At 31.5% G+C, this 144,179-nt stretch overlaps 9 protein-coding genes and 6 non-coding genes across 21 annotated transcripts in view; 11 read left to right on the top strand and 4 right to left on the bottom strand.

The window, feature by feature from the left end:
- Positions 1 to 1,988, top strand: part of LOC124914213 (coatomer subunit alpha-1-like) — a 5,297-nt gene extending 3,309 nt beyond the window's left edge. The window contains exon 4 of the mRNA XM_047454715.1: positions 1 to 1,988. This exon is cut by the window's left edge and continues 1,233 nt beyond it. Within this exon, the coding sequence (XP_047310671.1) occupies positions 1 to 1,721 (1,721 nt within the window). The 3' untranslated portion in view covers positions 1,722 to 1,988.
- Positions 1,989 to 11,317: 9,329 nt separating this feature from the next.
- Positions 11,318 to 11,389, bottom strand: TRNAQ-CUG. Its single transcript has one exon. It is a non-coding gene; the product is annotated as a tRNA-Gln (tRNA).
- A 33,068-nt stretch (positions 11,390 to 44,457) lies between these two features.
- On the top strand, positions 44,458 to 44,529 carry TRNAQ-CUG. Its single transcript has one exon. It is a non-coding gene; the product is annotated as a tRNA-Gln (tRNA).
- Positions 44,530 to 49,560: 5,031 nt separating this feature from the next.
- On the top strand, positions 49,561 to 93,569 carry LOC124913828. 7 transcript variants are annotated; one of them, XM_047454251.1, is made up of 7 exons: positions 86,881 to 87,891; positions 88,727 to 88,730; positions 88,917 to 89,596; positions 90,601 to 90,668; positions 91,446 to 91,540; positions 92,880 to 93,014; positions 93,174 to 93,569. In XM_047454251.1, exons 3-7 carry the CDS (start codon positions 89,314 to 89,316, stop codon positions 93,199 to 93,201), a joined length of 609 nt encoding a protein of 202 aa, XP_047310207.1. In that variant the 5' UTR covers positions 86,881 to 87,891; positions 88,727 to 88,730; positions 88,917 to 89,313; the 3' UTR covers positions 93,202 to 93,569. The 7 variants fall into 7 exon arrangements, 5 of the variants coding, with proteins under 5 accessions (XP_047310206.1, XP_047310207.1, XP_047310209.1 ...); XM_047454250.1 differs by lacking the exons at positions 86,881 to 87,891; positions 88,727 to 88,730 and adding an exon at positions 49,561 to 49,894 and having other exon boundaries at positions 88,945 to 89,596; XM_047454253.1 differs by lacking the exon at positions 88,727 to 88,730 and having other exon boundaries at positions 88,945 to 89,596.
- Positions 51,685 to 53,143, top strand: LOC124915968. The gene is made up of 2 exons (XM_047456709.1): positions 51,685 to 52,062; positions 53,112 to 53,143. The coding sequence occupies exons 1-2, from the start codon at positions 51,780 to 51,782 to the stop codon at positions 53,141 to 53,143; spliced, it is 315 nt and encodes a 104-aa protein (XP_047312665.1). The 5' UTR covers positions 51,685 to 51,779.
- Positions 52,417 to 52,488, top strand: TRNAG-UCC. The gene has a single exon. It is a non-coding gene; the product is annotated as a tRNA-Gly (tRNA).
- On the top strand, positions 68,504 to 69,224 carry LOC124915967 (RING finger protein 11-like). The gene is made up of 3 exons (XM_047456708.1): positions 68,504 to 68,857; positions 68,936 to 68,980; positions 69,069 to 69,224. Exons 1-3 carry the CDS (start codon positions 68,504 to 68,506, stop codon positions 69,222 to 69,224), a joined length of 555 nt encoding a protein of 184 aa, XP_047312664.1.
- Positions 84,703 to 84,774, top strand: TRNAQ-CUG. The gene has a single exon. It is a non-coding gene; the product is annotated as a tRNA-Gln (tRNA).
- On the top strand, positions 89,958 to 90,029 carry TRNAG-UCC. Its single transcript has one exon. It is a non-coding gene; the product is annotated as a tRNA-Gly (tRNA).
- A 461-nt stretch (positions 93,570 to 94,030) lies between the features above and the next one.
- Positions 94,031 to 94,102, top strand: TRNAG-UCC. The gene has a single exon. It is a non-coding gene; the product is annotated as a tRNA-Gly (tRNA).
- A 4,171-nt stretch (positions 94,103 to 98,273) lies between these two features.
- Positions 98,274 to 100,717, top strand: LOC124915193 (pentatricopeptide repeat-containing protein At1g09410, mitochondrial-like). The gene is made up of 2 exons (XM_047455866.1): positions 98,274 to 99,553; positions 99,683 to 100,717. Exons 1-2 carry the CDS (start codon positions 98,412 to 98,414, stop codon positions 100,203 to 100,205), a joined length of 1,665 nt encoding a protein of 554 aa, XP_047311822.1. The 5' UTR covers positions 98,274 to 98,411; the 3' UTR covers positions 100,206 to 100,717.
- Positions 100,718 to 107,811: 7,094 nt separating this feature from the next.
- Positions 107,812 to 109,442, bottom strand: LOC124915966. Its single transcript, XM_047456707.1, has 3 exons — positions 109,356 to 109,442; positions 108,684 to 109,199; positions 107,812 to 108,483 (listed from the first exon to the last, which is right to left on the bottom strand). Exons 1-3 carry the CDS (start codon positions 109,440 to 109,442, stop codon positions 107,812 to 107,814), a joined length of 1,275 nt encoding a protein of 424 aa, XP_047312663.1.
- A 4,179-nt stretch (positions 109,443 to 113,621) lies between these two features.
- LOC124915353 (coatomer subunit alpha-1-like) lies at positions 113,622 to 119,442 on the top strand. Its single transcript, XM_047456051.1, has 4 exons — positions 113,622 to 113,793; positions 114,006 to 114,244; positions 115,126 to 115,620; positions 116,140 to 119,442. Exons 2-4 carry the CDS (start codon positions 114,037 to 114,039, stop codon positions 119,076 to 119,078), a joined length of 3,642 nt encoding a protein of 1,213 aa, XP_047312007.1. The 5' UTR covers positions 113,622 to 113,793; positions 114,006 to 114,036; the 3' UTR covers positions 119,079 to 119,442.
- Positions 119,443 to 120,874: 1,432 nt separating this feature from the next.
- LOC124915965 (E3 ubiquitin-protein ligase RSL1-like) lies at positions 120,875 to 121,688 on the bottom strand. Its single transcript, XM_047456705.1, has 2 exons — positions 121,072 to 121,688; positions 120,875 to 120,971 (listed from the first exon to the last, which is right to left on the bottom strand). Exons 1-2 carry the CDS (start codon positions 121,686 to 121,688, stop codon positions 120,875 to 120,877), a joined length of 714 nt encoding a protein of 237 aa, XP_047312661.1.
- A 9,802-nt stretch (positions 121,689 to 131,490) lies between these two features.
- Positions 131,491 to 132,943, bottom strand: LOC124915964 (E3 ubiquitin-protein ligase RSL1-like). The gene is made up of 3 exons (XM_047456704.1): positions 132,309 to 132,943; positions 132,122 to 132,215; positions 131,491 to 131,667 (listed from the first exon to the last, which is right to left on the bottom strand). Exons 1-3 carry the CDS (start codon positions 132,941 to 132,943, stop codon positions 131,491 to 131,493), a joined length of 906 nt encoding a protein of 301 aa, XP_047312660.1.
- Positions 132,944 to 144,179: the final 11,236 nt, after the last annotated feature.

Below are 144,179 nucleotides of genomic sequence, written 5' to 3'. Positions count from 1 at the left end.
ATGAAAGAACTCGTTTTAATTTGGCCTTAGCGAGTGGTAACATAGAAATCGCAGTTGCTTCAGCTAAGGAAATTGATGAAAAGGATTACTGGTATAGGTTGGGTGTGGAGGCTCTACGTCAAGGTAATACTGGCATTGTGGAGTATGCCTACCAAAGGACTAAGAATTTTGAAAGGCTATCTTTTCTGTATCTTGTTACTGGGAATACAGAAAAGTTAAATAAGATGCTTAAAATTGCTGAAGTGAAGAATGATGTTATGGGCCAATTTCATAACGCTCTATATCTTGGTGATGTTCGCGAGCGTGTTAAGATCTTGGAGAATGCTGGCCACTTGCCTCTTGCTTATATTACTGCCTCTGTCCATGGCCTACAAGATGTAGCTGAACGTTTAGCTGCTGAATTAGGTGACAATGTTCCTGATCTGCCCGAAGGAAAAGTGGCCTCTCTTTTGATGCCACCTGCCCCTATTCTTTCTGGCGCTGATTGGCCTCTCTTGAGAGTCATGAGAGGCATATTTGAGGGCGGGCTAGATAATATTGGAAGGGGTGCAGCAGAAGAAGAAGACGATGCTGCAGATGCTGATTGGGGTGAAGAACTTGACATTGCTGAGGTGGACGGTTTGCCAAATGGCGATGCCTCAGCCGTTTTGGAAGATGGAGAAGTTGCTGGAGGAGATGATGATGTAGAAGATGAAGGATGGGACCTTGAGGATTTGGGACTTCCTGAGAGTGATACTCCCAAAGCTTCATCAGTTGCTACAAGCTCGGTTTTTGTCGCCCCTTCTCCTGGAATGTCCGTTAGCCAAATCTGGACACAAAAGTCATCTCTTGCTGCTGAACATGCAGCAGCTGGAAACTTCGATACTGCAATGCGGTTGCTTAGCCGACAATTGGGAATAAAGAACTTTTCTCCAATGAAACCCATGTTTCTTGATCTTCACTCCGGTAGCCATTCTCATTTACGTGCGTTTTCATCTGCATCGATTATTTCGCTAGCTATTGAGCGAGGATGGAGTGAGTCTGCTAGCCCTAATGTTAGGAGCCCACCTGCACTCATCTTCAGTTTCTCTCAGTTGGAAGAAAAGCTAAAGGCTGGATATTCTGCCACAACAGGCGGAAAATTCAGCGAGGCTCTCCGCGTTTTCCTAACTATCCTCCACACGATTCCATTAATCGTAGTTGAATCGAGGAGAGAAGTTGATGAAGTGAAGGAATTGATCAATATAGTGAAGGAATACGTTTTGGGATTAAAAATTGAGCTAGCTAGGAAGGAAATCAAAGATGACATTATCCGTCAACAAGAGCTTGCAGCCTATTTCACTCATTGCAAGCTTCAAATGCCTCACTTGAGACTTGCTTTGCAGAATGCTATGACTGTCTGCTTTAAAGCTAAGAACCTTGCAACAGCTTCTAATTTTGCCAGGAGGCTTCTAGAGACCAACCCAACTAATGAGAAACAGGCAAAAATGGCCAGGCAAGTTTTGCAGGCTTCTGAGAAGAGTATGAGTGATGCGTCTCAGCTGAAGTATGATTTCAGAAATCCATTTGTTATTTGTGGGGCTACATATGTTCCGATTTACAGAGGACAGAAAGATGTCTCCTGCCCATATTGCGGTTCTAGGTTTGTGCCAAGTTTGGAAGGGCAGGTTTGTAATGTTTGTGAACTGGCGGTTATTGGAGCAGATGCATCTGGCCTTCTGTGTTCTCCTTCCCAGAGGTAAGAAATACTTTTTTTTTCTCTCTTTTAATATCAGTCTCTTGCTGCAGTGGAACTGGTCAATTACTAAAGGAAGAAATTCAATGAAGTTTAAAGCCAGCCAACTCATTCCCTTTCCTGCTAGATTATAAAAATCAAACTAAGAGATATTTTACTGGAATCTTATATTTTTTTTTTTGGGTTATAGACAAGAATGAATGGTCAGATGATGATGTCTTTTGTTTAGATGATTGGTATAATAATAGGTAATGCGGCTGATATGATTTTGCTTACTCTTATACCATTTGCACTTCTTTTGGGGAGTTGCCATAAATTTCATAGTAATTGTTGGTTCTCATTAAGCATGCTAAGCTAGTATCTTGATTCTTTACACTGTTCTGAGCTATTTTCTAGGTTTTGTTGTTCTTGAGAGAGTATTTGAGCAGTGGAGTTTAATTTCTAATGCTTTGATTAATTTTACTCTTGATTGAGTTTCAGATTTTGTGAGGTTCTTTGATGTGGTGTGATTACAAGAGTAGTATAATACCCACTAATTGCTTTATTTTGTTGTGTGGAATAAATAATAATTTTGGGTGACTGGACTGGACCTGTCCCGAAAAATTGAGATTATAAATTTGAAAAGAATTTTTAAAATGACTTATTTGTTTTATAAATTAATATTTGACCGAATTTTATCGATTAAAAAAATATAAGTTCATAATATTATTATTTTTTTAAAAGTTATAAAAATAGAATATTAAAATTTTTATTTAAAAAATAATTGTTCCTTTGTTTCGAATACCCAGTTAATCGATAGCCCATAATTAAATTTTTGGTCTTGATTTATTGAAGCTTTAAGTAAAGAAAGTGAGAAGTCCTGAAAGCATCAAGAATTGAGTCACTAATTCTTGCATTTTATGTGTGTCAAAATAACTTCATAAATGTTATGTTGTTTGTTGTAATTTTATTTTCTATTTTTTTTTAAGAAGAGCTAGCAGCATGACACTTCTACTGCCATGACCCTGCTTAAATTTAAAACGCTTTCAGATAAAATTTACAATTCTAACTAACTAATATAAATGAATAAATGTTTTTTTTTATTTTATTTAAGAAATTACTATTAACTTTAAATTTATGACATTTTTTAATAAATAGTGTGATAATTCACTATGCAAACGATTCTGATCCTGATCGAGCATCTAAGTGAAGTCTCAGGTAGGAGTACATCAAGAGTTATGGAATTGATCCGAGATCTCCTTAGAAGATTAAGAAATTACGGATTAACTGACACGAATATTGTGTGAGTTTTGCAGGGTGGTTTGATTGACTTGAGTTGATATAGTGTACTTTTTTTAGTTAATTAGATATAGGCAAGTTCAACTCTAAGGTAAGCCCAACAAGTTCACGAGGGGTCTCTTCTGCCTCCCTCGGAAACTTTAAAGACAAAATTATTGATCAATAATCCACCTCAAACTTGAGCAACCAAATCATGTCAGAAGTAATTTAAGTGACTAGTATATAGAAAGGCAAAATGAGATCGGTACACATGATAATTTAAGAGAATCCGAAATATTATTTATTAAAATGTAGCAAAAGATATAAATTAATGGTTTTGTTTTTGTGTTATATGATTTTTAAAATGGGTAAAAATTTCCAAAAAAACTAAATAAAAAACATCATAAAGTATAATCAATGTAGAAAAGAATGGTTCATTTCTAAATTTGATTTTAAAATTAGAACAATTAAATACTCAAAACTAACAAAAATGATAAAGAAAATGTTCATAGTAAACATTGAAATCACCATTTGTGTTCCTCACTTAATTTAATATATGATAACTTATTTAAAATAAATTTATTTAATAAGACATATCTATAATAAGAGCAGAGTTGTACTTTTGTTCGATAAGGCCTGAGTCAAAAAATAAAAAATGAAGCATTTTGTTGCCGTAAAGTTTAATATACAATATATATAAACAAGAAATAATATGTCACATCAATAAAAAGACAAAAGTTAACAATATTTGAAATAACTAAATAAACATACTCATAACAATATGCCACGTCATAAAGTTTCTCATCATTTCTATGAAAGCCAAAGTATTTTTTGCTAAGTATTTTCACAATGAAGATTATTCTTATTAACACTTGCCTCCAATGTTGATTTTCTTTTTTAATTTGAAGTTGCATACTGTCATGATGTTTAAGACTTTTATGTATATTATGCTAGTCTTTGTATCCGTCATTACCCAAATTTCCCATTCTACTCATCATTTGTTCAGTCTTGAACAACTTACAACAGAAACAAAATATTCTATCTAATGAAATAGAATATACAAGCCATAGTCTATCAAAATGTTTGTACATTAGCTATTATCAGTGTATAATGCGATGAATCAAAATGCATGTTGTTACTATCCTTAGGAAACAAAAAATCATCCACTCTTTTTGAACCCATATGTACCAAGTAATCTCTCATTTTTTGATTAATGTTATTCCAATGTCTATGCTCTTCCAAATTCTTAGTCGAATTTAATTTTAATGTTGAGAGTCATTCTCTAAGTTCTCATTCAATTTACTCAAATTGACAACCTCAGCAAATTCTTTATTTTCATAGTGATTTTGTTCTTCAATCACCAAACTATCTCTAATTCTTTTCTTTATATATGTTATGTTATTTCTACTAAAATATTTGTTAATATCACTGGCTTAACTTTGAATTAATGTCTCCCCTTTTGTTTCAATTTTTTCTTTTGAGCTCCAGACAAATGTTTATGAGACATTTTATACAAGATCAATTCCAGTAGCTACAACCAATTTCTTGCTGTTGACAAATTCTGAAATGGTCACAATTTACAATTTCATCAAATAAAGATTGAATTCATCTAGCTCTTTTCAAACAAAATTAATTTAATCAGCACAACCTAACTCAACAACACATTCATTCATACCATGGAGCAATAGAATTATAGAACTATGATTTAATCGTTTCAATATATTAGAACATCTGTTATAATTAATTTCTATGATTTTGAGTTCTTGCCTACAAATTCCAAAAATTCATTGATATTATAACAAAGAAAAAAAAATCTATTAATACAAGGAAATTACTAAAACTCCACATATTTCAGATATTTCATCAAAATCACATAAGTTTATAAGAAAAAAATACTTCTTTATTCAGCCCGTAAGATCAACAAATTGAAGAATTAAACAAGATTTGAAGTACACGATCAAATTGAGAAGGATTGAAATTGTTTGATACCTTAGGGGCTATGAGATGGCTAGACGGGGATGACAAGTCTTTTGTATCATATTAAATTTGGATCCTTAGTAGGTGAGTCCTTAGGTGGTGGCCTCCAAATAAGTCCGGCCTGATTGTAAGTGAAAGAGGAGATACAAAATGATGATTATTTGAGTGTTTTTATAATTTATAAGTATTTTTATTTTTTAATATATTTATTTTTTATGTTTAAATAATATTTTATAATAAACAATTAATTTATAAAATTATTAATATTAAGGTTGCATATTCCAATAATAATTATAATTTATTTGTGGCTAGTGTGATAAATTTTATAAAATATAACTATTGATATTTTCAACTTCATATAGTTTATTTTGTTTGAATGTTTATTTCAAATATTTTTATTATTATTTTCAATTCACCTTAAATGTCAAGTATGAACACACTTGATATTCTATAAAAACATATATAAGAAATCCTTCTTCAATAAATATATATATATATATATTAATTATTTTTTATTAATCAATTTTTATTTTAATAATTTATATTCAATAACAAATGTTGTTTGATAAATTAGATAATTAATTAGTAGTAATTAATTATCTAAAAACTTAACCAAGTTAATTTTGTGCAAGATAAAGAAAACCGAAAAATAAAACTGCTCGATTTTTCCTTAAAAATGGCTGCAAAATTCAGCAAACCGATATAAAGAAGCGGAATTAGTAGCATTTTCAGCCTTATAAAAAGACGGCGCAACTGGTAGAATGACCGGTTGTCTGTTCGGCTATCCATATGAAACGTAACCGGTAGTATGATCAGTTATCTACTCGGTTATTTATTAAAGAAGGCGCAATTGGTATTATCTTCGGTTGTATAAAGACGACGCAACCGGAAGAACCAATCGACTTTATCTCTTCGGTTTTATAAAATAGGTGCAACCAGTATTATCTCTTCGGTTTTATAAAGACGGCGCAATCGGTAGAATGCTCGACTATCCGTTCGGTTCTATGAATGAAACAGAATCGGTAGTATCCTTACTTCGGTTTTATTATGCGGAATTGGTAGTATCCCTCCAACGGTAATTTGACCGGTTATTTACAAAAGGCGCAACCGGTCGACTGCTCGGTAGTTTGCCCGTTTAGTTACAAGAAATGGAACTGATTATATGCTAAAATAGTTTTATCCAAGGCATAGCCGACAGTTTCCATATCAATGCTATGCAAAATATATCCGGTAATTATAGAGAACCGTTTTCAAGCGTTTAGACTATTCTATTGCCATTTCAGTGAAAGATATATTGAGAGCAGAAATCTGCCAAATTAACTCAGACTACCATTTCGGTATAAGTCCGATATAGTCCACTTGGAGTAGTTGTCGTCTATCACACTATTGCAGACAACCAAATAATTAGAAGACAAATTTGTATACTGACTGCTCCTTGAAATCATTAATCCAATTAATGTTATGTTGACCTAGTATCGAAGTATAAACAAAATCAAAGGATATCCCATCTGCTGTACTACACCGATCTTCAGCAAATCAAATTCAAGAAACGACGTACTATTTAGGAAATATATCCGTTGAAGAAGAAGAATATGACCGTTGTCATATTTCTATTTAAGAGAACAAAGCTCAACCGGATTGAGCACCTTGCACACCTTTTTACAATCTTGCTCACATACAACTTTCATCTCTTGCTATCAAATCATCCAAGCTTTCATATCAGTGTGTGTTAGAAACTCAAGTGTATTACAATATCATCTATTCTGTGTGAGTTGTGAGTATTGTAAGTTGACATAATTTATTTCTGTTCAACAGAGTAAGCGTATTAAAGAGTCGAAAACGAGCAGTCATTAAGCCTCAGTTGTTCGACTAAACCTGTGTGCGTTGTAAACTGATTGAATACTTTAGTGAATATCAATCTCAAAGGTTTGAGAAGAAGGGGTGACGTAAGAGTTTATCTCCGAACATCCATAAATTCTGTGTTGTGCTATTCTTCCTTTGTTGCTTCCTAAACCGATTACGTGTTGCTTCAAGTTGAAACAAACACTTCCGCGCTTGAACTCGGTTCAATAGTTTGTGACAACTTGTTAAGTATATAAAGACCGATTCTAACCTCTAACAGGGTTATTATCAATCGGCGTGTGTGTAAGCGTTCAATTTTGTGAGACTCCAGTCTCCTTTGACGATCCCGATACTAACAAATATCTTTTTATAATTTTATATAAAAAAATTGTTAATGGCAGTGATCGCTTATTTGGTTGGTCGAATTTTTTTTTATTAATTCACATGTAACAAATTAAATTAATTTATTTTTATTATATTTAATTGTATAAAAAAATAGTTAAAGTTTTACTTTGTTAAATTTATTTCGGTTTATATATATTTTAAAATTTTCAATATATATGAAAGAATGATTTTTTCAGGCCCATCTAAGTTAGTTAGGTCCAATGTAGACCTAAACCCACTAAAACTATTTTTTTTTATAGAAGAGTGACAATGAATCTTTATTTTATATTTATTCACTATTTTCTTTTATAAATCTAAAACAAATGTTAAATTCATATTTTCCACTTAATTCATTCTTAATTTTTCCTTAATATATTTAATCCCACCTCAAACAAATTTAAACCTACTAAAGAAAAATTAAAGTCCACCTCAAAAATAATTCTTATATCCGTCTTATTTATAATCACTTATTTTTATATATTTAAATGAAAGTATATTAAAAATAAAATTTATTTTAAAAATAAAAAATAAGTTAAGCACCGTAACTCTAAACAAAATCAACACAAAAAAACCCATAAAATTACTTCTATATATAAAATTATATTAAATTTTTATTTTTTTCTCTTTACCAATATAACAAAAAAAAATAAACATTATAAAATTATGATCATATTTATTAAACGGTAGGGAAAGATATATATTTGGTTTTGTTTCCGTGTTTTATGATTTTAGAAAAGGGTAAAAATTTCGAGAAAAACTAAATAAAAATACTTCATAAAGTGTAGTCAAGAACCAAGATAGAAAAGAATTTTCATTTCTAAATTTGGTTTTAAATTTTGCCTAATTACCGTTTAGGGCTCAAACTTGTGACGATTTTTTTTATCAAATAGGGGTCGAATTTTAAGTTGAGTCATTTGCGGTTCGAACTATCAAACATTTTGTTGAGACTTTTACACAAACAACTGTTTATTTTATCTGTTTAAATGACGTGACAATACATTATCTTCTTCTTCTTCTCCTTCTTCTTCTTCTTCTTCTTCTTCTCATTCTCCTTCTTCTCCTCCCTCTTCTCCTTCTTCTCCTTCTTCTCCTTCTTCTTCTCCTTCTCCTTCTCCTTCTCCTCCTCCTCCTCCTTCTCATTCTTCTCCTTCTTCAATTGAACAGCTTTCCTTGAACAGATAGAACACAACACCATCAACAGACATACTCGCGAAAAAAGCACCTACCCTGTGGGAACTGCCTCGATCCTCATCTCATTCACTCACAGAAGCCTAGCTCTACTTTCTTTCTTATACCAGGAACCAAGGCTTACTAGGAAGCCTTTCGCTCGTCCCTTTGCACGTGAATCTTGATATCCCTTTGTTGGGCAAGCAAGAGAGCATTTATTCTTTCCCTCGCTTTATTTAATCCCGTAAGTCACTTCGTTTCCCAGCCCAAACTTCTTTTCTTTCTAGGCTTCCAGTAGCCCTTCCTCCACCAAGAGAAACTCTAGGAGAAGACCATGCTACCATAGAGAAGGGAAATCCCACCTCGGAATTTTGTAAATCAAGAAGGTGGTAAGACCCTTGCAGAATTCCCCAACAACATAGAGCTTGGGAAGCTCGGACCCGGTCAAGATCTGAACAACAAGGAGCACTCAACTACTAGTCTAGTCGTCTAGTAGTTTTTTTTTCCAATTAGTTGCGATAGCTTCCGCGTCAGCAAGATATGGCGAACACAAAGAAATACTAAAGGCCTTTGATATCTTATTAGTAAAGCAATTGAGAAAAAACAAGAAACCTTACTAATATAATAATAAAGTAGCAACAACTTCTTTCATCAACTTTCTCGCTTCTTGCTTTAGTTTTCAATAAGGCTCACGTAGGGTTTTTTGGCTTGGCTCCTTCCCCTTCCCTGCCTTTTTTTACTCTATAGGTAGAGGTATCGATGGGCCTCGCTTCTAGGAGCATTCTTCTAGACGTCCCGACCTGGGGCTGTCGAAGGTCCTTAAAAGCCTGTCTTTTTGGCCTACTTTCCTTTTTCCTTACCGCCTATGATCTTTTCTGTCTTTCGAGATGCGAAGAGAAGTAAGAAGATTGGCCTATAAACTTGTGACGCTAAAGCGTTTTTCACCCCCTTCTCTCACATAAGGGCAGTCGAGGCACTCTGAGACCTCTATTTTTATGGCCGAGACAAGCGATAAGAAGAATCCAATCTACCAAAACCATCTTTCTAAAGTGCCTAACTTTTTACTTTGGTGATTCTCAACTCTAAAGGGCGTGCAATAACTTCCCGTGTCTGTAGCCAATAGCTAATTCCTAGATATCTTGATTGACTTTATGCTTTGCCTTCCTACTGAGTAGCCAATATCTAATTCCTGGCTATCTTGATTGACTTTATACCTTGCCTTCCTGCTGGATTGGTAACTGTACTCCGAAAATATCTTATTTAGTTGGGGAGAAGAAGGAGGAGGAGGAGGAGGAGGAGAGGGAGAAGGAGAAGGAGAATGAGAAGGAGAATGAGCATTTTAAAAATTAACCACAGCTTTCGACCCGGCAATCCGGACATTTTAAAAATTAAGCATCATTATATATATAGATTAGACGATATTATTGTGAAACTCGGAAATATTAAAAATAATCGAGATACTTAGCAACCTAAGACACACCAAATTATGATAGGAATAAATCAATCATACACATGTTTTTGATAATTATTCAAAAGGAAAAACTTCGCTATGCACTCAGAATATGGGCGAACTAAGTGAACAGGGGTCTTCGACCCCACTAACACCCTTGAGGTCCATTCTTCGGCCATAATTGAAAGCATCCCTATTTTGTGTATCATGATAAGGGAAATGTTATGTTTTGTATACAATCACTTTAACTAGATTTTAAGGTATAATTGCGGATAGGGATGTGTTTATTTAGGTCTAAGACAAGTTTTATTAGATTTTTAAAGAAAAACTTCACTAAAACCGCATTACAATTTAGAAATCTATAATGAAGTAGTTTTATTAACATGAAACCATCATTGACTTTACATTATACATATAGCAACTTCTATAACATATATAAATGCAGGTAAGCTACTAGTAATTCTTATGTTTTAATAAGAAAACAACCATATTAGTTAAACATTATCATAAGATACTCACTAAAAATATACATCTAGGGTTTCCAACTTGGAGCAATATTAGCTTCGTCATCCTTGCCCTCAAATTATTCACCATCATCATCATGAACACTAACTAAATACGGCTCTACATCCACAAACCTCATACTACAGCCATATGAGCTAGTACCCATTTTTTTTTATATCAAAACCTCCTCTATCTTCACCACCTATTTAAATAGTTTTTAGGCTCAACAATAAAAGTCATTTTACTTTTATTTTTATTATTCTCATTTTTATCCGAATCGACTTAAAGTTAAAAAATAAGACACGGATTGGTGAATTGACACACTACTGTCACGTTAGCGTCGATGTGTGATGACTTAGTTGTCATGTTATCTAATACTATTTACTCTTGCCAACAATAAACAAACTTGTATTATTCTCAAAATATTGATTTTGAATTTCTAGATATAATTATAAAGAGCACTTCAATTTGATTTATGATGCAAGTTTCAAAAATTAAAATAAATGTAAGGTTTAATAACAAAATTTCTTTATTTATTTTCAAATAAAAATAAATGTAAGGGTTTTCAGTTTATGTTTGGAAGTGGGGGACCAATTGAAAGAGAGTAGAGTGACACTCACGACTTGTGGCAGCAATGAGATGGACTCACATCTTCCCGTGCATGGACACATCTATTACACACCTTCTAAAAAAAATAATGAAGCATTGAAATAGAGTTGATGATTCAAAAAAAATAAATGCTTACCTAGGATAATTTGATTGATTGAAGAAGGCTTCGCAAAGTATCCGTCGTCGTCGAGTTTTCTCTCGCTGCCATTGCTCACTCCTTTAACTCAATATCGCTTCTCACTCTCTACTCTCGTTTTACCTCTTGTCTAAAATCTTCAATCTCCGCCATTTAACTGGCTTTATCACTATTAAATATAAACAAAATTCCAAAAAAAAATTATACACATTAACTTTCTAAAAATATACATAAATACACACTCTTAAAATGAGCGAATATACCAAGAAAAAATATTAGGTCCTACCGAGAATTGAAATCGGGTTACTGGATTCAGAGTCCAATGTCCTAACCGCTAGACCATAGGACCATTTTGATTACTTAATATTTTATTTAATTATTAAAATATTATTTACCTAAGAAATTCTAACCAAATATTGACCACATTGTCTTGATTTTACAACGACAATAATCATGATGAAACACTCATTTAGTTTGAATAAATGAAGAATTGAGAAAGACTTATATTTATGCTAATGATGTTAAACCATTAAGTGAATTTGACAAATTACAATTTTGTTTCTCGCATACTTATAGATTCATTGATTGACACTTTTTCGAGTCTTGTTTCGAATGATTTATATCTCACAAACTTATGCAAAAAGGCAGAGTTTATGTTTTGAAAAATTATTTTATTTTAGTTAAAAAATATTAATATGAAATTCGTGTATACTACGAAAAAATTTAAGGTTAGAATTACCACAAAACAGAAAACAAATTATTTGAAAAAATCAATTAAAACAAATATAATTAATCAAAAAGAAAAACTTCAAGCGAATGAAGTAAACTGGGGTCAACGACCCTACTAACACCCATGGTGTCCCTTCTTCGAGCGTAATTGAAAACTTTCCTTTATTGTGTATCATGATTTCGTACAAGGAAAATGTTATACTTTTTATACGATCACATTAACTAGATTTGAAGATTGAATTGAGGCTAAACTAAGGTTTATGTAAGCCTAAGATAATTTTATAGTTAAAATGTTAATTTCTTTTAAGAAAAAACTTCACTTAAACCGCATTACACTTAAAAATGGAACAACAACTTTATATGAAGTAGTTTTATTGACATTAAATCATCAATGATTTTACATGACACATATAGCAGCTTGTATGTAAGCTACTTATAATTCTTGTGTTTTAATAAGAAAGTAAAGTCCAATAGGGATCATGGTTACTAGGTGTCATCAGTGATCAAGGCCGGTCCAAAGAATTTGGGGGCAAATTAAAATTTTGAAGCCCCTAAAATAAAATAAAAAACTAATTTTAATAATATAAAATAAGATACAAATGGTTAATATATTATAATACGAAAATAAGAGATAAAAAATGAGATAAAAAGTTATATATATATATTAAAAAAAATATATATATATATTTAATATTAAAGGAGAAAAAAAGGAAAAAACATAAGATTAATAATATAATACTATTATATATTAAAAAATTGGAGCCTTAAAAAGGTGGGGGGCCTATGCAACTGCAAAGGTTGCCTTACCCCGGGACCCTTAGTGTCATGTTAGTTCTCTTTTAATCCCAAAAAATAAGAAAATAAAGTCTTATTATTTGATTAGTATAAGAAACTCGAAATATCTCCATCAACATAAGAAAAAATAACATGTCCTACTGAGAATTGGGTTACTAGACTTAGAGTCCAATGTCCTAACTACCAGACAATATGACCAATTTGAACACTTAATATTTTATTTCATTATCAACTACATAAATAATATATTACAATTAATATTCAAAATAATTCCAACTAAATATTGACCACAAGTCCAAATTTAAACACTGAAAAGGTCCATAACAATCACATCACCTTTATCGAATATTTGAAGACTTGTATTTATGTTAACGATATTAAACAGCTAAGTGAAATGAACAAATCATAATTTTATTTCTCGAAACTTAAATAAGATAGGTCGATCGATTCATCTTTGAGTCATGTGTCGGGTTATTTATATTTATCACAAACTTATGCAAAATGGTAATTTTTTTTTGAAAGAGTAACTCCTTTTATTTAGACGATATTACTGTGAAACTCGGAAAAATTAAAAATAATCAAGATGTATAGAAACATAAAAAACACTAAATTATGATAGGAATAAATCAATAAATCAAAACAAAGATAATTATTCAAGAGGAAAAACATCGCTATGCACTCAGAATATGGGCGAACTAAGTTAACTGGGTCATCGACCCTACTAACACCCTTGAGGTCCCTTCTTCGGCCATAATTGAAAGCTTCCCTATTTTGCGTATCATGATTTCTGCATAAGGGAAATGTTATGTTTGGTATACAATCACTTTAACTAGATTTTAGATTTTAATGATGAATTGAGGATATGATTGTGTTTACTTAGGCCTAAGACAAATTTTTTAGGATTTTTAAGGAAAAACTTCAATAAAACTGCATTACAACTTAAAAATATATATGACGTAGTTTTATTGACATGAAACCATCGTTGACTTTACATTATACCTATAGCAACTTCTATAACATATATAAATGCATGTAAGCTACTAGTAATTCTTATGTTTTAATAAGAAAGCAAAGTCATATTAGTTAAACATTATCATAAGAAACTCACTAAAAATTATATATCTAGGGTCTCCATAATATTATGCAGTTGGAGCAATATTAGTTATGTTCGTCATCATCATCGCCCTCGAATTCTTCACCACCATCATAAACCATAACAAAATACTTAATTGGCTCTCCATCAACAAACCTCAAACTACTAGCCATGTGAGCTAGCTCCCTTTTTATTCATATCAAAACCTCATCTATCTCTCCCTACATATTTAAATAGTTTTTAGCCTTAACAATAAACGTCATTTTACTTTTTTTTATTCTTCTCATTTTTTTATCCGATTTGATTTAAAGTTAGGAAATAAGACGCGAATTGGTGAATTGACAAACTAGTGTCATGTTAGCGCTAGGAGGTAAGATCAGACCAAGAAGGAAAATGGATCCCCTTAGAAACTTCTAGCCGTATGTCATGAAGAAAGGAGGGAAAAAACTTAACCATTTTGAATTCAAATTCAAATGACTAAGTAATAAGGTGCAAACTAAAATTACATCAAGTCATGATGTCATTCTCAATTCTCATTAGCCGAAAATGACACCACACCTCACTTGGGATAACATGTCAAATCAAGAGCCATGTCACATCACAAAACCAAGAGTTTCTCCAAGTTGTCACATAAGTTCCTTATATAAAACTCATGACACAGTTTTTCCCATTTAAATAGGTCTAGGTAATTTGACTAGGTAAGATAGTAATGGGCTTGGGCCTTAGGTTTTCCCTTAGCCTCTCCTATATAAATTAACTCCTAAACACCTAGCAAGAGACCTGATTTTTTTTTCCTACGCCCCTATGCTGTTACATTATAACCTTGATTTTTCTAATTCTTTGTTTCCTAGGTCGCCCCTCCAAATTCCAATACCTGAATAAGAACACCAACTTAGTTTAGTTGGTTTCAAATATTATTGTTGAAGAATCTCGTGCATAGGCGTTCAATTTTGATCAAATTCTACATGATGGTAAGTTAGGAAGTATCTACAATTTCAATCAAATTCTAGAATTATCTTAATCTAGATTGATAAATAGTTGTCTTATATAATTTAGAACTCATTTATACAATCTCATTAACAAATATAGTAAGAATTAAACAAACAAAAACTCAAATATGAAAAAAATCAAATAAACCAAGAACTTGTATTATTATGACTAAAAAAGACTTACAGATGATTCAATGAAGCCCTTCGAGACCTCAAGCAACTTTCTAATGAACTGGAATCCAGAAACAATGTTTTAAAATTTGGTGAATTGTGTCTATTTTATTATATTTTTATCATATATTATTTATTCATTTAGTTGAATATTTATTAAATGATTTTTGAAACATGTGATATTCATTATTAATTTTAAATCAAATGTTGTTTTTTAAAATATAATCTAAAATATCCGATGTTTCTTAATTTATTTGATTAATTTTTAAAAAAACCTAAGATATCTATACTAGTTGAAATAAGAAGCATATTAGATTAAGTAATGGACAAAGGATATATATTTTGAGATTATGCATATTGAAAAGTAAATTAATGTATTTTATTGAATGAATTATTTAAAAAATAAATATTTAAAATTATATGTATTCCCGAGCTAATTTTGGTCTTTACATTGAAGATAGATTGAGATCTACCCTTTTAATTGTTTTCTAAATATATTTTTTAATTGTCCTATTTCAAAAGAAAATGAGGTGGTTTAACACTTGTTTAAATGCAAGTCTCCCAATATCCTTTTACCCACTAAATTTCTCCATAATAAAAATATTAGCGGCCTCAATACAATGCAAAACAAAATAAGATGAATAATCTTTTATAGCATAATGTCACGTCCCATTTGTATGGGGTGCAAACATCAAGCCACGAGGTGCATGTCCAGAATATTCCAAGATGCAAGTCCATGTAATCTGTGCTCAAGGGGCTTGTGCACAGATACGAAGGACCGTGTGGGGAATGTTTCAAGGACGAGGTTAAAGAGTATCATGCCAAGGTCGAACCGTGGACGGCCACGACTAAGGTGGGAGAGTATGTCACGGCCCATTAGAGTCACGACCCAATCCAAGGGATGTCGAGGCTCATTAAAGTCTTGGCCCAATAGCGCGTAAATCTTCTTAACCCAAGGGGAGGCCCAGTTGCCTATGTGGGCCCAACGAATCTTCTAATCAAGGAAGAGATTGTAAGATAATCTAATTAAGGAAGGGATTGGAAGAGATATTATAATCAAGGAAGTGATTTGAATATATATTCTAATTAAGGAGATTACAAGAGATATTCTAAATTAGGTAAGGATATTCTTGCTATGGAAGCAATATCCTAAATTAGTGTAATTAAATTGTAATTAGACGTAATCCTAATTTAATACGTGTAAGTCCTATAAATACCCTGAAGGTATTCCATTGTAATTATCAAGCATTCTTTCAATATATTCTTATTCTTAAGAGTTTTTTCTCTCTAAGTCCTTTCTTGCGTTTAAGTTCTTCTTGCATTGTGTTTAGAAAGGCTTTCTAAGCTAGAATCAGGGTCGATTTAGCTTAGTGCCGCACGGGTCGAATTTTAGCCCGTGACAAGTGGTATTAGAGCAAAGTTGTACTTCCGCATTCAAACTGCAAGAAATGGATTCACGAACTACCGTCACTAAGGTTCCGACCGGCCAACATAAGGACAAGGGATCCAAGAGGGATAAGTTTGTCGAGAGAGGTGTTTCCATGGAAGCGCGGGTGACCCGACTTGAAGAAGGCATGAGCGATCACCAAGAAGCTCTCGAAGTGTTTAGCGCGGTGGCCGAGAAGGTGACGATGTTGGACGAGGGTGCTGAAAAGTTGGAGAATGAGTTAATGGGGATCATTAACGGTTCGAATCGTAGCATTCGTGACGAAGTGCTGGGTTCGGTTCGAGGGGAGGTTAATGACATCTGCCAGAAGGTGCTTGATCCAATCCAGGGAGAAGTCCATGCGATGGTCGAGACCCTCAAGAGGGAGATCTTGGGGAGGCTAGAATCGATGGAAAGGCGGATTGCGAGGAATGGAGGGAAACATAGAGGTGCAGCACCTCAACGAATGGATGTTCCTAAGCCAACTCCATTCAAAGGCTCGAGGAGTGCAAGGGAAGTGGAGGACTTCCTTTGGAACATGGAGAGGTACTTTCGGGCATCAAGCATACTTGATGATCGTGACAAGTTGGAGACGACACCTTTCTTCCTACAAGAGATGGAGTTGCTGTGGTGGAGGAGGCGAGAAGGAGATATTGAACGAGGGACCTTGAGGATGGAAACGTGGGAATACTTCAAGACCGAGTTCAAACGCCAATTCTTCCCAGAGAATGCCGAGTACGAGGCAAGGAAAAAGTTGAGTCAACTTTTGCACAAAGGAACCATCAAGGAGTATGTGAAGGAATTCCAGGAGTTGATGCTCGAGTTACCTAGTCTAACGGAACAGGAGACACTGTTCGCGTTTGTTAATGGCCTCAAGACTTGGGCACAGTTGGAGCTGCAAAGGGCCAAAGTGCGGGACGTTTCCGAGGCAATAGCGGTTGCAGAAAGACTGATAGAGCTCAAAGTGTCTGTGGACAGGCCGAAGTTCATCAGGAATGATGAGGAAGAAGGTGGGGGAGACCGCCCACAGGACCAGGAGAAATGTGGGGGAGACCGTTCATCTAAGAAGGGCATGCACATAAAAATTCAGGGAGGCAAGCCGACGAGTCGGAGAAGCCAAGAGCCTGTTATATTTGTGGTGCCCATAATCACATAAAGTTTATGTGCCCGTTTAAGGGGGAAAAGGTTGCAGCAGTTAAAGGAACTGAGTCCTCTGATGAGGAAGAAGAGATTCAAATAGGATCCTTAAGACTGCTCAATGCCGTGAAGACTAGTGTTGCGAAGCCGGACAAGGGAACAAGGAGGGGCTCTGTGTTTGTGGAAGCTTGGATCGGGGGAAAGCGCATCAAGGCACTAGTAGACACAGGGGCTACGCACAACTTCATGCGAGAAGGCGTTGGGTCTGCGGATCAGCCCAACAAGAGGGACGGTGAAGTCCTTCGATGTAGCCAAGTCGGTAAATGGGGAGGCTAGGAGAGTGCACACCAGGATCGGAGGCTGGAATGGGACAGTCTCATTTACCTTGGTCCCAATGGAAGACTACGACATAGTGTTGGGACTCGAATGGTGCGATCAGGTACGCGCTTGCATAATGCCTTATTCCGATTCCTTAATCATTTTGGATCACGGGAAGACTAGCGTGATTCCAACAAGGAGAGAATCAGAGGGAATAAGCAGGTTCTCGGCGACGCGATTCGTTCGAGGTCGCAAACGTGGTAAAGAGATATTTGCCACTTTTGCCAAGATGGATGATGGGGACGGGTCCAAGGGAAAAGAAGAAGTACCCGAGGAGTCCAGATAGCGTGTGTCGAAGCCTTCGAGGGGCTCAAGGCCAAAGACAACACACAACCATCAGATCCACAAGGTTTGGCCACAGGCAACGTGGGCCAAAGTCAGTCTGCCTTCACTCGCACCAAGTCCGTGGGAAAGGAAGCAGGTCGTGCTCATACATATTCAGAGGGAGACACCGAGAATATGAAGAGAGGGGCAGATCTGAGAGGGTGTGCAGTTACGAAAGGGGACGATGGAAAGGGGGAAGTTGCCCCCGCAATTATTGAAGTCTATGCGGTCTGTGCTCAAGGGGCTTGTGCACAGATTCAAGGGACTGTGTTCAATTGAGAGACGTGTGGGAAACGTCTTATATCGGTTAAGGTTGGCGACCATAAGTGCACCCGATGTCGTGACGTGCAAAGGGGGAGGAAGAGCGCTCAGGGGATGCCAGAAAGAAGATCATCATGCACCGGTTTAGGCTCGTGCCGAGGACGGCCACGACTTAGGTGGGGGAGTATGTCACGTCCCATTTGTATGGGGTGCAAACATCAAGCCACGAGGTGTATGTCCAGAATATTCTAAGATGCAAGTCTATGCAATATGTACTCAAGGGGCTTGTGCACAGATACGAAGGACCATGTGGGGAATGTTTCAAGGACGAGGTTGAAGAGTATCATGCCAAGGTCAAACCGTGGACGGCCACGACTAAGGTGGGGAGTATGTCACGGCCCATTAGAGTCACGACTCAATCCAAGGGATGTCGAGGCTCATTAAAGTCTTGGCACGATAGCGCGCAAATCTTCTTAACCCAAGGGGAGGCCCAGTTGCCTATGTGGGCCCAACGAATCTTCTAATCAAGTAAGAGATTGAAAGATAATCTAATTAAGGAAGGGATTGGAAGAGATATTATAATCAAGGAAGGGATTAGAATATATATTCTAATTAAGGAAGAAATTACAAAAGATATTCTAAATTAGGTAGGGATATTCTTGCTATGGAAGCAATATCCTAAATTAGTGTAATTAAATTGTAATTAGACGTAATTCCTAATTTAATACGTGTAAGTCCTATAAATACCCTGAAGGTATTCCATTGTAATTATCAAGCATTCTTTCAATATATTCTTATTCTTAAGAGTTTTCTCTCTCTAAGTCCTTTCTTGCGTTTGAGTTCTTCTTGCATTGTGTTTAGAAAGGTTTTCTAAGCTAGAATCAGGGTCGATTTAGTTTAGTGCCGCACGGGTCGAATTTTAGCCCGTGACAATAAGCTAACGCATTCCTTCCTCGTATATAAATACTTTGTCAAAATTCATTAGTAGTAACACTCTATTAAATAAAATAAATAATTTGATCTAAACTTTCGGATTCCTTAACTTATTCAGTGAGCAATCAATTTTCATTTCATAGGGTTTATGAAGGCTGAGTAACAAAGTCACTATAACAATTCTTATCTCTCCATCTAGGATTTTTCCGAGTTTGCAACTCGACCATCTTACCTTACCTTATAATAACGACATACACTTAGATTCTGGCGATTTCTTAACGTACCTGAGAATTTAATTTTTTTTTTTGTTAGGTAAGAATAAAATCACTTCTTAGGATGAAATATCTCTCCAAACAAAGTCTCTTTAAAGAATGGGATAACTACATATTTGAGAAATTAAGGAAGACTAGAATCATTCTTAGCATGATACATATGATACCATTTAGATATAAAAACATTATTAAAATGTATTCAACCATGAATGCTCAAACCTCTAAATTGCTTGTTTTTCTTTCTTTTATCTATCTAACCAAGTGGGTGAAAGTATATTTTGAAGAGCCCCATAGGAGGTTTCTGTAAAACACACACAAAAGAAGTCTCACATAAGTTTTTTGATCTTATCATTCACACTTGGAAATACAAAATAATAAAATCATATACAAAGGCATATAAACAATGCACTATTTGTAAGGATCTTATAGATTTTGATAAAATAATCTCAGTTTTGTATAATCTTTGTAGAATTTTGTCCTTAAATACTTAAGCTAACATATTACAATTAATATTCGAACATGGTCTCTTCTATCGAAATATGTTGATTGGCATATTTCTAGCCAGGGCTTAACCATACATGAAAATACTTAGAGTTTCTTTCTAGCATGTTTTCATTTTGATATTTGTATTAGCTTATTTATCTATTACGCGTCACTGAAGTTTTCGTGAATTTTAATAATACTAGGGTTATTTTCATGCATAGCATGTAAGATTGTGGAATGATAAGTGATAAAATAAACACAAAGTTAACCAAAGTAAATAAATAAATTCGTAAGCATTTCAATTGATTTCCTTTTAAATATGTCGATATTGACATTCCTATGACGATTGAATAATATTCTTTTAGAAAATAGGTTTTAATTACTCAAATCCATTCGAATAAAAAAAATAGTTGGGGTGATATTGTCTTTTGTCCATTTCACATATTTTGGTCATAATAAACATATAATTCTTTTAAGATCTCAATGATAAAAAAAAACTCTTTTGTGGAAGGGGATAATAAATCCTTGTCTTTCCTCTTGCAACAACATCCTTATAAAACAAACTTGTCATTATAATAAAAAGAAACATAAACCATTTTCCTCCGAAAATAGTGCCTGCGAAAAGAATAGGTTTATGTAATTAAAAAAAGTCGCATACAAATGAAATTTAGTTCAATTAGGAAAACACATCGAATTGAAAATGAAAACGAAAATTACAATATTGTTTAATTATCTAATGTCGGACGAATCTTTCTAATAAATAGATAAAAATGACCGAATTAAAAATGGAAGGCAAATCATGTCCTAGAACCCTCAATGACTATTACGGTGCTGCTTGTTGTGGGGGGACGGTTTGGTTGGCAGGTGCTTTACATATAGGGCAAAAATTCTTTTGTGTCAGCCATCTCTTTATGCAATCAATATGGTAAACATGATTACAACGCAGTTTGCATATATCCTCTCCATGGATATAATCTTCCTGCATTATGCAACAACTATTACTACTTCAAGTCAAAGCTGATCAAAATTTATATATAAAATGGATAATTAATGTATAAGATCATCACCTGGCAAATGCAGCAGGCTTCTCCATCATGCTCACTCTTGAATCTCTTCACACTCATCATAATCTGTCCCTCGCTCAATCCAGCTTCATGATCCACTTCCAATTCACCAGTTGAATTCCTCTGCTGCTGCGGCGGCTGAAGAGGATGAGGTTGCATATTTCCATTAATATCGAATGAATATCTTCTACTGGTCATGGAGATATCGTCTTGGTCATGATGATGTCCTGCAGATAAACCTATTGTAAGTTGCCCGTTAATCAAGCTCAAAGGCACATGATGATGATCAAATGACTCTAACTATGCTAAGTAATTTAACTCCAAATTCTCAAGTAACCCATTACCAATACCATTGTTAGAGGAGATCATTCCGTTCATATCCATCTACAAATTCCATCCAACAAAACAAATTAAATTAATTATTTTAAATTCTTTCATAAAAATATTAAAATATAATTTCTTTATCATTTATTCATGAAAATAGTAAAAAAATAAATTAAATTAGAGTTATCAACCTTCTATAACAAAATTTATCAAAAATGATTATCAAACCTCTTTCTATAAATCAAATTCAAAATTCAAATGGTATATTTATAAAAGAAAATATATCTAAAAAAATTAAAAATGTTTCAATAATGAACAAAAGATAATTTTTATGATAATTTTTTCAAAGTTTAAGATCTTGATTTTATAGATACTCAATGTCTCTATCATGTTTTTCAATTTAAAATGATTAACCATGGAATTTTTGCATATATATATATATATATATATATATATAAAAGATAATAGTAGATATACTTACCTAGCCGAAGAAATGAAAGCCTAAAAACCTGATGAATAACTTTTGCAAGACAATTTAGACAAGCAGAAGAGAAGCAAGAGATAGGATTTTAGATGTGAAATGAAAGAAAAATATATAAGAGGTTTATATATAGTGAATTTGTGCTCAAAATCTGGTTGTATTAGTCTTTCTCAAATTAAATTAGATATTTGACAGCAATGAAAAAAGATTATAACATATCTTTATCAATAAAAGGAAAAAGTATTTTTTTTAATAATAACTTTTGATTGTTTTTATGGTAACTTTTTTTTAGTCAATTGTAATAAATTATTAATAATAAAAAAATGTAAATATTTTAAAATCATTTTTGAGAACTTTTAAAAGAATTATATTATTTAAGATATAATTAATTTGTTTTAATTATTGTATATAAACTTTTCATTAAATCCTTCAAATATGTTTGTAATCTGTGTAGATTGATATACTTATGGACATTTATTTATTTATTTAATATTAGTATTATAATATTTAAGAAAGTTATATTTATGGTAAAGAATAAAAAAATAAATTACAAAAATCTAAACAAATTTGTATTTTTTTTAATAATAATTAATTCATCGAATCACTACCTCATTTTTTCATTGTTTTATAATTTGTTTTTGAAAATTCATTTATTTGGGAATTAATTATATATATCTTAAATTGTTGTAATATGATTTGGAGATCAATTATTAATATATTTATTGTACATAGATTAATAACACTCAAGAGAGTTTTGTATACACAAACAAAGAGATTAAGGAGGGATTAACCAAAACGTTGGACGATATATCAATTTTAACAAATTTGATGGTAATTCATAAACGATAAAAATAAATCTTTTTTAACAAGACTAAATGCTTGATTGTCGTTTAGTGTCACGTTTATCATATTAATTACTTCATAAACTATTCATTTTAGTACTTTTATTTAAATGGTAACTAATACTTTATAAAAGTAAACGTGTCTCGATCAACATCTCATATATTTTTTAACGGTAAATAAATAATATTTTATTATAAAAATAGAAATGTGGCTCGATTGACAATTCACATTTATTTTCTTTAACAGTAATATTTTCTTTTATCAAACTAAACGTGAATCAATTGGCAATTCACATATTCTCTAACTTTAAAAATATTTCTAATATAGTATCACAAAATTCTTAAAAACTTTTCAATTCTATTTTATTAATAAATTATTTTTAACCCACAAACATAATTTGAAATGAAATATTTTATAAGAGATGATTGATTATTATTTCAATTGAGTGCATTCCATCATTTACATATATATATATATATATATATATATATATATATATATATATATATATAATTTACCCAACTAAAAAAGGTATAAATTAAAAATATTTAAGTTATTATTAATTTAAGTAGTTTCATAAATAGAGCATAACACATGTGGCCTGGTTTGATTTAGGCTTATTTGAATAATTAATTAGTTATTTTTAAATAACTCATATTATTTTCAAGTTAACAAAAATAAAAATATATATTATATTCAAATATATATATATATATATATATATTAAAAAATAAATTATTTGTATTGAAGATATTGATAAGTAAATGATTGATTGAATAAAGAGTTAATTAAAAATTAATTTCAAATCTAACCAAGCATATTAACAAAAAAAACAGAACTTAATGCATTTTAAAATGTTTCCACCAATTTTACAGTCAAATTAAATAATTTACTCATATTTCAAAACAAAATTAAGGTGAAATATTAATTTAAAAGTAATAGAGAATATTTCTAATTAATTTCTTAATTTTTGATCGATATAATTTTTATATATTAGAGATTGGAAATTTCAACTAGTCACTTCATTGGTTTATATTTGATTGAGTAACTAGCTTAGAGATTAGAATTTTCAACTAGTCAATTCATTGATTTATATTTCAATGAGTAACTAGCCTAAATTCCGTGCAAATGTATCAGCTAAAACTATAAATAAAAAAATATTTATGAAATAGTATTATTTAAACCGTTCCAGTTCAGAGTAGAAGATTTTAATCCGAATTATTAAATAGGTCAGGTTAGTATCTTCAATCCGTTAACATATCAATCCGAACCGTCAACATAAAATTGATCCAAATTTTCGCTAAGTTATTATATATATATATATATATATATATATATATATGAAAAACATAATTTTTATAAGAGATAAAGTATATTTAAATAAAATTAATAATAAAAATAATATATATATATATATATATTAATAGAAAAAATATATATGAAAGATAAATTAATTATTATTATTGATTAGACAATATATAAAGTACCACCTTTATATAAAAAAATTTGTTTATATATATAAACACAAAAGTTATTGATAAGACAATATATATTTTATATAATTATTGAGAAAAAAATATAACGAAGAAAAATATATTAATTTGGAGAGAAATATTATAATTAATTTAATAAAAATTATATTCATATTTATTATTTGTTAATCAATAATATTAATTTTAATTTTATTTAATAATAATAACAATTTAATATTATAATATTTTGTGTAAAAATATATATTTATAATAACATTATATATTAAATAATAAATATTTATCAATTATTTAAACAATTAAATCATTATCAAAACATGAATAAATTTTACTAGATTAAAACATAATTTCTCACTCAATTACTTTTAAAAAAAATATGAGAATTAAACTTTTGGACAAAGAGAGGAAATCCATTAGAATAATAGTGATGTTTATTGGTGACCATATTTATAGTGTTAAGGTTATATAAGGTTATATGCTTCATTTTCACAAAGAATTTGAAGGAAATAGTATCCTTGTTGAGATTCATACAAGCTCTTGCATTTAAGTTTTAAAACTCCAATACTTGGTTTATATGCTCAGACAACATGTAAACAATACAATGTTGGATTGGATTTATTGTTTCCGGAAAGATATATCTTTATTAAAACTTTGGTATTTTGCAATTTGTTTATAAGGATAGAGAAGATCAATTATTATTGAATATATATAGCTGAAACAAACATCACCAGTGTAAATTAGGGTTTAGAAATATGATTAATTTTAAGTCTATGTTTGTAAAAATGAATTGGAATAATATGCTGAGAATAAAATTTTGAAGAACTAGATAATATATCAACTCTAATTATTTGTGAAAAAACTCCTATTTGTGAACCGTAAAATAAATCATAGTATCACAATAAATAGATCCCTATATAATAAATGTTTCCTTGTAGCATTTGAATCCCATGCAGATGCTCTTTCCAATTTCAATTTCTTTGTCATATAGGAGGTAGGACAACTATTTGCCCAAAGAGCCAAGTACCAAATAGAATATTTGTGAGAACATGATCCTGACTTAATGGAATAAATATCAATTATGGCTGGTTTTGACAACAACCTTCTGTCCCTCAAACATACAAGTTAGATAATGATGAACTCTAATTCTTATCATTTTCATTTTGTGAAAAAAAAAATATGTAATGCTTGTTTTTGCTAAGATTTTGGTCAAAGAAGATAAATTCATACCTTGTATACCAATCCAAAGTAGCTACAAAAACCTTCCCAAAGAAACTAATTGTTGAGGCAAGACTAACCAAACGGAAGGACATGTATCTTTCACGAGATTGAGATATTCGTCCCAAGTTATTTGTATAAACAAATGCTAGAGTAGTTCCACATGTATTTCCTTCTTATTCTTCTCTTTTTTTCCTTCATGTATATTCTCAGCCACTATAACCGGCTTGTGCTTGAAAGCGGATTAGATTCTAGTTATATTCGATATAGGCAGAGATTGCCACATTTTTAACGTGAATCAGCTAAGCTTTATAAGTGGTGGTGCTGCTAAAGGTACCACCATCACCAAGAATAAGATCAACATACTCAAATATGCGGTAAAATGTAACTGAAGTTTGATATCATGCCTTATGTTGACGCATACACTCCAATAAATATAGTAACAATGAATGATGTTAGAAATACCTTTAGTCCTCCCATATGCATAAATTTTTGCAGCTGAGTAAAGGGACAACGGTTATGCCAACTGTTGCTGGAACTATGCAAAACAAGAGGTCTTCTACATTTTTATTAGATGGACACATGAAAAAAAAAATAGTTCTCGTTAGAGCTAAAGTTGTTGATAACAGCATAAACACAAATTCTAAAGAGAAGATAAGTGGTACCAATAGATATGCATGTTACTACATGGTCACAAACAAGTTCTTTCCTAATTCTCTAGCACTATACATGAATCAATATTAAACGACAAAACTTTTATTAAAGAAAAGAAACGAATGCGGTTACTTACTATTTTTTTAAGAAATATAATTATTTTTTTGTTTGTGTTAATATTTGTCGTTTAAGCATACGACAAAATTCATATGCATCAAACAAATAAAAAAACTATTCAACCTAAAATTGTATATAAATATATAAATATATAAATATATATATATATATATAGATAGATATATATATATAGATATCAATTCGAAAAACTAATTGAAATCTAATAAAAAAAAACTAAATAACCAATCAAATATTAAGCCAAACTCTTATATCCTTAACAATTCCAATCATCTCTTGATTACCCAGTTTAGACCTTCCTTTGGTTTCTTTGTTGTTCAACTTATGCTCTGATTCCTGATTCCTGTCCGCATTCATGATTTATTTCATTGGCCTTTTTACATTCCTATATTTTTCAATTCTTTTTCTTTATCATGACCAACCTGCCAATAATGCCTTAAAAATTTTAGAACTCCCTATTCTGTTATACACAACGATAAACCCAAGATGTTCTTAAAATTTGGTGCTATTTTCTAGCACTATCAACTTCAGTTCAATTCTTAGAATCAATTCTTGTAACCAGAGAATAAACTATTATTACTAACATTTCTCACAGAAATCATAACTAAACTCTTATTCAATTTTCTTGTAATAGATCAGCTAGCTAATCCACCTCATCAAAAAATTTAGGGTTCGTGACTCACAGAAAGAGAGGTATATGCTCATTCGGGTTCGAGAAAGAGAGAATAGAAAGCTTACCACAGGGAGTAGAATCGTCTTCGAAATCCATCAACTCCAGCTCAAATGTCAATGATTTTTTCAGAGGAAGTCGTCACTCAACGTCTGGAAATTGTTCATCTAGTGTGGACATGAGCAGTGAAATGGCGTCTCGTCCGTCCAAAACCCTAGGGGAAAATGAGAGAATAGGTGAAAGAAAGAAAATTCTCAAAATAATTTTTTTTTATAATAAGAACCATGAAAATTTTTCTTATACCTGAAGACCCGCAAACACCTCTATTATACTCGCTTATTATTGTGAGTGTGTGAATGACACCTCCAACTTATCTAGTTAAACGTTATTATGTATATATATTTATTTATTTGAGGTTTTAAATACGGTCTTCATTTCTAAATCTCATTTTCTAAAAGAGTAAAGATAATGATTTAGGAATTGTGACTAAGCATAATTAAATATATTTATTTTTCTCTTCTAGTAGTTTTTATCTCCTCTATCTAATAATCATTTCTCTCTCTTCACCTATTAATTTGTAAATATATATTTTTCCACATTAATTTATTTATTTATATATTTTTTAAATTAATAAGAGAAAAAATAAATTAATTAAATAATAAAATATATATTTGTAAACACCTAAATTTTACACTACCCAATTTAAATAAATAAAAATAAATTAAAATTTATTTTAGATTATTTATAAGTTATAAAAAAGGAAAAATCAAACAAGAATTAAGCGAATTTGATTTAAGCCAAAAGTTTAAATCAATAGCTCAAGTCCAACCCCGCATTTAAAGTCCACCAACAAGAAGGCCCAACGCCTAAGAAAATGGGTCCCAGACAAAGTCTAGGATGTGAATTAAATAAACAAAAAGGCCAAGGACCTCTTTAAACGAAGAGAAAGAGTTAAGGGGCCTCTACGTTTAGATAAAACTTAAATCAAACCGACCTAAACTATTAACTCAAGTTCAGCATTAAATGCAGGCCAAACCCATCATTTAATGCCCACCCGCAAGAAAACCTAACACCTATAATAGTATAATAGGGGGAAGACCAGGCCTATGATACGAATTGAACAAAGAGAAAGAGTTAAGGGACCTTTCCACGTTTGGATAAAAATGAAAGAGACCCCTCATTTTCATAACTCTAAAATATCTCTCCCTCTCACGTCTCCCATTAACCTAATGGTGGGGAAAATTACCGATATTAAAAGTATATCAAAAATACCGTACCATAATATATCGAAAATATCGACTTTTAAGGTATACCGGAAAAAATGTAAGGTATGATATCGATATCGTAATTATTAGTACGGTAAAGGTATGGGATTTTTAAAATTTTGGTATATGAAGATATACCGAAATAGTATTTATAAGTTAATATATATATAAATATATATATATATATATAATACTTATAAGAAAATAATTAAATAAATTTGAAATTAATTTAATTATAGAAATATAATTTTTGAATAATATCAAATATAATTATACTGAAATATTATTCAATATATACCATCTCTACCTTACCGATTAGATTGATTTGTCTAAAAATTAATATATTTTTTAGGTAACAAATGTATAATATCGATACCGTACCGAAAATAAGGTATACTAAAATTAAGGTAAGGTAATGTATGAATTTTTTGTATACCGAAATTAAGGTATATCGAAACAAGGTATACCGAAATCAAGGTAAGGTAAATGTATGTATTTTTTGCATACCGAAATTTTAGGTAAGGTATAAAGTATGGATAAAATATTAAGATATACCGTACCGACCCACCCCTACATTAACCATAGCCCTCTTACTATCTCTAATCTAAAGTTCTCTCGTCTTATCCTTTTCGATAGGATCAAATGATGCGTCTTTATTAGATTCATGAAAAGACATACATCCATCATTATCACTTTTGATAAGATCAAATGTTGCAGCTTTGTTATCTTTTTCACCGGTCAAAACTCTAGAAGGCTGAGAAGATCAGCTTCAACTAGGATCCGACCAGCCATTAAAGCTTCCAATCGAAATGGCTGACTTCTCAAAGATCTAAAAGCGGTTAGTCCGCTTATAAAAAGAACTTTCGAACGGAGAAAGAAAGAAAAAAAAGTTGAAGAAGAAGGAGGACAATAAAGAAACGAAAGAGATAAACAAGAACATGTTTCTCTAATTGATTTCTTTTTCTAAAAAACATATCTGTGAAATTTATCTTCTTTTAATTGAGAAAAGAGTTTAAAACGGTGAATCTCTCCTTATTGTGTTATATAAATTAAGATATTCTTATACAATTTAATACATACCAATTTGTCAAGGAAAAATGCAACTTTGAGGAAAATGATTCTTGTCATCAGATTTTCCTTTTCTGATAAATAATAATAAATAAAATCTCATTAAATACTACTTCAAGCATTATGGCTTTGTTTATTCTAAGCTATTTGTCAATATCAGGAGTTTGTAGAACCTATTCCTTGTTCTAGTCATTGATATTAGCTTAAACTGCATCATCAACATTTTATCCCCTACACAGCATCCTCCCTACTCTCATAGCTGCCCAAGGCTTTTCCCGTTACGCTGGTATCGCTGCTCCCGCGACTGCTGCTGCAACTATCCCTTCTTTTGGCTGACATACTCACTAAAACTCTCCCAAGTCGGATTTCGAATAACTATGTGACAAGTTGTCACTCTCAATATCTATTACCTAACTTGAGAGAGTGTAGAATTATCTCTCAATCTTCTTTGGAATTAGTGCAATTTATTTGCACTCAACATGCTGTTTTGTTGTCAAGTCACTTCTTTTATTACACTTAAGGTTTTTAAATATCTGAATTTCTCATTTAAATCAAATAGCCATGTCTTAATAATATTATCACTATTTACTTTCAAGAGCTCAATTTTCTACATAGTTATACTTGTTTCTAAGTCATAACTCCAAAGAACTATAAAAATAGTTTTGTAACAGGAAAAATAGTAATAAACATTATACACCGTAATGTGTCTGCCGGAAGTCAAACCAGAAAAAATAGTAATAAAAATTATACACCGTAATGCGTCTACCGAAAGTCAAACCCAGGTCTATTACTTAAAAGACAATTATCCTAACCGTTGAACTAAAAATGCAAGATAATACTTACTGGATCTGAATTGAACTCTATTTATTTTATCACAGCCAAACTTTTAAAAACAAAGACAAAAAACAATACAGAATAAGGCAAATATTATATGTATCTTGTCTTCTGAATAGTGGGGGTCAAATTTCGAATCCCATAAGCTTTTGTTTTTCATGCCATCTTGTTGACAACTTTACCTATCTTCCAAGTTATAATAGGATGAAGATTAACCATAAATTTACAAACCTGCCTTTGGAAATAAAAATGACATAAAACAGAGCATTTTTAGAGAAGATGCTCAAATGATAACAGTTCAATATTGAAGAGCATAAAACAGATAGTTCATCCATTACTATTACTAACCTGACCTGCTAACTGCCCAATTGCATCATCTAATGAGCCAAGAACTTGTCATGAAGTTTGACATTTTGCTCCAACAAAGAGATACCAACCCTGTAACTTTCAATCCATTCCGCAACAGCTCCATCCCATGCCTAATTCCATCAGGAAGCTTCCTCCTCTTTTTACACTGTTCTTCGCTATCATCGATCTCCATCTTTTCATACCTTAAATCCGTAATGACAGGATTATAATTCTTTTTCGCTATCATTTTAAGCAACATCCCCTCCTTTGCAACCATACAAAGTTGCCCAGAACGGCTGAAATTCCGCAACAGCTCTTTCCTTCTCAAGCATTGCTTTCAACTCCGACATGAATCTCTCTTCATTCACCTCCTTTCCGGACTCCAAATCAAATGAAAGAGCAGCATCTTCAGGCACGAATCTCCACAACTGATTGTACAAATTCATGCTGCAAAGTATCCAAAGCATACAATTGCCAAATGTGTGAATGCCCAGTCACTCTATTAGTTAGTAACATGTGATACAATTCTGATAGAGCTGACATCTCTACGCAGTTTATGTTTTCCCCTTTCGGATAAATCGACGTTACCAGTACAAGCCATGAAAGCAGCTAGACTGGACTTGCATTCGTAGAGCCTGATATCTGATTCTGCTGGCATGGAGATGAAGAGCTCTTTAACTCCATAATCAAGTCTTCTATTCCATTAGATGAATATAGATTTGTAATCTTTGAGATGATAACTACAGTTTCACTCAGAAGGTTGCGATATTGTTCTCTCATTGCATCGTCTGAAGAACTTCTGTACAAACTAATAACAGTATGTAGAAACTTGAAGATACTCAATTCATTCTCATGTAAACTAACCTGGCTGCATAAAAAATAAAATAAAACAATTCTTTAACTGCATGCAGGAGATCTACTGACCCATAATCATGAACAAACATATATCCAAATAACTCATTATCCCATCATCAACCAAAATATATTAGTTATTTAAGCTAAATAATCCCCAAACAATCCACTTTTACCTTGGTATTTATTTCAAACAAATCCTACATCAAACAAGGTTGAAAGGCCAAGAGAAATTAATGAAAATAGGCTTAATTACCCATAATTGTTTTTCTTTAGCAACTGTCAGTTATCCTGTCTGCAATATTTTCATTGAAAGTGGGTTTTAAGAAAGAAAACAATTTGTTGAAAATAAACCTATTTTCTAAATGAATATTATTCAATCGTCATAGGAATGTCAATATCGACATATTTAAAAGGAAATCAATTGAAATGCTTACGAATTTATTTATTTACTTTGGTTAACTTTGTGTTTATTTTATCACTTATCATTCAACAATCTTACATGCAATGCATGAAAATAACCCTAGTATTATTAAAATTCATGAAAACTTCGGTGACACGTAATAGATAAACAAGCTAATACAAATATCAAAAGAAAATGTGCTAGAAAGAAACTCTAAGTATTTTCATGTATGGTTAAGCCCTGGCTAGAAATATGCCAATCAACATATTTCGATAGAAGAGACCATGTTCGAATATTAATTGTAATATGTTAGCTTAAGTATTTAAGGATAAAATTCTACAAAGATTATACAAAATTGAGATTATTTTATCGAAATCTATAAGATCCTTACAAATAGTGCATTGTTTATATGCCTTTGTATATGATTTTATTATTTTGTATTTCCAAGTGTGAATGATAAGATCGAAAAATTGATGTGAGATTTCTTTTGTGTGTGTTTTACAGAAACCTCCTATGGGGCTCTTCAAATACTTTCACCCACTTGGTTAGATAGATAAAAGAAAGACAAGCAATTTAGAGGTTTGAGCATTCATGGTTGAATACATTTTAATAATGTTTTTATATCTAAATGGTGTCATATGTATCATGCTAAGAATGATTCTAGTCTTCCTTAATTTCTCAAATATGTAGTTATCCCATTTTTAAAGAGACTATGTTTGGAGAGATATTTGATCCTATTAACAAAAAAAAAAATCTCAGGTACGTTAAGAAATCGTCAGAATCTAAGAATCTAAGTGTATGTCGTTATTATAAGATAAGGTAAGATGGTCGAGTTGCAAACTCGGGAAAATCCTAGATGGAGAGATAAGAATTGTTAAAGTGACTTTGTTACTCAACCTTAAACCCTATGAAATGAAAATTGATTGCTCACTGGATAAGTTAAGGAATCCCAAAGTTTAGATCAAATTATTTATTTTATTTAATAGAGTGTTACTATTAATGAATTTTGACAAAGTATTTATATACGAGGAAGGAATGCGTTAGCTTATGCTATAAAAGATTATTCATCTTATTTTGTTTTGCATTGTATTGAGGCCACTAATATTTTTATTATGGAGAAATTTAGTGGGTAAAAGGATATTGGGAGACTTGCATTTTTAAACAAGTGTTAAACCACCTCATTTTCTTTTGAAATAGGACAATTAAAAAATATATTTAGAAAACAATTAAAAGGGTAGATCTCAATCTATCTTCAATGTAAAGACCAAAATTAGCTCGAGAATACATATAATTTTAAATATTTATTTTTTAAATAATTCATTCAATAAAATACATTGATTTACTTTTCAATATGCATAATCTCAAAATATATATCCTTTGTCCATTACTTAATCTAATATGCTTCTTATTTCAACTAGTATAGACATCTTAGGTTTTTTAAAAATTAATCAAATAAACTAAGAAACATCGATATTTTAAATTATATTTTAAAAAACAACTTTTGATTTAAAATTAATAATGAATATCACGTGTTTCAAAAATCATTTAATAAATATTCAACTAAATGAATAAATAATATATGATAAAAATATAATAAAATAGACAAAATTCACATAATTCACCAAATTTTAAAACATTGTTTCTTGAATCCAGTTCATTAGAAAGTTGCTTGAGGTCTCGAAGGGCTTCATTGAATCATCTGTAAGTCTTTTTTAGTCATAATAATACAAGTTCTTGGTTTATTTGATTTTTTTCATATTTGAGTTTTTTCTTGTTTAATTCTTACTATACGTGTTAATGAGATTGTATAAATGAGTTCTAAATTATATAAGACAACTATTTATCAACCTAGATTTAGATAATTCTAAGAATTTGATTGAAATTGTAGATACTTCCTAACTTACCATCATTTAGAATCTGATCAAAATTGAACGCCTATGCACGAGATTCTTCAACAATAATTTTTGAAACCAACTAAACTAAGTTGGTGTTCTTATTCAAGGTATTGGAATTTGGAGGGGCGACCTAGGAACAAAGAATTAGAAAAATCAAGGTTATAGGGGCGTAGAAAAAAAAATCAGGTCTCTTACTAGGTGTTTAGGAGTTAATTACTATCTTACCTAGTCCAATTACCTAGACCTATTTAAATGGGAAAAATGTGTCATGAGTTTTATATAAGGAACTTATGTGACAACTTGGAGAAACTCTTGGTTTTGTGATGTGACATGGCTCTTGATTTGACATGTTATCCAAGTGAGGTGTGTGTCATTTTCGGCTAATGAGAATTGAGAATGACATCATGACTTGATGTAATTTTAAATTACATCAAATTACTTAGTCATTTGAATTTGAATTCAAAATGGTTAAGTTTTTTCCCTCCTTTCTTCATGAAATATGTCGGCTAGAAGTTTCTAAAGGGGCCATTTTTCTTCTTGGTCTAATCTTGGGTTGGGTCTTCAGTTGGGTCACCGGTTGAATTTCTCGGTTGGATTCATGCCTTGAACATGACTTGACCTTAAATTATACCTTCATGATTTAGAAAAGGACCCTCTTGAATTTGGATCTTGGAATTTTGTATGAAGGATTTTGACAATTCTTAATGAATCTTGACCCTTCTTGTTCTTTAAAATGGATCTTGAATTGGATCTTGGCCTTTCTTCACACATGGTTCTCATCTTTCGGATTCTTCAAAATCTCCTACAAAAATGGAACCATATTAATTAAGAAATTAATTGTTAGTCAACTAATCTAACTAACATTCTAAATTAAAAGCCAACTAAATTTTCTAAGAAAATTAACTAATTAATCTAATTTATTCTATCTAATTAATAAAAAAAACTAATTAACAATTTTATATAAAAAAAATATAATTTAATATCTTTTAATTTCATTTTTGACAAATCAACAATCTCATCATTAACCTCTTTACCTTAACTTCTTCGGTAAACCAACTATTTCATTAATATATTTTACCACCAATATTTGTTGTTTTCCAATTAGCCTCTCAACTAATCTCTCATCTTATCCCTTGGAAAACCAACAACAAATATCTTTCATTGACAAAACAATGTTATCGGCCTCTTATCCTCGGTAAACCAACCATAAATCTTAATCACATTTTCATACTTATTATCCCTCGGCAAACCAAACATCAAACTCAATCACACTTTCACATGTCTTTTATCCATCGATAAACCACATCTCAATCACAAAATTTCACAAGTCTCTTAGTCTTGGAAAACAAATGCTATTGACCTCTTATCCCCTTAGCAAACCAACCACAATCTCAATAGATCTTTTTATCCATCAACAAACCACATCTCAATCTCAATGTTACTACTCTCTTATCTATCGGTAATTCAACCATCAATCTCAATAGACCTCTAATCTCGTGAACTCACACGATCCTTTGTTACCAACCTCTTATCTATTGGCAAACCAACCATAAATCTCAATCATACTTTCATTGTTTCATAAGTCTCTTATCCTTTTAGCAAAAAAATACTATCGGCATCTCTTATAACATAGTAAACCAATCACAATTCTCAATCGACCTCTCTAATCGAATGACCTTACAATAATTTATTATTGGTCTCTTATCCCTCGGAAAACCAACCACAAATATCAACATAAATCTCAATTATATACTTTCATTGTTTCATAAGTCTCTTATCCTTTTAGCAAACAAATATTATCGGCATCTCTTATCACATAGTAAACCAATCACAATTCTCAATCGACCTCTCTAATCGAATGACCTTAGAATAATTTATTATTGGTCTCTTATCCCTCGGAAAACCAACCACAAATATCAACATAAATCTCAATCAACTATACTTTCATTGTTTCATAAGTCTCTTATCCTTTTAGCAAACAAATATTATCGGCATCTCTTATCACATAGTAAACAGATATTATCGGCATCTCTTATCACATAGTAAACAGATATTATCGGCATCTCTTATCACATAGTAAACAGATATTATCGGCATCTCTTATCACATAGTAAACCAATCACAATTTTCAATCGACCTCTCTAATCGAATGACCTTACGATCATTTATTATTAGTCTCTTATCCCTCAGAAAACCAACCACAAATATCAATCATACTTTCATTATTTCACTAAATCTCAATCGACCTCTCTAATCGGAAATCCAACCACCAATCTCAATCGACCTCACGATCCTTTGTCCTTTGTTACCCGACCTTTTATCCCTCGGAAAACCAACCACAAATCTCAATCACACTTTCACAAGTCTCTTATCCTTAACAAACAAATATTATCGGCCTCTTATCTCTCGGCAAATCAACCAACAATCTCAATTGAATTCACAATCCAATGTTATTAGCCTCATCTTTTGTTACCGACCTCTTATCCCGCGTCAAATCAACCACCTCTCATTTATTACCGACATTTTATTCACACATATAATATATTTAAATTTGCATTTGCAATGATTCGAACTCTTGTCTCAAGTGTGGGCCTCTTATTCACAAATATAATTTACTTAAAGTGAAAGATGATGACTTTAACCATTAGACCACTTATGATTCATGTGTTTTATTTATAATTTTGTGTATGTATGTTGTTGTATATATTTTATAACTAATAAAATTTTGAAATTTTAATTTTTTTATTTATTTTTATAAAATTCACAAATAATATTAAACTATTTTTATTAATAAGTTAAAACTATAATTTCAATATAAAAATATTATTTATCATTTTGTGTTAAATATAAAATGTAGATAAATAATTAAAAGATTATTTTATTTTTAACTATTTTTTCATTATAAAAAATACTAGTTACCCATAAAATATAAATTGTAGACAAATAATCAAAAAATAGTCATTTATTTTTAATTAAATATATCAAAAATAAAGTTTTAAATAGATTTATATATATATATATATATATATTTATATATATATATATATATATATATATATATATATAATTTTAAAAAATGTCCATATATATAATATAATAATATAAAAATAATTAATACAAATAGAATTATTTATATATATATATATATATATATATATATATATATATATTAAAAAAATTAAGAACACTTATTATATTAATATAATTAAATTAAATTTTTATTCTTAAAATTGATTAATTCTTAAATTGTTAATGTTTTATTTATTAGTTAAGGATAAAGATAAAAAAGAATAATTTTTTTTATATAATTTAAGAAATGGTGTAGAATTATATATATATATATATATATATATATATATATATATATATATATATATATATATATATATATATATATATATATTATTAATGAACACTTATTATTCTAATATAATTTATAATAAAATTTATTAAATTATTAATGTTGATTATACATTTTATTTATTAATTATAGAGAAAGAGAAGAAAGAATAAATTTTTTTATATAATTTTAAGAAATGGTGTAGAATTATTGATATATATATATATATATATATATATATTAATTAATTAAGGATAAAGATAAAAAAAAGAATAATTTTTTTATATAATTTAAGAAATGGTGTATAATTATTAATATATATATATATATATATTATTAATGAACACTTATTATTCTAATATAAATCTTAAAATTTATTAAATTATTAATGTTAATTAAATATTTTATTTATTAATTAGAGAGAGAAATGGAAGAAAGAATATAAAAAGTCTTATTCGCATTCTTATTCAAACCGACACCGATATTACCTGTACGGGCGTACTCATTTACTCTCTGTACGGGCGTACTCATTTACTCTCACACTAAGATGCAAATTAACCACGTGTCTCGACCCGGAAATTAAATTTTAAACATTATTATATATATATATAGACAAGTATTTTTTTATCTTTTTTTATGATTTTGTAAGTAAAAAATTAATAAAAATAATAAATTTTAGATAAAGTTATACAAAATAGTTTGATCAACTTTTAGATAAAAAAACTTTTTTTTTACGAAAGCTAATATATTTTATGTTTATAAAAAAACTAAAATATTTTTTTGGGTTGATATCTCCTTATAGAAAAAATAAATAAAAAAGAATGAGAATAGAATGAGATTGATAAAGGTGGAGAATACGAATTTATATGATCGATTCAAGTGTACTACATGGTTGGAACTAGTTACTATTACAATTATCATTGATAGTGTTTCGTTAAAAAAAGTAAATATTAATATTTTTTTTTATTGTATATAATATTTTTATCATTTAAATTATAATGTTAATTAATTTTAATTTTAATTTTAATTATGATTATTTTAAATTAGTATAATAAAAATAACTATACAAAATGGTAAAATTGGGATCATTTTGGTTATTTCTGTGCAAACTAATTAAATTGGACGTCATTTGGGAGACAGTATTGTTGGAAATAAGAGTTCTGTCCATAAATGTGGTCTGGTGCTGGTTTTAACAAGGATACTGAAGAGATGATTGAGCAAAGGCAGATGGAGACTGTGGTTTATGATGAGATTACTGGAAGTTCAGGTTATAAAGTTTATGTTTTCAAAGTTTATGTTTCAAAACCAGGAATTTGGTGATACTAGAAAATTGAATGTAGGAAATCAAAAGGATCAATTCAGCTCTCTTAAAGGATCAAAGGATAAATAAATTCAAGACAAGATGAGATGAGACACAAAAGAAAAGCATAAACTTGATTATATAACTAGAAATGGTTTTAATCATCCATGTAAAAAAAAAAAAAAAAAAAAAACTGCATTAGCTAATTTCACCACTACATTCACCATTATTCTTTAAAATATATATAAAAAAAAATAATGAAATGATCTAGATACAACAAAATCCAACATTTGATCTAAATGCAATTAACTGTTTTTTAAAATAATTATGTGCACAAAAGCAAACATAAACAGTTGATTTCATAACTAATTTACGGATTAGAAGATGGATGAACAAATCCAAGCACAAAAGATCGTCTCAAATGACTTGGCAATGTTAATCCGCTTTTAGAGTATGCAGCATACATGTTATTCTAATTCCTAGTAGAATTAGGTTATTTAATGTAGAAAATTCCAGTCCTTCATTTGACTTGGAGAAAAGAAATGCAAAAGAATTAGTTGCAACAGTACCGCTTGTGTTCCGCTTGTGTTGTTGAACAAATTAATGTCAGTAATCTGCTTAAAAAATTCCAACCAAACAATTATTAAGGAAGTGAATAATGAAACACCTTACAGTAGCTAATATCAATCATTGCGTTCATATATGGTCATAGTTTAAAGTTCGTCACAGTAAGCATTTTATCACCATTTGATCACTTTTCAAAGAATTCACCTTATTCAAAATTACAAACAAACGGTTTCAACATTCCTAGATTTGAGTCTAGACAGGCAAAGAGGATTTGAACTTGATTTTTTAAGGATGAAGTCCAACTATTTGATGAAGATTTTCCATCAATTGGAGCCTCTACTATCGATCAGTAAGAAAATTATTCCTGATCGGGAATCTCCTTCTTCTGTTTTCGCCTATTCTATTCAGTTAGCTTCCTTTCGGTTCAACTCCTGAAAGAATGATTCGAAGTCCAGTTCAAGACTAAGTGGAATTCATTTCCTAAACCGTATGAGCCAGAGTTTAAAAAATAATATTTTTGCAATAAGTAATTGCCTACAACATTACAGAACTGAAACAAGACTGAGAAGAAGAATATTCTGATAGATTGAATGCTCCAAAAAAATTCTAATCCCATGAAATGAAAATGTAAATAAAAAGTTCATTCTTTTGAATATCTAGTCCTGTAAATAAAAAGTTCATTCTTTTGAATATCTAGTCCTGGTCGAAGATATCATCAGTAATACAATAAAACATCAATAAATTAATAACCTCGATTAATTAATAAATTTTTGTAGTCCCAACTCGGGACCATTAAGATAAATTAATAATTAACTAAATTTATAAGATAATATATTTTTATTAATGCATATAAGTCCCATATAATATATAAATTAATAGTTTTATATTACATCAAAATTATATCAAAATTATAGATATTTATTCTAAGAGTACTTTTATAATAAGACTCTAATGTAATTTATTCTAAGATGTATTGTCATGATTAATTTTTTAACACCTTTGAGATGAGACGTCATGATATTACTGTATACAACATTTGTAAATATTGCTATATTTTTTTGTTTCTACTTATACAATATTATATACAGTATACAGTACTACAACTATGTATAGGTACATAAATGTATTTATTTAATTATTATTTATATTAATGAACTTAGTTTAAACTCATGAATGAATTATGTTTAGTAATATTCATTAATGTATTTAATTTATTTAAATTCATGCATCTATAATTTATTTAAATTCATGCAACTATAATTTAATTACATTCAGGAATTTATTTAATTTACTAAAATTCAGAATATCTCGATAAATTAATAAATTATTAATTTATCGATTAATTAATAATTTTTCCCGGTCCCAAGGGTATTAATTTATCGAGGTTTACCGTACATACAAAATTTGTAGAACAACTAACTTCACAAACTAAAAGTAAGAGAAATTTACCAGCTAGGTTTAGGGTTTATGTTGTGCTCGTGCCAGTGGTAGAAATACGAGAAGAAATGATCGGCGGGAGAAGATGATTGTAATTATAGAGAGAAAGTTGGTGGAGTTGGAGAAGATGATTGAAAAGAAGAAGGTGATGAGAGAACCAAAAGATAAGGTTTGATTAAATGGAAGAGGAATGAAATAAATAAAATTGCATAGCTTCCAAATTGAAGAGGATTGAATAAATCCTTAGAATAAGGTAATCATTTTACTATTCATTAATTATATACTATTATCAAATATCACATATTATTCATTTTTCCATTACCTAATACAAAACCCTCAAACAAGCATACCCTTAGTCTTTATTATAATTTGGGGAGGGAATGAGAGAGTAATGACGTAACATCAACTAATGAGTTGGAAAAAGTAAAAAAAAAATGTGAGAGAAAAGATATAAATTATTTTATTATGTCACGTAATTCTCTTCCAACATTATCATAACTATGAAAATTCTCGTGCGATACACACGGATAAAAATATAAACAAAAAAAATTAATAAAAAAAAATTATAAGAATATGTACTCAATGTTTAAAATTCTTAAAAAAACACGAATAATATATTAAAATAAAAAATAGAACACTCTAATTTCATATTTTATACACTTTGATAAAATAACTCATCTTCTCACATATTTTATCACATATTTTTTTTTTAATGAACCTCTCATCTCGTGACCTTACAATTTCACTTTGGTTTATCAAATATTTGATTCATATTTTTTTAACATTTAGCATTGTGACCTTACACTTTGGTCAATCAAATATTTGATTTATATTTTTTAACCACTTTCAATTGTTACCGGTCTATTATCGGCAAACCAAATTCAATCACACTTGGTTAAAGGTTTGTACTTGTTTTGTTAGGTTGCAAGTTCGAAACATACTTGTTTTAAGTTTATGGGCGGATAAACCCACAATCCAACACAAATATCCATTTACTCTCACATATATATTCAAATTAACCACAGCTCTCGACTTGGCAATCCGGATACTTTGAAAATATATATATATATATATATATATATATTAGTTTGTTAAAAAGTTGAACTTGTTAAGAATGTTCATCGTTCATCAAATTTGATGTTAAATTTAAAATATAAAGTCATATTAGTCTAGTTGGTTAAAGAGTTGTACTTGTATTGTTAGGTTGCAAGTTCAAAACATACATATACCATTATTATTTTTATTTTTAACCGTTTTAAGTTTATAAGTGAGTCAACCCATAATCTGACCCAAGTATCCATTTACTCTCACATATATATCCAAATTAACCACAGCTCTCGACCCGATAATCTGGATAATTAGAAAATTAAGAATATTTTTTTATATAATTGTTTCTAGAAGGCGTGTAATAGATGTGTCCTTTCACGGGAAGTTGTGAGTCCATCTCATTGCTACCACAAGCGTGATTGTGTCACTCTACATTTCCCTCCACTTTCAAAAATAAACTGAAAAATCTTACATTTATTTAATTTAAAAATAAATAAAGAGATTTTCGTAAATTATGTTATTAAACCTTACATTTATTTTAATTTTTGAAATTTGAATCATAAATCAAATTGAAGAGCTCTTTATAATTATATCTAGAAATTCAAAATCAATGTTTTGAGTATAATACAAGTTTGTTTAATTAATTTGTTTGCAAGAGTAAGTACCATTAGTTGACATGGCAACCAAGTAATCATACCTCCTGGCGCTAACATGACACTAGTTTGTCAATTCACCAATTCGCGTCTTATTTCCTAACTTTAAGTCGAATCGGATAATGAAAATGAGAAGAATAAAAAGAAAGTAAAATGACGTTTATTGTTAAGGCTAAAAACTATTTAAATATGTAGGGCGAGATAGATGAGGTTTTGATATAAATAAAAAAGGGAGCTAGCTCACATGGTTAGTAGTTTGAGGTTGATTGATGGAGAGCCAATTAAGTATTTTGTTATGTTTATGATGGTGGTAAAGAATTCGAGGGCGATGATGATGACGAACAGAGCTAATATTGCTCCAGCTGCATAATGTTATGGAAATCCTAGATATATAATTTTTAGTGAGTTTCTTATGATAATGTTTAACTAATATGACTTTTCTTTCTTATTAAAACATAAGAATTACTAGTAGCTTACATGCATTTATATATGTTATAGAAGTTGCTATATGTATAATGTAAAGTCAACGATGGTTTCATGTCAATAAAACTACTTCATATATATTTTTAAGTTGTAATGCAGTTTTATTGAAGTTTTTCCTTGAAAATCTTATAAAATTTGTCTTAGGCCTAAATAAACACAATCACATCTTCAATTCAACCTTAAAATCTAGTTAAAGTGATTGTATACCGAACATAACATTTCCCTTATGCAGAAATCATGATACACAAAATAGGGAAGCTTTCAATTATGGCCGAAGAAGGGACCTCAAGGGTGTTAGTAGGGTCGATGACCCAGTTCACTTAGTTCGCCCATATTCTGAGTGCATAGCAAAGTTTTTCCTCTTGAATAATTATCTTTGTTTTGATTGATTGATTTAATTATATCATAATTTAGTGTGTTTTATTTTGCTATACATCTTGATTATTTTTAATTTTTTCGAGTTTCACGGTAATATCGTCTAACTAAAAGGAGTTACTCTTTCCAAAAAAAAATTACCATTTTGCATAAGTTTTTGATAAATATAAATAACCCGACACAGGACTCGAAGATGAGTCGATCAACCTGTCTTCTATAAGTTTTCGAAAAATAAAATTACGATTTGTTCCTTTCACTTAGCTGTTTAATATCGGTAACATAAATACAAGTATTCAAATATTCGATAAAGGTGATGTGATTATTATGGACCTTTTTCAGTGTTTAAATTTGGACTTGTGGTCAATATTTAGTTGGAATTGTTTCGAATATTAATTGTAATATATTATTTATGGAGGTGAATAATGAAATAAAATATTAAGTGTTGAAATTGGTCACATTGTTTAGCGGTTAGGACATTGGACTCTAAATTTAGTAACCCAAGTTCAAATTGGTCATATTGTTTGCATAGGCCCCACCTTTATAAGGCTCCTATTTTTTAATATTTAATAGTATTATATTATTAATCTTATTTTTTTCCCTTTTTTTCTCCTTTAATATTAAATAAATATTATACAATATATATATAACTTTTTATCTCCTTTTTAATCTCTTATTTTCGTATTATAATATATTAACCATTTATATCTTATTTTATATTATTAAAATTAATTTTTTATTTTATTTTAGGGGCTCCAAAATTTAAATTTGCCTTGGCCCCAAATTCTGGCCGGCCTTGATGACTGATGACTGATGACACCTAGTAACCATGATCCCCGATTGGACTTTACTTTCTTATTAAAACACAAGAATTATAAGTAGCTTACATACAAGCTGCTATATGTGTCATGTAAAGTCATTGATAATTTAATGCCAATAAAACTACTTCATATAAATTGTTCCATTTGTAAGTGTAATGCGGTTTTAGTGAAGTTTTTTCTTAAAAGAAATTAAGATTTTAACTATAAAATTATCTTAGGCTTACATAAACCCTAGTTTAGCCTCAATTCAATCTTCAAATCTAGTTAATGTGATCGTATAAAAAGTATAACATTTTCCTTGTACGGAAATCATGATACACAAAAAAGGGAAGTTTTCAATTACGCTCGAAGAAGGGACACCATGGGTGTTAGTAGGGTCGTTGACCCCACTTTACTTCATTCATAAAGTTTTTCTTTTTGATTAATTATATTTGTTTTGATTAATTTTTTCAAATAATTTGTTTTGTGTTTTATGGTAATGTTAACCTTAAATTTTTTTCGTAGTATACACGAATTTTAAACTAATATTTTTTTAATTAAAATAAAATAATTTTTCAACACATAAACTCTACCTTTTTCCATAAGTTTGTGAGATATAAATCATTCAAAACAAGACTCGAAAAAGAGTCAATCAATAAGTCTATAAGAATGCGAGAAACAAAATTGCAATTTGTCAAATTAAGTAATGGTTTAACATCATTAGCATAAATATAAGTCTTTCTCAAATCTTCATTTATTCAAACTAAATGAGTGTTTCATCATGATTATTGTCGTTGTAAAATCAAGACAACGTGGTCAATATTTGGTTAGAATTTCTTAGGTAATAATATTTTAATGAGTAAATAAAATATTAAGTAATCAAAATGGTCCTATGGTCTAGCGGTTAGGACATTGGACTCTGAATCCAGTAACCCGAGTTCAATTCTCGGTAGGACCTAATATTTTTTCCTTGGTATACACTCTCATTTTAAGAGTGAGAAGCGATATTGAGTTAAAGTAGTGAGCAATGGCAGCGAGAGAAAACTCGATGACGACGGATACTTTGCGAAGCCTTCTTCAATGTATCAAATTATCCTAGGTAAGCATTTATTTTTGTTGAATTATATTGAGTTAAAGTAGTGAGCAATGGCAGCGAGAGAAAACTCGATGACTACGGATACTTTGCGAAGCCTTCTTCAATGTATCAAATTATCCTAGGTAAGCATTTATTTATTTTTCCTTGGTATACACTCTCATTTTAAGAGTGAGAAGCGATATTGAGTTAAAGTAGTGAGCAATGGCAGCGAAAGAAAACTCGATGACGACGGATACTTTGCGAAGCCTTCTTCAATGTATCAAATTATCCTAGGTAAGCATTTATTTTTGTTGAATTATATTGAGTTAAAGTAGTGAGCAATGGCAGCGAGAGAAAACTCGATGACTACGGATACTTTGCGAAGCCTTCTTCAATGTATCAAATTATCCTAGGTAAGCATTTATTTTTGTTGAATCATTAACTCTATTTCAATGCTTCGTTATTTTTTCTAGAAGGTGTGTAATAGATGTGTCCATGCACGGGAAGTTGTGAGTCCATCCTGCCACAAGTCGTGAGTGTGTCACTCTACTTCCTTTCAATTGGTTCCCCACTTCCAAAAATAAACTGAAAATCCTTACATTTATTTTTATTTGAAAATAAATATAGAGATTTTGTTATTAAACCTTATATTTATTTTAATTTCTGAAACTTGCATCATAAATCAAATTGAAGTGCTCTTTATAATTATATCTAGAAATTCAAAATCAATATTTTGAGAATAATACAAGTTTGTTTACTTTGTTGGCAAGAGTAAGTAGTATTAGATAACATGACAACCAAGTCATCACACCTCGACGCTAACGTGACAGTAGTGTGTCAATTCACCAATCCGCGTCTTATTTTTTAACTTTAAGTCGAATCGGATAAAAATGAGAATAATAAAAATAAAAGTAAAATGAATTTTATTGTTAAGCCTAAAAATTATTTAAATATGTGGTGGAGATAGAGGAGGTTTTGATATAAAAAAATGGGTACTAGCTCATATGGCTAGAGATGGCAATGGGTACTCGTATGTCCGATACCCGTGGGTACGATAGTCGGGTTCGGGTATTTTAAATCGGGTTCGGGGTCGGGGTCGAGCATGGGGAGAGGGAGAAGGTACTCGGTCGGGTACGGGGTCGGGGATGGGGAGTGTACGAAACCCAAACCCGATACCCGATACCCGGTTATATTAATATTATTGATTTTTTTTATTAAAGTTTAATGTGTGACTTTTCAAAAATACTTCATCATTGCAAATGTATCATTAATATACATCATTTAATTTGATCTTATCCACACTTCACTCCAAACATAGTCATAAATACACTACACTCCAACTTTAATTATTTTATATTCCTAAAAAATAATTCTCTACATAACTTCAATTTTTATTTTAATAACAAAATATTACTCTCTCTCATAATTTTTCATATTCAATCTCTAATTTTTTTTCAATGTTCATTCTACTTTTTCTCCACTCTAGTTTATCTTCTTCAAAATTTACAAAAATTATGAGGTAGGTAAGTAATGGTTTTATTTTTATTTTTAATATTTCGATATTACTAATGTTAAAATTATTTATTAAAATTGTGTTTTTTTTCTTCAATCCTTATAATCATAAGTAATTTAATCGGGTAATGGGGTACCCGTCGGGGATCGGGTACCCGACGAATCGGGAATGAATATAGAAGTAGAGATACTCGTCGGGTTCGGGGTCGGGGTCGGGTAGTGAAATAAAAATCGGGTTCGGAGATGGGTACTTCACTACCCGTCGGGTAGGGTACCCGTTGCCATCCCTACATATGGCTGTAGTATGAGGTTTGTGGATGTAGAGCCAACTAAGTATTTATGGTTAATTCGATGCTACCACTACATGCACTACCTGTATCCCACTCATGAAGTGACACCTATACACAAAAGTAAAGCATTACCTCTCTCATTTGTTGGTATTTTTCTCTTGTACATGTGGCGCTTTCTTAGGGTTCATGATGATGGTGAATAATGATGATGGTGAATAATTTGAGGGTAATGATGACGAAGCTAATATTACTCCAACTGCATAATATTATGGAAACCATATATATATATATATATATTTAGTGAGTTTCTTACGATAATGTTTAACTAATATGGTTGTTTTTTTATTAAAACATAAAAATTACTAGTAACTTACCTGCATTTATATATGTTATAGAAAGCTGCTATATGTATCATGTAAAGTCAATGATGGTGAATTAATAAAACTACTTCATTATAAATTTCGAAATTGTAATTCGGTTTAAGTGAAGTTTTTCCTTAAAACTCTAATAAAATTTGTCTTAGACCTAAATAAACACATCCCTATCCGCAATTCAACCTTAAAATCTAGTTAAAGTGATTGTATACAAAACATAACATTTCTCTTATGTAAAAAACATGATACACGAAATAGGGATGCTTTCAATTATTGTCGAAGAATGGACCTCAAGGGTGTTAGTGGGGTCGAAGACCCCGGTTCACTTAGTTCGCCCATATTCTGAGTGCATAGCGAAGTTTTTCCTTTTGAATAATTATCAAAAACATGTATTTGATTGATTTATTCATATCATAATTTGGTGTGTCTTAGGTTGATAAGTATCTCGATTATTTTTAATATTTCCGAGTTTCACAATAATATAGTCTAATCTATATATATAATGATGCTTAATTTTTAAAGTGTCCGGATTGCCGGATCGAAAGTTGTTCTTAATTTGGATATATATATATGAGAGTAAATGAATATTTGGGTCGGATTGTGGGTTGACCCACCCATAAACTTAAAACGGTTAAAAATAAAATTAAAAATGCTATATGTATGTTTTGAACTTACATCCTAAGAAAACAAGTACAACCCTTTAACCAACAAGGCTAATAACACTTTATATTTTAAATTCAATACCAAATTTGATGAACGTGAGACATTTTAACAATATAAGTTTAACTTTTTAACTAACTAATATATATATATATATATATAATTATGCTTAATTTTTAAAGTGTCCGGATTGTCGGATTGAGAGTTGTGGTTAATTTAGATATATATGTGAGAATAAATGGATATTTGGGTCGGATTGTGGGTTGACCCGTCCATAAACTTAAAACGGTTAAAAATGAAATTAAAAATGCTATATGTATATTTCAAACTTGCAACCTAACAAAACAATTACAACTCATTAATAAAGTATGAATGAGACGTGGTTTGCCGATAGATAATAGGCCGTTAGCAATTGAAAATGGTTAAAAAAATATGAATAAAATATTTGATTGACCAAAGTGTGAGGTTACGATGTTAAATATTAAAAAATATGAAATAAATATTTGATTGATCAAAGTGAAAGTGTAAGGTCACGAGATAAGAGGTTCATTCGGAAAAAATATGTGATGAGATATGTGAGAAGATAAGTTGTTTGACCGAAGTGAATAAAATGTGTAATAAGAGCGTTTTATTTTCTATTTTAATATATTATTCGTGATTTATTAGAAAATTTAAACATTTAATACATATTATTATTATTATTTATTTATATTTTTATTTGTGTGTACTCGCACGAGACCGTAATTTTTTTCATGGTTTTTTATATCATTACCCGTACAAATGCACGAACTACATGCTAGTTAAAAAGAGTTACTCTTTAATTTTTTTTTTACCATTTTACATAATTTGTGATAGATATAAATAATCTATCAACCTGTCTTCTATAAGTTTTCGAGAAATAAAATTACATTTTGTTCCTTTCAGTTGCCTGTTTAACATTTTTATTTGTTAACATAAATACAAGTAGGGATGGCAACGGGTAACCTACCCGACGGGTAGTTAAATACCCATCCCCGAACCCAATTTTCATTTCACTACCCGACCCGACCCCGACTCCAAACCCAAATCCGTACCCGACAGGTATCTCTACGTCTATTTCGATCCCCGATTCGTCGGATACTCGATCCCCGACGGCGACGGGTACCCCCATTACCCGATTAAAGATTATAAAGATTGAAAAAAAACACAACTTTAATAAATAATCTTAAAATTAGTAATATAAAAATGTTAAAAATACAAATAAAAACATTACTTACATACATACTTATTTTTGTAGATCTTGAAAAAGATAAATTAGAGTGTAGAAAAATTAGAATGAAAATTAAAAAAAAAAATTAGAGATTGAACATGAAGGACATGAGAGAAAAATAATATTTTGTTAATAAAATAAAAGTTGAAGATTAATAAAGAAATATTCTTTTTAGGAATATAAGAAATTTAAAGTTGGAGTGTAGTGTATTTATGATGATTTGGGTAAGATGAAATTAAATGATATATTTATGATATAATTGTAATGATGAAGCATTTAAAAAGTCTCACATTAAAGTTTAATAAAAAATAATAATTTAAATATTAATATAATCGGGTATCGGGTATCGGATATCGGATTTGAGTTTCGCATAATCTTCATCCACGACCCCGTACCTGACCGGGTATCTTCTCCCCCTCCACATGTCCGACCCCGACCTCGAACTCGATTTAAAATACCTGAACTCGGCTATCGGGTACCCACGGATATCGAACATAAATGTATACATTATCATCCCTAAATATAAGTCTTCAAATATTCATTTATTCAAACAAATAATAAATGATTGTTTAGATAAAGGTGATGCGATTATTATGAACTTTTTTTTGTATTGAAATTTGGACTTGAGGTCAATATTTAGTTAAGAATTATTTTGAATATTAATTGTGAATATATTATTTATAAAGGTGAATAAAAAATAAAAGATTAAGTATTGAAATTTGATATTGAGGTGAAATTAGAATTATTTTGAATATTAATTGTGAATATATTATTTATAAAGGTGAATAAAGAAATAAAAGATTAAATATTCAAATTGGTTCTAGTGAGAAGCGATATGGAGTTGATGGAATAAGCAATGGCAGCGAGAGAAAACTCAACGACGCCGACGGATACTTTGCAAAAACCTTCTTCAATCTATCAAATCATCCGAGCTAAGCATTTCTTTTCGTTGAATCACTCAATTTCAATGCTTCATTATTTTTTCTTCTAGCAAAATGGTCGAATAAGCTAGTTCTTATAGGATGTTATTAGTTCATGTAATGGTAGGCTTAATATGACTTGAAATCAACTGATAACTCCGTGGATTTAGGTTAAAATGGTATGTGATGATGTTCTTCCGCGAGTACATGGGTTTGAATCTTTATCTCCTGTGTTCATGAACGGTAAATACATTGGAGATACTGTTCTTAAGTGATATCGCTGTGTAGAAGCATGGAACTGGAGCTCGTAGATTAGGGGAATGCTAATATGATATGAACATTTGAATTCCCCCAACAGTTTTTATATTAAGTCAGATGGAAACTTAATGGAGATCATTCTCAAAGGCTTAATCGTTGCTTTTAAATAGACTAAAGAAATTACGCCATTTGTTTGACTACCGGAGCAAGTTAGAAAATGAGATGCTAATAGGAAGTTTAACATACTTTCACCATTTAGATGCTCTATTCATTTTTGCTGCATCTGCTACTCAATCTCAGTTGTATCGTAATATGTTAGTGGAAGCCTTGCTGTATGTTAGTCGTAACTGAATATTACCAATTCCTAAAGATGTTTGATGGTATATCATTGAGACCAGCTTGTTCAGGAGTGTTTGATGCACAAGTTTATGCATTGTCAGTCGTCCTGCAGTCCCAGTAAGTAAATAATTTTTACTCACCTATGGTTTTCCTTGAAAATTCAAATGTATGATTCTCTTATACCTTTGTTGATTAGAAAAGCATGTTTCTTACATTTGAATGTATTGTAGCAGATCCTAGATAGTAAGGATTCTGAATTCATATGCCTGTCTTCCAAAAAGTCCTTACTTTAGGTTTAAGAATAAAGAGCAAATTTGCTTCTGAACTTTTTGAATGGTGTAATTTCCCTTTAACTTCATAAAGGGAAAGATTGCTTACACACTTATTGTTTTTGTTTCTCGATACGTTTTACAAATACATAAACATCTGAAATCTAAATTTAGTTAGAAACATGTTCACAATTTATTTCTACTTATGCATATAGAAACGGATCCAAATAAAGAAACAAAATCAAAAAGTGTTTCCAAATGGGGTACTCTTTAAATTACAGCAAATTATATCTACATCCTGCTCTTAATGTTTCTATCAAAAGTAAAAAATTACATCAGTGTTTAATTTCAACAAATTGTTTTCTTTCTTAAAACCCATTTTCAATGAAAATATTGCAGACAGGATAACTGACAGTTGCTAAAGAAAAACAATTATGGGTAATTAAGCCTATTTTCATTAATTTCTCTTGGCCTTTCAACCTTGTTTGATGTTGGATTTGTTTGAAATAAATACCAAGGTAAAAGTGGATTGTTTGGGGATTATTTAGCTTAAATAACTAATATATTTTGGTTGATGATTTGATTGATGATGGGATAATGAGTTATTTGGATATATGTTTGGTCATGATTATGGGTCAGTAGATCTCCTGCATGCAGTTAAAGAATTGTTTTATTTTATTTTTTCTGCAGCCAGGTTAGTTTACATGAGAATGAATTGAGTATCTTCAAGTTTCTACATACTGTTATTAGTTTGTACTGAAGTTCCTCAGACGATGCAATGAGAGAACAATATCGCAACCTTCTGAGTGAAACTGTAGTTATCATCTCAATGATTACAAATCTATATTCATCTAATGGAATATAAGACTTGATTATGTAGTTAAAGAAGCTCTTCATCTCCATGCCAGCAGAATCAGATACCAGGCTCTACGAATGCAAGCCCAGTCTAGTTGCTTTCATGGCTTGTACTGGTAACTTCGATTTATCCGCAAGGGGAAAACATAAACTGCGTAGAGATGTCATCTCTATCAGAATTGTATCACATGTTACTAACTAATAGAGTGACTGGGCATTCACACATTTGGCAATTGTATGCTTTGGATACTTTGCAGCATGAACTTTGTGCAATCAGTTGCTGCTCTTTCATTTGATTTGGAGTCCGGAAAGGAGGTGAATGAAGAGAGATTCATGTCGGAGTTGAAAGCAATGCTTGAGAAGGAAAGAGCTGTTGCGGAATTTCAGCCAGTTCTGGGCAACTTTGTATGGTTGCAAAGGAGGGGATGTTGCTTAAAATGATAGCGAAAAAGAATTATAACCCTGTCATTACGGATTTAAGGTATGAAAAGATGGAGATCGATGATAGCGAAGAACAGTGTAAAAAGAGGAGGAAGCTTCCTGATGGAATTAGGCATGGGATGGAGCTGTTGCGGAATGGGTTGAAAGTTACAGGGGATGGTATCTCTATGTTGGAGCAAAATGTCGAATTTCATGACAAGTTCCTCGCTCATGTTTCTCGATTAGATGATGCAATTGGCCAGTTAGCAGGTCAGTCTATTAATAGTAATAGATGAACTATCTGTTTTATGCTCTCCAATATTGAACGGTTATCATTTGAGCATCTTCTCTAAAAATGCTCTGTTTTATGTCATTTTATCTCTTATTTCCTGAGGTAGGTTTGTAAATTTAGGGTTCATCTTCATCCTATAACTTGGAAGATAGGTAAAGTTGTCAACCAGATGGCATGAAAAACAAAAGCTTATGGGATTCGAAAATTTGACCCACTATCCGGAAGACAAGATACATATAATATTCTGTACTGTTTTTGGTCTTTTTTTTTTAAAGTTTGGCTGTGATAAAATAAGTAGAGTTAAATTCAGATCCAGTGAGTATTCACATCTAGCGTTTGTAGTCCAACGGTTAGGATAATTGCCTTCCAAGCAATAGACCCGGGTTCGACTCCCGGCAGACGCATTACCTTTTTGTGTTGAATTGAGCTCTAGAGAGTAAATAGTGATACTATTATTCAGATATGGCTTTTTTGAGTGCAAATAAATTGCACTAATTCCAAAGAAGACTGCTCTCTAGAAGAAGGGATAGTTGCAGCGGGAGCAGCGACGCCAGCGTAAGAGGAAGAGCCTTGTGCTGCTATGAGAGCAGAGAGGATGCTGCCGAGGGGATAAAATGTTGATGATATCTGCAGTTAAAGCTAATATCTTATGGAAGCTATTATCAATGACTCGGACAAATGAATAGGTTCTGCAAACTCCTGATATTGACAAACAGCTGAGAAGGAACAAAGCCATAATTCTTGAAGTAGTATTTAATGAGATTTTGTTTATCAGAAAAGGAAAATCTGATGATAAGAATGATTTCCCTCAAAGCTGCATTTTTCCTTGACAAATTGGTAAATATAAGATTGTATTTGGCTACAGATGCAACATACCATTTTCTTTTCCCCTTTAACTTCAAATGTGTATCTGCATGCTGATATAACATTAATTGTTTCTACAAAGTCAATTAAACTTCACTTGGTGTGGTAAGTCTTTCTTATTTAATAACTCACAACTCATAATCCTCCTGAAAGTGATCTTCAGGCTTAAACTTATATGTAAAAAGGAGGGACTAAAGACTAGCTCGATCGCATTTACTACACTTGCACAATATACCGGTAAGTAATGATGGTTTCATGAAGAGATTGTGCCTTCCTTTATGGTGCTGACGTTTCATATCCATCTCACAAAACAATTATTATCTTTCTTCCTTTGTTCTAGTCATTATCCCTATGAATTTACCTGGTAAAGAGTGCTGTGCATGTGTTTCTTAATCTTGTTGTTCTTTTGTCTAAATTTTGAATAGTGTTTCATTTTTCTTGGAAATTTGTGCCTTTGCAGAATGTGATATATGCTCTTGCTTAAACATTCTCAAGTTTTTGCACAAGAAGAAAGAAGCCCTGAATGTGGTATCACTCTCTTCATCTTCTATGTAGTGTATGGTTCCTTAAATAGATCTTCTAAATGAATCCAAGAAGATATCCGTCCTCCTTGGACCACCATCACATTGGCATTGAAATATAGTTCTCATTATGGTAGGTTAGAAAAATTTAGAATAAGAATTTGATATGGAACCTGTTTGATAAAATTTTGTTGTCTGGAAATGTGAATATTATCCTTTAAGAATTTTGAAGATCTTCTAGGACTGGATTTACGAGCCTTGAGTAAATATGTAAATCCATGAAATTTTGTTTTCTAGTAACATATGATGAAATTTTCATATCAAAGAGGTATATTGTCGTCTCAAGTAGCATTAGACATGCATTCCTTGAAACATATCTAATTGGAGAATATACTGAAAAACTGACTAGTAATTGGAGAATATATCTAATTGTGCTTATTAGAAGTCATTTCAACTCATGATATGATTATGTTGAGTATGTTGGAATATTAAATATTATATATTCTTACGATTGATATCATATATGATATAATTATGAAAAGTTGGGTTCTGACTAATGTAAAATTCGGTGCTTCCATGATGATGAACTTGTAATTTGTTTTTTGCTTTTAGCTGGAGATAAGTTCATAAGTGTTGGCAGAAACAACACATTAAGAAGTGTTTTTAATATCTGGAAAGAGGTGAATAAAGTCTTGTTAGGTTCTTACTGGCTTCTACTTCTTAGTATTTACTTTATGCTCGTTTACTCCTATTATCAATTTCAGATTTTCCAGAAGAGAAAATCCAAGGGAGAAAGAAAGAGTGGTTTTGAATATCTGCACCTTTTGATCTCTAACCGGTAAATTCAGAATCTGGAGGCAATTTTCTTTTGTTTCTCTTTGGCTTTTAGTGACAGAATTTTTTTTGATTCTTTACAAGTACCTTGGTGATTATGATCTAATGTATGATGGGATCCATGAAAATGTTCTTCAGCTCAATTATCATGACCCGGTAATGAAAAAAACTGTAAGAATGTTTCTATGAAGTGTTAAATATATTTAATTTTTTATGTTTAAATAATATTTTATAACAAATAATTAATATTAATGTTGCATATTTAAAAATAATAATTATCATTTACCTTATGACTAGTGTGATAATTTGTATAAATTAGATTGTAACCCCGAAAATCTAACCCCGAAAATCTGCAGCAGCGCGTGCGGTTGACACGTTGCATGAGGACTCGGTGGGTCGAGATTAGATAGTTTTAACCTTGTTTTGGGTGTCAGGCGTCGTTTTAAAATAAAATATTATTTTAAAAAAATTGATAACACCTTACCGCTTTTAAAATTAATTAAGTAACATAATTAATTTTATTCAAATTTTAATAATTTAGGGATTTGTTGTAATCAAATGACAATTTAATTTTGTTTGAAACCCAATTTAAATTAATTAAACATAATTAATTTTAAAAAATATTAATTATTATTTATTTTTAAAAAATCAATAAAAAAGAGTGTACGTGTACAAACGTATTTTACACTAGGGTTTCATTTTAGTTCGAAGTTTGGTGATATTCGGGAAAGGGTTTTTGCGTTTTGTCCCCCACACCCGTTAAAAAATGATCTCTACTTTATAAACTTTGTTTTTTGAAAATCGTTTGTATAACATTTGAGTTTGAACTAATTATTTTTCAGGTACTAGTCATGTTTCTAGGTTTTATTATTATTTAAAATATTAAAACAGCAATATTAAAATGATGGTACATGTTGTGGATGATCACTAAGGAGTATTATACATGATTAACATCAATCATTTTTAAGGGTGTTAAGGTTTAGAAATAAATGTCAGACGAATCTTAATCAAAATATTTGTTTGGGAAGCATCTCGAAAATATTTTGAAATTATTTTACAATCTCTCGGATTTTTGAAAATGGATTGGGGTCCCTAAATTACAAAAATAATTTTAGATTTTTAAAAGTGGAACCAAATACGCCTTAGGGCCGGGGTCCTAGGGTTTGATTTTATCGGTCGGGGTCCGGAGATCCTCGATCTAGGTCGAGGAGCTCTCAGTCGAGGTTCGGAATCCTCGGTCTGTGTACCAAAGTTCCTTGGTCAGGGTGTTAAGGACTCTCGGTCCTTGGCTGGAATTTACCAGTTTAGGTGTATAAATCTATTTGTCCTAGGTTAGACTAGGGCTAAGTTTCTCGGTTGAGGTGTATATACATCTTGGTCTGGGGCTAGCTCTAGGCTAAGTCTCTCTGTTTTGGGCTCGGGAGCTCTCGATCCCAAGCTTAGGATTATCGGTCCCAAGGCTAGACCTCTGAGTCCTATGTCTCGGAAGTCTCGATCCCAAACTCATACATCTCGGTCCTAGGTTTGGGATTCTCGATCTCGGACTTAGACCTCTCGGTTCTAGATCGGATCTCTCGGTCAAAGATGAAAATCCTCAGTCAGACCTCTCGGTCCTAGCTCAAGAACATCGGTCGGACCTCTCGGTCCTATTTGAAATTCTCGATCATAGGTCTCGGTCGGACCTCTTGGTCCTCAAGAATAGAAAATGCAAGTTTGGTAATTTTTATTTTTGAGTTTGGATTCTTTTATCCAAGGGTTTGGATAGCTTCACAAAGCTACCAAGAAAATGTTGATCATCATCTCAAGGTATCAAACGACTTGGATGATGATCAATTTGTTCAAAATAGTTTGTGATAAAACAAATGAATTTTTAATTTTAAAACTATTTTGAAGTGCAAGGAGCTATTTAATAGTTTTCTTATACTTCATATACTTGATTGGTACCAAAACAAGAACATTAGTTGTTTGTTTTGACCAAAATCAAAAACTCAAAATTTGCATTTATTTTTAAATTTTTTTATTTGATCAAACATTATCCCAAATAGTTGCCCAACATATTTACAAATCATGTTGTGAAGCTTTCTAAGGTGTGATTCAACATAGTTAACCCATGAACAACAAACTCGATTTTTGGATTTTGAAAAATTTTAATTTGAGTTTTGTTATTTAGATTGGTTGATCGATTCTATCTTGTCCAGATAATTTCTAAATGATCCTAGGATCAACATTCAATCATAAAACAACATGAACAACAAGCATGGTGAGATTCTAAAATTTGACCCAATATCTAGAAGACAAGATACATATAATATTTACCTTATTCTATATTGTTTTTGGTCTTTGTTTTTGGACAACAAAACAACATGTTGAGTGCAAATAAATTGCACTAATTCCAAAGAAGATTGAGAGATAATTCTACACTCTCTCAAGTTGGGTAATAGATATTAAGAGTGACAACTTGCCACATAGTTATTCGAAATCCGACTTGGGGAGAGTTTTAGTGAGTATGTCAGCCAGAAGAAGGGATAGTTGCAGCGGCAATCGCGGGAGCAGTGATGCCAGCGTAACGGGAAAAGCTTGGGCAACTATGAGAGTAGGGAGATGCTGTCTAGGAGATAAAATGTTGATGATATCTGCAGTTTAAGCTAATATCAATGACTAAAACAAGGAATAGGTTCTACAAACTCATGATATTGACAAATAGCTTAGAATGAACAAAGCCATAATGCTTGAAGTAGTATTTAATGAGATTTTGTTTATTATTGTTTATCAGAAAAGGAAAATCTGATGACAAGAATCATTTTCCTCAAAGTTGCATTTTTCCTTGACAAATTGGTAAGTATTAGATTGTATAAGATGATCTTAATTTATATAACACAATAAGGAGAGATCCACCGTTTTAAATTCTTTTCTCAATTAAAAGAAGATAAATTTCACAGATATGTTTTTTAGAAAAAGAAATCAATTAGAGAAACATGTTCTTGTTTATCTCTTTCGTTTCTTTATTGTCTTCCTTCTTCTTTAACTTTTTTTTCTTTCTTTCTCCGTTCGAAAGTTCTTTTTATAGGCGGACTAACCGCTTTTAGATCTTTGAAAAGTCAGCCATTTCGATTGGAAGCTTTAATGGCTGGTCGGATCCTAGTTGAAGCTTATCTTCTCAGCCTTCTAAAGTTTTGACCGGTGAAGAAGATAACAAAGCTGCATCATTTGATCTTATCGAAAGTGATAAGGATGGATATGTGTCTTTTCATGAATCTAATAAAGACGCATCATTTGATCATATCGAAAAGGATAAGACGAGAGAACTCTAGATTAGAGAGAGTAAGAGGGCTATGGTTAATGTAGGGGTGGGTCGGTACGGTATACCTTAATATTTTATCCATACCTTATACTTTACCTAAAATTTCGGTATGCAAAAAATACATACCTTTACCTTACCTTGATTTCGGTATACCTTGTTTCGATATACCTTAATTTCGGTATACAAAAAATTCATACATTTACCTTACCTTAATTTCAGTATACCTTATTTTTGGTACGGTATCGATATTATACATTTGATACCTAAAAAATATATTAATTTTTAAAAAACTCAATCCCATCGGTAAGGTAGAGATTGCATATATTGAATAATATTTCAATATAATTATATTTTGATATTATTCAAAAATTATATTTCTATAATTAACTTAATTTCAAATCTATTTAATTATTTTCTTATAAGTATTATATATATATATATATATATATTTATATATATATTAACTTATAAATACTATTTCGGTATTTCGGTATATCTCGATATACCAAAATTTTAAAAATCTCATACCCTTACCGTACTAATAATTACGATATCGATATCATACCTTACATTTTTTCCGATATACCTTAAAAGTCGATATTTTCGATATATTATAGTACGGTATTTTTGATATACCTTTAATATCGGTAATTTCCCCATCCCTAGGTTAATGGGAGGCATGAGAGGGAGAAATGTTTTAGAGTTATGAGAAATGAGGGGTCTCTTCCATTTTTATCCAAATGTGGAGAGGTCCTTTAACTCTTTCTCTTCGTTCAATTCGTATAATAGGCCTGGTCTTCCCCCTATTATAGGTGTTAGGCTTTCTTGCTGGTGGGCATTAAATGATGGGTTTGGCCTGCATATAATGCTGAACTTGAGTTAATAGTTTAGGCCGGTTTGATTTAAGTTTTATCTAAACGTAGAGGCCCCTTAACTCTTTCTCTTCGTTTAAAAAGGTCCTTGGCCTTTTTGTTTATTTAATTCACATCCTAGACCTTGTTTGGGACCCATTTTCTTAGGCGTTTGGCCTTCTTGTTGGTGGACTTTAAATGCGGGGTTGGACTTGAGCTAATGGTTTACACCGGTTTGATTTAAACTTTTGGCTTAAATCAATTTCGTTTAATTCTTGATTGACTTTTCCTTTTTTATATCTCATAAATAATCTAAAATAAATTTTAATTTATTTTTATTTATTTAAATTGGATAATATAAAATTTAGGTGTTTACAAATATATATTTTATTATTTAATTAATTTATTTTTTCTCTTATTAATTTAAAAAAATATATAAATAAATAAATTAATGTGGAAAAATATATATTTACAAATTAATAGGTGAAGAGAGAGAAATGATTATTAGATAGAGGAGATAAAAACTATTAGAAGAGAAAAATAAATATATTTAATTATGCTTAGTCACAATTCCTAAACCATTATCTTTACTCTTTTAGAAAATGAGATTTAGAAATGAAGACATTATTTAACACCTCTAATAAATAAATATATACATAATAACGTTTAACTAGATAATTTGGAGGTGTCATTCATTCACGCACTCACTATAATAAGCGAGTATAATAGAGGTGTTCGCGGGTCTTCAGGTATATGAAAAAATTTCATGGGTCTTATTATAAAAAAAATATTTTGAGAAATTTCTTTCTCTCACCTATTCTCTCATTTTCCGCTAGGGTTTTGAACGGGCGAGACGCCATTTCGCTGCTCATGTCCACACTAGATTAACGATTTCCAAACGTTGAGTAACGACTTCCTCTGCAAAAATCATTGACATTTGAGCTGGAGTTGATGCATTTCGAAGGCAATTCTACTCCCTCTTTCACCCCGTGGTAAGCTTTATATTCTCTCTTTCTCGAACCGAAAAAGCATATACCTCACGAACAGGGGCGGAGCCAGTAACAACTATAACCGGACCCGGAGGGACTTATGTCGGGGAAATTGGACTAAATGACCCTAAAGATAGGGGTATTTGCGTCCGTGGTCACTGATAATTAAATTTGATCTGGTGACCACTTTATTTTTTTTGGACGAAATTATCCTTTTCGCGTAACGCGAAGTGGCTTCGCGAAACGCGAAGTGAATTAGGTTAATATAAATACTTAAAATTTTCATTTCCTTCATTTTGCTTCTCTCTCTTCTCTCTCTTCTCTCTCTCTGTTCTTGTTCGTCGGCCGGCGACGGCGAAAACTTTGGCGACGGCGACGGCGAAAACTTTGGCGACGAGGACTACGATTATGCCCCATGAATCTACAAAGATAAGAAAACCTTAACCTGAATCGATGTTTATAATACAGATTTATGTTCTTATTTCAATAACTTCATTTCAAACCCTAACTCTAACTCAAATCGATTTATGTTCATGTTTCCAGCATCTCCATCTGAAAACCTTAAATCAATTAAATCTGATCATATTGGTTAATACTGGTTCATATTGATTCATATTGATTCATTTTTTTGTTCATCTTATTGTTCTTATGTCGATGATGATATTTGCAGATCATATGGGTTCTGTTTCGCGAAGTGCTTCTCGTTACGCGAAGTACTTCTCGTTACGCGAAGGGCTTCTCGTTACGCGAAGGGCTTCTCGTTACGCGAAGGGCTTCTCGTTACGCGAAGGGCTTCTCGTTTCGCGAAGGGTTTCTCGTTTCGCGAAGGGCTTTATGTTTCGTCATATGGGTCTGGATTCAGTGAAGAAGTACTTACAGCAAGACGCAAACCGGCTAAGTGTCGACGTTATAGATGAAGGATTTTCTCAATAGTCAATACAATTGAGTTGTTTTCTTTTAGGTGTTCTATAATTATATGTTAAAGGGTTTATTTATAGAATTGCATTTTGAAAAGGGGGAGACAAAGAAATTGAGATTGGACTTGGATAAACTTCTCTTTCATATTAAGGGACTTTAATCCAATTTGCATTATTAAACTTAATCCTAATGGACATTAAAATAAGCTTCATTTACTCAAATTCTCTAATTAAAATGAGGCTTCATTTCTTTTGTCTGTTTTATTTTTTTAATCAGATATATATAAAGTTTTTCTAATTATTAATGTAATATTGTACTTTCATCCTGTCACCTAAAGAAATCAAATGATAAACATATTTTTGTTATTTACATTTGGGATAGAAATTTAAGACAAAACTCACCAAAATGTAATGCTTTTATCATTCATACTCACCAAGAAGTTTCAAACTAGACTAGAGAGTTATCATATATAAAGCTATAAAAAAACAAAAAATGGAGGACCAGTCTAGTTATTATTTGAACAAATAAGATATATCTTTTCTTTGGATATTGGTGGTAGTTTATTATGGAAATGAAAAATTGTTCTCATTCACCTAATCATTCACCTAATATTTTCTTTGTCCTCGTCAATTTGTTCTAGTTGTTCATATTGCGCACCATCATGCCCATTATTATGATTGTCTGATTTTCTTTGTCCTCGTCGACGACATTCATGTTTATACAATCCCTCCACTTCATCCTCCGGTTCTTCACGATCCTTTGGCTTCTCATAAGATCGCTCACGAGATTTCTCCCTATCACCCTCTCTATTTCTTCCCTTTTCACGAGATTTTTCCCTACACATGATAGGGGTGAACATTAGAAGCATTCATATCAAAATGCACAAACTGAAATTCAGATTAAAAAACACTAACTGTGTTTGGGAGAGGTACAATTCCAATTCTTTTGTTTGTTTAACAATTTAAAATTAAGAATTCAAATGAAAGCACCAAGGGTGTATGTAGTATTACCGGTTTGCATGACGATCAGCCCTTTAGTATTCGTAGTGCTTATGTAGTATGCCCTTCGCGAAACGAGAAGCCCTTCGCGTAACGAGAAGCCCTTCGCGTAACGAGAAGCCCTTCGCGTAACGAGAAGCCCTTCGCGTAACGAGAAGCACTTCTGCAAATATCATCATCGACATAAGAACAATAAGATGAACAAAAAAATGAATCAATATGAATCAATATGAACCAGTATGAACCAATATGAACAGATTTAATTGATTTAAGGTTTTCAGATGGAGATGCTGGAAACATGAACATAAATCGATTTGGGTTAGAGTTAGGGTTTGAAATGAAGGTATTGAAATAAGAACATAAATCTGTATTATAAACATCGATTCAGGTTAAGGTTTTCTTATCTTTGTAGATTCATGGGGCATAATCGTAGTCCTCGTCGCCAAAGTTTTCGCCGTCGCCGTCGCCAAAGTTTTCGCCGTCGCCGGCCGACGAACAAGAACAGAGAGAGAGAAGAGATAGAAGAGAGAGAAAGAGAGAGAAGCAAAATGAAGGAAATGAAAATTTTAAGTATTTATATTAACCTAATTCACTTCGCGTTTCGCGAAGCCACTTCGCGTTACGCGAAAAGGGTAATTTCGTACAAAAAAAAATAAAGTGGTCACCAGATCAAATTTAATTATCAGTGACCACGGACGCAAATAACCCTATCTTTAGGGTCATTTAGTCCAATTTCCCCTTATGTCCATAGTACTATTATATTATATTATATAATGTATAATTATCTATCTACTTAATTTATTAATTTCCACCTAATAGTCCGGAGGCCCACCATACTAATTAATATAATATATATTCTATTTAAACATTTAATCCATCTCATTTATATATTCTATAATATATTTATTATATCTAAACAATTTAAATCTAATTTATTAATTCTTAAATAAATAAATACAAATTTAACTAATCAATACTAATATATTATATATTATATTTATTCATAATTAAATACAATTTATTAATTCATAATTAAATAACCACTAAATAATATATAATCAATGGGTTCCTAATTAAAAATATTAACTTATTCATTTCTAATTAAAACTAGTTACCTACCATTTCAGCTTAACTATAAAATATGCTACTAACAATAATAATTATTTTGAAAATTTGAATTTTTTTTCAATAATTATTAGGTTTCTATATTTTGTAAGGCTAAAACGAAAAACGACATTCTGTCGGCTTAGATTAAAATTTATTCTCTTACCGGGTTTATATAATTTCAATTCTATAAATTTATGATACGACAACTATAACACTCAATAAAGAAATATATAATGTCTTAACTAAATATAATCTAGAAACTAATAATATGCGAGGTCACTAATATGATGGTACTATCAATATGAGGAGTACTTTTAATGGTTTTCAAGCTTTATTTTTTTAAAGATTGCCCTTATGCGTATGATGTGCATTGCTTTGTTCATCGACGAAAAATAGCATTAGTTGTCGCAACTGATAGGAGATCTCTATATGGCTTTTCTTTTCGAATTTAACGACTATTATCAATATTATTACATCTTCTTCAAAACGCAATATCGAGTTATAGTTAGCTCAAGAAAATGAAATTGATCGTTCTATTGTTGATGATGAACGTGATATTGGACGATGAGCTAATGTCATACTTTGTTTCGTTGTGCTTAAACGATTCATATTTTTAATATATCATAGACTATTTAAAAGACATTGTGTTATATATATATATATATATATATATTAGTTTTTGTGAAAATATTTTTAGCCCGGGTAGACTTGAAATCCTGGCTCCGCCCCTGCTCACGAACCCTAAATTTTTTGATGAGGTAGATTAGCTGATCTATTACAAGAAAATTGAATAAGAGTTTAGTTATGATTTCTATGAGAAATGTTACTAATAATAGTTTATTCTCTGTTTACAAGAATTGATTTTAAGCACAACTTGAACTGAAGTTGATAGTGCTGGAAAATAGCACCAAATTTTAAGAACATTTTGGGTTTATCGTTGTGTGAAAATTGAAGGGATAACAGAATAGGGAGTTCTAAAATTTTTAAGGCATTATTAGCACGTTGGTCATGATAAATAAAAAGAATTGAAAAATATAGGAATGTAAAAAGGACAAAGAAATAAATCATGAATGGGGAAATAAATCTTGAATGGGGACAGGAATCAGAGCATAAGTTGAACAACAAAGAAACCAAAGGAAGGTCTAAACTGGGTAATCAAGAGATGATTGGAATTGTTAAGGATATAAGAGTTTGGCTTAATATTTGATTGGTTATTTAGTTTTTTTTTATTAGATTTCAAATAGTTTTTCGAATTGATATATATATATATATATATATATATATATATATATATATATATATATATATATATATATATATATATATATATATATATATATATATATATATATATATATATATATATATATATATATATATATATTTATATACAATTTTAGGTTGAATAGTTTTTTTTTGTTTGTTTGATGCATATGAATTTTGTCGTATTCTTAAACGACAAATATTAACACAAACAAACAAATAATTATGTTTCTTAAAAAAATAGTAAGTAACCGTATTCGTTTCTTTTCTTTAATAAAAGTTTTGTCGTTTTCTAAAAAACAAATTTAATCTAGAGTGTATTTAATTTGATGCTGAACAAGTTTAATCAGTAATGCAGAAATAATATTGATTCATGTATAGTGCTAGAGAATTAGGAAAGAACTTGTTTGTGACCATGTAGTAACATGCATATCTGTTGGTACCACTTATCTTCTCTTTAGAATTTGTGTTTATGTTGTTATCAACAACTTTAGCTCTAACAAGAACAGTTTTTTTTTGTTTCATGTGTCCATCTAATAAAAATGTAGAAGACCTCTTGATTTGCATAGTTCCAGCAACGGTTGGCATAACCGTTGTCCCTTTACTCAGCTGCAAAAATTTATGCATATGGGAGGACTAAAGGTATTTTTAACATCATTCATTGTTACTATATTTATTGGAGCGTATGCGTCAACATAAGGCATGATATCAAACTTCAGGTAAATTTTACCGCATTTGAGTATGTTGATCTTATTCTTGGTGATGGTGGTACCTTTAGCAGCACCACCACTTATAAAGCTTAGCTGATTGACGTTAAAAATGTGGCAATCTCTGCCTATATCGAATATAGCTAGAATCTAATCCGCTTTCAAACAAAAGCCGGTAATAGTGGCTGAGAATATACATAAAGGAAAAAAAGAGAAGAATGAGAAGAAAATACATGTGGAACTACTCTAGCATTTGTTTATACAAATAACTTGGGACGAATATCTCAATCTCGTGAAAGATACATGTCCTTCCATTTGGTTAGTCTTGCCTCAATAATTAGTTTCTTTGGGAAGGTTTTTGTAGCTACTTTGGATTGGTATACAAGGTATGAATTTATCTTCTTTGACCAAAATCTTAGCAAAAACAAGCATTACATAATTTTTTTTCACAAAATGAAAATGATAAGAATTAGAGTTCATCATTATCTAACTTGTATGTTTGGGGGACAGAAGGTTGTTGTCAAAACCATCCATAATTGATACTTATTCCATTTAGTCAGGATCATGTTCTCACAAATATTTTATTTGGTACTTGGCTCTTTGGGCAAATAGTTGTCCTACCTCCTATATGACAAAGAAATTGAAAGTGGAAAGAGCATCTGCATGGGATTCAAATGCTACAAGGAAACATTTATTATCTAGGGATCTATTTATTATGATACTATGATTTATTTTACGGTTCACAAATAGGAGTTTTTTCACAAATAATTAGAGTTGATATATTATCTAGTTTTTCAAAATTTTATTCTCAGCATATCATTCCAATTCATTTTTACAAACATAGACTTAAAATTAATCATATTTCTAAACCCTAATTTACACTGGTGATGTTTGTTTCAGCTATATATATTCAATAATAATTGATCTTCTCATTCCTTATAAACAAATTGCAAAATACCAAAGTTTTAATAAAGATATATGTTCCCGGAAACAATAAATCCAATCTAATATTGTATTGTTTACATGTTGTCTGAGCATATAAACCAAGTATTGGAGTTATAAAACTTAAATTGCAAGAGCTCGTAAGAATCTCAACAATGATACTATTTCCTTCAAATTCTTTGTGAAAATGAAGCATATACATGTAACATTCGATTTGACTTTAAATAACCTTAACACTATAAATATGGTTACCAATAAGCATCACTATTCTAATGGATTTCCTCTCTTTGTGCAAAAGTTTAATTCTTATATTTTTTTTAAAAGTAATTGAGTGAGAAATTATATTTTAATCTAGTAAAATTTATTCATGTTTTGATAATGATTTAATTGTTTAAATAATTGATAAATATTTATTATTTAATATATAATGTTATTATAAATATATATTTTTACACAAAATATTATAATATTAAATTGTTATTATTATTAAATAAAATTAAAAATAATATTATTGATTAATAAATAATAAATATGAATATAATTTTTATTAAATTAATTATAATATTTCTCTCCAAATTAATATATTTTTCTTCATTATATATTTTTCTCAATAATTATATAAAATATATATTGTCTTATCAATAACTTTTGTATTTATATATATAAACAATTTTTTTTATATATAAAGGTAGTACTTTATATATCGTCTAATCAATAATCATAATTAATTTACCTTTCATATATATTTTTTCTATTAATAAATATATATATATATATATATTATTTTTTATTATTATTTTTATTTAAATATACTTTATCTCTTATCAAAATTATATTTTTCATATATATATATATATATATATATAATAATAATAATAATAATAATAACTTAGTGTGAAAATTTGGATCAATTTTATATTGATGGATCAGATTAATATGTTAACGGATTGAAGATACTAACCTGACTTATTTAATAATTCGAATTAAAATCTCTACTCTGGAATGGTTTAAATAATACTATTTTATAAATATTTTTTTATTTATAGTTTTAGCTGATACTTTTGCACGGAATTTATGCTAGTTACTCATCGAAATTCAATCAAATATAAATCAATGAATTGACTAGTTGAAATTTCTAATCTCTAATATATAAAAATTATATCGATCAAAAACTAAGAAATTAATTAGAAATATTCTCTATTACTTTTAAATTAATATTTCACCCTAATTTTGTTTTGAAATATGAGTAAATTATTTAATTTTGACTGTAAAATTGGTGGGAACATTTTAAAATGCATTAAGTCTGTTTTTTTTTTTTAGTTAATATGCTTGGTTAGATTTGAAATTAATTTTTAATTAACTCTTTATTCAATCAATCATTTACTTATCAATATCTTCAATACAAATAATTTATTTTTCAATATATATATATATATATATATATATATATATATGAATATAATATATATTTTTATTTTTGATAACTTAAAAATAACCTGAGTTATTTAAAAATAACTAATTAATTATTCAAATAAGCCTAAATCAAACCAGGCCACATGTGTTATGCTCTATTTATGAAACTACTTAAATTAATAATAACTTAAATATTTTTAATTTATACCTTTTTTCAGTTGGGTAAATTATATATATATATATATATATATATATATATATATATATATATATATATATATATATATATATATGAAAATGGTGGAATGCACTCAATTGAAAAAATAATGATCGTGTCTTATAAAATATGGTTTAAAATAATTTATTAATATAATGGAATTGAAAAGTTTTTAAAAATTTTGTGATACTAGAAATATTTTTAAAGTTAGAGAATATATGAATTGTCAATTGATTCACGTTTAGTTTCATAAAAGAAAATATTAACTGTTAAAGAAAATGTGAATCGTCAATCGAGCCACTTTTATATTTTTATAATAAAATATTATTTGTTTACCGTTAAAAAATAGATGAGATGTTGGTTGAGACACGTTTACTTTTATAAATTATTAGTTACCATTTAAATAAAAGTACTAAAATGAATAGTTTATGAAGTTTATAAAGTATTAGTTACCGTTTAAATAAAAGTACTAAAATGAATAGTTTATGAAGTAATTAATATGATAAACGTGACACTAAACGACAATCAAACATTTAGTCTTGTTAAAAAAGATTTATTTTTATCGTTTATGAATTACCATCAAATTTGTCAAAATTGATATATCGTCCAACGTTTGGGTTAATCCCTCCTTAATCTCTTTGTTTGTGTATACAAAACTCTATTGAGTGTTATTAATCTATGTACAATAAATATATTAATAATTGATCTCCAAATCATATTACAACAATTTAAGATATATATAATTAATTCCCAAATAAATGAATTTTCAAAAACAAATTATAAAACAATGAAAAAATGAGGTAGTGATTCAATGAATTAATTATTATTAAAAAAAATACAAATTTGTTTAGATTTTTGTAATTTATTTATTTATTCATTCTTTACCATAAATATAACTTTCTTAAATATTATAATACTAATATTAAATAAATAAATAAATGTCCATAAGTACATCAATCTACATAGATTACAAATATAATTAGAAGGATTTAATGAAAAGTTTATATATAATAATTAAAACAAATTAATTATATGTTAAATAATATAATTCTTTTAAAAGTTCTCAGATTTAAAAATATTTACATTTTTTTATTATTAATAATTTATTACAATTGACTAAAAGAAAAGTTACCATAAAAACAATCAAAAGTTATTATTAAAAAATATACTTTTTCCTTTTATTGATAAAGATATGTTATAATCTTCTCGCATTGCTGTCAAATATCTAATTTAATTTGAGAAAGATTAATACAACCAGATTTTGAGCACAAATTCATTATATATAAACTCCTTATATATTTCTCTTTCATTTCACATCTAAAATCCTATCTCTTGCTTCTCTCCTGCTTGTCTAAATTGTCTTGCAAAAGTTATTCATCAGGTCTCTAGGCTTTCATTTTCTTCGACTAGGTAAGTATTTCTACTATCATCTTATATATATATATATATATATAAATAATTTATTTATTTTGTTTTGTTGGATGAAATTTCTAGATGGATATGAACGGAATGATCTCCTCTAACAATGGTATTGGTAATGGGTTACTTGAGAATTTGGAGTTAAATTACTTAGCATCGTTAGAGTCATTTGATCATCATCAGGTGCCTTTGAGCTTGATTAACAGGCAACTTACAATAGGTTTATCTGCAGGACATCATCATGACCAAGACGATATCTCCATGACCAGTAGAAGATATTCATGCGATATTAATGGAAATCTGCAACCTCATCCTCTTCAGCCGCCGCAGCAGCAGAGGAATTACTTGGTGATGGGTGGTGCCATGCCCGTCCACCATTTTACTCCTATGCAATTCAGACTTCATCAAGAACTGCATTCTCCTAATGAGGTGATAATAATATATTTAAATGAAGTTTCAATTCTTTTCTATCTGTTATTTATTTTAATTAAATTTGATGCATGATAGACAATATCAGTGAATTCAACTGGAGAAGACTGCTGCATTTGCCAGGTGATGATCTTATACATTAATTATCCATTTTATATATGAATTTTGATCAGCTTTGAATTGAAGTAGTAATAGTTGTTGCATTATGCAGGAAGATTATATCCATGGAGAGGATATATGCAAACTGCGTTGTAATCATGTTTACCATATTGATTGCATAAAGAGATGGCTGACACAAAAGAATTTTTGCCCAATATGTAAAGCACCTGCCAACCAAACCGTCCCCCCACAACAAGCAGCACCGTAATAGTCATTGAGGGTTCTAGGACATGATTTGCCTTCCATTTTTAATTCGGTCATTTTTATCTATTTATTAGAAAGATTCGCCCGACATTAGAAATTAAACAATATTGTAATTTTCGTTTTCATTTTCAATTAGATGTGTTTTCCTAATTGAACTTAATTTCATTTGTATGCGACTTTTTTTAATTACATAAACCTATTATTTTCGCAGGCACTATTTTCGGAGGAAAATGGTTTATGTTTCTTTTTATTATAATGACAAGTTTGTTTTATAAGGATGTTGTTGCAAGAGGAAAGACAAGGATTTATTATCCCATTCCACAAAAGAGTTTTTTTTATCATTGAGATCTTAAAAGAATTATATGTTTATTATGACCAAAATATGTGAAATGGACAAAAGACAATATCACCCCAACTATTTTTTTTATTCGAATGGATTTGAGTAATTAAAACCTATTTTCTAGAAGAATATTATTCAATCGTCATAGGAATATCAATATCGACATATTTAAAAAGAAATTAATTGAAATGCTTACGAATTTATTTATTTACTTTGGTTAACTTTGTGTTTATTTTATCACTCATCATTCAACAATCTTACATGCAATGCATGAAAATAACCCTAGTATTGTTAAAATTCACGAAAACTTCGGTGACACGTAATAGATAAACAAGCTAATACAAATATCAAAATGAAAACGTGCTAGAAAGAAACTCTAAGTATTTTTATGTATGGCTAAGCCCTGGCTAGAGATATGCCAATCAACATAGAAGAGACCATGTTCGAATATTAATTGTAATATGTTAGCTTAAGTATTTAAGGACAAAATTCTACAAAGATTATACAAAACTGATATTATTTTGTCGAAATCTATAAGATCCTTACAAATAGTGCATTGTTTATATGCCTTTGTATATGATTTTATTATTTTGTATTTCCAAGTGTGAATGATAATATCGAAAAACTGATGTGAGACTTCTTTTGTGTGTGTTTTACAGAAACCTCCTACGGGGCTCTTCAAAATATACTTTCACCCACTTGGTTAGATAGATAAAAGAAAGAAAGACAAGCAATTTAGAGGTTTGAGCATTCATGGTTGAATACATTTTAATAATGTTTTTATATCTAAATGGTGTCATATGTATCATGCTAAGAATGATTTCCTTAATTTCTCAAATATGTAGTTATCCCATTCTTTAAAGAGACTATGTTTGGAGAGATATTTGTTCCTAAGAAGTGATTTTATTCTTATCTAACAAAAAAAATTAAATTCTCAGGTACGTTAAGAAATCGCCAGAATCTAAGTGTATGTCGTTATTATAAGGTAAGGGAAGGTAAGATGGTCGAGCTGCAAACTCGGGAAAATCCTAGATGGAGAGATAAGAATCAGTGGCGGACCCAGAAATGTTTTCACGGGGGGGCCGAATACATAGTAACGTAGCATTTTTTGGCGATCAAATAAATGCATTTTTTAATTAAAATTTTACTTGATAATTACATAAAATACTAACAAACACAATTATAAAATACTAATAAGCACAATTACTAAATTATTCTTGTCCATGAGTCAGTACAAAAGAAGACAAATTTATTCTACGAGATTTCATTTGTTGAAAATATTGCAATATTGGCTCATTTTCAATTGTTGAGAAAATATCTTTCTCAACATATACAACTAAACTATCATTCATCCATTCATCTTCCATTCGATTACGCAAATCAGTTTTCACGGTCTTCATTGCAGAAAAAACTCTTTCAACGGATACAGTTGCAACTAGTAAAACTAAAACCAACTCCATCAATCGATAAATCAATGGAAAAACTATATGTTTTTTCTGTTATAACCAATTTCTGAGCAAAAATTTCCAAGTCTTCAATTGAAGAAAATTGAGGATCATCTCGCAAATTAAATAAGTAAGCCTGAAGTTGTTGTTCCAAAAATAAATAATCACTGCCTGTGAAATCTCCAGAATAAAGTTTGGCAAGACGAATGAGTTTACGAATATCAAATTTGGAGAATGAATTTCTGGGATGAAGACATGATATGCAATCAAGTAATTCTGTATTAACTTCTGAAAAACGATTATTTATTTCTTGCATAATCAAGTCAACAACCTAGCATTAAATAATAAATAATAACTATTAATAGATAATATATAATAACTATTAATAGATAAGAAATAATATTTATTATACCTGACAAAAGATTTCCACACGATAATGATGAAGATTAGTGATGAGTTCTCTTTTTCCTCTTCGCCTACCATTGCTATCAATTATCATATGCTCATTCATATCAAGTATTGAGATCGATTGTAATTGACAAAAACTGTTAACTTGGTCCAAAATATCATGCCATCCATCTTCTCTAAATTTTTGTAATTGATTTTTCGAACTCGCAATCAATGACATGGCTTGAACTATATTTTGATCTTCTCTTTGTAGGCAAAGTGATAACTCACTTGTAATTCCCAATAAATTTTTCATCAAATATAACACAAAAACAAATTCATAAAAAACTAACTATATAAAAAATATGAAAATCTAATTTAATATGTTTCAGCCTAATTTTATGAGAATATAAAAAAAAAATATTAATAAAAATAAAAATACAAAAATAATGTAACTATTTTGTTATAAATTTTTGAAATAGTTTAAAATTAAGAAATATAAAAAACTATTATTATTTTAATTTTTATATTTTACCCTCATAAGTAATTTGTATTATTATATTAAAATAAATAAAAAATAATGTATAATTGTTATATAAATATAATTTTAAAATATAAGTAATTTGTATTATTATATTGAAATAAATAAAAAATAATGTATAATTATTATATAAATATAATTTCAAAATAAATAATATTTAAAATTAAAATAATTATGAATTAGTTTATAGATAAATTATATTTTAAAACATGGTAAATAAATTTAAGGTGAGGCAAGGTTCGAACACCTGACTTCAGGTTCACTGTTGAGCTACAAAGCCAACTAGACTAAGAGTTATTTATGAAATATATATATATATAAACAAATTATTGTAAGGTTGGGGGAGGCCCGGGCCCCCAAGGCCCCCCTTGTAGGTCCGCCACTGATAAGAATTGTTATAGTGACTTTGTTACTCAACCTTTAAACCCTATCAAAATTGATTGCTCACTGAATAAGTTAAGGAATCCGAAAGTTTAGATCAAATTATTTATTTTATTTAATAGAGTGTTACTACTAATGTATTTTGACAAAGTATTTATATACGAGAAAGGAATGCATTAGCTTATGCTATAATGACAAAAAAGTATTCATCTTATTTTGTTTTGCATTGTATTGAGGCCACTAATATTTTTATTATGGAGAAATTTAGTGGGTAAAAGGATATTGGGAGACTTTCATTTTTAAACAAGTGTTAAACCACCTCATTTTCTTTTGAAATAGGACAATTAAAAAATATATTTAGAAAACAATTAAAAGGGTATATCTCAATCTATCTTCAATGTAAAGACCAAAATTAGCTTGGGAATACATATAATTTAAAATATTTATTTTTTAAATAATTCATTCAATAAAATACATTAATTTACTTTTCAATATGCATAATCTCAAAATATATATCCTTTGTCCATTACTTAATCTAATATGCTTCTTATTTCAACTAGTATAGACATCTTAGGTTTTTTTAAAATTAATCAAATAAACTAAGAAACATTGATATTTTAGATTATATTTTAAAAAACAACTTTTGATTTAAAATTAATAATGAATATCACATGTTTCAAAAATCATTTAATAAATATTCAACTAAATGAATAAATAATATATGATAAAAATATAATAAAATAGACAAAATTCACATAATTCACCAAATTTTAAAACATTGTTTCTTGAATCCAGTTCATTAGAAAGTTGCTTGAGGTCTCGAAGGGATTCATTGAATCATCTGTAAGTCTTTTTTAGTCATAATAATACAAGTTCTTGGTTTATTTGATTTTTTTTCATATTTGAGTTTTTCTTGTTTAATTCTTACTATATTTGTTAATGGGATTGTATAAATGAGTTCTAAATTATATAAGACAACTATTTATCAAGCTAGATTTAGATAATTCTAAGAATTTGATTGAAATTGTAGATACTTCCTAACTTACCATCATGTAGAATTTGATCAAAATTGAACGTCTATGCACGAGATTCTTCAACAATAATTTTTGAAACTAACTAAACTAAGTTGGTGTTCTTATTCAAGGTATTGGAATTTGGAGGGGCAACCTAGGAACAAAGAATTAGAAAAATCAAGGTTATAGGGGCGTAGGGAAAAAAATTCAGGTCTCTTACTAGGTGTTTAGGAGTTAATTTATATAGGAGAGGCTAAGGGAAAACCTAAGGCCCAAGCCCATTACTATCTTACCTAGTCCAATTACCTAGACCTATTTAAATGGGAAAAATGTGTCATGAGTTTTATATAAGGAAACTTATGTGACAACTTGGAGAAACTCTTGGTTTTGTGATGTGGCATGGCTCTTGATTTGACATGTTATTCAAGTGAGGTGTGGTGTCATTTTCGGCTAATGGGAATTGAGAATGACATCATGACTTGATGTAATTTTAGTTTACACCTCATTACTTAGTCATTTTGTTGTGCGGAATGCAAGAAAGTGATAAACAATGAAATGTGGAAAAAACAAATGAAGAGAGATATCTAATTGTCAAAAGATAAAGATAAAACAGATTACAGCAAAAGAAATGAACTACGCCTATAAAAATGCTGAAAACAAGAAACGTAAATACTAACTTAATTTTGCATAACTGTAGAATTAAATGTGATATTAATTCCTATACTAAAGGCAGATCGTTACACATTTGAATTTGAATTCAAAATGGTTAAGTTTTTTCCCTCCTTTCTTCATGACATACGGATAGAAGTTTCTAAGGGGGGCCATTTTTCTTCTTGGTCTAATCTTGGGTTGGGTCTTCAGTTGGGTCACCGGTTGAATCTCTCGGTTGGATTCATGCCTTGAACATGACTTGACCTTAAATTACACCTTCATGATTTAGAAAAGGACCCTCTTGAATTTGGATCTTGGAATTTTGTAGGAAGGATTTTGACAATTCTTAATGAATCTTGACCCTTCTTGTTCTTTAAAATGGATCTTGAATTGGATTATGGCCTTTCTTCACCCATGGTTCTCATCTTTCGGATTCTTCAAAATCTCCTACAAAAATGGAACAATGTTAATTAAGAAATTCATTGTTAAAGTCACAACTAATCCTAACTAATCTAACTAACATTCTAAATTAAAAGGTAACTAAATTTTCTAAGAAAATTAACTAATTAATCTAATTTATTCTATCTAATTAATAAAAAAACTAATTAACAATTTTATATAAAAAAATATAATTTAATATCTTTTAATCAACAATCTCATCATTAACCTATTTACCTTAACTTCTTCGGTAAACCAACTATTTCATGCATATATTTTACCACCAATATTTGTTGTTTTCCAATTAGCCTCTCAACTAATCTCTCATCTTATCCCTTGGAAAACCAACAACAAATATCTTTCATTGACAAAACAATGTTATCGTCCTCTTATCCTCGGTAAACCAACCATAAATCTTAATCACATTTTCATACTTATTATCCTTCGGCAAACCAAACATCAAACTCAATCACACTTTCACATGTCTTTTATTCATCGATAAACCACATCTCAATCACAAAATTTCATAAGTCTCTTATTCTTGGCAAACAAATGTTATTGACCTCTTATCCCCCTTAGCACCAACCACAATCTCAATCGATCTTTTTATCCATCAACAAACCACATCTCAATCTCAATGTTACTAGTCTCTTATCTATCGGCAATTCAACCATCAATCTTAATTGACCTCTAATCTCGTGAACTCACACGATCCTTTGTTACCAACCTCTTATCTATTGGCAAACCAACTATAAATCTCAATCCTACTTTCATTGTTTCATAAGTCTCTTATCCTTTTAGCAAACAAATATTATCGGCATCTCTTATCACATAGTAAACCAATCACAATTCTCAATCGACCTCTCTAATTGAATGACCGTACGATCATTTATTATTGGTCTCTTATCCCTCAGAAAACCAACCACAAATATCAACATAAATCTCAATCATACTTTCATTGTTTCATAAGTCTCTTATCCTTTTGGCAAACAAATATTATCGGCATCTCTTATCACATAGTAAACCAATCACAATTTTCAATCGACCTCTCTAATATAATGATCTTACGATCATTTATTATTGGTCTCTTATCCCTCGAAAAACCAACCACAAATATCAATCATACTTTCATTATTTCACTAAATCTCAATCGACCTCTCTAATCGGAAATCCAACCACCAATCTCAATCGACCTCACGATCTTTTGTCCTTTGTTACCCGACCTTTATCCCTCGGCAAACCAACCACAAATTTCAATCACACTTTCACAAGTCTCTTATCCTTAACAAACAAATATTATCGGTCTCTTATCCATCGACAAATCAACCACAAATATCAATCACAATTTCATTGTTTCTCCAAATCTCAGTCAACCTCTTTAATCGGCAATCCAACCACCAATCTCAATTGACCTCATGATCCTTTGTCCTTTGTTACCCCGCCTTTTATCCCCCGGCAAATCAACCACAAATATCAATTACACTTTAACAAGTCTCTTATCATTAGGAAACAAATAGTATCGCCCTCTTGTCCATCGGCAAATCAACCACAAATATCAATCACTCTTTCATTGTTTCACCAAATCTCAATCGACCTCTCTAATCGACAATCCAACCACCAATCTCAATCACAAGTATCTTGTCCTTAAGAAACAAATATTATCGGCCTCTTATCCCTCGGCAAATCAATCAACAATCTCAATCGAATTCACAATCCAATGTTATTAGCCTCTTATCCCTCAGCAAACCAACCACAAATACCATTCACACTTTCATTGTCTCACTAAATCTCAATCAACCTCTCTAATCGACCTCGTGATCTTTTGTTACCGACCTCTTATCCCGCGTCAAATCAACCACCTCTCATTTATTACCGATATTTTATCCACACATACAATTTACTTAAATTTGCATTTGCAATGATTCGCTCCTGTCTCAAGTGTGGGCAACTTATTTATAAACATAATTTACTTAAAGTGAAAGATGATCACTTTAACCATTAGACCACTTATTATTCATGTGTTTTATTTATAATTTTGTGTATGTATGTTGTATATATTTTATAATTAATAAAATTTTGAAATTTTGATTTTTTAATTTTTTTTTTATAAAATTCACAAATAATATTAGACTATTTTTTATTTATAAGTTAAAACTATAATTCTAATATAAAAATATTATTTATCATTTTGTTTTAAATATAAAATATAGATAAATAATTAAAATATTATTTTATTTTTAACTATTTTTCATAATAAAAAATATTAGTTAGCCGTAAAATATAAATTGTAGACAAATAATAAAAAAATAGTAATTTATTTTTAATTAAATATATCAAAAATAAAGTTTTAAATAGATTTATATATATATATATATATATATATATATATATATATATATATATATATATATATATATATATATAATTTTAAAAAATGGTCCATATATATAATATAATAATATAAAAATAATTAATACAAATAGAATTTTTTATATATATATATATATATATATTTATTAAAAAATTAAGAACACTTATTGTATTAATATAATTAAATTAACTTTTTATTCTTAAAATTGATTAATTCTTAAATTTTTAATGTTTTATTTATTAGTTAAGGATAAAGATAAAAAATAATAATTTTTTTTATTTAATTTAAGAAATGGTATATATATATATATTATTATTATTATTATTATTATTATTAATGAACACTTATTATTCTAATATAATTCGTAAAATTTATTAAATTATTAATATTGATTATATATTTTATTTATTAATTAGAGAAAGAAATGGAAGAAAGAATATAAAAAGTACTTATTCAAACGACACAAATTACGTATACGCGCGTACTCATTTACTCTCAAACTAAGATGCAAATTAACCACGTGTATTGGAAATAAGAGTTCTGTCCATAAATTGGACGTCATTCTGGGAGACAGTATTGTTGGAAATAAGAGTTCTGTCCATAAATGTGGTCTGGTGCTGGTTTTAACAAGGATATTGAAGAGATGATTGAGCAAAGGCAGATGGAGACTGTGGTTTATGATGAGATTACTGGAAGTTCAGGTTATAAAGTTTATGTTTTCAAAGTTTATGTTTCGAAACCAGGAATTTGGTGATGCTAGAAAATTGAATGTAGGAAATCAAAAGGATCAATTCAGCTCTCTTAAAGAATCAAAGATAAATAAATTCAAGACAAGATGAGAAGACAAGATGAGATGAGACGCAAAAGAAAAACATAAACTTGATTATATAATTAAAAATGGTTTTAATCATCCATGTCAAAAATATACAAAAGCACATTAGCTACTTTCACCACTACATTCACCACTATTCTTTAAAATATATATAAAAAAAGTAGTGAAATGATCTAGATACAACAAAATCCAACATTTGATCTAAATGCAATCAACTGTTTTTTAAAATAATTATGTGCACAAAAGCTAACATAAACCGTTGATTTCATAACTAATTCACGGATTAGAATATGGATGAACAAATCCAAGCACAAAAGATCGTCTCAAATAACTTGGCAATGTTAATCCGCTTTTAGAGTATGCAGCATACATGTTATTCTAATTCCTAGTAGAATTAGGTTATTTAATGTAGAAAATTTCAGTCCTTCATTTGACTTGGAGGAAAGAAATGCAAAAGAATTAGTTGCAGCAGTATGGCTTGTGTTGTTGAACAAATTAATGTCAGTTATCTGCTTTAAAAATTCCAATCAAACAATTATTAAGCAAGTGAATAATGAAACACCTTACAGTAATTAATATCAATCATTGCATTCATATATGGTCATAGTTTAAAGTTCGTCACAGTAAGCATTTGATCACTTTTCAAACAATTCACCTTATTCAAAACTAAAAACATCAACATTCCTAGATTTGAGTCGACAGGCAAAGAGGATTTGAACTTGATTTTTTAAGGATGAAGTCCAACTATTTGATGAAGATATTCCGTCAATTGGAGCCTCTACTATCGATCAGTAAGAAAATTATAAGAAAATTATCATTGATCGGGAATCTCCTTCTTCTGTTTTCGCCTATTCTATTCAGCTAGCTTTCTTTCGGTTCAGCTCCTGAAAGAATTATTCGAAGTCCAGTTAAAGACTAAGTGGAACTCATTTCCTAAGCCGTATGAGCCAAAGTTTAAAAAAAAGTATTTTTTCAAAAAGTAATTGTCTACAACATTAGAGAACTGAAACAAGATTGAGAAGAATGATATTCTGATAAATTGAATGGTCAAAAAAATTCTAATCCCAACAAATGAAAATGTAAATAAAAAGTTCATTCTTTTTAATATCTAGTCCTGGTCGAAGATATCATCAGTAATACAGTAATACAGTAAAACCTCAATAAATTAATACTCGATAAATTAATAACCTCGATTAATTAATAAATTTATGTAATCCCAACTCAGGACCATTAAGATAAATTAATAATTTGATAAATTTATAAGATAATATATTTTTATTAATGCATATAAGTCCCATGTAATATTTAAATTAATAATTCCATATTATATCAAAATTATAGATATTTATTCTAAGATGTACTTTTATAATAAGACTCTAATGTAATTTATTCTAAGATGTACTGTCATGGTTGAATTTTTAACACCTTTAAGATGAGACGTCATGATATTACTGTATACAACACTGGTGAATATTGCTATATTTTTTGGTTTCTACTTATACAATATTATATACAGTATACAGTACTACAACTATGTACAGGTACATGAATGTGTATATTTAATTATTATTTATATTAATGAACTTAGTTTAAACTCATGAATGAATTAGGTTTAGTAATATTCATTAATGTATTTGATTTATTTAAATTCATGCATCTATAATTTATTTAAATTCATGCAACTATAATTTAATTACATTTAGGAATTTATTTAATTTACTAAAATTCATTAATATCTCGATAAATTAATATATTTTTTAATTTATCGATTAAGTAATAAATTATTAATTTATCGATTCATTAATATTTTTTCCCGGTCCCAAGAGTATTAATTTATCAAGGTTTACTGTACATACAAAATTTGTAGAACAACTAACTTCACAAACTAAAAGTAAGAGAAATTTATCAACTAGGTTTAGGGTTTGTGTTGTGCTCGCGCCAGTGGTAGAAATACGAGTAGAAATGATCGGCTGAAGAAGATGATTGTAATTCTAGAGAGGAAGTTGGAGGAGTTGGAGAGGATGATTGAAAAGAAGAAGGTAATAAGAGAACCAAAACACAGGGTTTGATTAAATGGAAGAGGAATGAAATAAATAAAATTGCATAACCTCCAAATTGAAGAGGATTGAATGAATTCTTAGAATAAGGTAATAATTTTACTATTCATTAATTATATACTATTATCAAACATCACATATTATTCATTTTTCCATTACCTAATACAAAACTCTCAAACAAGCATACCCTAGTCTTTATTATAATTTGGGGAGGGAATGAGAGAGTAATGACGTGACATCAACTAATGAGTTGGAAAAAGTAAAAAAAAAAATGTGAGAGAAAAGATATAAATTATTTTATTATGTTACGTCATTCTCTTCCAACATTATCATAACTATGAAAATTTTCGTGCGATACACACGGATAAAAATATAAACAAAAAAAATTATAAGAATATGTACACAATGTTTTAAATTCTTAAAAAACCACGAATAATATATTAAAGTAAAAATAGAACACTCTAATTTCACATTTTATACACTTTGGTAAAATAATTCATCTTATCACATTTTTTTTCCAATGAATCTCTCATCTCGTGACCTTACACTTTCACTTTGGTCTATCAAATATTTGATTCATATTTTTTTAATATTTAACATTGTAACCTTATACTTTGGTTAATCAAATATTTGATTTATATTTTTTAACCACTTTCAATTGTTACCGGTCTATTATCGGCAAACCACATCTCAATCACACTTGGTTAAAGGGTTGTACTTGTTTTGTTAGGTTGCAAATTCGAAACATACATAATTGTTTTAAGTTTATGGACGGATCAACCCACAATCCGACCCAAATATTCATTTACTCTCACATATATATTCAAATTAACCACAGCTCTCGACTTGGCAATCCGGATACTTTGAAAATTAAGCATCATTATATATATATATATATATATATATATATATATATATATATATATATATATATATATAAATTAGTTAGTTAAAAAGATGAACTTATATTGTTAAGAATGTTCATCGTTCATCAAATTTGGTGTTGAATTTAAAATATAAAGTCATATTAGCCTAGTTGATTAAAGCGTTGTACTTGTATTGTTAGGTTGCAAGTTCAAAACATACATATACCATTTTTAATTTTATTTTTAACCGTTTTAAGTTTATGGGCGGGTCAACCCATAATTCGACCCAAGTATTCATTTACTATCACATAGATATTCAAATTAACCACAGCTCTCGACCCGGTAATCCGGATAATTAGAAAATTAAAAATCATTTTATATATATATATATGTGTGTGTCTTATTAGCTTAGTTAGTTAAAGAGTTGTACTTGTTTTTTTGTTAGGTTTTAAGTTTGAAACATACATATACATTTTTAATTTTATTTTTATCCAATTTAAGTTTATGCGTGGGTCAATCCATAATTCGACCCAAATATCCATTTACTCTCACATATATATCCAAATTAATCACAACTTTCGACCCGACAATCCGGACATTTTAAAAATTAAGCATCATTTATATATATATATATATATATATATATATATATATATATATATATATATATATATATATATATATATATATAATATATATATATATATATATATGGACGGACCCAGGATTTCGAACTGGGGTGGGCTTGAAAAAAATTTATGGCGGGCTTAAAATAATAACGAGAAAATTTTGAAAAAAACAAGTATATAAAAATAAAGTTTTACCATTTTTTTAATAATTAAATAAAAAACAATGAATTATATTAAATTTTTTGAAGAAATTAAGGGTAATGTCATATTTATACCGTATAAAAAAAAATTTCGGGGTGCGCTTCAACCCACCCGAGCCCTTACATAGATTCGTCCCTATATATATATATATATTAGAATAACATCAATAAATATTTAAATTTTACTAATATTATCGTATAAATAATATATCTGAAAAATATTGTGTGATAATATTATATATATATATATATATATATATATATATATATATATATATATATATATATATATATATATATATATATATATATAAATTTCTAAATATTAGACAAAAAAAAAAAATTATATAACTTTTTTTATATCATTAAATACAATAACATTCTCTATTTTAACTCACTTTTTACAATATTAATAAGTTATAAAAAAAATATCTTATTAACTTTTTTTTAATCTTATAGCACGTTATATTTTTAAAATTAAATAATAATAATAATAATAATAATAAATTGTTTCTAGAAGGAGTGTAATAGATGTGTCCTTTCACGGGAAGTTGTGAGAAGTTGTGAGTCCATCTCATTTGCTACCACAAGTTTAATTGTGTCGCTCTACCTTTCCCTCCACTTCCAAAAATAAACTGAAAAATCTTACCTTTACTTAATTTAAAAATAAATAAAGAGATTTTCGTAAATTATGTTATTAAACCTTATATTTATTTTAATTTTTAAAATTTGCATCATAAATCAAATTGAATATCTCTTTATAATTATATCTAGAAATTCAAAATCAATGTTTTTTAGTATAATACAAGTTTGTTTAATTAATTTGTTTGCAAGAGTAAGTACCATTAGTTGACATGGCAACCAAGTAATCATACCTCCCCGACGCTAACATGACACGAGTTTGTCAATTCACCAATTCGCGTCTTATTTCCTAACTTTAAGTCGAATCGGATATAAAATATGAGAAGAATAAAAAGAAAGTAAAATGACATTTATTGTTAAGGCTAAAAACTATTTAAATATGTAGGACGGGATAGATGAGGTTTTGATATAAATAAAAAAGGGAGCTAGCTCACATGGTTAGTAGTTTGAGGTTGGTTGATGGAGAGCCAATTAAGTATTTTGTTATGGTTTATGATGGTGGTGAAGAATTCGAGGGCGATGATGATGACGAACAAAGCTAATATTGCTCCAGCAGCATAATGTTATGGAAACCCTAGATATATAATTTTTAGTGAGTTTCTCATGATAATGTTTAACTAATATGGCTTTTCTTTTTTATTAAAACATAAGAATTATATATGTTATAGAAGTTGCTATATATATAATGTAAAGTCAACCATGGTTTCATGTCAATAAAACTACTTCATATATATTTTTAAGTTGTAATGCAGTTTTATTGAAGTTTTTCCTTGAAAATCCTATAAATTTTGTCTTAGGCCTAAATAAACACAATCATATCCTCAATTCAACCTTAAAATCTAGTTAAAGTGATTGTATACCAAACGTAACATTTTCCTTATGCAGAAATCATGATACACAAAATAGGGAAGCTTTCAATTATGGCCGAAGAAGGGACCTCAAGGGTGTTAGTAGGGTCGTTGACCCAGTTCACTTAGTTCGTCCATATTCTGAGTGCATAGCGAAGTTTTTCCTCTTGAATAATTATCTTCGTTTTGATTGATTGATTTAATTATATCATAATTTAGTGTGTTTTATGTTGCTATACATCTTGATTATTTTTAATTTTTCCGAGTTTCACAGTAATATCGTCTAACTAAAAGGAGTTACTCTTTCTATAAAAAATTACCATTTTGCATAAGTTTTTGATAAATATAAATAACCCGGCACAGGACTCGAAGATGAGTCGATCGACCTGTCTTCTATAAGTTTTCGAGAAAAAAAATTACGATTTGTTCCTTTCACTTAGCTGTTTAATATCGTTAACATAAATACAAGTCTTCAAATATTCGATAAAGGTGATGTGATTATTATGGACCTTTTCAGTGTTTAAATTTGGACTTATGGTCAATATTTAGTTGGAATTGTTTTGAATATTAATTGTAATATATTATTTATGGAGGTGAATAATGAAATAAAATATTAAGTGTTCAAATTGGTCATATTGTTTAGCAGTTAGGACATTGGACTCTAAATCTAGTAACCCCAGTTCAAATTGGTCATATTGTTTTCATAGGCCCCCACCTTTATAAGGCTCCTATTTTTTAATATTTAATAGTATTATATTATTAATCTTATTTTTTTTCCCTTTTTTCTCCTTTAATATTAAATATATATTATACAATATATATAACTTTTTATCTCCTTTTAATCTCTTATTTTCGTATTATAATATATTAACCATTTATATCTTATTTTATATTATTAAAATTAATTTTTAATTTTATTTTAGGGGCTCCAAAATTTAAATTTGTCTTGGGCCCCAAATTCTCAGGGCTGACACCTAATAACCATGATCCCCGATTGGACTTTACTTTCTTATTAAAACACAAGAATTATAAGTAGCTTACATACAAGTTGCTATATGTGTCATGTAAAATCATTGATGATTTAATGTCAATAAAACTACTTCATATAAAGTTATTCCATTTTTAAGTGTAATGCGGTTTTAGTGAAGCTTTTTCTTAAAAGAAATTAACATTTTAACTATAAAATTATCTTAGGCTTACATAAACCTTAGTTTAGCCTAAATTCAATCTTCAAATCTAGTTAATATGATCGTATAAAAAGTATAACATTTTCCTTGTACGAAATTATGATACACGAAAAAGGAAAGTTTTCAATTACGCTCGAAGAAGAGACACTATGGGTGTTAGTAGGGTCGTTGACCCCAGTTTACTTCATTCGCTTGAAGTTTTTCTTTTTGACTAATTATATTTGTTTTGATTGATTTTTTCAAATAATTTGTTTTGTGTTTTGTGGTAATTCTAATCTTAAATTTTTTCGTAGTATACACGAATTTCATACTAATATTTTTTAATTAAAATAAAATAATTTTTCAAACATAAACTCTACCTTTTTGCATAATTTTGTGAGATATAAATCATTCGAAACAAGACTCGAAAAAGAGTCAATCAATGAATCTATAAGTATGCGAGAAACAAAATTGCAATTTGTCAAATTCACTTAATGGTTTAACATCATTAGCATAAATGTAAGTCTTTCTCAAATCTTCATTTATTCAAACTAAATGAGTGTTTCATCATGATTATTGTCGTTGTAAAATCAAGACAATGTGGTCAATATTTGGTTAGAATTGCTTAGGTAAATAATATATTAATGATTAAATAAAATAGTAAGTAACTAAAATGGTCCTATGGTCTAGCGGTTAGGACATTGGACTCTGAATCCAGTAACCCGAGTTCAATTCTCGGTAGGACCTAATATTTTTATCTTGGTATATTCGCTCATTTTAAGAGTGTGTATTTATGTATATTTTTAGAAAGTTAATGTGTATAAATGTTTTTTGGAATTTTGTTTATATTTAATAGTGATAAAGCCAGTTAAATGGCGGAGATCGAAGATTTTAGACAAGAAGTAAAACGAGAGTAGAGAGTGAGAAACGATATTGAGTTAAAGGATTGAGCAATGGCAGCGAGAGAAAACTCGACGACGACGGATACTTTGCGAAGCGATATTGAGAGTAAATGGATACTTGGATCGGATTGAGAGTAGAGAGTGAGAATCGATATTGAGAGTAAATGGATACTTAAGTCGGATTGTGGGTTGACCCGTCCATAAACTTAAAACGGTTAAAAATGAAATTAAAAATGCTATATTATGTTTCAAACTTGCAACCTAACAAAACAATTACAACTCATTAATAAAGTATTATTGGAATGTGGTTTGCCGATGGATAATGGCGGAGATCGAAGATTTTAGACAAGAGGTAAAACGAGAGTAGAGAGTGAGAAGCGATATTGAGTTAAATGATTGAGCAATGGCAGCGAGAGAAAACTCGACGACGACGGATACTTTGCGAAGCGATATTGAGAGTAAATGGATACTTGGATCGGATTGAGAGTAGAGAGTGAGAATCGATATTGAGAGTAAATGGATACTTAAGTCGGATTGTGGGTTGACCCGTCCATAAACTTAAAACGGTTAAAAATGAAATTAAAAATGCTATATTATGTTTCAAACTTGCAACCTAACAAAACAATTACAACTCATTAATAAAGTATTATTGGAATGTGGTTTGTCGATGGATAATAGGCCGATAGCAATTGAAAGTGGTTAAAAAAATATGAATAAAATATTTGATTACCAAAGTGTGAGGTTACGATGTTAAATATTAAAAAATATGAATTAAATATTTGATTGATCAAAGTGAAAGTGTAAGGTCACGATATTAGATGTTCATTCGGAAAAAATATGTGATGAGATATGTGAGAAAATAATTTGTTTGACCGAAGTGAATAAAATGTGTAATGAGAGCGTTCTATTTTTTATTTTAATATATTATTCGTGATTTATTAAAAATTTTAAACATTAAATACATATTATTATTATTTTTATCTGTGTGTTTCGCACGAGACCGTAATTTTTTTTCACGGTTTTTTATATCATTATCCGTGCAAATGCACGAGCTACATACTAGTTAAAAAAAGTTACTCTTTAAATTTTTTTTATCATTTTGCATAATTTGTGATAGATATAAATAACCCGACACAAAACAGGAGATGAGCAAATCAACCTGTCTTCTATAAGTTTTCGAGAAATAAAATTACATTTTGTTCCTTTCACTTGGTTGTTTAACATTTTTATTTGTTAACATAAATACAAGTAGGGATGGCAACAGGTACCCTACCTGACGGGTAGTTAAGTACCCATCCCCGAACCTGATTTTTATTTTACTACCCGATCCCGACCACGACTCCGAACCGAACCCAACGGGTATCTCTACTTCTATTTTGATCCCCGATTTGTCGGGTACTCGATCTCCGACGGGTACCCCATTACCCGATTAAAGATTATAAAATTGAAAAAAAAAACACAACTTTAATAAATAATCTTAAAATCAGTAATATAGAAATGTTAAAAATACAAATAAAAACATTACTTACCTACATACTTATTTTTGTAAATTTTGAAAAAGATAAATTAGAGTGGAGAAAAATTAGAATGAAAAAAAAAATTAGAGATTGAACATTAAGGAAATGAGAGAGAATAATATTTTGTTATTAAAATAAAAGTTGAAGATTAATAAAGAAATATTTTTTTGGGGAATATAAGAAATTTAAAGTTGGAGTGTAGTTTATTTATGACGATTTGATTTGGGTAAGATGAAATTAAATGATATATTTATGATATAATTGTAACGGTGAAATATTTGAAAAGTCACACATTAAACTTTAATAAAAAAATAATAATTTAAATATTAATATAATCGGGTATCGGGTATCGGATTTGGGTTTCGTACACTCTCCATCCTCGACCCCCTACCCGACCGGATTTACAAAAATCTTCTTCAATCTATCAAATCATCCGAGCTAAGCATTTCTTTTCGTTGAATCACTCAATTTCAATGCTTCGTTATTTTTTTTTTCTAGCAAAATGGTTGAATAAGCTAGTTCTTATAGGATGTTATTAGTTCACGTGATAACTCCGTGGATTTAGTTCAGAGGTAGGCTTAATATGACTTGAAATCAACTGATAACTTCGTGGATTTAGGTTAAAATGGTATGTGATGATGTTGTTAATAAGTTTACTTTTCTGAAATTTGTATGGATCCATCATGGAAAACTCTCTATAGCTTGATGTTTGAAGATATCTCTGTGCTTGGTTAATCTGCTAATTCTTAGTGGGTGCTTAAATTTTTAATGATTCAGGTTGTTGAAAGTCATATCCAGCTACTTAACAGGTTTGGAGAGAGAGAGCTTCTTGGGAAGTTTGAATTAGTTTTGGTTATTGAATATCTCAATGTATCCTACTCCAAATATCCAAAAAACAGTGCAATACATATGTTATATACTGAAATTGGCATAGTTTCTTGCATCAATCTGACTGGCTTGAAATGATATAATCTAATGTCCCTATTAGTCCCTATTAGGAGGAATTCATGCCAAGCACAACAATTATATTCCACTCAAACTTTGACTTGATATAACTCTTATACATGTTAATATCATCATAGAACCAATAGTAGCTTAATCGTTGCTTTTAAATAGACTAAAGAAATTACTATATCAAAGGCTTATATGCCATTTGTTTGACTAATTCACCATTAAAAGCTAGAAACTACCGGATCAAGTTAGAAAATGAGATGCTAATAGGAAGTTTAACATACTTTCACCATTTAGATGCTCTATTCATTTTTGCTGCATCTGCTACTCAATCTCAGTTGTATCGTAATATGTTAGTGGAAGCCTTGCTGTATGTTAGTCGTAACTGAATATTACCAATTCCTAGAGATGTTTGATGGTATATCATTGAGACCAGCTTGTTCAGGAGTGTTTGATGCACAAGTTTATGCATTGTCAGTCGTCCTGCAGTCCCTGTAAGTAAATAATTTTTACTTACCTATGGTTTTCCTTGAAAATTCAAATGTATGATTCTCTTATACCTTTGTTGATTAGAAAAACATGTTTCTTACATTTGAATGTATTGTAGCAGATAGTAAGGATTCTGAATTCATATGCCTGTCTTCCAAAAAGTCCTACTTTAGATTTAAGAATAAAGAGCAAATTTGCTTCTGAACTTTTTGAATGGGGTAATTTCCCTTTAACTTCTTAAAGGGAAAGATTGCTTACACACTTATTGTTTTTGTTTCTCGATACGTTTTACAAATACATAAACATCTGAAATCTAAATTTAGTTAGATTCATGTTCACAATTTATTTCTACTTATGCATATAGAAACGGATCCAAATAAAGAAACAAAATCAAAAAGTGTTTCCAAATGGGGTACTCTTTAAATTACAGCAAATTATATCTACATCCTGCTCTTAATGTTTCTATCAAAAGTAAAAAATTACATCAGTGTTTATTTTCAACAAATTGTTTTCTTTCTTAAAACCCATTTTTCAATGAAAATATTGCAGACAGGATAACTGACAGTTGCTAAAGAAAAACAATTATGGGTAATTAAGCCTATTTTCATTAATTTCTCTTGGCCTTTCAACCTTGTTTGATGTAGGATTTGTTTGAAATAAATACCAAGGTAAAAGTGGATTGTTTGGGGATTATTTAGCTTAAATAACTAATATATTTTGGTTGATGATTTGATTGATGATGGGATAATGAGTTATTTGGATATATGTTTGGTCATGATTATGGGTCAGTAGATCTCCTGCATGCAGTTAAAGAATTGTTTTATTTTATTTTTTCTGCAGCCAGGTTAGTTTACATGAGAATGAATTGAGTATCTTCAAGTTTCTACATACTGTTATTAGTTTGTACAGAAGTTCCTCAGACGATGCAATGAGAGAACAATATCGCAACCTTCTGAGTGAAACTGTAGTTATCATCTCAATGATTACAAATCTATATTCATCTAATGGAATATAAGACTTGATTATGTAGTTAAAGAAGCTCTTCATCTCCATGCCAGCAGAATCAGATACCAGGCTCTACGAATGCAAGCCCAGTCTAGCTGCTTTCATGGCTTGTACTGGTCACGTCGATTTATCCGAAAACGTAAACTGCGTAGAGATGTCAGCTCTATCAGAATTGTATCACATGTTACTAACTAATAGAGTGACTGGGCATTCACACATTTGGCAATTGTATGCGTTGGATACTTTGCAGCATGAACTTTGTGCAATCAGTTGTGGAGAATCATGCCTGAAGATGCTGCACTTTCATTTGATTTGGAGTCCGGAAAGGAGGTGAATGAAGAGAAATTCATGTCGGAGTTGAAAGCAATGCTTGAGAAGGAAAGAGCTGTTGCGGAATTTCAGCCAGTTCTGTGCAGCTTTGTATGGTTGCAAAGGAGGGGATGTTGCTTAAAATGATAGCGAAAAAGAATTATAATCCTGTCATTACGGATTTAAGATATGAAAAGATGGAGATCGATCATAGCGAAGAACAGTGTAAAAAGAGGAGGAAGCTTCCTGATGGAATTAGGCATGGGATGGAGCTGTTGCGGAATGGGTTGAAAGTTAAAGGGGATGGTATCTCTATGTTGGAGCAAAATGTCGAATTTCATGACAAGTTCCTCGCTCATGTTTCTCGATTAGATGATGCAATTGGGCAGTTAGCAGGTCAGTCTAGTAATAGTAATGGATGAACTATCTGTTTTATGCTCTCCAATAATGAACGTTTATCATTTGAGCATTTCTCTAAAAATGCTCTGTTTTATGTCAATTTATCTCTTATTTCCAAAGGTAGGTTTGTAAATTTAGGGTTCATCTTCATCCTATAACTTGGAAGATAGGTAGAGTTGTCAACCAGATGGCATGAAAACAAAAGCTTATGGGATTCGAAAATTTGACCCACTATACAGTAGACAAGATACATATAATATTTACCTTATTCTGTACTGTTTTTGGTCTTTGTTTTGAAAAGTTTGGCTGTGATAAAATAGGTAGAGTTAAATTCAGATCCATTGAGTATTCACATCTAGCGTTTGTAGTCCAACGGTTAGGATAATTGCCTTCCAAGCAATAGACCCGGGTTCGACTCCCGGCAGACGCATTACCTTTTTGTGTCGAATTGATCTAGAAGAAGGGATAGTTGCAGCGGGAGCAGTGACGCCAGCGTAAGAGGAAGAGCCTTGGGCTGCTATGAGAGCAGAGAGGAATGCTCTGTTGAGGGGATAAAATGTTGATGATATTTACAGTTAAAGCTAATATCTTATGGAAGCTATTATCAATGACTAGAACAAAGGAATAGATTCTGCAAACTCCTGATATTGATTGACAAACAGCTTAGAAGGAACAAAGCCATAATTCTTGAAGTAGTATTTAATGAGATTTTGTTTATTATTGTTTATCAGAAAAGAAAAATCTGATGACAAGAATATGATTTCCCTCAAAGCTGCATTTTTCCTTGACAAATTGGTAAATATAAGATTGTATTTGGTTACAGATGCAACATACCATTTTCTTTTCCCCTTTAACTTCAAATGTGTATCTGCATGCTGATATAACATTAATTGTTTCTACAAAGTCAATTAAACTTCACTTGGTGTGGTAAGTCTTTCTTATTTAATAACTCACAACTCATAATCCTCCTGAAAGTGATCTTGCTTGGTGTGCCTTTGCAGAATATGATATATGCTCTTGCTTAAACACTCTCCAGTTTTTGCACAAGAAGAAAGAAGCCCTGAATGTGGTATCACTCTCTTCTTCATCTTCTATGTAGTGTATAGTTCCTTAAGTAGATCTTCTAAATGAAGCCAGGAAGATATCTGTCCTCCTTGGACCACCATCACATTGGCATTAAAATATAGTACTTTTCATTATGGTAGGTTAGAAAAATTTAGAATAAGAATTTGATATGGAACCTGTTTGATAAAATTTTGTTGTCTGGAAATGTAAATCTTATCCTTTAAGAATTTTGAAGATCTTCTAGGATTGGATTTTAGAGCCTTGAGTAAATATGTAAATCCATGAAATTTTGTTTTCTAGTAACATATGATGAACTTTTCATATCAAAGAGGTATATTGTCGTCTCAAGTAGCATTAGACATGCATTCCTTGCAACATATCTAATTGGAGAATATACTGAAAAACTGACTAGTAATTGGAGAATATATCTAATTGTGCTTATTAGAAGTCATTTTTAACTCATGATATGATTATGTTGAGTATGTTGGAATATTAAATATTATATATTCTTACCATTATAGAATTAGATTGATATCATATATAATATAATTATGAAAAGTTGGGTTCTGACTAATGTAAAATTCGGTGCTTCCATGATCATGAACTTGTAATTTGTTTTTTGTTTTTAGCTGGAGATAAGTTCATAAGTGTTGGCAGAAACAACACATTAAGAAGTGTTTTTAATATCTGGAAAGAGGTGAATAAAGTCTTGTTAGGTTCTTACTGGCTTCTACTTCTTAGTGTTTACTTTATGCTTGTTTACTCCTATTATCAATTTCAGATTTTCCAGAAGAGAAAATCCGAGGGAGAAAGAAAGAGTGGTTATGGTACTCAATCTGATGGTTTTGAATATCTGCAACTTTTGATCTGTAACCGGTAAATTCAGAATCTGGAGCTCTCAGTCGAGGTTCGGGATCCTCGGTCTGAGTACCGAAGTCCCTTGGTCAGGGTGTTAAGGACTCTCGGTCCTTGGCTGGAATTTACCAGTTTAGGTGTATAAATCTATTGGTCCTAGGTTAGACTAGGGCTAAGTTTCTCGGTCGAGGTGTATATACATCTTGGTCTGGGGCTAGCTCTAGGCTAAGTCTCTCTGTCTTGGCTCGAGAGCTCTCGGTCCCAAGCTTAGGATTCTCGGTCCCAAGGCTAGACCTCTGAGTCCTATGTCTCGGAAGTCTCGATCCCACACTCATACATCCCAGTCCTAGGTTTGGAATTCTCGATCTCGGACTTAGACCTCTTGGTCCTAGATCGGACCTCTCGGTCCAAGTTGAAAATCTTCGGCCAGACCTCTCGGTCCTAGCTCAAGAACATCGGTCGGACCTCTCGGTCATATTTGAAATTCTTGGTCATAGGTCTCGGTCGGACCTCTCGGTCCTCAAGAACAGAAAATGAAGGTTTGGTAATTTTTATTTTTGAGTTTGGATTCTTTTATCCAAGGGTTTGGATAGCTTCACAAAGCTACCAAGAACATGTTGATCATCATCTCAAGGTATCAAACAACTTGGATGATGATCAATTTGTTCAAAATAGTTTGTGATAAAAAAATGGATTTTTAATTTTAAAACTATTTTGAAGTGTAAGGAGTTATTCAATAGTTTTCTTATACTACATATACTTGATTGGTACCAAAACAAAAATATTAGTTGTTCGTTTTGACCAAAATTAAAAACTCAAAAATTTCATTTATTTTGAAAATTTGCATTTGATCAAACATTATCCCAAATAGTTGCCCAACATATTTACAATCATGTTGAGAAGTTTTCTAAGGTGTGATTCAACAGATTTAACTGAAGAACAACAAACTCGATTTTTGGATTTTGAAAAATTTAAATTTGAGGTTTTTATTTAGATTGGTTGATCGATTCTATCTTGTCCAGATAATTTCTAAATGATCATAGGATCAATATTCAATCATAAAACAACATGAACAACAAGAACAACAAGCATAGTGGGATTCGAAATTTTGACCCACTATCTAGAAGACAAGATACATATAATATTGGGAATAATGATAAATTTAAGACTGTGGTTGGAGCGATTTTTTAAATTTAGGACTCTCCTAATATTTTATCATTTATAGAACTCACCTTTCCTTGTTTAATTATATTTAAAACTGCCACTAACATCGTTAACTATTTAACATTAATTTGATTTTTTATTTATTTCTTTATTATTATTTAACCTAAATATTTTATTTCTTTCTTTTCTTCATAAGACTGGCGTATGCCGCGGCAACCAACAGGCGACCGCGACCGACCTTCTTCTTCATTAGCGTCTTCATCAACTGTTTGCTTTCTTGTTTCCTCATTGACGGGTCTTCTCCATCATTTGTTCTTCTTACATCTTATAGGTATTTTCTTCTTTGTCCATGTATTTTAGGGTTTCATTATTCTGCAAAATGAATGAGATCCCAAAATGAATCTATTTGTATTTATAGTCCGACCCAAACCAAGTTCATTGATAACAAAATCAACTTGCTCCATTTTCTCGTTATTTGTTAATTTCCCAGGAAGGCGAAACAAGGCTGCGTAGGTTAATGTTTCTAGAACTGTAAGATGGGGATAGAGAACATTGTCCTGCGAAACGAATCCGATCTTCCGTTTCATTGATCCGGTGAAAGGGCGTTCGTTGTAGGTAATAGTACCGGAGATTTTTCCGGCGATGTAACGGCCGGAAAGTGTAGTGAGGAGTGTGGTTTTTCCACTGCCGGATGGGCTTGCATAGCCATGAGTTCGCCTGGTTTGACCATTCCTGTGACCCCGTTGAGTACGGTCTTGGTGGATTTCGGTGAAGAAGAGAGGTTAATTGTGTAGGCCACATCTTGAAAGTATAGAGAAATTGTAAATTAGTTTTGAAAATGTATGAATTAGAGAAATAGTAAAGTAAAGATTGTACATTTAGGGTGATTGGGCGAAGGAATGCTTTTAGAATTGGATGTTCTAAATTGAAATTGGTTGTTTTTGGTAAAGGGGATATTGGGTTTGCATGGATGAAGTAAGTTCCATTGTCGGTAGGATGGTTGTTGGGTTGGATGGGTGATGATATTGTTTAATAGGATAATTAATGTTAAATAATAATAAAGAAAGAAATAAAAGATTTAGGTTAAATAATAATAAAGAAATAAATAAAAAATCAAATTAAGTGTCAGTTTTAAATATAATTAAACAAGGAAAGGAGAGTTATATAAATAATAAAATATTATGAGAGTCCTAAATTTGAAAAATCGCTCCAACCATAGTCTTAAATTTATAACTATTCCCTATAATATTTACCTTATTCTATATTGTTTTTGGTCTTTGTTTTTAAAAGTTTGGATGTGATAAAATAAGTAGAGTTAAATTCATATCCAATAAGTATTCACATCTAGCGTTTGTAGTCCAACGGTTAGGATAATTGCCTTCCAAGCAATAGACCCGGGTTTGACTCCCGGCAGACGCATTACCTTTTTGTGTTCTTTGTGGGTAAATAAATAGGTAAATTAATGTTCATCTCTATTTAAAAGTCAATGTTTAGTACTATTTTTCCTTGTTACAAAACTATTTTTATAGTTCTTTCAAGTTATGACTTAGAAACAAGTACAACTAAGAAGAACAAAATGACTTTATAGATAAATCACAAAGAAAAATGTAGAAAATTGAGCTCTTGAGAGTAAATAGTGATAATATTATTTAGATATGGTTTTTTGGTTTAAATGAGAAATTCATATATTTAAAAACATTGAGTGTAATAAAAGAAAGGAATGACAACAAAACAACATGTTGAGTGTAAATAAATTGCACTAATTCCTAATAAAGCACTCAATCATGCACGAGGCACATAACATTAATTCATTTGTTGAATCGTGTGTCCATTCCTTCATTGACACATTGTTACGGATTAACCTATTGAAGAAAATTTTGCTAAAGAGGCCAAATAAAGCAGTCAATGACATTCCGGAGCCTCGTCCATTTACCCCAAAATGAGGACAACACACCCCTCCATTCGAGACCAAGGAAGATTTAACGATGCCCCATGAAACCGTTCTTTCCATTCATGAGCCCGTGGAAGATCTAACAATGCCTAAGCCTCTTTCTGTTGAAATTCCTGATCATCTTCCTAAATCAAATCTGACGAAGAAGAGAACTCCACACCCAAAGAGAAAACATCCCACACTCCCCACGAGGTTGAGATCTCCATTTATAACAGAAAGGCCAAAGGCCAAAGCAAATGCCAATAGGCTTGTCGCTCTAGACCAGAATTTGAATGAGCCCCTATACTCAAACAATCACTAGAGCATAACTCGGAGGATGTTGCAGGCAATGCAACAAGATAAGTGGCTTTATAACAACATCATTAACGCATGGGCGATATAATTGAACAAGACTGCACAAAATCCCTTGTCCTCTTCCAACAAACGTCAGATCTTCTTCTCAGCATTACACAATTTAAGTTATATACTCCCTCTTACAACATAATGCCATATCTTTGTTGTACTTATGGTTTCTAACATATTGTTCATGTTCTACAGTCCATCATAGACTGTGAAGACTCCATATATAACGATTCACTCAACGATGAAATCAAGATATTCGACATTACCCTTCAAGATATTGATCAAACAGACCTTATAAGTGTGATTATATATATTACATTTCATGTGTCTAAAACTAAATTGACATTTATTTATGTGCAAATCTTTTTACCTTTGTGTTTAAGTGATCATTTTTACTTAGTAGTTTTCAACAAGAACAAGCACGAAGTCGAAATAATTGACAATAAGAAACTCCACAAGGGTATTACCTATGATGACAAGCATGAGTGGCTTCCGGAAATATTGTAGAAGTTTATTAATTTTTTGCACTCCATGAATTCTCTGCTGATTTGCTCTACACCTACAAAATAAAGTTGTTATCCATGTCATGACAAGATAATACAAACTATATTGATTGTGAAGTGCATCTCATGTGTCATATGAAGACCTATTTTGGCGAATAAAGTAATTGGGAGTGTGGAATAACCTTAAAAAAATTGAAGAAAAAACTGAATTGGATGAGGAGACATTACATTTCCCGACTACTTCACTCAAAACCAATAATCTCAGAAATCATTGTTTTGTAACTCTTTATTAATTATACTTGAATATCATCACATTGTGTATAAACTTGTATTGTTATGTTTTATTAATCTCAAATGTTATGTCTAATGAACTTAAGTATAATGACTGATACACTGAAGTTTAATGTCCGATACACTAAAGAGTAATGTCCGTTACACTGAAGTGTAACGTCATTTAAACTGAAGTGTAATGCCTGATGAACTCAACTAAATTGTAATTTCTTTTCAAATTAAATATTAACGTTTTTTAAAACTCAACTAAATTGTGTTTTAAACTTTAATTTAAATTCATATATATTAAAGTATATTGTCCGATACACTAAAGAGTAATGTCCGTTACACTGAAGTGTGACGTCATTTAAACTGAAGTGTAATGCCTGATGAACTCAACTAAATTGTAATTTCTTTTCAAACTAAATATTAACGTTTTTTAAAACTCAACTAAATTGTGTTTTAAACTTTAATTTAAATTCTTATATATTGAAGTATAATGTTTGATACACTAAAGTGTAACATCCGATATACTGAAGTGTAACGTCATTTAAACTGAAGTGTAATGTCTGATGAACTAAACTAAATTGTAATTTCTTTTCAAACTAAACATTAACGTTTTTTAAAAATAAACTAAATTGTGTTTTAAAATGTAATTTAAATTCTTATATACTAAAATGTAATTTCTTATTTACTCAATTGTAATGTGTCTCATGAATTCAAGTGTAATGTCTAATACACTGAAATGTAATGTCCGATATACTGAAGTATAATATTTGATACACTGAAGTGTAACGTCATTTAAACTGAGGTGTAATGTCTGATGAGCTTAACTAAAATTAACTAAATTGTAATTTCTTTTTAATCTAAACATTAACATTTTTTAAAACTCAATTAAATTGTGTTTTAAATTGTAATTTAAATTCTTATATACTGAAATTTAAATTTTAGTTATAATGACATTACAATTGAGTTCATCAGAAATGACAGTTGAGTTTATATGACGTTACACTTCAATGTATAAGACATTATATTTGAGTGTATCAAACATTACACTTGAGTGTATCAGATATTACACTTCAATTTATAAGAATTTATATTTCAGTTTTAAAAACACATTACAGTTCGGTGTTTAAATGACATTTCAGTATAGTTCAAATGACATTACATTTTTAGTTTATCAGACATTACACTTCAATTTTAAAAATAATATTATAGTTTAGACATTATAGTTCACTTTAAAAAAACATTATAGTTCACTTTAAAAAGAATATTACAATTCATACATTAAAGTTTAGTTTAAAAAGAACAATACAATTCATACATACACTACAATTTAGTTTAAAAATAGAAATAATACATGTTTCTTCGCGGTAGTCGTCTTGTTCGCATTGGTCTTCACGGTGGTCTTCTTCGCGCTCGTCGTCTTCGCAATAGTCGTCCTGTATGTTGTCGTCTACTTTGATTTGTGTTTCTCAATAAAGAGAAATCTAAAGCTCGATCTTTTAAGCTCTTTTCGATAGAAGACTATGATTTGATCATAGTCTACCTATGATTTGATCAAAACTAAAGAAAAGCGCGTGCGTGCTGACTTTTTTATTTATTTATTATTTTTTTCACGTGCCTTTCTTTTCCAAACTGTCATGCCACATGGAGCTAAGGAGTTGATGCTCTAACGTTGCTATCTTTATCATCACTATTTTAATAGTTATATTATTTATTTTGCCTATTTATTTATTTTTGTATATTTTGGTGTTTAAAAATAATTAATTTGGGATAACATAGATATAACATTTATCTCAAATTATTTATTTTAATTTTTTTAATCATTACAATTATTTTGGAATAAAAGGAATATAACATTTGTCTCAAATTATTATTATTATTATTTTGTCTTTATTTTAAATAATTTGAATTTAATTAATACAATAATTATTCTAATTAATTATTTAATCATGATTTGACCTTTATTTTATTTATCGTAAATTTATTTATTTAAAATAATTATTTTAAAATTTATAAATTAGGTAGATAAAATTTTATTGTTAACAACTTAAGATGCTATGAACCCACTTAATATTAAAAAAAAACATATATAAGAAATTGAATTTAAAAGATTTTTATTATATTTAATTGTATAAAAAATTAGTTAAAGTTTACTTTGTTAAATTACATGTTTGAATTTATTTATTTTTAGTTCTTTTACGTATATTGACTAAGTATAATTTTAATTGCCGCATAGAATATTTGGTAGATATTTTTCTGACACTGTTTTATTATTTCGTTGAGTTTATTCTATTTTACGAATCATCAGTAATGTAACTTTTAATAAATTGTTTCTATTGAAAATTTTATTATTTATAAAATTTGATATCTAAATAATTAATGATTTATTTTGATTTTGTATTATTATTTTTTAATTAATATATATATTTTTTTTAATTAAGTTTAATGAGAAATAATTGATGGAAAAAAAAATGCAATGAGGTGGGAAATGATCATTATAGCAAATTCTGTAACAAAGGATTTAGCTGCCATCTTCCTTATTAGATAACTATGAACCAGTCATCATGGTTCTATTGAAAATTGGCACCAAGAAAAGACATGCCGGAAAAAGGAAAGCAACATCATTAACACCTTTCGCTAGCTTCTTATATTGCTAATGGATCCCTGTAACATTTCCACAAGAAACTTAAAGAAGATTTGGTTAATAACGAAGATAGTCTCCTGTTCTTCATACAAAAACATACACCAGAGTGGAGGAGCTTGGAATCCCAAATTCTCTACTATTTCAACTCCTCTTCTCAACCAATCCATTAATGTCTGTATCCAAAGAGGTAACTTGAAGGATGCCCGGGAATTCTTTGATCAATATCCATTATCCCGTAATGTCGTCTCATGGAATTCAATGATCTCTGGATATTTTAAACATGGCCAAATAAAACCTGCACAACAACTGTTCGATGAAATGCCTATGAGAGACATCGTCTCCTATAATGCCATCTTATCAGGCATGCACATGTCAAAAGACCCACATCAAGTCTACCTTTATTTCTTAAACATGGCAAGAGCTGGTCATAAGCCGAATGAGTTCACATTTTCTATCGTGATTACTTCTCTTTTGCGCACTTCATTCAATCCATTGCTCCTCACCCAGCTTCACGGTCTTGCACTTCGTTGTTCACTAAACTCCAGCGTTTTTGTGGGTTCAGCTTTGATTAGAGCCTATTGTGATATTGACAATCTCAAATGCTTACGGAAAGTATTTGATGATATTGCAGAAAAAGATGTCTCATCTTGGAACGCTATTTTGTTGAGCTATATGGATATGGGATTAACTAGTGAAGCCGAGAGAGCATTCGATGTGATGCCTGAAACTAATATTATTTCATGGACAACCTTAATCAATGGGTATATAAACAACAAGAATCTCAATAGAGCTCGATATATTTTCCAAAAAGCTAGCGAGAAAAACGTTGTTATGTGGACATCAATGATAAATGGATACACTCAGAATTCCATGTTTGTAGAAGCTCTAGAGCTGTTCGTATCAATGTTGAATTTACAAACTCGTCCAAACTGTTTCACCTTTTCAACTGTACTGAACGCTTGTTCCGGCTCTTCTGCATTCCTCACGGGCAAGCAAGTTCATTCCCTCGTTTTGAAATATGGTTTTGATTCCGACGTGGTTTCCTCAACCGCACTTCTCAATATGTATGGAAATTGTGGGGACATTGAAGCTGCAACCACCGTTTTCGAGTGCATCACACAGAAGAACTTGACAACATGGAATTCAATTATTGGGTATTTATATTAATTTATACAAAATATAGGAATTATCTTCTCTTATGGATTACAAGATTTTGAAATCTAAACTGAGTAATATAAATATATCAAATCTAATGTTTTCTTAATTATATGATATTTCAACAGGTGCTACTCAAGGCATGGTGAAGGAGTGATGGCTTTGGAAACATTTTACAGGTTGACGAGGACTACTCGTTTCAAGCCTGATCGAATAACATTTGTAAACGTGTTATCGGCATGTGGACGTGCAGGGCTAGTTGAGGAAGGAGAATGGTTGTTTGATTGCATGAGAAATCATTATTATGGTGTTGAAGTAGAAATGGAGCATTATGCTTGCATGGTGGATTTATATGGGAGAGCTGGTTTTCTAAATAAGGCAGTGAAATTGATGGAAGGAATGACAATGGAGCCCGATGTGGTGGTGTGGGGTGCGTTACTTGCAGGGTGTTGTTGGCATTCTTGTTCGGAGCTTGGCGAGTTTGCAGCTCGAGGTCTTTACAAACTCAAGGAAGACCACCCAGCTATTTATTCATCTTTGTCAAAAATACATGGTGATAATTGTGAATGGATCACGGTTGCAGATATAAAGAGTTTGGTCAAAAGAAAGCAGATAGAAAAGCAAAAGGCTGGTAGTTGGATTGATTCTTGAAATACAACCTTAGAAATCTTATTTGAATTTTTTAGTGAAATTTTAATGAAGATGCACACTTATTTGGAAACATTTTTGTATCTAGATGAGAAAGATTCAATAAAATTGTGGATAGCTTGGAAATCTCTATGGGTCAAATGTTTCTAGTTCTCACTGCTTTCACTGGGAGGAGGAAATCTATCATTGGCACTTTTATTTTGGATATACATGGATTTGAGTTGAAATGAGTTGGGATAAACCATGTTTTTAAATGGGATATCTTCTGAATCCTTACTTGGATGCCAAATTCGGTTGAAAGAGTATTTTTAGATGAAGACATTATCGACTACAACATCGGGGTTGAGTTGCGTCCTTGCGGTTGAATATTTTGAATCATCTATAGTGAAAGGTATGCATTCGAAATTATATAAAAATCTTCATTGATGTTTTAAGAAATCAGGAAGATAGTACAACCAATTGCCTTTCCAAACAATTATGATAATTTTCCTCTATCAAAGGGTCTAATAACAATTTGATCGAACTTTTTATGCATAAGGGTCTGGTAACAATTTGATCAAACTTTCTTTTATGCATTTTAATGTATATTTCATATTTATATTTACCATTCTAAATAGGAGTTTCCATTATCTTATCATGAGGGTAGCTTAAATGGTAATATAATAACAACTTAATTGAACCCACTAGAATACTAGAATGAATTGTAAAAATCATTCTCAGTCCATTTCAATGATATTTTTGAAGCTACGAATTCAAAGGTTACTAGTTGTAAGTCTACAAATCAAAAGTTTCTTAAAATGAAAGATTTGACTAGGATGGTCAAAGCTTCCTATGTTACATTTCTCTCTAACTCAGAAAACAGGACGAGGACTGAAATGCTAAGTTCAACTCGAGTTTGTTTGAAAACAGTTTTGTCGAATACATTTATTTTAATAAAGGGTAAACTTTTCATTAATGAGAAAATTGTTATGAATACGAGAAGCATTAGTTTTGTCGAATACATATTTAACTCTTTAGAAGTAGTCACCTAATTTACTCTTTAAAAAATCATTTTCAGAAATTAATTTTGATATTCGGTGTTTGATTACGTGGCATCGGCGCTATGACCCACACACCCATCTAAAAGCATGGTCTCTCCTCCGAAACAATTGACCTTTTAAAAGTGAAAAATTATTACACTTTATTTCAAAAGTTCAAACCTAAGCATATACCTAAATCAAGTAGCATAAGTCTAAAGGAGCCCAATCTATTTCTAAACACATTATTCATGACATTTAGACAAGACTAAAAATTCAAAATTCCAGTAATACATATTTTGAGAGGACAAAAATAAAGTACAAATTTATAATTGTCCAAAATTTTGAAGGTTAGCACGACAGTGTTGAATAAATTATAAGAATTACTTGAGTATTTTTTTCAAAAAAATTTGAGTTATAGAATTCAAATTATTTATTCTTAAAGTTTGAAAAGATTAAAAAAATATTTTAAAAAATCTTAGAAATTGTAGAATTATTTATTTAAATTTGAAAGTTGTATTTTAAACCATTTTATGTTTTTATAAAGAAAAAATCGAATATATTTTTTTTCTTCTCCTAGATAAAATTATGAATATTGAGCTATGTCACTCTCTTTTTATCCATTTAAGTTTAGAGAGAGATATGAGCAATAAAGTTATAACGGAAAGTAAGGTCACTAATTCCACGTGACCTACAACATGTACATGAGAGGATTTTTTTTTTTGCTAAATTCAATTTCCGCTCATTGTCCTCAAATTATTTCTCTCTCTCTCAACTCTTTCCAGTGAAAATTATTACTAAACTCCAAATCCTAGATTTATTCATTTTATTTATAAAAAACACAATTTTTTTGCCGAAATTGTATGCTTTTTAGTTTCAGTTATACAAAACATTTATTTTTATTTTTATTTTGTATATATAATCAAGTTCTTCAGTTCGGTTTAACGAACCCCAAACCATTTTTATGTTCAGGAACCCATCAAAGACAACGTCGCAGAAAGAAATCCAAAAGATGAAGTAATGAACAAATCGTCCGTTGAACCCAAAATGTATTATTACTTCTGTTATTCTGCATTTCACATGAAGAAAGAGTCTACATAGCCAAAATGTCCCGAACATGGTTATGTTCGGGATGTTCAGAACATTTTGAAAGGAAAAGTGACAAAATCCCTCCGAAGCCTATAGGCTATGGACTTCACGACATCTTTTTTTCATAGGATAATTGTTGAAGTAGATTGTAAAGACCTATTAACTAGGTCCTAATCAAAATTATGTTGTGATTAAATTTTGGTCTGTTTGGGGAGGGAGCGAAAAGAGCTGCACACCCTTGATCATCATTTGTAGTTGTTGTGGTCAGTAGTGACAAATTTGTTATTGAGGGCCGATGATTCTTTTTATATACTCTAAAAAATATAGCTAAATGAACTACACTTAACATATACAAAAGTGCTGAAAATTTAAGTTTTATTTAACACAAAAATGTCCTAAACATTGTCATGTTTTAATGTACCCAATTTCCACTCAAACTCATTTTTAACTTGTAATTACCAAAAAAAAAAAAAACCTAACTTGCTTAAAATATAACAATATCAGTAGGTCTATTATAATGTGTATTCCTGACAGCAGTTGTATATTTTAGTTTCAGACTAACTAGATAGAATGTATGTTTTGAATAAGAGTTCTAGCAAACTTAAGAAAGAAAACTTGATGGAAGATGAACTAGGTGTACAACACTTGAAGGAAAGATCTGAATTTGGGAAAAAAATAAATTTGTAACATGTGACTAAGTGTAGTTTTCAAACGTTTTATAAATGAGTCAGGATACATATCTAGAAATAAAAAATGTTTCCAAATGATGCATTCAAGTTCCCAAGGATGATCATGTTCGGGAACTTATCTTTTTTAGTATTTTCGACAGACTTGAATGCAGTTGCATAAAATCTCATTCTAAAAAAAAATAAAATAAACGAAAACATATAGTTAGTGCAATTTTTTTTTGGGAATTAAAGGAGAACTAGCATGACACCCTACGACCATGATCCCTCACTTAAATTCAAAGTGCTTCTAAATAAAATCGAGCCTGTGACATTTTGGTCTCTTGATGGTTAATACAATGTTATGGTTAGTCAAATAATGAACATGACCATTGAAGTCTTACCATTTCGAACTTATAAACTGAAAAAGAGACGTAAAAGAAAGAAGAAATTGCAGAAGTTGTGGAAGGAGGAAGAAGTTGCCGAATGAGGAAGGAATCGTCGAAGTCGCGGAAAGAAAAACGCCAAAATCGCCGAAGAAGAAACTGACGGGAATAAAAGTAAAAATGAAATACGAAGAGGCAGATAAAAAAAACAAAATTGTCATGATATAATAGAATAGGTGACATTGCTTTGTTATAACTTTATTGTTCAAATTATTTTATTAAGTTTAATAATTGATAATGTCTGTAGATTTTTACTTTTAAAAGAAACTAAATGTGATAAAAAAAAATTATATTTTATTTAAATATTTTATATCCCACTTAAATAATTGGAAAATATGATAATAAAAAATCTGAAACAATTTATGTGATAAATATTCTTTTATGAAATTTACTTAATTTTTTTTATATTTAATAATATAATTTTATAATTTCAATTGATCAATACTTAATGTTCCATGTTTTAACTTTTTATAACTTTTATTATTTACCTTCATAATTTTAATTGAATAATAGTTTTTGTTTGCTTAGATTTTTTTTTTTTTTTTTGTCAATTTGAATAAATATTACAATGTTATATATATATATAATATTTTTTTAATTCTTAAATAAATATGAAATATTCACCAAAGTCATGAATAAATTTAGAATTTAAATTATGATTTTGAAAAGATTTAATAAATTAATAAATTAATTTAAATTTATTAAAAATAAATAAATAAAATAAGACAGTGAAGCTGGGGAAATTTGACGAAACGACCTTGCAAACCGGGTTATTTGACCTGGTGGAATTTTGATAATTTAATTGCGCTCGTGGTGATTTTATTTTTTTTGGACGATTTTGCCCTCGTCGCGAAACGCTAAGTCACTTAGCGTTTCGCGAAGTGACGATATGTGAAATGTCCAGATTGCCCTTACTATTTAATATAAGCGCCGTACTTTTTTTTCATTTCTTTTCTTCTCCTTCTCTCTCTTCCCGCTCTTCTCCTCCTTCTCTCTAAACTCCGGCGGCGGCGACGAACTCGGGGGAGATCTCGGCGGCGAAGTTCATTCGAAATCCACTATGAGCTCGACGACGTGCACGAGCACTGTTCCAATAGGTACGTCTATTTGAAGCATGTTTTATTGATGTTCGGTTTCTGAGATTGGTTAGGGTTTACTTCCCGTTTCGCTAAGTGCCTGGCGATTCGCGAAGGACTTCCCGTTTCGCTAAGTGCCTTACGATTCGCGAAGCCCTTCCCGTTTCGCTAAGTGCCTTACGATTCGCGAAGGACTTCCCGCTTCGCTAAGTGCCTTTCGATTCGCGAAGTATTAATTATACGTCTCTAAATCAAATCATGTTTTTTATATTGCAGCTGAAGTTTTCGTTTTCTATAATGGAGAGTGGAAACTTGATGCTGATGGAATACTGTATTTTGATGCATCTTCAATCAAAACATTTGATCTACCCCAAAGTACTCGTTATGCTGAATTACTTGATATACTCTACGATAGACTTAATCTCCAGTTATCAGCATACGATTTAGTGCTCCAAGTGAAGTATGATATTCCGAATATCAGAAATCCAAAACCTGTTTTTATTGATAATGATGGGGATTTGAACACATATCTATCACGCTTGATTTTGGGTCGAACAGTGTCACCATTGTGTGTATCTGTAGTGGAGAAGTCAGCGTTTACTAAAGAAAAGATACCACTACTTACATACCCAACTCAAGAAAGTATACTACCACCACAACTTACTCAGAAATTTGTTCCACCTGTTGTACCCTTGGAATTCTTTGTTGAAAGTCAAAATGAAGCCGGAGAAACCTCTTTGCCTCACATCCCACTTACTCAGGACTTGCATGTTAATAGTGGTGAGAAAGCATCAATACCTATACAACCAAGTGCAAGAAGATCATCATTGGGTACACCAACTAGTGCAAAAAAGGCATCAAATAATGGTACACCAACAAGTGCAAGAAGATCATCAATGGGTACACCATCTAGTGCAAGACGATCTTCAATGGGTACACCATCGACAGACCCGACAGACACATCACCGCCAGACCCCACATTTGCGATGGCATTAACTAGTGAAACCGTATTGGAAGTCGGTTCGTTGTTTGAAAATAAAAAAGAACTTCAACTTGCTCTATATAAATATGCGATGGCCAATCATTTTGAATTCAAAGTGGAGAAGTCAAGGAAAAATCTTTGGGAACTCAAATGTTTGGATGAGACATGCAAGTGGAGCTTGCGGGCTGTGAAAGGTAAGTTTTCTGAGATGTTTGAGATCCGGACATTTGAGCATCAACACTCATGCTCCACTTTGTCGAGGCCCAAGAAAAAAATGCAAACACCAGCATGGGTTATTGGGCAGTGCGTGAAGAGCAAGTACATGGACCATCATCATAACCACTTGCCTAAGAAAATAATTGAAGACATGCAGACAACTTATGGGATATTTTTGACTTATAATAAGGCATGGAGGGCAAGGGAAAATGCTTTAATAGCGGTGCGAGGAACGGTAGAGGATTCTTATGGAATACTGCCATCATACCTTTACATGTTGGAGAAGTGTAATCCTGGTACCATAACCGACATACAGACAGACGAGCTCGGTCACTTCAAGTATATGTTCATGTCCCTAGGCCTCTCAATTAGGGGTTTCAAATCCTTTTGCCGTCCTGTATTATGTGTTGATGCTAGTTTTCTTAAGCACAAGGTGGGTGGTCAATTATTGGTGGCTATTGCATTGGATGCGAATGAGCAACTATATCCTGTCGCATTCGGCGTTGTTGATTCAGAGAATAATAACTCCTGGACTTATTTCATGCAAAAACTGAGAGACGCAATTGGATTAGTTGATGATCTCGTCTTCGTATCCGACAGACACCCAAGCATCGCTAATGCCTTGTGCGCTGTTTTCCCAGAAGCAGACCACGGCGCGTGCACATATCACATAAAGATGAATATTGTGGCCAAATTTAAAAGTGATAAGTGTCATGCGGAGTTTGATTCGGCTTCAAGGGCATACACTGTCCAAGAATTTAATCGGTGGTTTGAGAAAATCAAGGTTAAAGATCACAGGATTGCTGCCTATTTGGAAGAAATTGGGTTCCCAAGATGGAGTAGAGCATTTTTTCCCGGTAAGCGATACAATCAACTGACAAGCAATTATGCTGAGAGTTTCAATAGTCAGAGCAGGGAAGCCAGAAAGTATCCCATTTCAGAAATGGCTGAGTATTTAAGATTCACAATACAACAATGGTTTAACGATAGAAGAGAAAGAGCGTCTAATCACGAAGAAGTTTTATCTCCAAATTATGAGAAGGTGTTACGTGAGGGATTCGAGAAGGCCAGATTCTATACAGTCCAATCGCTTAACCGATTCGAGTTTTATGTGCATGACAATCAGTCCCATTTCAAAGTCAATTTGAAAGACATGAACTGCACTTGTAGAGTATTCGAAGTTTCGGGTCTTCCTTGTACGCATGCAATGGCTGCTGCCCGTAGTCGGAATTTGGTTTCTTATGACTTCTGTTCAAGGTATTAATATCTAGCTCACGTGTTCATTCTGTTTAACCAATTAATAATTCGTTATATTTTCCCTACACACAGGTATTACACAACTGAGTGTTGGATAAATTCATATGCCGAGACATGTTATCCTCCCGGTGATGAAGAAAATTGGGATGTTCCCGAAAATATCAAGCAACGTTCATGTCTTAAACCAAATGTGAAGGTTAAGAAAGGCAGGCCACAAACAAAGCGTAGGTCATCCCAGGGTGAGGTCCGTAAGATCCCGAGACGATGCAGCTCATGTGATGGGCTTGGACATAATAGGGCAACATGCAAAGCAGTGATGCCTGCACCATCTACTGCACGAGCTTCATCATCTAAGCAGCATGACTCATCATCTAAGCAGCATGACTCATCATCTCAACAATATGAACCTTTAGCTTGATAGATACTATGTTGTAATATATGTTTTTAATTGAACTATGGTACTGGTATGTTGTTAATTAATTGAGGTTTAATGCTTGTTTAAAATATTGTCAATTGGCATTATATAATCCAATCTCAATTGAGAAATGAATTAAGGTTGCTAAAGAAACAGATGGAAAATATAATCAATCTGATGGGGGAGGGCACTTAGCGAATCGGGAGACACGTAGCGAATCGGGAGACACGTAGCGAAACGGGAGGGACTTTGCGAAACGGGAGGGACTTTGCGAAACGAAGAGTACTTTGCGAAACGGGAGGGACTTTGCGAAACGAAGAGTACTTTGCGAATTTACAATACATCAATTTACACAAAATAATTTACAATACATAATCCAACTTCCAACATATTCATCAAGGTTTACAATACATCAAAATAAGTTATCCAATTTACAAATAATAATGTTTAAGGTTCCATAATCTGATGGAATAACCGGACCGCCATCTTCTGCCTAAAAAATCCCATATTTTCTGAGGTCACATTATGCACGGGTTGATTAGCGGTCAAGTGTTCCATGTACATTAGCGTGAAGACCCCACAGTCCCCGCTCTCTGTTGCCCGCGGGACTTCTCCAACCTTAGGAGCAGCGGTTTTCACTTTGGGGTGTGGAAACCGTTTGTATGTCATTGGTTGGAGGGGGCCTTCGAAGTTGAAATTAGGATACCTTACCCTCTCACCGGGAGTGATTGTTTTGGCGAATATACATGGAATCATGTCGCAGAAGGGTTTCAAATAAGGATCCAGATTCTTATAAAGATAGGCGTCACAGTCGTACACGTCAATGCGGTACTTTTGAAGACGTGCTACACATAAAATCCAGTGTTTCTGGTTAATGTTCACTGGCATGTAGACGTCGTCAATTGTAGACCACTCTGGCATATATCTATGTGGTGCGCCCATATAATAGTCTTTGAATTCGTCGACTGGAAATTTGGCAGGATCCTTAATAAAATCCCTGTGCAGTCGCCTGATTCTATCCGACAATACGCAATCCCCAATTGCCGCAAGTGTATTTTTATATGTTTTGGGATAGCAGGAAATCCTTTTCCGCAGAAGATGGCAGAATGCATCGATTTCCTGCACAATGGGAGCATACAACATACATTGAGTACATATCAAACAACATTGACTAAGTAAGTACTTTGCGAAACGAAGAGCACTTTGCGAAACGAAGATTACTTTGCGAAACGAAGATTACTTTGCGAAACGAAGAGTACTTTGCGAAACGAAGAGTAATTTGCGAAACGAAGATTAATGAATTGATTTGAACGACTTACCTCGTCTTCAATCCATGTAAGCCTTGTTACAACTCTAACCAACACTTCCTTCTTTGCTTGAACCGTATGTAAATCCGTTGTCGAATTATCGGTTTTTGGATCATCCAACCACGCCTTTACTTTATGAAGTAGCTCATCATCAAATTTTTGAAGGTGATTCACTTTCATAGGATCCTTTGTCTTGGGCATTTTTGACAAGGAAGGGTTGGTGTACGAGTCATCTTTTTTCGGCTTCCTCACTCTCCTCCCATAATTTCCTTTAGGAGGAGTATTGTATAACTGGAAATCGTCATTGTCATCATTGTCATCATTTGCCTTCACATCCCCCACAGTCTTCTCATCCTTCACCTTCACTTTCAAATCCTTCAGTTTCAGATCAACCTCCACATCATCCACCCTAGCCACACCGTCCTCCAATTTAGCCTCAACCTCTATCTTTACGTCCTCCACCTTCGCATCCTCCACCTTCTCATCATCATCTACCTTCTCATCGTTGTCTTTTCTTTCATCCTCCACCTTCTCTTCATCATCGACCTTCTCATCGTTCTCCACCTTATCCTCATCCATCTTTTCATCATCATCCACCTTCTCATCGGTCTCCACCTTCTGTGCGTCCTCCACCTTCTCATCGTTCTCCACCTTATCCTCATCCATCTTTTCATCATCATCCACCTTCTCATCGGTCTCCACCTTCTGTGCGTCCTCCACCTTCTCAACGTCCTCTTGTTTTTCATCCTCCACCTTCTCATTGTCCTCCATTACATCGTCTTTCCCATCAGTCCCATCATTCACCTTCTCATCATCCCCCACAGTCTCCTACAAAATAGACAAAATTCACACTTAGCGAATCGACAACAAATAATTTGCGAAACGGAAACTACTTTGCGAAACGAAAAATACTAACTTAGCGAAACGGAAACTACTTTGCGAAACGAAAAATACTAACTTAGCGAAACGAAAAATACTAACTTAGCGAAACGGAAACTACTTTGCGAAACGAAAAATACTAACTTAGCGAAACGAAAAATACTAACTTAGCGAAACGGAAACTACTTTGCGAAACGGAAACTACTTTGCGAAACGAAAAGTTCGCAGAATACCTCTTTCTTCTCCTCCTCCTGTTCAACCTTGCTCTTCTCAACTTCGACATCCTTCTTAGAATCCTTAACCTGCAAAATATGTACTGGTTAGATCAGATATGTACTTAGCGAAATAAAATGTAAAGTGCAAAATTCAATATCTCCATACCTCAGTAGTCTTTTCCTCTTCAACCTTCACAGCCTTCTTAGAATCCTTCTTCTTACTCTTCTTCTTCTTTATATTATCCTCCATATCATCTAATCTGGTTAATAATATGGACATCCTTTTGTTGGATTTTTCTAACAACTGTGTGGACATATTAAAAACCATCTTCTTGAACGACTCAACGTGAGTTTGTTGAGTTTGTTGGATTGTGATTTTTAGCTCTTTGATGAGCTCTGTTTTCATCTTTTTCATCTCCTCTTTCAACTCTATTTTCAGCTCCTCCTTCATCTCATTAAAATCACATCCAACAGTAGGTGTTGGAGCCCGAGGAGAAGGTGTGTCAGCCCGAGGACTTGAGGTCGCGGATGGGGGAGTAAGAATGTGGGCCGGAATCGATTCATAAGCAAGCTTCTTCTTCAAGTTGGCTGCTTCTTTAAGAGTAGCATCAGCCTTTCTCTTCCTCATGGCAGGTTTGGGAATCGGAGTAACTTCTTCATGTTCACTTTCTTCTTCTTCTTCATCAACATCATCTTTTATTACCTTCCCATCAGTAAATCCCTCAAAAAAATCATCAGCTGTCTCGTCGATTTGCTCAAATACATCACCACTGTATAACCTCTTCTCCATGGAGGACTCTTCCATCTCAGTCACATCCGTGGTCTCTAGAGCAGTCTTAACCTCCATCGATGTGTTTTTCCTGTTGGAATGATAGAGTAACAACCTTGGGCGTAGAGGGTCATTAATCTCATTCCTTCTGGCGAATTTAGGGATAAAGTTTTCGAAGATCTCATACGTCCACACTTGAAGTGCCAATGCGAACCCATAGATGTTATATGCAAAAGGAGCATAAGGATCTTCAGCCAACTTTTTCTTCTCAAAAAATGAGGTACAGAGGTGTTTCATGTTCTTGTTTAAACCCTTGAGGGTGGCTCTAAAGGTGACCTTCCCCCATGGATATTGGAAGAAAGTGTCCTTGTCTTCCACCAGGTTGAGTATTTTTGGAAATATAACTCTTTTTGGGTCAAATGTGAATATGTACTGGCAAATCAGGCATACCAGCCCCATCTTGAATGCATCTTCCTTGTCTTTGCATTTGAAAAAAGCCTTCTCGAACTCGCACATTTTCACACTCATGCTCCCTTTAAAGTATTTAACCGAGAGAGGTGGACAACGGCGCAATTTTTCTTGGTCCAACTCAGGATAAACGCCGAAACATAGGCCGGTAACCAACGCATACTCCTTCATACCAAATACAAGCTTTTGCCCATTCACCATGAAAGTTATCTCCTTGGAGTTTGAGCTTAACCGCCTCAACAACATTTGATGAACAATACTTCCTGAGAACTGCAAGAGGGGGGCTGTGAATAATGATCTGAACTGGGTATTGTACACACTCTCCAGAAGATCCATTTCCTCGAACTTATTCACAATCTTCTTCAGGGTGAGGGCACTTTTCCACGAAATCCGACCGGGAAACTCAGTAACAGTTGTTTCTGCCATCTACAAAAGGAAACAACATCATAAAAAATGTTCGAACAAACACATACAAACGTAAGAACTTAGCGAATCGGGAGGCACCTCCCGATTCGCTAAGTGCCTCCCGATTCGCTAAGTACTTAGCGAATCGGGAGGCACTTAGCGAATCGAGAGGTACCGAGCGAAACCGCCGTTAACTGAACATAAGACAGCATTACCGAATCGGAAACAATACGAAACTAATCAGAAACAACAATAAACTTAACATGCAAAAACCCTAAACAAAAAATCTGAAACAAACACTTAAACTTAACATGCAAAGACCAAAATCCATAAGCAAAAAACCAGAAAATGATCGGCCACAACTAGGTATAGCGAATCGCTAGGTACTTACCGAATCGGAAGGTACTTACCGAATCGGAAGGTACCTAGCGAAACCCTAATGAAACCCTAATGACAACAAACAAAAATATACTGAACAGAAACCCTACTGGCGAAAAATATATACTGAACAGAAACACTTAACATTACACTAACATGCAAAAACCACCAATGAACAAAAAAGCAGAAAATGATAATGAACTAACCTTAACCACGAACGAGAAGAAAGCAGAAATGATCGAGCTTGACAAGATTCAGTGAAGAGAAAATGGGTTAGAGAGAGAGAGTCGGGCGGTTGAAATGAAATGTTCTTAATATTTTGAATATATAAGGTCTAGCGCGTGTGAGTACGCGCGTCTCTTCAACTTCCGTAGCGAGTCGGGAGGCACTTAGCGAATCGGGAGGGACTTAGCGAATCGGGACGGACTTAGCGAATCGGGACGGACTTAGCGAATCGGGACGGACTTAGCGAATCGGGAGACACGTAGCGAATCGGGAGGGACGTAGCGAATCGGGAGGGACTTAGCGAATCGGGAGGTCAACGAGCTCCAGCTAAGAGAAGATGGTTTGAATACGTTTTCGCTAATATATTTTAATAACGAAATCGAATTCAAACCATTCTCCTAGCTGGAGCTCGTAGTACTTAGCGAATCGTCAAGTACAAAATTTTTTATTGGTTTCATAGGTAATCTATCTCGTTTGACAAGGTATCAACAACAAAGTCATGGTTTTGAAAAGAACATGTGTTAGCAAAACAAACCCTATAATTTTACATGGAAACATTTAGATTCTTCAGAAAAAGTCTTTGAAGAAGCGATCATTGAACTCCAGATAAGAGAAAATTGTTTGAAATTTATTTCTTATCTGGAGGTCAATGATAGATTCTTCAAAGGCATTTTCTGAAGAATCTAAATGTTTCCAATGTAAAATTAGAAGGTTTGTTTTGTTAACACATGTTCTCTTCATAACCATGAAGTGATGTAAATACCTAGTCAAATGAAGTTCATGATTAACTATAAATAACAAAAAATCTTGATACTTAGCGAATCGCGAGGTATACTGCGAAACGGTAAGTCCGTAGCGAAACGGTAAGTCCGTAGCGAAACGGTAAGTCCGTAGCGAAACGGTAAGTCCGTAGCGAAACGGTAGGCAGATCTGAAACGGAAACACATACGCTCTTATCAGACATAGATTTTCAGCAATTATGAACAAATAACAAATAATAACCTAACGAAATGCTCAAACATGAACCAATATGAACCATATCAGCAATAAGAATCAACAAAACGGAGAAAATGATGGACATAAAGGAAATATGAAAAGGTTTATGAAATGAAGAAAGCCTAAACAAGAACATAACTGTTAGAATGAAGATCTACCTCGACGCCGTTCAAATAGTTAGAATCGGAGAAATCACATAAACCCTAGTATAAGAAACCTGCATGCAAAATAGATCTAGGGTTAGAAATCGGCAATAGATAAACATAAATGAATTAGTTAGGTTAGAAGAGCTCGGATCGGGTTTGATTTGTATGGAAACGGAGACGTCGTCGCCGCCGGCCGCCGTCGTCGCCGGCCCCCGTGAGTGAAGGAGAGAATTGGAGAAGAGAGAGAAAAAAATTTAGGGAAATGAAATTATTTGGGTATTTATACAAACGTCTAATCCACTTCGCGAAACGCTAAGTCACTTAGCGTTTCGCGACAAGGGCAAAATCGTATAAAAAAAAATAGAACACCACGAGCGCAAAAAAAATTATAAAATTCCACCAGGTCAAATAACCCGGTTTGCAAGGTCATTTCGTCAAATTTCCCGTGAAGCTGAACAACATCGATGGCCAGATCTGGGAAAGAACTAAAAACCCTTTCTTTTTCTCTCTCTCTCTCTCTCTTACAAGCCCGATCTGATTCTGCGATCCTATAATCTGTTATTCCTCTAAATTCACGTCTTTTCTCCATCGGCGTATATCCTTGAGCTGCAATTCTATAGCATTTCTCTACCTGATCCGAGGTAAATCTTTGAATCGTCAAACTTTCAAGCTGTTGTCAAATCTGAACTCTTTTTTCTTCTTCTTCTGCTGATCGTTGGCTGTGTTTACGCCTTAGATAATCCATTTCATGAAACTAATCACTCTTCACTACTTTTCATTTTAAATCTAATGGTTTTATTAGTCTGGTAATAATAGTAGCATGTTTACAGCTTGATTTGTTATTGTAATGTAGAGAGGAGCTGAAATCTTTGTGATTATTGGCGATGTTGACGAAATTCGAGACCAAGAGCAACCGAGTTAAGGGACTGAGTTTCCACAGTAAGAGACCATGGATCTTAGCGAGTCTTCACAGTGGTGTCGTCCAGCTATGGGATTATCGTATGGGTACATTAATTGACAGATTCGATGAGCATGAGGGTCCTGTTCGTGGTGTTCACTTTCACAAGTCTCAGCCACTTTTTGTATCTGGAGGTGCTGAAATATTCAATTTCACTTACTATTGTCTTGCGCATATACTTCGATCCGCTTATGTATGGATTTGCAGTATGGAGATTTGGGATATTTGATTGAATTTTATTGATGTCACAGATATATGGGTGCCTCTTATGTGTTCCTTATTACTGCTTCAGATTTTAGAAACATGGCATTGAATAGTTAGGTCTAACGAGTTTCCTAATCCATGGAGTCTAGCCAAATGAGCTTGATTTGGTGGAATTTTTAACTGTTACTGGAGTACTATATCTCGGATGAATAATGTATGAAGATTACTTAGAGGTCTATGAACTTATTATATTTTACATGGTGGCTAGTAAATTAGCTAAAGAGTGCTTGAGGATTTTCTCTACTCATAATTTGTACAATAATTTTTATGTATTGGATTAGATGTTGTCAATATGTTATAGATCTATCCGCTGATAATAGATGGGTGTCTTTATGTTTTGTATTGATCCTTAAGATTTGCATTCACAACTTGAATAGCTAAGCCTTGTACATTGTTCTATATTGGTCAGTTAAATGGACTTGCTTTTGTGGAATTTTCAACTCTTTGGCACATCAATGCTAACTAGAGTGGCCAGTCGTTTTGCTGAAAAGTGCCGGAGGATTGTATGGGATTAAATTTTATCAGTGTTATAGATCTATCCCTATATAATAGATGGGTGCCTCTATGTTTTGTATTGATACTTAAGATTTGCATTCTCAACTTGAATAGCTAAGCCTTGTACACTATTTTACAGTCTCCATTTAAATGGAATTGATTTTGTGGATTTTTTTTTATTAAAACGTGGGTTCATTTAGATGTCTATGCATTTAATCTGATGAGATTGTGTGCTATTCCCTCACTTTTTGTGCAGGTGATGATTATAAGATTAAGGTTTGGAATTATAAGCTTCATAGGTGTCTCTTTACCCTTCTTGGGCATCTAGATTACATCAGAACTGTGCAGTTTCATCATGAATATCCTTGGATAGTAAGTGCCAGTGATGATCAGACTATCAGAATTTGGAATTGGCAATCTAGGACGTGCATATCTGTGTTGACTGGCCATAATCACTATGTAATGTGTGCTTCATTTCATCCAAAAGAAGACCTTGTTGTGTCTGCTTCCTTGGATCAAACTGTACGTGTTTGGGATATTGGCGCCCTGAGGAAAAAGACAGTTTCCCCTGTTGATGATATTCTGCGGCTGAGCCAGATTAACGCAGATCTTTTTGGTGGGGTTGATGCCGTGGTTAAATATGTATTGGAAGGTCATGATCGTGGTGTCAATTGGGCATCATTTCATCCAACTCTACCTTTAATAGTTTCAGGGGCAGATGATCGTCAGGTGAAGCTATGGCGCATGAATGGTAAGATTGTAATATATTATTTATCTTGGCATTTTACTATGTAGTAGGTGCATCATTTATTTTGGTAGTGATTTTGGAGTAGTTTATTATCGAACTTCTGTAGTCATGGAATCATAAATCAATACTTTTGATGTGCTTGAAATGAATTGCTGATTTCCAATGTTTATATTCTTTTTACTTTTGATATATATTCTTTCAAAGAAAGGATTATGTAAGGGACACTGTTATTTAAAACTTTTATTCACATTGATAAACAAATGATGTAATGTTTTTATTTTTGCAAAATTATGTGTACTGAAACAATCCTCTGCCTGAGTGCTGGGAAATGAGTTTTTCCTCTCTTTTTTCCCACTTCCTTTTTTTTCTCATCCCATCTTTCAATCAGATACTTTATTTGGATGAATTTGATTAAACCACATTAAATATGATCTGCTAGTCTAATACGAGTCTAGAAAAGTGCACCATCAACTTTTAATACATATCTGCAATAACAATGATGCATTCTATTATTTTCTCCAGAAACCAAGGCATGGGAAGTGGACACATTGAGGGGGCACGTGAATAATGTGTCATGTGTCATGTTTCTTGCGAAACAGGACATAATTGTTTCAAACTCAGAAGACAAGAGTATACGTGTTTGGGATTCAACAAAAAGAACAGGTTTGCACACTTTTCGGCGTGAGAATGATCGCTTTTGGATTCTTGCAGCTCACCCAGAAATGAATCTTTTGGCTGCTGGTCATGATAACGGTATGGTTGTGTTTAAGTTGGAAAGAGAGAGACCTGCATTCTCTGTGAGTGGTGATACCATGTTCTATACCAAAGATCGATTTTTACGGTTCTACGAGTTTTCGACTCAAAAAGACGCTCAAATTATTCCTATTAGGCGTCCAGGTTCGACTAGCCTAAACCAGGGTGCAAGAACTCTTTCCTACAGTCCTACAGAAAATGCAGTTTTGATCTGTTCTGATCTAGAAGGTGGTTCTTATGAGCTGTATGTTGTGCCAAAGGACAATATAAGCAGAGGTGATACAGTGCCAGAAGCTAAAAGAGGCACAGGAGGGTCAGCTGTTTTTATGGCGCGAAATAGGTTTGCAGTACTTGATAAAAGCAATAATCAAGTATTAGTGAAGAATCTCAAGAACGAGATTGTTAAGAAAAGCACTCTCCCTATTGCCACTGACACCATATTTTATGCTGGAACAGGGAATCTTCTGTGTAGAGCAGAGGATAGAGTGGTAATTTTTGACCTACAGCAGAGGCTTATACTGGGTGATCTTCAGACTTCTTTTGTGAAGTACATTTCCTGGTCCGATGATATGGAAACTGTGGCCTTGCTCAGCAAACATGCTATAATTATTGCAAATAAAAAACTAGTGCATCAGTGCACTCTTCACGAGACTATCCGTGTCAAAAGTGGAGGCTGGGATGAAAATGGAATTTTTATTTATACTACTTTAACTCATATGAAGTATTGCCTTCCCAATGGAGACAACGGAATAATAAGGACTCTTGATGTGCCAATCTATATCACTAAAGTTTCAGGAAGTAACATCTTTTGTTTGGACCGGGATGGAAAGAATAAAGTTATTACTATTGATTCAACTGAGTATCTCTTTAAGCTCTCTTTGTCGAGGAAGAGGTTCGATCATGTTATGAGCATCATAAAGAGCTCACAGCTCTGTGGGCAAGCCATGATTGCTTATTTGCAGCAGAAGGGATTCCCGGAAGTTGCTCTTCATTTTGTTAAAGATGAAAGAACTCGTTTTAATTTGGCCCTAGCAAGTGGTAACATAGAAATTGCAGTTGCTTCAGCAAAGGAAATTGACGAAAAGGATTACTGGTATAGATTGGGCGTGGAAGCTCTACGTCAAGGTAATACTGGCATCGTGGAGTATGCCTACCAAAGGACTAAGAATTTTGAAAGGCTATCTTTTCTGTATCTTGTTACTGGGAATACAGAAAAGTTAAATAAGATGCTTAAAATTGCTGAAGTTAAGAATGATGTTATGGGCCAATTTCATAACGCTCTATATCTTGGTGATGTTCGAGAACGCGTTAAAGTCTTGGAGAATGCTGGCCATTTGCCTCTTGCTTATATTACTGCATCTGTCCATGGTTTACAAGATATAGCTGAACGTTTATCTGCTGAATTAGGTGACAATGTTCCTGACCTGCCCGAAGGAAAAGTTCCCTCTCTTTTGATGCCACCTGTTCCTATTCTTTCTGGCGCTGATTGGCCACTCTTGAGAGTCATGAGAGGCATATTTGAGGGCGGGCTAGATAATATTGGAAGGGGTGCAGCTGATGAAGAAGACGAAGCTGCAGATGCTGATTGGGGTGAAGAACTTGACATTGCTGACGTGGATGGTTTGCCAAATGGCGACACTTCTGCTGTTTTGGAAGAGGGAGGAGATGATGTAGAAGATGAAGGATGGGACCTAGAAGATTTGGGACTTCCCGAAAGTGATACTCCAAAGGCTTCTTCAATTGCTACTACCTCTGTTTTTATCGCCCCCTCTCCTGGAATGCCCGTGAGCCAAATCTGGACGCAAAGATCGTCGCTTGCTGCTGAACACGCAGCAGCTGGAAACTTTGATACCGCAATGCGATTGCTGAGCCGACAATTGGGAATAAAGAACTTCTCTCCAATGAAACCCATGTTTCTCGATCTTCACTACGGTAGCCATTCTCATCTACGCGCGTTTTCATCTGCACCGATTATATCGCTAGCTATTGAACGAGGATGGAGCGAATCGGCTAGCCCTAATGTAAGGTGCCCACCAGCACTCATCTTCAGTTTCTCTCAGTTGGAAGAGAAGCTAAAGGCTGGTTATTCCGCCACAACAGGGGGAAAATTCAGCGAGGCTCTCCGCGTTTTCCTAATGATCCTCCACACGATTCCGTTAATCGTGGTTGAGTCGAGGCGAGAAGTTGACGAAGTTAAGGAATTGATCAATATAGTAAAAGAATATGTTTTGGGTTTAAAAATGGAGTTGGCTAGAAAGGAAATAAGAGACGACCCTATCCGTCAACAAGAGCTTGCAGCGTATTTCACTCATTGCAAGCTTCAAATGCCTCACTTGAGACTTGCTTTGCAGAATGCTATGACTGTCTGCTTTAAAGCTAAGAACCTTGCAACAGCTTCAAATTTCGCTAGGAGGCTTCTAGAAACCAATCCCACGAATGATAAACAGGCGAAAATGGCAAGGCAAGTTCTGCAGGCTTCTGAGAAGGGCATGAATGATGCGTCTCGACTTAACTATGATTTCAGAAATCCATTTGTCATTTGTGGGTCTACCTATGTTCCGATTTACAGAGGACAGAAAGATGTCTCCTGCCCATATTGCGGTTCTAGGTTTGTGCCAAGTTTGGAAGGGCAGGTTTGTACTGTTTGTGAACTTGCAGTTATTGGAGCTGATGCATCTGGGCTGTTGTGTTCTCCTTCCCAGAGGTAAAAGATGATAAGTAAACCAGTTGCTGAAATTCATTCTCTTGTTTCATGCTCGATCATTTCGCAAGGAAGAAATGGTACCCCTATCAAACCAACTCCTTATTTTCGACTTCTCTTATTCCTGGTGATTATTATATAATTCTCGAATGTAATAAGTAAGAATTACTACTACCCATGAGATTTTGTCTTGAACAATTTTTTATTGTTGTTGTTGATAGCCCATTGAGGGGTCATTGTTGTTATTGTAGAGATTGTTGGTGTAATAGGTAAGTTTTTTTTAAATATGTTTTTGCATTTGTGTAGATGTGCTGTTGGTAAAGAGGATGCTTTTACTATGCTTGTCATTAATTCATATATTGTTTTTTTTTATTTGTGCAAATATTATTTAATCAATTAAGGTTTAAATATTTGTGCTTTCTATCATTAAATTCTTATGCAATATTTGTCAGGTGAGGAGGACATTTACCATCCCCACTCAGTTCTATTTCAATTTTTTTTCCCTATCATCCATTTGTTTATACCATATTCTTAATATGAATAAGATTAGATAAAAAGATGTTTATACACAATATATAATTGGAATATATTAAAAAAATTATTTTATTTTAAAGAAATAAATTTAATTTTTATAATTTTTTTAAAAATTTTATATATTTAATTGTGTTTATATTATTGTCAATTGTGTGAGTTTTGATTTGAGTAGAGTATAAAATTCAAACCTGCTTTTTTCAGCCCATTTTAGTCGAAGTCAGTTTATGTTCTGTTAAAACTCGTCTTTTCGAAAGTTGGTAGGTGCTTTTGGATGTCAAAGCGGAGTCCAAGCCAAAGGGAATTACATGTTAACTTAGTTAACCGACTGAGTTCACAAGCCTTTCGAAGAAGCTTGCACCACTGAGAAAAATGAATAAGCACTAGAGAAAAATGAATAATAGACCTTGTCAGAGTTTCCCGATAAAAATAAATGAATAATAGACCTTGTCAGAGTTTTCCAATAAAAGGTCTTAAAATACCTAAGAAAAAACTGAAGTTGTTAACATATTTTCCTACTAAAATTCATCATTTTCCTAACTTTGACAAGTTTTTCCTTTGATATAAGCAACACCAGATTTACTATCATTTAGAAGCTATCGAGACGGGTGATATTTTAGTAGGTAAATTAACGCCTTCAGATGGTAAAAGAATCTTCGTATGCTTCAAAAGATAGATTATTACGAGTTTCCATCCACCGTTAAAGAGTTGAAATAAGAAGCAAGTTAAGAAAAGTTTGGTATTGAACAAATGAATAGAGTTGCATTGAAAAACATACATATTTAGTAAAACTAGTGTAAAACATATATAAAACCTAATAAGATAGTTTTCGTGTCAAAAAAATTTAGTTAAAAGATTTAAAAAGGTTACAATTTTGATTTTAGTTGAATTGGGTCAGGATATCTAAATAAAAAATAGTATAAAACATTATATAAATGACTTAATATTATTCAATGTTTTAGAATGATTTACAAACCCTATAGTTCAATTAGTGTCATACAAAAAGATGAGGTACATATATATGCATGTGGTATTGTCATACAAAAATAATTGTGAAAAACACAACCGAGACACATCGAAATTATAACAAAATAAAACGTAAAGAATATATAGAACTAACTAAACAACGTAACCATATAAATAATGTCTAAGATATTAGAAACCAAAATGTGAGATAATCAATTGATCAAAACATAAAACTATGCAACAATGTCTTGATTTCAAACTTTGATGAATAGAGCAAAAAAGTAAGAACACAAACACAAAAAAGTTCTATAAAAATAGATTGTAACACCCCACATTGAAGTTGCATTTGCACCAATGTAGATTTTTCTTCTTCCCGCACTTGTAGCAAAACCGAGTGCCACATCTACAATGGATCATCAATTAACAAAAACACATCAATCAAAAATAAAAAGAATGAACAAAATTAAATTTGTGTATAGATAAAAGAGAAATAATGTAGAAACCTGCAATTGACAATTAAGCAACCTCCTCGAAGCTCAATACAATGCCTACATCTAGGACACCTCTTCCACTCCTTCTTCTCGGCAAGAGCCCCGAAAGCAGCATAGTTTGGATCCCTAACCACTCCACTCTCTTCGCAAGAAAATCCAGCATGCCACGAAATTTTACACTTGTAACAGAACTCGTGTTTACACTTAGGACAAACCGATCTCTTCACATTCCCTCGGCATTCATTCATGATCAACGCAGAACACTCTCGATTAGGGCAATAACAATGATCCACACCCAAGATGGAATCCTCACACAAGAGATCACACCATCTTTCGAAAAGCTTAACAGGGAGGATCGAACAACAGGAAAGTGGGTCCAAATTAAAATCGCATTTTAGGCACGGACACTTGACCAATGCAACATTGTCTTCTTCAACCTTAACTTGGATATACTTGGTAATGCATTCTTTGCAAAAAGGGTGATTGCAAATGTCATTATTCTTGAATTTCCTTTCCCATGGAAGGGTCAACTCGACACATATTTCGCAGGTGAAGTTCTTGGCGACTTGACTAACGGAGGAATTTGATACTTTTTGTTTTCCGGTACATATTTTTAGTGTGTTGCCCATGATTTTTTTGAATGAGAATGTTTCAATGGTACCTACTTATTATTTATGAGAATTTTATTAGTGTTTTCCAATATAATAATAAAAACTTTTCTATTGTCAAATTAAAAACTAACTATACCGTAATCTTGTCCTCATTTTTTGTTTGTAATTTTTTGACTAAGTTTATTAAGATAATATATATATTTTATTCAATTTAGTAGGATATAGTAGTTTCAAGAATAAAATAATTAAAAATATTGTATATAAGAAAATTTCGTTAATTGTATATTATCAATGGAGGAAAGTGTTTTGCGGCCTCAATTAATTATTTGTGTTATTATATTAATTGATTTTTTGTTTAATGTTAAAATTATTATGAACATTTTTTTTAACATAATATAATTGTTAATGTAGTCCAATAAAAAAAGACACATTCTCAGGTGAAGTCTCCGACCCTTGCTGCGGTTCTTGTGACAATTTATATAATTCCTTGGGTATAAATTTTCTATATTATCTATAAAACATACAAAATATATATTTTTCTAAACATTAAAATTTAATAAATTAATGATATTTTATAGTTGTTTAACATTTATTATAGTAATTTATAATATTCTTGTAGTTGATGATTTTTTTTTATCAAAAAAAAAAATCATGTTATTATAAATAATCAAAATAACAATAAAATTTATTATGTTTTTAATTTTTCTTAAAAACATATACTCAACATGTATTATGTTAAAAAAATTATTTTTATAAAATATTAATATTAAGATAAACAAAACATGAATATAAATTAATTAGGAATTAAGTAGAAACTCAGATTCTCTTCATCTAAATTCTCATCAAAATTTTCACTAAAAACATTTTAACTGAAAATATTGTGTTAGTCACCTCCGAGATTAACTTAGGTAAAAATACAAATTACAAAAACTATAAATAAATGTTTATTTTTTTGGTTAAAATGTGTTAAATTTGGTTTTAGAAGAATTAAGATTTTGTAATTAGAGTTTCTTATGTTATCTAGTAGTAATTGAACTTGGTTTCTCACTATCTAGGGTGAGTTGAGATTCTAATTGTTGAAAATCAAAAGCTTGACAGATTTTGGGGGGAAATTTGATGAAATGCCCCCATATTAGGTGTAATTCAAAAAAAGGTCCACGCCTCATAAAGTTGTCAAAAATGACATTTTTGTCATGTGAAAAGTCTGAAATACCCTTCGCGCGCCTGATTTGTCGCTCATTTACGAGAAATGCCATTAACGCATTTTCATCTAAAATGCGTGAGTTGATTAACGCGTTTTAGATGAAAATGCGGGAATGACACTTCTCGTTTTTCAATTTACGAGAAGTGTCATTCACGCATTTCATCTAAAAAGCGTTAATCAACTCACGCATTTTAGATGAAACGCGTAAATGATACTTCTCGTCTTTCATCGTATATATAACTTTTTTGCCATAATTTTCTAAAAAACTATTTCCGCCTCTCGCTTCTCGACGAGTCTACGCTCCAACCCCCAAAACCCTATCCCTCCCTTGTTGTAGTTGGTTTAACATCTCTTTAATGAGATTTATTTCAGTTCTCATTTCAGTTTTGAATTCATTTAGCTCCTTCGTAAGTTTATCCAATCTACATCTATCTTGGGGAGTTGTTGCTGTTGGAGTCGTGGGAGAGGAGGGATAGAGTTTCGGGGGTTGGAGAGTAGACTCGTCGAGAGGCGAGAGGCGGAAATAATTTTTTTAGAAAATTAGGGCAAAAAAGTTATATATACGATGAAAGACGAGAAGTATAATTCACGCGTTTCATTTAAAATGCTTGAGTTGATTAACGTTTTTTAGATGAAATGCGTGAATGATACTTCTCGTAAATTGAAAAACGAGAAGTGCCATTCACGCATTTCATCTAAAACGCGTTAATCAACTCACGCATTTTAGATGAAAATGCGTGAATGACATTTCTCGTAAATGAGCGGCAAATCAGGCACGCGAAGGGTATTTCAGACTTTTCGCAGGGCAAAAAGGCAATTTTTGCCAACTTTATGAGGCGTGGGCCTTTTTTGGAATTACACCTGTTATGGGGGCCATTTCATCAAATTTCCCGATTTTGGAACCTATAATTTTTAAATATATCTATTCTTATTCTAAATGAGTTTAAAGTAAAAAACTTTGAAAGAAATGAGAAATTTTATGTTTTGAATTTGTACATTTAATTTTCTATTAAAGTTGAACAATTTAATATGAGAAATCACACATAATTTCAGAATTTGTCAATTCTTTTAAAATATGAATATTTTTTTGTTGAAGTAGAAGAGTGAAATTTTGAAAGCATAGACTATTTCTTATAAATTTATTAAGATCAATTTTGTATTGGTATTTTGTGTTTATACATTTAAATTCATCTTTAATTCGAAATGATAAAAAATCGAGCAGATTCATAAAATTCTAATGCCAAAATCTTTCCACTGTATGGAAATAGACATAGAAATGTCTTAAAAAACAAGTTCATCGCTAAAGTAAAATTATAATTTATAATAAAATCCGTTATGAACAATTTTCATGCCTCTGAGTTTACGAATTTAAGTTGATATATAATGTTCTAATAATTAATTTAAAAATCATATTTCGAAAAATATAATTTTAGAAGTAGTCCATTTTGTGAAAATAGAAACAACTTCAAAACAAATTGAAAAGTACATAGAGCTTCTAATATAAAGTAATAAAATCATTTGTTTTCTATTTTGAGTTTCATTTAAATTCACACAAGGCTAATTACATTTATTTGTAGTTAGTTATTTCACATTTAACTTCAGTTAGTTATTTGACATTTCTTTGCAATGTTTTTTTTCTTCTATTGCTAAAGGGTTGATTTTGTAATTTGTTTCATTGTTAGGTTTTGAAAATTATGTTCTTTTGTTACCATCCTATCAACTTCAGAATTTGTTGTTGCTTTTTGGAACACTCTCTCTAATTTTTTATTATTATTATTATTTTTTATTTATTTTATTTATTTATTTATTTTTTTTTTTTAATGAAGTTCGGATTTTTTAATTCCGAATGTTTATTGAAAAATATCACTTTTCAAAAAAAAATTGACATTTATTATTTGGAGTTTTGTAGTTTAATCTTTACTTATTTAGAGAAAGACACCCAATAAAATTAAATGAATATAAATTTAAAGTATAAATATTTTAGTCAAGTTAAGCTTATGGATCTTTTCTTGCGAGCTAAATTAGTTATACTTGTATTATTTTTTCCGATTAAATAAATATATTTATTAAATAAAACATTACAATGATAATATAAATTAAAAAAAATACCTTAATAAACACAATTACAAAGCTACTCTGGTTAATGAGTTGGTACAAAAAAAGACAACTATATTCTACTAGACTCCATTTATTAAAAGTATTGCAATATTTGCTCATTTTCAATTGTTGAAAAAATATTTTTTCAACATAAACTACTAAATTATCATTCATTCGTCTCCCATTCAATTACGCAAATCAGTCTTCACAATATTAATTACAGAAAAAACGTTTTTCAACGGATGTAGTTACAACCGATAAAAACTAAAGTCAGCTCTATCAAACGATAAACCAATAAAAAGACTAAATGTTTTTCTATTGCAATCAGTGTTTGAGCAAGAATTCACAAGTCTTTAATTGAAGTAAATTGAGGATAATCCTGTAAATTAAATAAGTAAGTCCGAAGTTGTTGTTCCAAAAATAAATAATCAGTGCCTCTAAAATCTTTGGGATAAAGTTAAGTAAGGCGGATGAGTTTATGAACATCAAATTAGGAGAATGAACTTCTTGGATGCAGGCATGATATGCAACCAAGCAATTACGTATTAATTTTTGAAAAACAATTATTCATCCCTTGCATAATTAAATCAACAACCTAACATTAAAATTCAAAATTATGATAAAATTAATAATAAACAAAAACTATTAACAAAAATAACTTTAATATAATACCTCACAAAAAAAATTTCCACGCGATAATGATGAAAATTAGTGACGAGTTCCTCTTTTCCTCTCTGCCTACCATAGCCCTTTGAACTCACTGCGCGTATTTCAAGCCCCATCATATCCCTCTCCTCTCAATTTAGACAATTACAAACCATGCTGCACAAATAAAACATGAATAGATTTTTTTAAAGACTCGGCATTAGTGTCAGACACATGCACAATATAAAGAAATAACTCAATCACATCGTCTTTCATTTACATATCTCAATCACATCGTCTTTCATTTACATATCTCAAAACAACTCCCATGTGTTCCTTCACCTAATTATCTCAAGCCTCATCAACTATCAAAGAAATTTAATTATCTCCAATATCATTTATTATAGAAAATATGATTTTTGAAGCACAAGCATGTGTTAAAACCTTTTGAATTCTTGGAGAAGTCATCTATTGTTTTCAGGAACATTTTACTTTACAACTTTAAAAATCTCTTCATTTACCACTCAATCAATTCAATAGAATTACCTTTATTTAATGAACTACTTGACTCATCATGTCCTCGAAACGGTAATCCCTGCATGTCACATCTAACATGAATGTTAAATGAGTGCAATAATTAATTTCTATATCACAACGATGTGCCCGTAAAATATTTCTCACGCTATGCCTTTGATATTGAAAAGATTCAAATTGTATTATTGCTTCGTTAGGACAACTATTTGCGGTTCCCATATGACGATTAAATCTTTCTAATGCCTTTTTCTAATCATTGAATCCATCTCTCATAAATGCATCATCTACACCGAAGCGAACACGACATTGAAGGAAGCTTCACCGGAAAGTCCGAAAATTAAATCTACAAATGGGATGTGTTTTCTGTTTCGCGATACCGGAGTCCGAATGTTTTCAAGTGATGGTCGGACGATGAGGAAAGCGAGTGACCTCAAAGAAACCCGCGCTGATCCATCTTCGGGTGACGAACGACTTCAGATTGTCCATGGCGCCGAAGCAAGCGATGGCCGGAAACGAACGAGGAAGAAGATGAAGTTTCCTTCACATTTCTTATTTTCGTTTTCCTACAATTATCCCGGTTGTTTTTACAGGCCCTTGAATCTTGTATATTTTTAAAATAACATATAAACTTTATTTTCAAATTAATTAATTCGAAATGAAAGTGGTCCCTAATTTGTTTCTGTTCTTTTAATTGAACCCTCAAACTTTTATTTCATTTATTTTTATTCTCAAACTTTAAAAATCCAAAAATAAATAATTTTAAAGTCGTATTTGTTTTCAGAATTTATCAAACAACACTTAAACGACGATTCAAGCGTCCAAATAATCTTTAGAATTCTTCAAAATTTCCCAAAAATTTAAAAAAAAATATTTTCAAATTTTTAACATTTAACCAAACACCATACTCTAAAAACGAATCTCTGATTTTTCTTCTTCTTTAGTTTCTTTGAGAAGAAAACTAAAGTGGCGACTCTAAAGTCAATTAAATCGATACATCCGCGAGTGGATCGATTTAAAACCTGTACGGGTCAATTCAAAACACTATACTAAAAAATTCTATTTTTGGTTTCTCGTCCCTTTCCACTTTTTACGGGATGCAAATGAAGGCAAGTCAAAGGATTCTCTAACATAGCTTTCCTTAACACAAATTTATTTTCTTTCTTAAAAACAGTGCACGGATCGAACATACCATAAAATCTCTCGTCTTCTACCACGGGAACATGTGAGGAAGGTAAGGCACATGGTCGATAATTTCTGGATAGCACAACCCACCCTAAAAGACGAGGTAATTTTTAGGGAAACGAAACAGAATGGAAAATAATGTGTACATCAGTAACATTGGAGATGGTCAAAAGTGGTGTCTTGAATGAAGAATTGAGACAAAAATCTCAAGACTCTTCATCACAGTCAAATATGTTTGTTGCTGAAAACCGAGAAAAACATGATAGTAGAGGTGAGAAAGATAAGTCGAGACATAAGAGTCGAAACACGTCTAAGTCAAAATACAAACCAACTAAATGTTACCATTGTGGTAATAGTGGACACATGAAGAATAATTGTTACAAGCTCAAATATAAAGAGAACAAATCTAAGCAAAAAAAGATGATTGTGAAGATCACGTCTCAACAACTACCTATGACTTCTTCACTGTTCACGACAAGAATACAATTAACTTTGTATGCGATGAGTCAACTTGGATGTTTGACAAAGCTGCCATACATGTTACTCCCAAAAGAGATTACTTTAAATCTTATACTTCTGGTAATTTTGGAGTATTGAAGATGGGCAATAATATCGTAAGTAAGTTATTAGTATTGCCGATATTTTCTTAGAATCTAGAAAGGGGTCGAACTTGCTGCTTAAAGATGTTAGACACGCTTTAGACATAAGGTTGAATTTGATTTGAACTGGAAAGCTTGATGATGATGGTTTCTTAAGCTCTTTTTGGTTCTAGAAAATGAAAACTTTCAAAAGGTAACCTCGTTGTATCTTGAGGAGATAAATTTTCAAATTTATATTTAATGCAATATTTGATAAATAAAGATAATGTGAATGTTGTACGAAGTAAAAATGCTTCAAGTTATGACACCTGAGACTTGGTCACATTAGTAAAAAGGGATTGACTTTGCTTGTTAAGAAAAATGTTATTTCGGGTTTGAGTGAGACAGATTAGGAGAATTTTTCTCATTGTCTTGTGGGAAAGAAAACTCGAGTATCATTCAAGCATAATCCTCCTTCAAGAAAGTCAGATCTCTTAGAGTTGGTGCATTCAGACGTTTGTAGACCTTTAAAGGCACGAACTATTAGTGGAGTTCTGTACTTTTGAATGTTTATTGATGATCATTCTAGGAAGATTTAGATATATATTTTTAAAACTAAAGATGAAGTTTTAAACAAGTTGAAGAAATTTCATGTTTTTGTTGAAAGAGAGACTTAAAAGAAGATCAAATTTATTCGTAATGATAATGATGGTGAGTATTTTGGTCCATTTGATAAAAACTACAAACAATATGGGATTTAACACCAAAAGACACCTCAAAAGACTCCTGAGTTGAATGGCCATGCATAAAGGATGAACGGGATAATTGTTGAGAGGATTAGATGCTTTCTTTCAGAAACAAGGTTTCCCCCAACATTTTGGGGTGAAGCATTACACACGGTGGTACATGTTATTAATTTGAGTCCTATAGTTTTTTGGACGGTGAAGTTCCAAATAAGGTATGGAAAATTCTACCAGTATGTGGATACATGTGCTTTGTTCATATTCCAAAGGATGATAGATCAAAGTTGATGTGAAGAGCCGTGAGTGCATCTTCTTGGTTTATGGACAAGATGAGTTCGACTACAAAATGTATGATCCATTTGCAAAGAAGTTTATCAGAAGTCATGACATTATCTTCTTTGAAGATGAGACTATTAGGGAAAGTGATTAAGCTAAAGACGATGAGTTGAAGGGAAAATGTGAGTCAATAAATTTGGTTAAAGCTCATTTATCGGATTCATCTATTTTAACAAAAAAAAATGGGTGTAAGAGGATGATGTTAAGGGTGAACATGATGCTCACATGAAGAATGATAGTAGAGAGCCATGTGAATTACCTACAATTCTACTTAGATAATCTACGTGAGATCTACAACTTTCAATTAGATATTCTCATCATAAATATACGTTGGTGACGGATGGGGAGAGTCATAGTCATATGAAGAGGCTATAGATAGCAAATAATGGTTTGATTCTATGAAAGATGAGATAAAATCTTTACATGACAATAATACATTTGAGTTGGTAGAATTACCATAAAGAAAGAAAGTTTTGCAAAATAGGTGGATGTATAGACTAAAGCAAGATGAACATTGATTGTCAAAGGATTTAGGCAAAGAAAGGGTATTGATTTTGATGAAATATTTTCTCCTGTTGTTAAAATAACTTCAATTAGAATTGTCTTGAGTTTGGCATCTAGTCTTGATTTAGAAGTTGAATAAATGGACGTGAAGATAAATTTTCTTCATGGTGATTTAAAAGAAGAGATTTATGTGGATCAACCTAATGGGCTTAAAGTTAATGGTAAAAGAGAATGATGTTTGCAGATTGAAAAACTTGTATGGCTTGAAACAAACTCCACGACAATGGTACAAGAATTTTGAATTGTTCATGAAGGAACACGGCTAGAAGAAGACTACTTTCGACCATTGTGTATTTGTGAAAAAGTCTATCTTAATGACTTTATTATTCTCTTACCTTATGTTGATGACATTCTTATTGTTGGTCAAAGTACTGTGAGAAATTAATAGGTTGAGACAAGACTTAGGGAGTCCTTTGCGATGAAGGATCTTGGATCAGCGAATTAGATTATTGGAATTAGAATCAGTCCTGATAGAAAGATAAAGAAATTATGGTTGTCTCAAGAATGATATATTGAAAAAGTGTTGTAGAGATTCAATATGGAGGAGGCCAATAGTGTTTCCACAACTCTTGCGGCACATTTTAAATTGAGCTCTGAACTTTATCTTTCAACCGATGATGAGAAAGAAGATATGAAGAATATTCCTTATGGTTCTGCTGTTGGAAGTCGTATTTATGCCATGGTTAGGACACGACCATATATTGCTTATGTTGTTGGAACTGTGAGTAAGTTCATTTCCAATCCAGAAAAAGAACATTGGAAATTGTCAAGTGGATATTGAGATATCTCTGAGGTACATCAAGTTTGAGACTTTGCCTTGGAAATGAGAGTCCGTTTTAGTGGTTATACCAATTATGATATGGCTTGTGATGTTGATTCGTGAAAATCTACTCCTGGTCATTGGATTACTTTTGTAGGGGAATTTGTTGCTTGACAATTCAGGCTACAAAAATGTGTTGCATTGTCAACCGTTGAAGCTGAATTTATTGCAGCAACTGAAATTTATAAGGAATTAATTTGGGCTAAGAAATTATTTTCTGAACTTAGTTTTTTGTTGAATTAATACGTTCCTTTTGTGATAGTCAAAGTGTGATTTACTTGCGAAAAACTCAACATTTAATTCTAGATCGAAACACACTGATGTGAGATATCATTGATACGAGATGTTCTAGATAAAAAGTTATTGGTTTTAGAGAAGGTGAATACATATGATAATGTCGCTGATATTCTGACCAAAGCACACCAAAAGGCAAGTTCAAGTTTTGTTGTTCAACTGCGGGTTTGACAACAACCCTTTTATAATTGTGGTATGGTAGCTTGTTGGGATATTTGATTGGGCTACCAACTATGTAATAAAAAAACCCAATTTGTGTAAGAAATTTAGAAGTCCAAAAGCCTGGAAGCCTAAGAGTCTATTTGTGTTAGGGCATGATTGTCTTATTGGAAAAAGACTATTGAGCTATCCTCGTTCTGTTATAAAAACTGGAGGAAACGACCTTATCAAAACACATCTGAGTGACATCTATTATACACTTGTTGAGAGATAGTGAGATCACTTATTTTTTTTAGCTGTTTTCTTAATTTGTTTCGTGTTTAACATTTGATTATAGTGAAGTTTCTTTTGGACAAAAGTCCCTTACTCCTTGATTTGAGGAAGTTTTACACATTAAATTCTTAGTGTTCTTATATCATTTATATTTTTCCTTTTATGTTTGTTGTTTCTCGCTTCTAAAGATCCAACTAAGTGTGAAATAGTTTATTATCACAAGTATGATTATTCTACTTTATTCCCAACATATATATAGTGTGACAAGGAATCAATGAGGATTCCAATAGTAACAACTTTGTGCCTTGTCATCAGCGGAGTTCACAAATTTGTCCCGCGAAGTTTAGAATGAGAAATTACACAATTCAACGGCAAAAATGAGAGATTTTCTTTAACTGTTGAAGTCCAGGTATAAGGAGGGGATGGAGCAAAGGGAGAGCGAGAAAGAAGCAACAAGGGATGATCTGCCATGTTCATCTTCAAACTCGAGCGATTTTTGAGGAGGGTGTCTAGACTTTGTGTAAAGCTTGGACAGAGATTCTAAAACCTTCCTAGCATTGTTTAGAAGCTTATAAATCCACGAGGAGTTATCATTCAATGTAATCCAATGTTGTAATGAAAATTCTATTTACTGAAATTTGAGTTTGTTAATGTATTAATGACCTGTATTTTGATGTTTGGCTGATATAAGTATTTTCTAAATGATATTTGTAAGCTGTGTATTAAGCTAAAACTCTTTCATTCTCTCTACATCAAGGACTCAAATCGACAGAAATCTTTTAAAGTGTTAAGTAGTTCTTGAGTTATTGTTGAGGTTGTATTGATTCCTTATAGATTGGTGATTTGAGCTGTAATTTGGTTTACAAGAATTATAAAGAAAAAAACTCACTCATTCTAATCCATAGATAGTTGAAAACATTACATTACATTACTCTTCTTCTTAAAGTTGAAATAAATTTACATCAATTAGTTTTATACCATATTGCTGTTATTATTATGTACAAGATTAAATAAGCAATCACCATGAAAAGAGCCATAATCAAATCGAAACAATGAGCATGTATTTTGCATTTGCATCTCATAAATCCACATTTATAGCAGAAGTTAATCCCACATCTGCAATATCATATAAATTATAATACATTAACAAAACCCATTAATGGAGAATTGAAAGTTAATGATAATTCAAGAGAGAGAAAGAGAGAAAACCTGCATCTAATGATCGAACAACCTCCCGAATGCTGAACGTAATGTCTGCATCTAGGGCACCTCTTCCATGCATTCCTCTCCGCAAGAACCCCAAAAGCAACATCGTTTGCATCCCTCATAACTCCACTTTCTTCACATGAAAAACCAGCATGCCATAATGTGTTGCATTGGAAACAGAAGGTTTTTTTACAATTAGGGCAAACCGATCTCTTCATGTCCCTTCCGCATTCGTTTACCACTAGAGCTGAACATTCTTGATTAGGGCAGTAACAATGATTCAACCCTAGGATGGTGTCCTTACAGAGGAAATCACACCATTTTTCAAAAAGTTTAATGGGGAGGATTAAACGACAGGAAAGTGGGTCTAGATCGTAATCGCAGCATAAGCCAGGACACTTGATCGCAGCGATATTGTCATCTTCAACCTTGACTTGAATGTATTTGGTAATGCAGTCTTTGCAGAAAGGATGAGTGCAGAGGTCTCTGTTCTTGAATCTCTGTTCTGATGAAAGGGTGGGCTCTATGCATATTTCACAGGTGAAGGTCGCTAACTCAGACGGTTGCTCCGGTGAGAGTACGGTTGCCGGAGCCGGAGGGGTGAAGGAATCTGAAGGAAGATGAATGGAGTTGCCCATAGTTATAGTTTTAGTGAGATAAAGAGAGTTCATATAACTTATAAGAAAGACTTTGATTTGAGAGGATGGGTTTCCTACATATTAGTAATATTGAAATTGGAAAACAACCAAAAGGGATTATTACGCATCTTGGGTTTACCTAGGGATATAAATGAGTCGAGTCGAGCCGAACAGTATCATGTTCGAGCTCGGCTCGTCTAGTATATATTCGGGTTGGGTTCGGCTCGAGCTCGTTTCGAGCTTCTACAATCGAGCTCGAGCTCGGCTCGTATGGATTTATTTGAGCTCACGAGCCGCTCGTGCTCGGCTCGTTTAAAACTCGTTTAGAAAGCTCGTTTAGAAAGCTCGATAATAAAATATCTATTTATTAACCCCAAGTTTAATTCTAGTTTTATAGGTTATTATTATATTAATATAAATATAATCATGTAATAATATTAATTATTATAATATATATTTATATATTATTATTTTTTTAATAATTTACAAATTATATTTAAAAAATATTATAATCGAACGTGTTCGTGAGCCTATAAACGAACTTGTTCGCGAGCTTATAAGCGAGTCTATAAACGAACATGTTCGTGAGCTTACGAGCCGAATATCGAGAAGTTCAAGCTCGTCTCGTTTAAATTTTCGAGCTTTTAAACGAGCTTGAGCTCGGCTCGTTAAGACTAACGAACGAGCTCGAACGAGTTTTTTGTCGAGCCGAGATTCGAATAGCTCGCGAGCAGCTCGGTTCATTTATATCCCTAGGTTTACCCCCTCCTCTAGCTGAGCCGAGTTGTAAAAAAAAGTTGGATATTAATCTTAAGTTTCTCAGTTCAAGTCCGTAAGATGGCAAGTTCTGCGCCTGGTTAAATGGTTAGGTGTGTTTGCGGGCTACATACTTAATTCTTTGTCCCTTTTATTTTTATGTATCCTAGGTTCAAGTCCGTTAAGTGGCAAATTCTAAGCCTGATTAATGGTTAATTATGTTTGCAAGGTAGGTGTTTAATTGGTGTGACACATTTTTTTTTATATTAGTCAAATTGAAATTATAAAAGTTTATTTAAAATTATTTTTATATATAATTGAATATTTTTTTATATGTATCATTTAAAAATATATTAAATAATAATAATAATTAGTTCCAAAATTCTATATGTTTTCAAATAAGGTGTCTGTCACTAACTATTTACTAATTCACTGCCTGTTTGGATTTAATTACCAAGTTATTACTTGGTTTTTGTATCTACCTAAAATATGAAAATTAATAACATTGATAGTGATTGCTAACAAACAGCCAATTTGATGATAAGAATGTCTATGCCTACCATATTTACTGTAAACCCTATAAATATGTTCCAAATATAATTTTATTTTTATTTAAGTAATTAAAAAGGAGTTGGCATGTAGAGAATGACAAATAGATCAAATTGGTATCATATTACCTTAAATGGCCACAAGTCTTTTATCAATAATCAATAACTTCAAATTTATTGTTGCTGGTAAAAGAAGAAAAAGTGACCACATTATTCACATAAATAGATTCCAAAAATTAATAACCACAAACATTTTTAGTCACACCCTTTTGTGGAGAAATGTACATTTTCTTTACCTAATTGTTTTTCAAAACAAAAGATCTATTTTTAACTCTTAATTCAATGTTACACGTCAAACTACAAAATGACCTCAATTAATCATACAAAACTGCACACCTCACATGTCATTGTAAGATGAATAATCAACACCTTCTTAGTTGTTCTCATTCTGAGATCCAAAAATAAAATTATTTAAAAAGAAGAAACTAAAATGGTAATGAAGTAACAAAAATAAGCATCATTTAATATTGTCCATGAGTTTTGAGAAATAATGCACGTCCAATAATTGTAATGGAGAGTAACAAATTGTTCCATTTGATTGAATGAATATAAGTATTTTTTTTTTTAATTTAAGAAGCAGCCCCCACAATTTTGAATCTCACCACAATTAAATTTTTTTTTTTATGAGAATCAAATAAGAGATTTTTTGTGACTTACTCAAGACAAGTAATTTTATAAAATTATTTAATAATGAATAATCTAATCATTTATGATGAATCTATCTAGTACATTTGTTCTTTTTGGATCAGTTTGAGATAATCATTTGCATCAAGATGCTATGGTAGGGTACGTATATGCATTGGTTGTTCATGAATTCTCAAACGCAATCTTTCTTTGTCATATTTATCGTCTGTTGTTATACGTTTTTTTTTCCTTTAATCCTTATTTATTTTGTCTGTTTTATCGTTTTTCATAAACGAATTTTTCGAATATTATGAAATTTATTTATAAAATTGAAGAATTATCTCTCGCCTTCGTTCTTTAGGCTCAATTTTATTCTATTAATTCTTTTGAGAACGGACTCTTTATCTACTTGTATCAAAATTATATGAATGAATGATGTTGTTTTGACCAGAAAAATAAAGAACAAATGGGTCAAGAGCAAAATAAGGATAAAGATACAATTTTACAATTTGGGAAAAAAATTCATTTATTTACTGAGATTATTTATTTATCAATTAATGAATATAATATTTATTTATCGATAAATAAATTATTTATTTTGATGATAATTAAATTTTTTTTTTTGTAATTATATCATTATATATATATATATATATTAAGTTCAAATGTACTTGAAATTTACGGTAATTATAATTATACAAACTTTAATTACATTCATATTTTAGAATTCTAAATTAGTTGTAATACATGTATGAAGTAGATAAAGTGCATAGTACCATGTATTTTTTAGAATCAAAGATCATATACATTTTCGGAGAAAAGAAACAATCAACTTTGGAGACATTTTTTGAAAAAATATGACTTATTAATATTTTTTTAAATTAGTCATTGGATGGAATGTATTCATGATATATTATAAATAAAATATATTATTTGAAATATTGTATAGTGATTATTCATTTATATTTATATAAGGCCTATAAAACATCATTTGTATTTATTTGTTAATGCATTAAGCTAGGTTATTCGTAAAGCTCATTAAATCAAATTGGAACAGAATAAATTTATTCATTAGACGAGGTTATGCATTTATCGTACATTCATTTATCAAGGTTCTAGTTGAGAAAAATATAATAGATTCTAACCTAGATAATAAGTTTTGAATAGGTCCCTAAACTATTTTAGTATAAAAATATAACTATAAACTTTTATTTACACTAATTTTCACTAGTAAAAAAAGAGGTATAAGTAAGGGCGAAAACCGTTATTGAAAGCATCAAAAGTTGTTACTATACCTTTCTGTAACGACAAATAAAACTGTTATCATTCGTTACATAAACGAGCGTTACTGATACTTCTCAAGTATTAGTAATGGTTTTCGAAAGTCGTTATTGAAAGTCTTTGAACAACAGTAACAGTTTTAGTCGAGATTAAACCGTTACTAATATAAATTTATCAATAACAGTTTTCTTATTTATTAAACCGTTACTGAAACTCATTCAACAACAGTAACGGTTTTTTAAAACCGTTATTGAAACTCATTCAACAACAATAACAGTTCTCCTCAAGTAAAACTCTGTTTTCTTCACGGATCTGTTGTGTGCCATTACGCAGTGTGCTAGAACCCCACGAGCATCCGCTCTAAAAGATGTAGGTGTGACACCTGAGCCCATACCCACGACTCGCCCATGTCCCTAAGACCCGAACGCATACTCAGCCAACTGCATGTCATTCCTAGTCAGGTCTTCTTCTATAGCAGTTCACAAGGTAGTTTACAAAAACAAATTACATTTGATTACAGACATAAAATAAATGAAACTAATAAACACGACTTACCACTTTTTTCTTGAATAATAGGGGGACCTCAGGATTTGGATCTTGCAGAGTTTGTTTCTTCGTATGAGCGTGGAGAAATAATTCAGCAAAATTAGGCGAGGTAACGATAGTCATTTCCTGTACAAATTTAATAATTGATAAAAACGTAATAACATTATATACTTTGTATTCAATGATAAAACGAACCATTTGCCTCTCCACTTGCGAAAATGAGATGCTGCCCGCATGATTCTTGTACACAACACGCGACCTATTTTGCGCATTGACATTACTTGTTTTCTGCAAATAAGAAAAGATTTGTGTTTAATGAATGATTAATGTAAGAGCTCTTTATAAAAAATTAACTTACCTTGAACTCCGGAGTGAGAAAGCGATGATCAAGAAGATAATGCCAATCACTTAGGGCGATCTCCGGAGGGGGATGCTCATTTTTACTCGGATGTTCATTATCATTGTTGACATTAGGGTACAAATGAACAATAATATATTCCATTAGATGATCCTCACAAACGTCAACAATTTCGTCTTTCATGATATTAGTCTCGTTATTTGGTGGTACATTGAATTGTTCGTCTTCAAGTTCATCATCTGATTCATCTTCCTCCATATTCTCACTAACAGCATTTACATTCTGACGTTCAATTCTCTTTTCACCGTGAAAATATCAAAAACTATAATTTTGTCTTATTCCGAATACAATCAGATGAGATTTAACTATATTTTTATTCTCATATACTCGATTTGCACACTTTACACAAGGACATGCAATCGATGATTTACCCGTAGACCTTTTAGCAAATTTTAAGAATTTGTCAACCCCCTCAATATATTTTGGATCGGTACGAAGTATAGTCATCCATGTTTTGTCAGGGATTTCCATCTAACCTAACATACAAATCAATAATCCAATAACCTAACATCAATAATGAAACATATAAACCATTTATTAATCTAATAATCCTATAATCTAACTTAATCAAATAAACCAACAATCCATCAATAATCTAACATACAAATAATCTAACTTAATCTACCAATCCAATAATCTAACATTCAAATAATCTAATTTAATCTACATCAAATAATCTAACTTAGCATTCAATATTATCTAACCTAACATACAAATTATCCACTAACCTAACATCAATAATCTACTAATCTAACAATGCTATAATCCAATAATCTACTAATCTAACAATCAAACATTGATTGTAAATAAGAACTAACCTGGATTTGAAAGGGTAATCTTCAATCCGCGACAGGAAATACAAGGGCAAATTCAAACGGTGAAAATTGAATTTTCTGCAAAATAAAATGAAAGAAGAGTATTAAAAATAGATTGAACAAGTATTTCAAAAATAATTGGGAATTTTCTGCAAAATAGAATGAAAATTGAATTTTCTGCAGTATGAATGAAAGAAGTATCTTATTGGGAAGAAGGAAGGCTTAATACATGGTGAATTATCTATTTCTACAACATATCCAAACAAACAACATTATAAATTCTTACAGTAGATAAAAACCGATTTCATCATGTTTTTTTTCTTGCGTTTGCCAACTCCAAAATACAACATTCTCGATCCTATACTAATCCACATATCCAAACACATCTTTCTAACATGACTTCAATCATAATAGAAACATCAAATACTAAAAAGAGAAATAGTGCTTAACATTCAAGATATGATTTTAAGAACAATATCTATCCACACATTCCTATTCCACCAAATACAAGAGAAATAATGCTTAACATTCAAGAAATAATCCACACAGTCCTATTACTCCAAATACAAACATGTTGCTTAAGATGAATCAAAGTAACTATTCAATATTCCTATAAAATTTAAACTGAACCAAATGTAAATATATTTGGGCAAACAAACCTACACAGCCAAACCCCAAATTTGATTCAAATATTACAAAAAGATAAACTTACCTGATTATACAGTTCAAACGGCGGAAGAGAATGACTTCAACAGTTCAATCGGCGAAAATCAAAATTTCTATAAAATACAAAATTAATGTTAGAAATAGATTGAAAGAAGATAATGAGAAAAAAGATGAACTTACCTGATTTATTGTAGGCGGCGGCGGCGGTGGGAGTTGATCGGATTCAACTAGCAGGGAGGCGGAACAGAGAGAAGGGGGAAGAAGAAGAGAACTTACCTGATTGCGGGTGGATGATCGGCGTCTTCTACCGGCGGCGACTTCAACAAACAGGCAGGCGGCAGAAGAAAACGGGAGCGCGGAGAAGAGGGAAGAAGAAAAGAAAGAAAGGAAGAAGGAAAAAAGAAAGAAGGCGGCGCGCTTGTAGGTTATAACAGAGAATCAGTAACAATTTTATAATAACCGTTACTGATGCGCTCACAAATTCAGAAAACTGAAGTCTTATCTGTAACGGGTTTCTCAATAACCGTTATAGATACTTGTAGCGAAGATGAAAAGATAGAACCACTATCTGTAACAGTTATTGAGAAAACTGTTATCATTGATATATTAGTAACGACTTTGGAAGAAAACTGTTACTAATAACCCTCCAAAAAACTTGAACTGAGGCCTTATCTATAACGGTTTTCTCAATAACCGTTACAAATACTTGTACCGAAGATGAAAAGACAAAACCACTATCTGTAACGGTTATTGAGAAAACTGTTACCATTGATCTATTAGTAACGACTTTGGAAGAAAACCGTTACTAATAACCCTCCAAAAAACTTAAACTGGCCTTATCTGTAACGGTTTTCTCAATAACCGTTACAGATTCTTTTAAGTCGATTTAAGAAAATTAAGCCGCTATTATATGTAACGGTGATTCCTTATATCTGTTACTGCAAAATCTTAACAGTAACGGTCTTATATAGCCGTTACTGATGTATTTCTAACAGTAACGGTTTATTATAACCGTTACTGATAAAAATTACTAGTAAGGATGTTTGAGCGCCATTATTAGTAGTCGTTACAGAAGACCTTTTTTCTACTAGTGTTTACATTCCATCAAGTTGAAAATATTTGAGATTCATATTAAAGGGAATAAATATTGTTGAATTGAGAATAATTAAATGGTTTCATTAATGATAAAGAATATATAGACTAAAACTTCTAAAACTATTTCCTTTTTTTTAAATGTTATTTCATTTGTTAGAAAATGATCATTTATAATTAAACACTCAAAAGAGATTATAGTCATAACTAAAAATGTAATATTTAAATATATCTTTAGTAGCCATAACAACTATAAATTATATATTTAAATATTTGTGTATTTTTCTTGTAAATACTGATCTAAAGAGCATTTACATTTTGTTGGTTATTTAACAACAAATTTCTCTTAACAGAAGTTGTTTCTATCGTTATTTCATAGTAAAAAAAAATGGGATAAAAGATTAAGTATGTAACACGCAAACACATTTAACCATGTGTAAAATTTGTCGCATGACGGGCTATAAGCCAGAACTTTAGGGTTAATATCTGCATCTTAATATTGTTAGGTTAAAAGAGGAGATTCTTTATTTCATATTAATAAGATACTATATCAACCTTTATATCAACCTTTACCGATGGTCTTTTAACAATAACATTAATTAAAATTAATTATTGATAATAAAGCTTAATAATTCACCTTCTTCCCGTAGTTATAGCGTAATTGAATCCCTACCACATTTGTAATATATTATACATTAATAAAACTTATCAATTAAGAATCAAAATTAATTAGGTTAATTGTAGTGATCTAATTCCAAGATGGCTTACTTATAGAAGATGTCAAACCAATTTTCAAATTATAAAACAAATTATTACTACAATTTTGTCATCATATTAAGGACTATTTTTTTTGGCAAGAGGACTATGTAATAGTAATAATAATAAGGAATATGAAAAAAAAAATCGTAAATCAATAATAGTTTACCGATTTTATTTTACTAGTTTATTATTTTACTAGTTTATCAGTTAACCTGTTTTTTACCGGTTAAACAATTCTATTTTCGGTTAAACTATTTTTCTACCTGTTTAACCGGTAATAATTTATTTATATTAATTATTTTAAAATTAAAATTTATAAAATTAGAAAAAATATAAATTAGAAAACAACTCAAATAAATTTAATATTTAATTAAAAAAGTTGAATTAACAGTTCTAGACCGAACCCGTAAAACTAGAATGGTTAAATCAATACTATACCATTCAGTTATCCGATTTATAAAATAAAGGACAAAATCAGACTTAACCGATGCCCGAGCTCGATTTGCTTCCTCTTCTACGGATTTGGCGAGAGTAAAGGCGGACTGACTTTGGCCAACGTAACCTGTGGTCAAACTTTGTGGAGATGATGGTTGGCTGATGCCTCTAGCCTTGAGCCCCTCGAAAGCCTTCCTGCACGCACTTTGGACTCTCTTGGATACTTCCCCTTTCCCATTGGAATTATCCCCATCATCCTTCCTAGAAAAGTGACAAATGTCCCTTTACCACATTTGTGACCTTAGTAGAATCTCATCGCCGAGAACATGCCAATTCCCTCTAATTCTCTCCTTGTTGGTATCACCCTAGTCCTTTCGTAATCCAAAATGATTAAGGAATCAGAATAAGGCATTATGCAAACACGTACCTGATCGAACCATTGTAGTCCCAACACTACGTCATAGTCTTCCATAGGGACTAAGGTAAACGAGAATGTCTCATTCTAGTCTCCGATCCTGGTGTGCACTTTCCTAGCCTCTGCGACCACCGTCTTGCCTATATTGAAAGACTTGACCGTCCCCCTCGTTGGGTTGATGCGAAGACCCAACGCTTTGGCCACTCCTTCATGCATGAAGTTGTGAGTAGCCCTTGTATACACTAGTGCCTTAATGCGCTTTCCCCCGATCAAAGTTTTTACGAACATCAAGCCCCTCGTTATTCCATAGATTGGCTCTGCAACACTAGTCTTCATAGCGTTGAGCAGTCTCAAGGATCCCACTCGAGTCCCTTCCTCTTCTTCGAAAGACTCGGTTCCTTTAACTATTGCAACCTTTTCTCCCTTGAATGGGCACATAAACTTTATGTGATTATGAGAACCACAAATATGACAAACTCTAGGCTTACCCGGTTCGTCGGCTTACCTCCCTGAGTTGTTTTGAGCATGCCCCTTCTTAGGTGGGCGGTCTCCCATACCTTTCTTCTTATCACGTGGGCGGTATCCCCCACCATTCTCCTCATCATATCAGATGATCTTTGTCCTATCCACATAAACCTTGAGGTCTATCAGCCTCTCCGCAACTACAATTGCCTCGGAGACATTCTGCACCTTGACCTTTACAGCTCTAACTGTGCCCAGGTCTTTAGGCCATTCACAAACGCGAATAGGGCCTCCTGTTCCGTTAGAATACGTAATTCGAGCATCAACTCTTGGAACTCCTTCACATATTCCTTGATGGTCTTGTTATGCACAAGTTGACTAAGCCGCTTCCGTGCCTCAAAATCAACGTTCTCTAGGAAAAATTGACGCTTAAACTTAGTCTTTAAATCCTCCCACTTCGCCATTCGCAACGTGCCTCGTTCAATATCTTTTTCATGCCTCCTACATCACAGTAGGGTCATCTCTTCTAGGAAGAAAGGTGTTGTTTCTAACTTGGTGTGATCATCTAGTTTGTTTTATGCTAGAAAATACATCTCCATATTCCAAATGAAGTCCTCCACTTCACTTGCACTCCTCGAATCTTTGAATGTAGTTGTCTTCGGAACTTCTATTCGATAAGGTGTCGCACCTTTAAGTCCCCCTTTATTCCTCCTAATCCTACCTTCTATCGTGTTAAGCCTCCCTATCATCTCCCTTCGGAGAGCGTCGATCATCGCATAGACTTCTCCTCGGATTGTCTCGAGCATATCCTTCCGGATATCATTAACCTTCCCTCGAACCAATCCCAGCACTTCGTCCCGAATGATACGGTTCACATTGTTAATGATCCCCATGACTTCGTTCTCCAACTTTTCGCCAGGCTCATCTAACATTGTCACCCTATCGGCCACTGCACTAAACACTTCGAGAGCCTCTTGGTGCTCGCACATGTCTTCCTCAAGCCGGGTCACCCGCGCTTCCATGCCGACACTCCTCTTGACAAACTTGTCCCTCTTGGACCTCTTGTCCTTCTATTCGCCGGTCAAAACCTTTATGACTTTAGAATCTGAATCCATCTCTTCTTAGCACGATCTTCTTTCAAATGCGAAAGCACAAACGTGGATGTGATGCCACTTTTGCTCTGATACCACTTGTTATGGGCAGAAACTCGATCACCGAATATTTCCTCGTCCCATGCGACACTGGTCCCACCTCGTTAGCCTTTCTAAAGATGCAAGAAGATGGAATAATTTGATAGAGAAAGAGAGCTTGGAGAATATTTTGTTTATTACAAGTGTTAGGTACAAGATTGTGAGGTATGTGAGGTGCTTGGTTTATGGCCAATACTTGTTTATATACAAGTGGTTGGATCATTCTAGATCCTCCTTGACCTAGGGTATTCTAGACACTTTTATTACCTAACATAGACCTAAGAATTTCTAGAGACTTCTAGAGAATTATACTGACTGCCTACACTTGAGAAATCCTAGAGAATTCTAGAGAATTCTCATATCTACATACTTTACAAACTCACAGAGAATTCTAGAGAGTTCTATTACTTTACCTATAAAAAAAACTCCTAAAGAAATCTAGATAGTTTCATAACTTACCAAGAACTAGGAACTCCTAGAAAATTATAGAGAATTCCAAAAAATAGAAAAACATACAAAAGTCCAGAAACTTCTAATGAATGCACCTTGTGGGGTTGACATAGTCATCCCATCAGACTGGGTGACCAGGGGCGGAGCCACGCTTGGGCTAGGGTGGGCTCCAGCCCCACCTAAATTAAAAAATGCTTGGGTTGTAGCCGAAGGTAAAGTTTTAAATATATGTATATTAAGTTTAAACATGTAACAATTTTTCCTGATGGCTTTGGATTTAATCTGACTAAGGGAAGGTTGGGTGATCAAACGTTGCCCTCCCACTTAATTTTATAAAAATTATTATAATGTTAGATTTTTTTATTATATAATAATACATAAATAAATAAATCATCTTCTCCATTTTTTTATATTCTTACTAAATATGTGAAAATCCACTAAATTAGATTTTTATATTTTCTTTATTTATATATTTAGTTTTCACTTATTTAAAATCTAATTAATTTATTTTTTCACGTTTTCTTAACTTAATTTTTCTTTAACATGTATAATTTTGTTTTTTAAATAGAGTATTCTAATCACTCTTAAAATTTCGTTTATTTATTTTATTTTAGGAAGAATGGGCCGAAGTTCTATTTCGTAAGGGTATTTGTAGAAAAATTCGATTAATATGTTCATGTATTAATACACGTAATAGTATAATACCAAAAATCTTACAG

The sequence above is a fragment of the Impatiens glandulifera genome, chromosome 9 (assembly GCF_907164915.1).
Source record: "Impatiens glandulifera chromosome 9, dImpGla2.1, whole genome shotgun sequence".
Classification (NCBI taxonomy): domain Eukaryota; kingdom Viridiplantae; phylum Streptophyta; class Magnoliopsida; order Ericales; family Balsaminaceae; genus Impatiens; species Impatiens glandulifera.
Note: the sequence above shows the minus strand (reverse complement) of the source record. Positions and strands in the feature narration are given on the sequence as shown.

Bases quoted from the DNA above. Each gene is read 5' to 3' on its own strand.
- LOC124915968 (XM_047456709.1), top strand. From the start codon at position 51,780: ATGGTTGCAAAGGAGGGGATGTTGCTTAAAATGATAGCGAAAAAGAAT. The intron at 52,063-53,111 runs GTCAGTCTATTA...AGTGATCTTCAG, and splicing joins TGCAATTGGCCAGTTAGCAG to GCTTAAACTTATATGTAAAA.
- LOC124915967 (XM_047456708.1), top strand. From the start codon at position 68,504: ATGGATATGAACGGAATGATCTCCTCTAACAATGGTATTGGTAATGGG. The intron at 68,858-68,935 runs GTGATAATAATA...GATGCATGATAG, and splicing joins AACTGCATTCTCCTAATGAG to ACAATATCAGTGAATTCAAC. The intron at 68,981-69,068 runs GTGATGATCTTA...TGCATTATGCAG, and splicing joins AAGACTGCTGCATTTGCCAG to GAAGATTATATCCATGGAGA.
- LOC124913828 (XM_047454250.1), top strand. From the start codon at position 89,314: ATGGTTGCAAAGGAGGGGATGTTGCTTAAAATGATAGCGAAAAAGAAT. The intron at 89,597-90,600 runs GTCAGTCTAGTA...GTGCCTTTGCAG, and splicing joins TGCAATTGGGCAGTTAGCAG to AATATGATATATGCTCTTGC. The intron at 91,541-92,879 runs GTAAATTCAGAA...TTTCTTCATAAG, and splicing joins CAACTTTTGATCTGTAACCG to ACTGGCGTATGCCGCGGCAA.
- LOC124915193 (XM_047455866.1), top strand. From the start codon at position 98,412: ATGGATCCCTGTAACATTTCCACAAGAAACTTAAAGAAGATTTGGTTA. The intron at 99,554-99,682 runs GTATTTATATTA...ATATTTCAACAG, and splicing joins ACATGGAATTCAATTATTGG to GTGCTACTCAAGGCATGGTG.
- LOC124915966 (XM_047456707.1), bottom strand. From the start codon at position 109,442: ATGGAGGACAATGAGAAGGTGGAGGATGAAAAACAAGAGGACGTTGAG. The intron at 109,200-109,355 runs GTGGATGATGAT...GATGAAGAGAAG, and splicing joins AGGTGGAGACCGATGAGAAG to GTGGAGGATGAAAGAAAAGA. The intron at 108,484-108,683 runs GTAAGTCGTTCA...CCCATTGTGCAG, and splicing joins TTACATGGATTGAAGACGAG to GAAATCGATGCATTCTGCCA.
- LOC124915353 (XM_047456051.1), top strand. From the start codon at position 114,037: ATGTTGACGAAATTCGAGACCAAGAGCAACCGAGTTAAGGGACTGAGT. The intron at 114,245-115,125 runs GTGCTGAAATAT...CTTTTTGTGCAG, and splicing joins GCCACTTTTTGTATCTGGAG to GTGATGATTATAAGATTAAG. The intron at 115,621-116,139 runs GTAAGATTGTAA...TATTTTCTCCAG, and splicing joins GAAGCTATGGCGCATGAATG to AAACCAAGGCATGGGAAGTG.
- LOC124915965 (XM_047456705.1), bottom strand. From the start codon at position 121,688: ATGGGCAACACACTAAAAATATGTACCGGAAAACAAAAAGTATCAAAT. The intron at 120,972-121,071 runs GTTTCTACATTA...GATCCATTGTAG, and splicing joins TGCTTAATTGTCAATTGCAG to ATGTGGCACTCGGTTTTGCT.
- LOC124915964 (XM_047456704.1), bottom strand. From the start codon at position 132,943: ATGGGCAACTCCATTCATCTTCCTTCAGATTCCTTCACCCCTCCGGCT. The intron at 132,216-132,308 runs GTTTTCTCTCTT...ATGATATTGCAG, and splicing joins TGTTCGATCATTAGATGCAG to ATGTGGGATTAACTTCTGCT. The intron at 131,668-132,121 runs GTGATTGCTTAT...TGGATTTATAAG, and splicing joins TGATTATGGCTCTTTTCATG to CTTCTAAACAATGCTAGGAA.